General features: G+C 41.7%; 1 protein-coding gene across 1 annotated transcript; it reads right to left on the bottom strand.

Moving 5' to 3' along the window:
* Window positions 1-30,247: 30,247 nt before the first annotated feature.
* TNNI1 (troponin I1, slow skeletal type) lies at window positions 30,248-139,999 on the bottom strand. Its single transcript, XM_075195623.1, has 8 exons — window positions 139,886-139,999; window positions 107,566-107,601; window positions 78,368-78,409; window positions 67,860-67,991; window positions 67,682-67,771; window positions 53,411-53,587; window positions 33,998-34,109; window positions 30,248-30,474 (listed from the first exon to the last, which is right to left on the bottom strand). The coding sequence occupies exons 4-7, from the start codon at window positions 67,983-67,985 to the stop codon at window positions 34,002-34,004; spliced, it is 501 nt and encodes a 166-aa protein (XP_075051724.1). The 5' UTR covers window positions 67,986-67,991; window positions 78,368-78,409; window positions 107,566-107,601; window positions 139,886-139,999; the 3' UTR covers window positions 30,248-30,474; window positions 33,998-34,001.
* Between the last annotated feature and the right edge of the window lie 4,180 nt (window positions 140,000-144,179).

Below are 144,179 nucleotides of genomic sequence, written 5' to 3'. Positions count from 1 at the left end.
TGTTTCTCCTCAGATGATTTTAAGTTTCTCTTTTTGCTATTTTTTGAGAACTTGGGCTTTTTGGATTTTACATGCCCTGTACTAGGAGATTGGGCATCGGGCTTGCCAGACGACGTTGATGGCATTTCATCGTCTATGTCATGACTAGTGGCAGCAGCTTCAGCATTAGGAAGAAGTGGGTCTTGATCTTTCCCTACTTTATCCTCCAAATTTTGGTTTTCCATTATATGTAGCACAAGAGAGCATACCCCTAAGCCACACACACTCGGCAAAGCCTTTAAAAATTATATGCGGCACAGGAGAGTACCACTGGACTTATACTGCTGAATCAGTGAACTTTGTATATCAGTACCACTGGACTTATACTGCTGAATCAGTGAACTTTGTAATATATCAGTACCACTGGACTTATACTGCTGAATCAGTGAACTTTGTAATAGCAGTACCACTGGACTTATACTGCTGAATCAGTGAACTTTGTAATATATCAGTGCCACTGGACTTATACTGCTGAATCAGTGAACTTTGTAATAGCAGTACCACTGGACTTATCCTGCTGAATCAGTGAACTTTGTAATATATCAGTACCACTGGACTTATACTGCTGAGTCAGTGAACTTTGTAATAGCAGTACCACTGGACTTATACTGCTGAATCAGTGAACTTTGTAATATATCAGTACCACTGGACTTATATTGCTGAATCAGTGAACTTTGTAATAGCAGTACCACTGGACTTATACTGCTGAATCAGTGAACTTTGTAATATATCAGTACCACTGGACTTATACTGCTGAATCAGTGAACTTTGTAATATATCAGTACCACTGGACTTATACTGCTGAATCAGTGAACTTTGTAATATATCAGTACCACTGGACTTATACTGAAGAATCAGTGAACTTTGTAATATAGCAGTATACCAATGGACTTATACTGCAGGATTTGGGATATTTTTTTTTTTATAATTTCTTTTTTTGTAATTTTTTTTTTTTTTTTTTACTTTTTTTGAAATTTTTTATAATTTGGGAATAATGGGGAAATAACAATGCCCTTAGAAGGACAGAGCACAGCACACAGCACCACTGGACTGAACAGGACACAGCATAGGACCCAGCAGCACCACTGAACTCAGAAGGACAGAGCACAGGACACAGCACCACTGGACTGAGCAGAACACAGCACAGCACAGCACAGCACAGAACTGAACAGCACAGCACAGCACGAGATATAGCAGGACAGAGGACCACGTAACACAACCTCCCTCTACCCTGATCAATGCCCGAGTGAAGATGGCGACGACTAGCGGGGAATTTATAGGATCCGAGTATCGCAAGATCCGACAGCGGGATTATGACTCAGAGCCTCGGTTTCAGTTTTGCAATTGGCGGGAATACCCGGATCTGTCTCGGATCCGGCTCGGATCGGCAACGTTCGTGTGGGCTCGGATTTCAGATATCCGAGCCCGCTCATCTCTACAAACTATATAATAGAATTGTAAATATTGTTGATTTATATTTTCACACTGTGTGTGGGTACGTTGAGGGAGAGTTTGGGGTGCCAGTGAATGTATGTGTGGTGGACATATTGTCATTTAGTTATTACTTTACTGCTACTTTTGATTAATATCTTACTCACTGTCCCATTTATCCCGTTCATAATTTCCCCATATTTAAATCCGCCTCTGCCATTTATTTTCCCCAAAATAAACACCCAGTTGATTGTTTGCAACCACAGTGTGCGGTACATTATTATTTTGAGGTTTAGTGTGGTCGAGTACAAGGGGCTTCCCGAGTCAACCCCTGGTGGATTCAGTCACAGTCCACATCCTACCATACTGTGCAGAAGACTTGGGTGGATGCACTGAAGCGAGAGGGAACATTTAACCACCCCTTTCGGTGTGCTAGGGAAAGGGGTGCCACATAGCGACAGCTATGGGGTGCTACACATAGGAGGTAATGTTGACAAGTCCTCTTAACTCCACATAACCAATCAGCGTAGTGATTGTTGAAAAACTTTATTCAGTTGCAAGCTGCAAGTTTTATCAAGCAAGAGCACATTCTGTTGACCGAAAGCATGGACAGTTATAAAGGAATAGAGACAACTTTTACTATCAATGCCCAAAAAGAAAGTTGTGAAGATACCGGGTTTATCTGGCCCAGTGCTACCCAGTACCTTCTAGGATTCGTATGGTAACTCAGGCAAAATGCAGTTATAAAAATACAACAGTATATTTATTGTCATACAAACAACACTAGAATATTATATACACACAGTAAATAAATGCCAGGCAGATTTACCACATCATCTGTCCCTTACCCCAATAAATTAAGGAGATATAGTCACCTGCTGTCCAGACTTCATGACCCATGGATCCCTCTCAGCTGCATATATAGACTAGAGTTAGAAAACGACAATTCAAAACTCCATCTTGCACCTTCCTGAATGAAATCCAAGCATGAACCCCCCTCCCCCCTGGAGTTGTTCCTTATATATCACAGGTCTAATTTCCACAGTCTTTCCCCTCCCTGGGCAAACCCCTGCGTCTATTCTACTTAACCATTGGTCAGTGCTGGACTAAGGGGGGGGGAGGGGTTGGACAGGGGAGTGAAGATGAGCTGTCCTTTCAGAGAACCTCCCCTGTTAGATGGCCTGTCTGGACTAGCCTGGTGAGAACAATGGACACTAATTAGTTTTCCTACTCAGGCACATGGCAACCTGATCCCTACCCATAATCCCCCTGGCTTTACTTTAAATACAAAGACTTCAAGTTATCAATATACACTAAACAATATACATATGTACACTGAACTACAATGTCCCCTTAGCCACATGTTATTGGACAATGCAGTTATAGTCTGGTGAGCTGGGGAAACAAAAGAAGGCTATAAAAAGTATTTGCTATAATTCACATATCACACTCGTTTTGTCACAAAAGTATATACAAAGCAGCTAAAAGGCATATTCATCACCAGCTGGTGGTGCGGAGAAAAGTTAGGAGATGTAAGTAAATTTCATGAAAATAATGTTGATTTTTTTGTACCCTGTCAAACAGGCCTAAGTCCTATAGGAATGTTGTAGTTTTAACAATGTCAAAAGTCTTCATGCACTCCTAAAAACATGAAAATTATATAGGAAAATAATTCTATGTCAATGGTATTAATAAGTTCTAGATTAAAAACTGTATACATAAGAAATACTTATGCAATCCACCCCCCCAGTGACGGCACTCAGAAGTTGCCAGTAGGGAAAAGATAAGCTGAGGTGCCGGGCCTCATGGGTAGTGAGTAGGAAGTGATGTAGCCAACGCATCACTTGGAATGATAAAGAAACGGTATAATGACATAATTGTTACAAAAGCTATATATCCTCAACTTTTTATGGTCCACATCCAGTATATGACAGTAGCATTATGGAGCACCAGAACATGTAGGGTCAGAGCCTGATTAAGGGTTCCAGCTGTCCTAGGCTAGTACACTGGTTGCCGCACCCACCCCCCACTTCCCACCACCAATGTGTGAATTTGTGTGTGTGTGTGTGTGTATACTTTGACCACTATATATATATATATATATATATATATATATATATATTAGAGATGGGCGCGCTCGGTTCCCCGAGATCCGAACCCATCCGAGCTCACCCGAACTTCGCCTATCCGAGTACCGAGCCGAACAGGCTCTCCCGCCCATTCGGAATTGAAATCGAGGCAAAACGTTATTGTGACGTAGTCGGATCTCAGAGCTCGGTTCTCGCGATATTTGAAAAGCATAAATACCCGCCTACACAGCAGTCCATCACCCTTTGACAGAAGGAGAGAGCAGGGTTAGGTCACAGGCTATATTAGAGCAGGGACAAAGCAATAATTGTACACCTTATTCTTTCTATTATTATTTCAATTCATTTCTATTATTATTACCAATTCTATTAGCAATTGTTAGAGCAGGAAGAGAGGAGGATAGAGGAGACAGTATTATCTATACAATATTTTGCACTACAAGTGCTTTGGGCTCATTAAAAGGGATTCAAAGCAGTCCACATATGAGCAGAATCAGCAAGCAGGTGCTTGCACCAGTCCTGATGGTATTGTTCCCAGTACGTCATCTGGTAAACCCTATGTAAAAGTACATAGTCTTTTTAAATCAGGGAAAAAAACACACCCCCCAAAAAAAAAGTATAAGCATAAGTGTAGGGTGCAATCTACCCCCAAGTAGAAAAGGGACTTGGGGCATTTCTATATCACGTACAGTCTTGAAAGGCTGCTGTTTTGACAATTTCTCAATAAGGGTAGGGTGTCATACACAGACTGACCCCAAACTGGCTTTGTCCATTTCAATTCATATTGTACAGTCTATGCCGGCTGAATTTTTTACTATTTTCTACAAGTGGAGGGGGGCCTATACAGACAGAAACCAAACTGCCTTTGTCATTTTCTTTATATATTTAACTATAAGTGTAGGGTGTAATATACACCCAAAGACGATGGATGCATTGCCATTAGGCATAGATGGAGAGGAAGACAATCTGGCTTGTGTGTAGAATTAATGACGGCCTACCAGGAATTAAACTGTTTTTTTCATAATTTATTAGCTGTGTAATTAAATTACTTATCCAAGAAACAGGTGGATCACTAAATTAGGTTATTTTAGGCCCCAAAAAATTGATTTTTAAACAAAATTGCAAAACAAAACCAAACAAAACCAAAACCGAAAGCAAAACACGCAAGGGTGGTTTTGCCAAAACCAAAACCAATACCAAAACCCGAAGGTAATCCAGATCCAAAACCAAAACCAAAACACGGGGGTCAATGACCATCTCTAATATATATACCATGTGATGGGAGTAGGACCCCCCTCTAGGGACAACCAGCCCAGTGCTGACCAAAAAGAACTGAAGACTTCAAGCAACAAGGGGGGCTTTTTGCCCAAGAAGAACAGAAAACATTTCAAGCAGGGACTATGGATTTACAAATTATTTTAGGACATTTGAAGCCGGACTTTTGGATACAAATTATTTTGGGCCATTTGAAGCTGGACTTTTGGATATAAATTATTTCGGGATATTTCAAGCCGGACTTTGTATACAAATTTATTGAGACTTGGTATTCACACATTTAAGGATTAAAAACTGCTGACGAAAGAAGAAAACATCACTTGTGAGCATATTGGCGATTTATTATTGTTAATCAAAGTATGTGGTATAAATGAGGGTGTCTTTATCGGGGTTTTATTATTTTTATTAAAACTATGTAGTTGTTAAGAGGGTGTTGTGTTTTTTTTTTAAACATTTTGTATTGTGGAACTACAGGTTCCAGCCAGCCGTGGGTGTCATGGCATGTTGGCACTTGTGGTTTTCCAAGTGCCAACATGCCCTGGCTGCCATGGGTATGCTGGTGCTTGTAGTTATACAAGTATCAGCATGCCCAGATTGATATTTTTTGGAACTACAAGTCCCAGCACCCTGGCTGGCCGCCGTCTTTATAGTCTGATAGTGTAACAGTGATGTGTTTACTAAACACGCTGCTAGAATGCAGCGTGTTGTATGTAGCGATTTTTAACCATGGGTCCCAGACCTTGGAGAAGGCTCTAGAGGAGTTCCGGATAATACTGGTCATGTATTCCATCCGTTCAGTCTGCCGAATTCTGATGATTATGGACTGCATGGCAGGAGGGGATTGCGAGCGCCAGTCTGCCGCTGTTTGGTAGGTAGCTGCCGAAACAATATGCCTGATCAATTTATTCTGGTGTCGGGTTGCCGTGGGAGCCCCCATAGGAAGAAGAAAAAATTTGGGCTCCAGGGGAATATCCACCTGGAGAATTGAATAAATCAGACCTCTTATCTGGATCCAGAAGCCTGGTATGTAGCGATTTTTAAAGCAAACTCAGGAGAGTTTGCTTAATCGCATCTTCATACATTTGAGACTTGTATAGCTAGAGTGGCAAACAGTCGGGAATTTGATCTCTATCGATTTTGGAAATAGCGATTTTGACAGAAACAAAACTCTGGCGATTTTACATGAAATCTCAGGTTCATACACATGCGAGTTTCAACTCTCCCGAGAAAATCGCTGGATTTGCAAAATCGCACCTTGATACATTTACCCCTTGGAGTCCTGTATTGAAAATATGCAAAAATTGTATTATATTGCAAAATGTTAACAAATCCTAAATGATTCAAACACAACACTTCATTATGACCACATAAAACACCCTAGTACAGACATAAACAATAAAATATATGAAAATTATTTACAATTTTATACTAACCAGCCCTAACTATCCAATAGACTGTAAGCTTGGGTGCAGGGTCCTCTTACCTCTCTGTGTGTATGTATTGTTTTATTGCTCTTTGTTCCCAATTGTAAAGCACTACGGAATCTGCTGACGCTATATAAATAAATGATGATGATGATGATATTTAGTATTCTAGTCACTGTCACACAATACAGTGATCATGCCCCTCACAAGCTATTTCATCAGCTCCCCAGACAACTTCATCCCCACCACCCATTTTTATTAACCCCCGCCAGAAAGTTCATGACCCTCACCATCCATTCCATTACCCACCCAACCACTCATTTGCTCAACCCCCAGCCAATTCATTAGCCACCCCATCAATTCATTAACACCCCCAGTCAATTCATTAACCTCCCTAGCCAATTTGTTAACCCTTCCCCAGCTAATTCATTAACTCTTCCCCCAGCCAATTCATAAGATCTCTCCCCAGTCAATTCATTATCCCCCCAGTCAATTCATTAACCCCCAACCTATTAATTAACCCCCCCAGCCAATTTATTAACTCCCCCCAGCCAATTTATTAACTCCCCCCCAGCCATTTCATTAACTTTTCCCATAGCCACTTCATTAACTCCCCCCCAATTCATTAACTCTCCCCTAGCCAATTCATTAACCCCCCTAGCCCCTTCATTAACTCCCCCTAGCCAATTCATTAACTTCCCCACTAGCCACTTCATTAACAGTCATCTCCCTCCTGCTCCCCCTGATATTTTGCAAACTGTACTTACTTTGCTGTTTTCTGCTCCTCTTCTCTCCAGGCTTCGGGACTTCTGTCTTTTTTACAGGCAGCTAACAGCAAATCCCATGCTGTTAGCTGCCCTGTCAGTGTGGGCACGGGCTCAGTAATTCGTGTGGTCATGTGAGATGTTATAATCTCACGCAACCACACTAAGCTTAGCACCGCAGCCACACTGACAGAGCAGTTAACAGCATCTGATTTGTGCATCAGCCTAATTGGATACACTGACAGTCGGGACCGCCCCCTTGAGACCAGCGCCGGACATTTTAGGTAGAAAAAAAATGCTTGTTAGGCCTGATCAGCCTAATGGTTGAACAGGCCCTGTGTCACTCACCGGACTGTGAGTGCCATTTCTCCTGTGTTCAGGAACCATGGCCGTCCGCCATCCTGAGGGTCTGCGCATGTGCAGCCCTTATGAAACCTTCAGTTCCTGTTGCTTTTAATTGATTGGATGATCAGGCAACCCTCCCTATTTAAACCACCTGTGATCATTACCTAGTTGCCTGATCTTGGAGTCTCATTCCTCATGAGCCTCTGAAGGTGTTCCTGTGTTTCCTCGTGTATTCAGCTCCAGCTGATTCCTGTCTACTACGATTGTGGTTTCCAGACCACTTCAACTCTACTGTGTTCATCGTGTCTGCACTCAGCTGATTCCTATCTGCTATTGCTGCCGGATTCCAGTCCACCTCAACTCTCCTGTGTTCACCGTGTCTGCTCTCCGCTGCCTCCGTTACTCCTGTCGGTTTCCAGACCGTCTCAACTCTCCTGTGTTCATCATGTCAGCTCTCCACTGATTCCTATCTGCTACTGCTGCCGGATTCCAGACCGTCTCTACTCTCCTGTGTTCAGCGTGTCTCCCCCCCGCTGCCTTCGCTGCTACTGCCGGATACCAGACAGCCTCAACTCTCCCGTGTTCATCATGTTTCCAGTTTTACTTACTACTTAGTATTGCTCCGTTGATTACCGGTTACCTTCCGTGCGCTGCACCAACCTGATTACCGCTTCCATCATCCAGTGGTCTCTCCCCCTGCCGGCGTTTAGCCATTCAGGTATCCCTGCACGTCTCCTTGACAGCTTGCTCTCCTGAACCGCGGTATGCATACTTTCCATTGACTTTGCTATTGTATTGCATATCCGTCTGGACTGTGTTGTGTTCATCTCCGGAGTCTTCCATCTACTGAGTCTATTGTTACTATTGACTTTGTTTCCTATTACCTGGATCTCTATAGTGACTTTGAATACTTCAAGCAGCGCTTGTCAGTTATTATTGTATTGTGGTTATCATCGTGGGATCAAGTTCCGTGTGCCCCGTGTATCCTCAGTATTCCATTCATCTCCTTGTGCCCCTCCTCACATATATATAGCAGTGGTACAACTTGCTGAATGCAGACCACTGACTCCTGTTTCCCATTGGCACCAGTTTCAAGTATCCTCTCACATAAGCAGTGGTACAACTTGCTGTACGCATACCACTGACTTCCCCGTTACCTACTTGCACCTGGAATCCATTCCTTCACTATAGACAGTGGTACAACTTGCTATACGCAGACCACTGACTTTCACTACCTCCTCTCTACTCCTGGACATTCCTCCTCACTATAGCAGTGGTACAACTTGCTGTACGCAGACCACTGACTCTCCTCACGTTTACTTGTCCATCTGGTTCCTCGTGTACATACATCTAAGTCATTACCAGTTGCTGCTAGTCATAAACTTTCCTTGAGCATTCTCTCACCATCTGCTGAATCTCCTGTTCCGTTGTCACCCTGCTACCAGAGGACCATAGTACCAGCTATATTACTCTGGTAAGAACATCATCTGGTGATATCCTGGGCAAAGACTCCTAGTGCCCGTGACACCCTGTGTAGGGGGAGAGGTTCCAATAATGTAACTGTGACTTAATCACTATAAATTACTTATGGTATAAATTTATTTAAAGGAAAATGCACAGGGCGCTTATTTATATAATTGCAAATGCACTTATTTTTGATGTTGTGTGTATGTTGTTAAAGGAGATATCTTTATTTCTGAGACCAGGGGAAGAAATTTGTTTGTTTTAACTTTGCTAGAGGAAATGCATTATAAATCTGATAGCCTTTGTTGAGGAAGTTTTTTGTGTATTTTGGAGTAGGGAATGACTTATTTGGGGTTTTGTGACTTTCTTTAGGAATGTGTATTCTGCAACTATTTGAAGAAAGGACATATGTTAATCTCTTGTTAATTAGAACTTTTGATGTGTGAGGGTCCTGCACCTGAAGGCGCAGTAAGGTTTAATTAAGACTTGCTACTAGATTTCCTGGGTCTAAAACAAAATGGAGGAAATCACAGCAAGTTTTAGGATATCACAAATAAGTGTAAATATTGTTAGCTTTGCATTGCATGTAAAGCCATGTTAGGGTAAACAAATTGCATCCTTATTCTAAAAATAGCTCAGACCTCAAAGGGCTGACTTACCCTGTGAGGCTGTGTTCAAACCTGTGTAAAAAGCACTGTCTTATATTGAAAATTGTTCTTCTTGTTCCATCTGACCTGTTCCCCGGTACCTTCAACCAGGGTGAGCAAATAAACATCACTTGCTTCAAAGACCTACTTGGACACTTCTCTATCCCTGTGATCAACAGATTAGACCCAAGTTTTCCGGTACCACCGCTCTGCCCGCTACCCAGCAGCTCTGGCCAGTGTGATAGGCCAGCGGGAATCCATCCACAGCCACCCTGATCTATAGGAAGAGGTCAGGTGTTCCAGTCCAGGTACACACGCAGCGGGGCACACTCTCAGCGTCAGTTACCCAGAAGAAACCCGGTACTGGATGCCGTTAATGAGTCCAGTGGTGACAGCATTTGTAAGCCCCTCCTACTCCGGTTAGAGGGCGCATTTAGGATAACGAAAGTAAACGGTGGAAAAGTAAGCCCAGCAACAACAGACAGGGTGACATAGGCGGTCCTTCCTGTCACAGTAACCAAGGGGTTAAGAAGCCCATATAAAAGAGAGAAGAGAGACCCTATGCAGAGTGAAGTGTTGCTGGGATGAGAGAGAGAGGGAAAAAAGAGAAAAAGCCAGGCAGCTCAGAGGAAGCACAAGGAGTCTGTCATTGAAAGCAGGAAGTCCCGATGGATAGACATGATTGAAATAATATGCTGTGCCAGTTACTAATAGCAGAAAGTGTTTGGACTGCTGATTATATAGTGCGGTATTGCTGCTAATATGTATATGTGGCACTGCTACCATAATGTATTATTGTATAATATGCTGGGGAACTGCTGGTATAATAAATGGCAGATTACTAATACTGTAAAGGGTGTCATTGACATTACTAATGGGATTCATTGACATTACTAATATGATAGGGGCAATGTTGGTATGTGGGGCCATTGCTTAATATACTGAGGGCACTGGTAGTATAATGTGTGTGGAACATTAGTGATATAATGTGTGTGGCTCTCTGCTGGTATAAGATGAAAGTCATACACTTTTTAATTTCCTTAGGGGCCTTGTTCGTTTGCACATTTGTAATAGTCCAATTGTAAAGTGTTAGACAATATGTATTGCAGTTTATAGAATTATAAAATAATCGTAAAGTTGTTATTATTCCTGTTATAATTAATGATGTTGATTTGTAAAGTGTCACAGTGCTACTCAGAGCAGGACAGTAGAGGAAAAGGGCATACAAGGTGAGCAAAATATATGCAGATATGAAAGCAAAGTGGTAGGGAGCTTACATTTTAATGGGAAAATGGCATAGCTCAGACAAGTGGAGTTTGCAGAGTTGTGAGCGTGTACCAGTAATATAGGTGAAAGTAAGGAAAGCTCTAATAAACAGATGTTTTTTCAGAGTGATTTGAATGTTGTGGGAGAGTTTGATCAAGCTTAGTGGAGAATTCAATAAATGGGTAGTGACATAGGAGAAGCCTTGTAGGTAGGAGTGAGAGTTTGTTATCAGAGGAGAGATGCGGGTCAGAGGTAGATCTAAGAGGGTGGGAGGGAGAATATTTGGAGATGACATTTGAGTTGTATGAAGGGGTAATGTTGTTGAGGGATTTGTATGTAAGGATGAGTCATTTCAATTGGTTTCTGGGGAAGACATGGGGAGTGAGTATAGGGATTTGAATAGTGGTTTGGCAGATGTGGCGTGGCAAAAGAAGGAAATTAGTCTTACTGCAGCATTTAAGACTAATTGAAGTGGGGGCGTGGCCTGGACGAGCATGGAGTAGCAAGCACAGTTGCAAGCTCTCCATCCCAGATATCCTGTTGATCTCCGTTATAGTGGAATAAAGAAACTTTTGGACCCAAAACTGTGCATCCGAATAGTTGCTGTATATAGTGTACCTGTTTTGATAGTGCTCTTGTCTTTCAGAGAGAGAGAGGAGTTCCGTGTGATCGGCGGGGCCTGACTGGTGCGGAGGTGAGCACCGAGGGAGGCTGTGTCGGCGGAGAGTTGAATAGCTGGTGCTCTCGGTTTCTGTCTGGCTGATGCGGAGGTGATCCTTTAGTGGCTGTTGTTCTCCCCGATGGTCTCCTGCGGGGTATAGTCTCCATTTTACCGCCAATCTGCTCCGACGCCATTTTACCCTGGACTGGGAGAGAAAGTGCTGAGCCTCTGGGTGGAGGAATACTGCAGGCAGTTTGTGGCAGTTTGTGGCAGTTGATGACTGCTGGGACATAGCGCCTCTGCAATACCACATACTGGCCTGTGTACAGGTGAACACAGCCTGTGATAGCCATCTGATACAGGTACATTTATATCCTTGTACAAGTGAGGAGTAACTGAATTGGGCTCTGGACTTATTTTATTATCATTATCAGTGTTGTTGGAGGAGATATACCTTTCTCTGTGAAGATAACTGGCTGCACTGCACTGCTAGCAATACAATCTGAGCTGTACACCTATATGTAATTAAAGCTAAACAGGCTACAGGGTTGCATACAAGCTTATAGGATAGATATCATCCCATCTTTCCTGTGAAATTATGGGCAAACATAACCAGTCCACCGCAGCGGGAAAATTGGACCGCTTTGCTCGCTCCTCCACTGCGGCCTCTGGTTCAGGAGATGCATCACATCCCGTTTCCCCCCCTTTGTCGGCTCCACTGGCGGACCCTGAAGTTACATTACAGCAGGTCCTGCAGGCCATTGGGGCATTTAGAAAGCGTGTTACGGATAAAATTGGAGAGGTGCAGGTGGACCTTTCTCTTCTCCGGCAAGACGTGCAAAAAATCAGGGAGAGAGTGGGTGAAGTGGAGACCCGTATGTCTACATTGGAGGACACTTCTGCACCAGTTGCGGGCCGGTTGGAGAGTCTGGAGTCGCAAGCCTCCCTGTTTAAACAAAAGCTTACGGATATGGAGGGGTGTTTGCGTTGCAGCAACATTCGGTTGGTTGGATTGCCCGAGAAGGCAGAAGGTGTCTCCCCAGAATCCTTCCTGGAAAAGTGGTTAATCCAACTGTTTGGTACAGATTCATTTACAGCCCAATTCGTGGTGGAGCGGGCCCACCGTATTCCAACTCAAGCACCCCCTCCTGGAGCCCCCCCACGCACCTTCATAGCCAAATTGTTGCACTATCGAGACCGAGATACCATTCTACGCTTGGCTAGGCAGAAAGGTTCAGTGGAATACAATGGTCAGCGAGTAGCAATGTATCCTGACTTCGCTCTGGATGTACAAAAGAACAGGGCTCAATTCATTCCGGCAAAGAGAAGATTGAGAGATTTTACAGATCCCGTATGCCATGATCTTCCCTGCCCGGTTGAGGGTGGTTTCGGAGGGCCGTACATCCTTTTTTGATACTCCCCGAGAGGCTGCAATTTGGTTGCACCGCCTAGCTGCTGCTGGACGCTGATGCTGCATGAGTACTTTTCTATGTCTCTCCTCATAGTCCTTTGGACATTGCTGATTTGTCATTGATATTATGCATGGTTGTCACTCACCAGACTGTGAGTGCTTCTTCCCGTGTATTTAGGAACCGTGGCCGTCCACCATCCTGAGGGTCTGCGCATGCGCAGCCCTTTCAAACCTTCAGTACCTGTCCCTTTAGTTAATTGGCTGATCAGGCAACACTCCCTATTTAAAGCACCTGAGTTCCATACCTCGTTGCCTGATCTTGGAGTCTCATTCCCCATGAGCCTCTGAAGGTGTTCCTGTGTTTCCTCGTGTATTCAGCGCTGCTGATTCCTGTGGTTTCCAGACCACTTCAACTCTCCTGTGGTTTCCAGGCCACTTCAACTCTCCTGTGTTTCATCGTGACTGTTTAGCTGATTCCTATCCGCTGCCTCCGTGCACTACAGTCTTCAGCTCACTTCAACCCTCCTGTGTTTCATTGTGACTGTTTAGCTGATTCCTATCCGCTGCCTCCGTGCACTACAGTCTTCAGCTCACTTCAACCCTCCTGTGTTTCATCGTGACTGTTTAGCTGATTCCTATTCGCTGCCTCCGTGCACTACAGTCTTCAGCTCACCTCAACTCTCCTGTGTTTCCTCGAGACTGCAACAGCTGATTCCTATCCGCTGCTCTCCGTGCTCAACAGTTCCAGCTCGGCTCTACTCTCCCGTGTTTCATCGTGACTGCACCTGCTGATTTCTACCCGCTACCTCCGTGTACCTGCAGAGTTATGCTGGCTGCTACTCCTCAGTTCTACTTGTGTCTGCAGCAGCTGATCCGCTCTCCGTGCTTCTCAGTGTTCCTGCCGGTGTCTACTCGCCAGTCTGCATCGGATCTACGCCTCGCTGCTTTCATCTCGTCTAGACCATCGCTACTCTTCAGGGTCCTCAAGGAGTCCAGTTCTACATACTACTGCTTCCTGAGTATTTGTTGCTATCCCTGCTGGTCTACCTACCTGTGCGCTGCACCTACTTGATTACCGCTTCACCCTCCAGGGACTTCGTATCCTGCCGGCCTCCAGCCGTTCAGGTATCTCTGCACTCCTGTCTGACAGCCTGCTCCTGAACCACGGTATGCATACTTCTCATTGACTGTGCTGGTGTATTGCATATCTTGCTGGGCTGAGTTGTTCTCCTCTGGAGCTTACTATCCGCTGAGACTATTGCCATCATTGACTGTGTTATCTTTTGCCCGGATAGTTTCTGTGACTTTGTATTATTGCAGTGCTGTTCAGTCATTACTATATTGTGCATGTCATTGTGGATCAAGTTCAAGGTGTCCGTGTATCCTCTGTATTGCAGTCTCTCCCCGTGCTCCTCCTCACTTATATATTCAGTGGTACAACTTGCTAGAGGCAGACCACTGATCCCTGTTTCCTGTGTCCACCTGGATTCCATTCCTTCACCTAGACAGCGGTACAACTTGCTAAACGCAGACCGCTGACTCTCATCACCTCCTCGTTGCTGTTGGACATTCCTCCTCACTATAGCAGTGGTACAACTTGCTACCGCAGACCACTGACTACCCTCACGTTTCCTTTGTCCATTCAGTTCCTCGTTTACTTCTACATATATATTGCCAGTGCTGCTAGTCATAGACTTTCACGAGCATCTCTATCATCTGCTGTCTCCTGTTCCGTGATCACCCCGCTACCAGAGTACCATATTACCATCTATACTGCTCTGGTAAGCTTATCACCTGGTGATCCCTGGGTAAAGACTCCTAGTGCCCATGACAGTAAGATCAGGCCATGACAGACCCAGATACGGAACCTACAGCCAAAGAGATGCTGCAGCATCTGGTCACCCGTGTGGAGCAACAGGATGCTCGCCAACAGCTGTTACTTCAATGTTACCAGTCGTTAGCCTCCCAAGGAACATCTGGACAGACCGTTACAGCTAATGTTGAGGCTCCTGTGCTTTCCTCCGTTTCCCCAGTGCCATCCCAGGTGTCTACGGCTTCCACGCTTCACCTGCCTACTCCGTCAAAATACGATGGGGACCCCAAAACTTGTAGGGGTTTTCTCAACCAATGCTCAGTTCATTTTGAGCTCCAACCTCAAAATTTTTCTACCTATCGTTCAAGAGTGGCCTATCTTATCTCATTGTTTTCTGGACAAGCTCTTGCTTGGGCTTCCCCTCTGTGGGAGAGAAACGATCCTGTATTACAAGATAGTGCCAAATTCATTTCCATGTTCCGAAGTGTATTCGATGAACCAGGTCGTGTGACCTCCGCTGCTTCCAGCATTCTCCGTTTACGTCAGGGTTCTCGTACAGTAGGCCAGTACGTCATTCAATTTAGGATATTAGCCTCTGAACTTCAGTGGAACACTGAAGCATTAATTGCCGCCTTCTGGCAGGGGCTCTCCGATAAAATTAAAGATGCACTGACTACCCAAGAGCTTCCTACGTCATTAGAAGATTTGATTTCTCTTTGCCATCGTGTAGACATGAGGTTTCGTGAAAGGGAATCTGAGAAAACAACTTCAGTTAAAGCACCTCTTCGCTCAACCCCTCAATTTCGTCCAGCTTCATCTCCTGTGATCCCCATGGAGATAGGACGTTCCAAATTGACTTCAGAGGAGAGGAACCGAAGAGTAAAGAATAGACTTTGTATCTATTGTGCTGATTCCACACATATGCTCAGTGCTTGCCCTAAGAAATCGGGAATCCAGGCCCTAGCTAGTTCTGGAGAGGTGAAGTTAGGGTCCCTGGAGTCCTCTCCATCTTCTACGAAATTAAAAGTCTGCGCTTTTGATGTTACGATTTCCTTTGCTACCAAATCCTTTGAGTCTCAAGCACTGATTGATTCTGGAGCAGCAGGAAATTTCATTTCTAAATCCCTAGTGAATCAATGGTCCCTACCAGTGATTACTTTGAAAACACCGATTACTGTGACTGCTATAGATGGATCACGTCTCATCAATGGTCTCATCACCCAGAGTACGTCTCCAGTAACGCTTCAGATTGGTGTGCTACACCATGAAGAGATTTCGATTTTAATTCTTCCTGTTACGACAAGTCCGATTGTCTTAGGCCTTCCATGGCTTCAATGTCATTCTCCCCAGATTGACTGGCGTACTCCTCAAGTTACGTCTTGGGGAGCTGAATGTCATCATCGTTGTCTTTCTCAAGTCATTCCTCTTAAGATACAGCAATCTTCCATCTCACCTTCCTCACCGGGACTCCCTCCTTAGTATGCTTCATTTGCCGATGTTTTTGATAAAGCTCAGTCTGAACGTCTTCCTCCTCATCGTTCATGGGATTGTCCGATCGATCTTCTACCTGGCAAGACTCCTCCTAGGGGTCGGGTGTATCCACTTTCGTTACCTGAAACTCAAGCTACATCTGATTACATCCAAGAGAATCTCCAGCGAGGGTTTATTCGACCTTCCACCTCTCCCGCTGGAGCCGGGTTCTTCTTCGTAAAAAAGAAGGATGGATCACTACGCCCCTGCATAGATTTTCGTGGACTCAATGCCATTACTATTAAAAATCGGTATCCCATTCCGTTGATCACTGAGTTATTTGATCGCATCAAGGGAGCTCGGATCTTTACCAAGTTGGATCTTCGTGGTGCCTATAATTTAATTAGAATCTGGTCCGGTGACGAATGGAAGACAGCGTTCAACACCAGAGATGGGCATTATGAATATCTAGTAATGCCTTTCGGGTTGTGTAATGCCCCCGCTGTTTTCCAGGGCTTCATTAATGAGATCTTTCGGGACTTGTTATATGTATGTGTCGTTGTCTACCTGGACGACATATTGATCTTTTCACAGGACCTGCCTTCTCATCACCAACATGTGGCAGAGGTCCTTTCCAGACTCCGGAAAAATTCATTATTCTGCAAACTAGAAAAATGTTCATTCGAGTTGCCCCAGATTCCATTTTTGGGGTATATTGTTTCCGGAGTTGGCCTACAAATGGATCCAGAAAAGGTGAATGCTGTATTACATTGGCCCCAGCCAACTACCCTTCGTGCCATCCAGCGTTTTTTAGGTTTTGCCAATTACTATAGACGCTTCATTCAAGACTTCTCGTCCATTGCATCTCCTATTGTGGCCCTGACTCGTAAAGGGGCCAATACTAAGCAATGGTCATCCAAGGCTCTCCAAGCCTTTCAATTTCTTATTTCTTAAAGAGTCCTTCTCCTCTGCTCCCATTCTTCGACAGCCTGATGTGACACTTCCCTTCTTCCTAGAAGTAGAGGCCTCTAATGTTGGCTTAGGAGCCATTCTCTCTCAACGATCGGAGCAACAAAAATTCTATGCAGATGATATGCTGCTGTTCCTTTCAGATCACGACACTTCCCTAAAACATTTGCTGCAGGTGGTTGATGGATTTGGTTTTTTTTCCCGGCCTAAAAATTAATTGGGATAAATCTAGCGTGTTCCCTCTGGGATGGGAGTGTCCCATGACAATGCTAGAAGGCTTGCGGTTAAAATGGGCATCGAAATTCAAATACTTGGGAATATGGATCTCTAATACCCCCGCTGAATATGTAGAACTTAATTTGCGGCCCCAGATCAAATACATTAAAGAAAAAACTTATGTATGGAAGAAGCTCACACTTTCTGTCTCCGGTAGGATAAATTTAATTAAGATAATGGTGCAGCCAAAGTTTTTGTATATACTCCAGCAGTCACCTGTATATATTCCACCCTCCATTTTCCGATGCATTGATAGCTATTTGATTTCATTGGTTTGGGGAGGGGAAGGGCTAAGGTCAAGCTCAGCTCGCTGTATAGATCCAGATCTTCTGGTGGATTTGCACTTCCTAACTTGAAACTATATTATTTTGCCTCTCAGTTGGTCCACCTTAGGGCATGGGTTTCGGACCCCGATTACCATGAGCTACATTGGGTGTTGGTACACCAATTTAATTCTAATCACACTCCCTTACAGACACCGCTGGCGGGGCGGCTTGGTATGAGGGCTCCTCGGCTCCTGATTCAGGCAGTTAAGATTTGGACAATCTGTAATAAAATAATGAAACAAACTGACATTGATCCATGTACTCCTATCTGGGGGGCAAAGAAATTTGAGAAGTTGAATACAGTGAAGAGGGCCAGGGAGTGGTCTCGGTTGGGTGTGGTGTCGGTAGGTCAACTTTATGACACAAATGTACTTAAATCCTTCGAACAGTTGGTTGGGGAATTCTCTGTACCCAGAACAATGTTTTATTCTTACCTTCAATTACGACACGCCCTAAGCACACAATTTAAAGGGGAGACATTGGTGTTTGGGGTGGATCCACTGAGGAAACAATTACAGGCCTTGGGTTATAGAGGTCTGATCTCTCGAATGTATTCATGTCTTCTGTATGAATCCACTGCAGATGATTTGGATGGTTTGAGGAATCAGTGGGAAATTGATATTGGCCCTTTATCAGACAAGGAGTGGGGAATGGTTACCGACAGTACTAAAGGTTATACTTCATCATTAAAATTTCAACAAATACAGGTTTCTATCTTACACAGGGTCTACTTTACCCCTATTAGATTGGCAAAATTTCGCCCAGATGTTACCCCTAACTGTGCGAAATGCAATTCAATCAATGCTAACTTTTGGCACCTTCTATGGGAGTGTTCATGTATACGAATGATCAGGAGATGTATTCAGGTTACTGGAATTGAAGTGTCTCTTAGTTCACCGGCCACTTGTCTCTTTGGGCTCCGATTGAAGGGGAAAGTTAATAAACTGACAAAAATGTACATTTCACAGTTATTGATGTTGGCTAAGGTCTGTATAGCGAGGCTGTGGTTGGCCTTGACGAGTCCCACGGTTAAAAATTGGAAGGCACTGGTTAATACCACCATAAGGCACGAGAGATTTGTTTATACTAGCAGACAGGCTCTGAAGAAATTTGAGAATATATGGTACAAATGGTTAGAGTCTCCATTCTATCCTGTGTCATCTAGTACAGATGCTCTATTCACGTAAATGTATGGCTCCCGCAGTTCTTATAATAAGTATCTGAGTCCATGTAATAAACCCTGCATGTGTAACATACTTATGTATAAGCATTTACGATGTATGATCCTGAATGAATATAGCACATTTATTATTATTATGCTTTGTTGTAATCTTGTAAATTCCGTCATTTAATTCTGATATGTATGCGATTGTTTTTCTTTTCTTTTTGTTGTTTGGTATGTTTATATCTTAAAAAATTTCAATAAAAATACTGGATTTAAAAAAGACTAATTGAAGTGAGGGTAGTTTGGTAAGGGGAATGTCAGATAGGAGGAGGTTGCAGTAGTCGAGACTTATAATGAGAAAATGGATAACAATTTTTTCAAAGGCAGAGGCACCAAAGCATCCTGCATATGTGCATGGGTGGTTGTAAGATATAAATGAAAGGATTGGAGAAGCGTTGTTTACAGACAGATAAAATTGCATACTAATGCTTATAATTTACACATCACTTGAATAAAGTGTTTAAAATTGCTCACAAAGAATTGTCAAGTACTGTATTATACTTTTGTTAACCAACACTGTTTTTACATTTTGATATGGCTCACAAGGGGTTTGGAACCTTTGGTGTGAGGAAATGTCCCTCTGCATTCTGAGAAAATAAACCTGAATACTTTCAGTTCTGGTTCATCAGCTTTGAAAGTAGCGCACTAACATACTGTAAACCAGTGTTGACTAAACTGTGACACTCCAGGTGTTGTAAAACTACAAGTCCCAGCATGCTTTGCCAATATATAGCAGCTTATTGCTGGAAGGGTATGCTGGGATTTGTAGTTTCACAACACCTGGAGTGTCACAGGTTAGCCAACACTGCTGTAAACAGTTCTAAAATTCTTCTGCAAACATCAATGCACATGGTACATATTTTCAGTTTGGTCCGTATCAAAAAAATCCACTACCTTATGTATTGCGTTGCACACCTCTTAGATTGTAAGCTCATTTGAGCAAGGCCATCTGTACCTTTTGTTTAATGTCACTGTATATAATATTTTTATGTCTTGATGACCTCAATGTACAGAGCTGCATAATATTTTGGTGGTTTAGGAGGATAATAATATTAATAACAATAATAATCATCATCATCATCTTACAAATGGAGAGGTTTTGTTTCTATATATGTATTGGAAATGCAGGGACTTTATCTTTGCATCATTGTATCATTGAGTTGTCCAGTTTGATACATATATCACAATAGAATAAACTGGATAGCTACACACATTTTGCATAAATCTTTTGCTATAAAGGCACTGATACATATTAAGGCACTGTAATAGAGTGCAACTTTAGGCTGAATTGGAAAGTGCTAAGCTTGTTTTATCAAGCAGTGTACTCAGCTGCAGAATATATCTTTGCTCTTTACCCCCTGGGGAGAGCTCTCAGTTTAGTTTTGGTTAATATTTAATTTTTGTACACTTTACACCTTTGCTTACAGAACTGATTCATGGGAAGGGAGGCGGAGAAGTAAAGAAAATGAGAAACATGCACCAACTCTTTCAACAATAAAAAGTTACCACTTAAGAAATCCTTGTATGTTATTCCAAGAAAATCATAAAGGTAGTACTTTATTTGTTTTAAAATCTTTTTTAGTGGTTATAAAACAGATGAAACGGTAAATACATTATATTATCAGAAAATATTAAATATATCAGAATTGTATTTAGTTGATACAAAACATGTACAAATATAGCTATATATAAACAATTTATAATATGTATTTGTTAATATATTTGTGTGCATATATAAATAAAACTGCCAATGGGCAGGGGGGGCTGGTACAAGCAGGAAAGATCAGCAGGAAGGAGGAAAAAGAATAGGAACATTAGGGTGGATATATAGTGTATAAAATTATTACTAATATAATTATTAATAAAAAGTGGTAATAATAATAATAATAAATAATAATACATGAGAATCTAAGCCATAGTATATTGTTTAGTTATTATTAGTTTCTTCTTCTTCTTGTATAGAGGATTTTCTTCTTCCTTTCCCCCTTCCTTCCCTCATTGCTTCTCTTTCTCTCTTTTTTCTTCCTTCTCTTGTTGTTTACCGTGTTGTGGAGGTGGGTCAAAATTTTGAAGAAAAATGATAAAAGCATTTCAGGGAGGAGGGGGTATGCGGAGAAGAAGAGGGGGTCAGACTAGAAAAAAATTGAATATATTTCTATCTAACACCATATATGGATATGGAATACTGGTAGCAGCCAATCAACCTATCAAATTGACCCTAGTCTCTTTCTCTCTGTCTGTGTGTGTATGTTAGGGAATTTAAACTGGGGCAGGGACTGATGTGAGTTAGTTCACGGTACAGCGATGCGGAATTAGTGATGCTATATAAATAGCTGGTTTTTTTCCTTTTCCTTTCCCTCCTTTTCTTTCCCTTCTTTCCCTTCATTTCTCCCCTCTTTCTTTCTTTTTTTTTTAAAGTTCTTTATAATTGTCTGAGAAGGAACCATGTTGTGGATTCAAAAAATTTCAGAAAACTATTTTGGGTAGTTATCTCTAAAGAAGCAATATATGAGCCCCATAAAGTACATTAAACTATACATATAGGGCCACTTGTAGAGTTAGACTCAGATATAAAATGAATTTGAAAAATGATTTAATTACGTATGCATCTCAAGATGTGTCCAGTTCGTAATTGCACCAGGTTGACATTAGGCATACATTTAACATGCTTCCACTTCTGCAGATGTGGTTGCACAAGATATGGCTGTGTGAGAGCAGGGCGTATGCCACAGAGAGTGTACCATATTTCTCAATAAAGATAGCTCATAGAAGCTAGCCAAGGCCTGATTAAGGGTTCAGGCCGCCCCAGGGTGATATGCTCGTAGTGCCCCCTTGCTTTTCACGCCAGGCCAATATGCAGTAGCCAAAAATTAACTGGTCCTTAATTTGAATTTCGGATTCCTTCAACCCCACCATTGTTTATGTTCCTGTGTTTTCGAAACTTAGCTTCACATGTTTTTTTTAAAAGGTTCACAACAATCTTTATCACTCATTTTATTTTCATTAAATCAGAACTGTATAGCAGAATGGAGGCATGAATGAACACTATCGAAGGTGTAGGGGAAGTGGGCAGTTATGTCTGCATCTGTCAAGGATGTCTCTCCTACTCACTTATCCTCAAGTGCCAGCCATAAGATTACTTATTGTCTTCATCAGTTACCTTGGGAATACATTTTTCTTTCATGTTTTCTTTTTACTTTGGAGAACAACTATTATCTTATATTTTAAAATTAATTTCATTTCATAACTCTATTTGTTAAAATTTTGCGCTCCTAAATCTTTTGCGCCCACCAATAGCTTTACACCCTCGGCTGCATCCTAGTCAGCCTATTGAATAATCAGGCCCTAAAGCTAGCTCACTGTTGATACATTATTATTCCTTGTGTATTTAAAGTTTCCATACAGGATGTTGCATACAAGTAGGTTATATCATGAAAGCCAGATAGTTGGAATGTTCTTGATCTCTACTTGAGTGACAACTACCCTCAGAAAGATACAGAGTCTATCGGAGGAGAGGTGGTCTTAGCTGCTCTCAACTGCAGGTCGCGCTCCTCTAGGCGCGCAGAGCAGATAATACAGAGAACCATGAAGTAACTGTAAGGCAGAATGAAACGTAGCCTCAGGTGTATGGAATTCCGGAACCGGACGGGTGCTGTGCGATGATCAGCAGTATAGCCACGAATCTCGATAATAGGATAGGCTGAGCAGGTAATACTGTGAAGCGATGAGCTGCCGGACTTAACAGTGAAATAAGCTGAACAGGTATCGCTGCGAAGTGAAGCACTGAGGTGAGCAGAAGTACTAAGATCCACACAGGTTTTATAACTCTGGAACAGAACCGATGATGAGCGATACCCTGCAGTGAGGTCACAGGTCTTGACTGTGGAATAAGCTGAACAGGTATAGCTGTGAAGAGATGCACTGCTGTGAGCAGAAGTACTGAGATCCACACAGATGTTATAACTCTGGAATAGGACCGATGATGAGCGGTACCCTGCAGTGAGGCCACAGGTCTTGACTGTGGAATAAGCTGAACAGGTAATGCTCTGAAGCGATGAACTGCACTGAACAAAAGCACTGAGATCCACACAGAAGTTATATCCCTGGAACAGGACCGAGGATGAGCGATACTCTGCAGTGAGGACACAGGTCTTGACCATGGAATAAGCTGAACAGGCAATGCTGTGAAGCGATGAACAGCGGAGAGCAAAAGCACTGAGATCCACACAGGTGTTATAACTCTTCAACAGGACCGATGATGAGTGAAGTTTCAGCCGATGAAAGAACGGCCTAAATCGCAAAGACAGGAACAATGGTAAGTATGAGCACGGACGTGAGTCAGAGGAGATGCTTCCTATCAGGTAGGGAGACCTGATGATCTGGGGTTTTTAAAGGTTCCTGGGGTTGCGCATGTGCAGAATACTTGCCAAGATGGCATCCGAGGATAGAGGAACACCAGGCTGTACAACAGATAGGAGTAACCATGGGAAACCCATGTGTACAAGGATCAGAATTGAACTAAATCGGTGACATGCTTGATAAGTTACTGCTACATCAACAGTATAGTATATAATTTGGGTACTTTTACTTACAGTATTGTTTTCCATGGGTCTAGGAATGTGTTTTTTGTGGGACACACTTCAAATTAATGACCCAACACATACTACAATCAACAAAAACAAGGACTTTATCCAGTTCTTCAATAAATCAACAATTATTTTTTTTTAATTATGACTTATAACTCCTCGACTAACGAGCCAATGGACAAAGACTTCTTATACACTCCTAAGGTGCTACATAATGGACCTTAGGGCCATACGATGTGTGTTGCTCCATTGTGCAGAACCTGTGTGTATATATGTATATTGTCACAATATTGGTAGAGGAATATACTTTTTTCCTTGTTTAGAGCTGGTTTATAATCATATAGGATAAGACTATATTTGTGCATGTGTCATAATAATGTTTACGAAAGTTAGTTATTGAAAAGCAGGCTAGGCAGTGTTAGTACACCAAACAAAAGAAAAATAAAATACCTTCTGGCGCTTAATAAATGTATATAAAAAACAGATATAAAATCAATAACAAGCAGCTGCACTAACAGATTTTGCAGTCTCCAATATGCAGAAAAATGTGGGAGCTCCTTGTTGGAGCCAATATTTCTTCAGTATAGCTTTAGTAAAAAAAATATTTCTATTATAGGGTTAGTAAAAAACTGCACTGATTGCACTTTGTCACACGGCGCTTATTCGGCTTCCATAACAGAGACTAAGACATTCACATGTGCCTCATTAAGCAGACCTCAAACCCTTAGTCCTGATCTGCACATGTGCAGACTGAGTACCTGTCTGCTTTTGGCAAGATTCCTATTGGTTCCTGGTTCTGGCTCTAAACTTGAAAAGGCCCCTCCTCCCTTTTCTCTGGGCCTGTTGATCAAGTTACCTGTCTGATTAGGTTCCTACCTATTCTGTGTGCTCTAACCTGGATTGCCAGTGCCTCTGCTGTGTTGCTGTTTAAAGGGCTATACTGCTCAAGCTGCACCTGTCTCTGCTGTGTTTGCTGTTCCACTGGCAATACTGCTCAAGCTGCACCTGTATCCGCTGTGTTTGCTGTTCCACTGCAATACTGCTCAAGCTGCACCTGTCTCTGTTGTGTTGCTGTTTAAAGGGCTATACTGCTCAAGCTGTACCTGTCTCCGCTGTGTTTGCTGTTCCACTGGCAATACTGCTCAAGCTGCACCTGTCTCTGCTGTGTTGCTGTTTAAAGGGCTATACTGCTCAAGCTGCACCTGTCTCCGCTGTGTTTGTTGTTCCACTGGCTATACTGCTCAAGCTGCACCTGTCTCTGCTTTGTTGCTGTTTAAAGGGCTATACTGCTCAAGCTGCACCTGTCTCCGCTGTGTTTGATGTTCCACTGGCTATACTGCTCAAGCTGCACCTGTCTCCACTGTGTTGCCGTTCCACAGACTCCATTACTCAAGCTGCACCTGCCTCTGTTGTATTGCTGTTCCACGGGCTAGATCACCGAAGCTACACTTGTCTATTTGTGCTGCTACTACACGGCCCGTGCTGCTCAAGTTACACCAGTCACCATCACTCCCCTGGGATCCTGCCCAACACCCCTGGTAGGGACCGCGACCTGCGGGCGAACACTGCTGAGTCCAAGTCACCTTGCGATGACCGCTGGTGAAAACCATTCGACCGTTAGACTCCGCACCCTCCTAGGGCTAACATCTGCTGGGCGGATTCAAGAGTCCAGAATACCAAACCGTGACACACTTAATCAATATCAGAGTCATTAATTACAATCTCCCTCACACCTGATGCTTTACCATGCATCAGTGCTATCAGAATCTTCTGCTTCTTCGGCAAATGGTTGTAAGCTTAAAGTTAAGAAATTCAAACACACAAATATCATATAGCCATAAAGCAAACAAATTAAACATAATGAGCTAGAGAGGGAAATCCACAAATTAACCAATCAGAAGCCAGTCAATGAGAAGCGTCGTCCTAATGTTGCTGATTGCCATCATCCAGTGGTGGAACTACCATTGATGCAGCAGGTGCGGTGCACTGGGGCCCATGGAGATAATAGGGCCTGTTGAACAGGGAACTAATGAGCTGTGGGCCCCGGTTCCCTCCTCCTCGCTTACCTGCACCATGGTCCACAGCTCGCTAGTTCTACCTCTGCATCATCAGTGTGGATTTAGCACCTAATCCCCAAAACCCACAAGAGATATTCTTCCTGGCATATGTATATGTGTCTGTGTCCAGTCATTTACAAGAACACGCTCTTACTGTACTCCCCTTCCCTCCCCATTTCGCCTAAATAAGAATAAGGAGTTGTAAGTGTAAGATGTGACCAAATAAGTTATTTTTATGCACATGTGTGGTACAGATATGAGTTTTTTATGCAATAAAATATGCAAATGTCAAACTCTACATGATGTGCACAGTGAATTAGAAAATAGTTTTTTGGGAGATAAAGAACATTAAAATAGTCTTACCAGCTCTATTTTTAACTTACTGATTTGTACATTTGTACAAATTATGACATATTCTGCTCCTGCATGAGTCTACTGCTCAGATAGAACCATGAAGTGAAAATAGACGTTGGTAGTACTATGGGGCACATTTATCAATATTCACATTAAGTGAAAAGTAGTTTTCAATCCTTATCGCAATGATAAGGATTGAACTACTTCTCACATTTATGTACAGCCCTGCACAGAAACAGCAGTTTCGAAAAACTGCAGTTTCAGTGATAAAAAAAATCATACTTACCCTTCGGAAGCGCTGTCTTCGGGTCTTCTCTTCACTCTTCAATTGCGCATGTCCAGTTCCAAGAACTGGACATGCGCACACAGATCCCCTCTCTGTCTCTGCAACGATAGTTGCAGAGAAAGAGCTGTGAGTGACAGGGAGGGATCATGTGATCCCTCCACACATGCGCTCTCCGGAGCAGAGCTGACAGCATTAGATTTCCTCAATTCGAATGATGTACGCCAGCTTCAGCTGGCGTACATTAACATGACAAGTTCCCGAAAAAAATGTTTTTTCGGGACTTGTTAGATTGTGGCCAGGAGCAGTCACCATTCTGTTGAATGGTGACTGCTCCCAAAAACGAAGAGGAATGCAAAGCAGCAGATATCCATGATATCTGCTGCGATGCCCCCAGGGCCTGATCAATCACTAGGCTGACCAGGCTGCAACCTGGGGCGCTGGATCCCGGGGGGCGCTGCACTGTAGGTATTTTTTTTACATTTTTTTTTTTCTTCATTTTTTTTTTTTTCAGGGTGGGGGAGGGGGGGTCGCCGCTGGGGATCGCCGTGGGGGGGGGATCGCCGCACGGGGGTGGAGGGCTCGACGATCAAAAGCATTGGTGGTCAGTGGTTAGCAACACACAGCCAATCGCCAGGCTGCCTGTTTCTGTGCAGCAGACAGGAAGCAGGACGTCTTCACTTCCTATCTGCTGATCTGAGGAGAGCAGCGACGCTGGCACAACTACAGGTAAGTGAAGGGGGGAACTGCCCTGCATATCTATAGGGAGGGGGGGAACTGCCCTGCATATCTATAGGGAGGGGGGGGGGAACTGCCCTGCATATCTATAGGGAGGGGGGGAACTGCCCTGCATATCTATAGGGAGGGGGAGGAACTGCCCTGCATATCTATAGGGAGGGGGGGGGAACTGCCCTGCATATCTATAGGGAGGGGGGGGGAACTGCCCTGCATATCTATAGGGAGGGGGGGGAACTGCCCTGCATATCTATAGGGAGGGGGGGGAACTGCCCTGCATATCTATAGGGAGGGGGAGGAACTGCCCTGCATATCTATAGGGAGGGGGGGGAACTGCCCTGCATATCTATAGGGAGGGGGGGGAACTGCCCTGCATATCTATAGGGAGGGGGGGGAACTGCCCTGCATATCTATAGGGAGGGGGGGAACTGCCCTGCATATCTATAGGGAGGGGGGGAACTGCCCTGCTTATCTATAGGGAGGGGGGGGAACTGCCCTGCATATCTATAGGGGGGGACTGCCCTGCATATCTATAGGGAGGGGGGGGAACTGCCCTGCATATCTATAGGGAGGGGGGGAACTGCCCTGCATATCTATAGGGAGGGGGGGAACTGCCCTGCATATCTATAGGGAGGGGGGGGAACTGCCCTACATATCTATAGGGAGGGGGGGAACTGCCCTGCATATCTATAGGGAGGGGGGGGGGAACTGCCCTGCATATCTATAGGGAGGGGGGGGGGGAACTGCCCTGCATATCTATAGGGAGGGGGGGGGGGAACTGCCCTGCATATCTATAAGGAGGGGGGGAACTGCCCTGCATATCTATAGGGAGGGGGGAACTGCCCTGCATATCTATAGGGAGGGGGGGAACTGCCCTGCATATCTATAGTGAGGGGGGGGGGAACTGCCCTGCATATCTATAGGGAGGGGGGGAACTGCCCTGCATATCTATAGGGAGGGGGGAACTGCCCTGCATATCTATAGGGAGGGGGGGAACTGCCCTGCATATCTATAGGGAGGGGGGGAACTGCCCTGCATATCTATAGGGAGGGGGGGGGGGAACTGCCCTGCATATCTATAGGGAGGGGGGGAACTGCCCTGCATATCTATAGGGAGGGGGGGAACTGCCCTGCATATCTATAGGGAAGGGGGGGAACTGCCCTGCATATCTATAGGGAGGGGGGGAACTGCCCTGCATATCTATAGGGAGGGGGGGGGAACTGCCCTGCATATCTATAGGGAGGGGGGGAACTGCCCTGCATATCTATAGGGAGGGGGGAACTGCCCTGCATATCTATAGGGAGGGGGGAACTGCCCTGCATATCTATAGGGAGGGGGGGGAACTGCCCTGCATATCTATAGGGAGGGGGGGGAACTGCCCTGCATATCTATAGGGAGGGGGGGGAACTGCCCTGCATATCTATAGGGAGGGGGGGGACTACCCTGCATATCTATAGGGAGGGAGAGGGGGGACTGTCATGCATATGTATAGGGAGGGAGAGGGGGGCTGTCATACAAATCTATAGGGTGGGAGGGGGGGCTGCCATGAAAATCTATAGGGAGGTAGAGAGGTTGATATGTATGAAGGAGGGCAGAGGAGGGGGGCTGATATATGTGACTGGGGGAGTTTTGATGTGATGGGGGGGGGGGGATAGCTACAGAGTGGAGGTAAGGAAAATAGCTGCAAGGGGGATGGATGCAGGGTGGGAGGTAAAGAAAATGGCTGCAGCAGGGGTTAAGGAAAATGGCTGTGGGGGGGGGGGGCTTTTTAAAAAATAGAGCAGCTTTGGGGGGCAGAATCTCATGATTGTGTGGTGGTCACATGGGTGGTCTCAGCAATCACTAGAATACTAAATATTAGTGAGATGGGGCTGGTAGAGGTCTGTATTTGATTGACCACAAATATTCAGATATTGCTTATATATGCCTGTCCAATGGGGTACTTTTTTTAGCTGGCCATAATGGAGTGTTTTGTTTTAACTAAAGGGCCTAATCATTCAGGGTTTGCATTATAATACATTTTTGCATTTTCAAAACAGGACGTCAACTTTCCAGAAGCCAGCGAGAGGATAACAAAGTTGCAAGAGAGAAGAGCAAGAACAGGTAAGAGACAATGGCACAATCTGTCTAAATTTGAATGCTGGAGAATACACCTGAACATTCATATTCAGGAGTGTTCCTATACATCTATATATTCGGAGGAGGGGGGGGGGAGGCGCTGCGGCCGTATTAGCCTAGGGCGGCCAGAACCCTTAATCAGGCCCTGGATGCCCCCTTAATAAATTTGCGGAGGACACTGTGGGACCTTAATTACCCGTTAAAAGCACTATCGTGCTTTATTAAATATGCCCCATTTATCTGTAGTTATGAGTTGCTAAATTAATAAGCAGATTGCTTTCCACATTGTATCACATTTAATTTTAATGCAGATGTTGCTTGCACTAATGAATTTGAATCCCAAAAAATTGCTTTGCTTCAATTCTTGAATTATATTGAAATGTCCATTTTTATATTTCTACCAGTACCGACTTTAGATCAGTCAGCATGTTATAAATAATACTTTTGTTGACACCACAATGTTTTTATTACCTTCGGTATATGTATACCTATATGGCTAAGAGTGCTAAGAGCAAGTACACAATGTTTTTGCACCAGTCAGTGCTGTGTAAATATTATATTATATTATTGCCTTGGTATCTGTAAATCATTGTGCCTTATGGCACTAATAATAAGTTCAGAAATACATGTGATTTTCTTGACAGTCATTGCTTTGTAAAAAATACACAACGTGTTATCTGGGTATTGTTACATCTATATAGCTAATGGTGTTAATGACAATTAAAGACCAAATTGAGTTTTGCACTAGTTTGTTATAAAAAAATAAAATAAAGGCAGTGGGCCTGATTCATTAAGAAAAGTAAAGCAAAAAAAAATGAGTAACTTAAGTAAAATGTGATGGCAGATTTATAGTTCGGATAAGGCAAGTCCTAGATCAACTTTAAATTTCAGTGTAAAAATAAAGCTATCAAGTATACTACATGAAAAACAGCCAGTGTTTAACTTATGTGCAAAACAATAAAACGTATTTGCTCCCCTTGCATTGTAACATGGGCTTGTCCAGGACAAATTAATTATAATTATCGCTCAAATTATTTCATATTTGACTGACTCAATTCACCCATCTCTGCTTATGACTAGGCCAAAGTAACACAATTAAAATGTCCAATGTGAGCTATCAGTATGAATGAGAAAACAACATTGCCAATAACTTGCTATTCTAATAAACTATAAGTATTAGCTATTAGTTATAGTTATTCTACAATAAAAACACAACAATGCTTTCGTTGGATGCAGAAAATGAGTTGTTACAAATATGTTTATTGTTGAGCCCAAACATATCAGTGACATAAACATTTATTCAGCTGCTGTGCAAGCCCTGGTCACATGACAGTTGCACAAAAACTTAAACGATAGCAGAAAAAAAGCAGGATAAACTGGGTAATTACGTAATGCAAATAGGAAAAAGGAGCACGATAAAGATGAAGTGAGTGAAGAGCCATGTGCTTCTGTAAAAACATAAGAAAAAAAGATTAAATCAATTGAAAAGGTTAATCTTAGAATATTAAATTGGTTTATTTATGACCAGATAATGCATGATAATAAGAGGGCATTTTAACTATTTTGTTAAGTGTCATATTTATGTAGTTTAAAATATAAATTACATTGGTGTAACTCATGCACCTAGATTATGCAAATGATACTACATTAAAAGACATTAATAACATTAATAATGTCATTCAGGATATAACATTAACATCAAATCCTTTTGCGCTGTGCAAAAGTACAGCAATAATAGGCACAGAGGGTTCATCCCGTAGACATCAAATGAAGTTTAGTAAAATGTAAGGCCATACTTGCCAACTCTCCCGGAATGTCCGGGAGACTCCCGAAAATTGGGTCGATCTCACGGACTCCCGAGAGAGCTGGCAAATCTCCCGCATCCCGCTACAGCCACCACTAAATGACGCGATTCGCGGTGAATCGGTCATTTTGGCCCCGTCCCCCGCAACAAAATGGCATTTTTGTCGTGAGGGGCGGAGCCAAAATGACGCGATTCACCGCGACCGCCTCATCCCACCCATCTCCCGGAAAGAGATTCTAGAAAGTAGGTAAGTATGTATAAGGCTTGTACACCACACACCTTTTTGATCTTGTTCTGTACCAGGCACTCAGACTATGTACATAGAGAATGTTTAAAAAAATAAACCAAGAATGATCTACTCAAAGGAATAGTAAATAACATATAGGGCCTGATTTATGTTCGGATGTACATCCCTTTGTGTAGCATATGTTGCGTGAAATAATTCTGCATTTACACAGAAATGAACATTACGCCAATTGCATGCAATTCATGTCTGAATGCAAATGACACTTACGATTCCCTGTGACTTGAGAGGCAGAACAGGGGAGGGAAGGGGTAGACTAATGTAAGCCATGTGCAGTAAGGGCATTTTGAAACAGATACGGGATTATTCAAGTCCTGTGTGTCATAAGTACGTTTGCTTTCACCTGTAACTTTTTAATATTTTATTGCTTTAACAATATATTAAACATAATGAAGCATACATTTTGCACAACAGTTTTGATAATTTTACTGATCTCTAAGTAGCACCTCACTTTTGGTAGAGAGATACAAGTGTCTATGCATCAAGCCGATTTGGCATTTAAAAGATGCGGAAACTACTGTTTTAGCATCTTTTATGTATGATTGCTATGTATTACATGCCTAACGTAGTAGATATCGCAGAAATCTCCTCTGTTTAGGTAAATACCGTGAAGCATCGCAGTCCCCAGAGATTAATATGGGGACTGCTATGTTCTGCAATGCATGAAGCTTTGATAAGCTTTGCAGTGCACAGACAGGTAACGCCATATCAGGATGGCATTACCTGTCTTTTCCTATCGGGTTCTGCTGAAGCCTCCCTGGTGTTAGGCTGCTGGCCTGATCACCAACCCACAGAACTAGATGACAGAGGTTTTCACCTATAGCAGCCGCCTTTCCCTTAGAGCTTGATGCGCTCATCGGTACTCAGATGCCCCCAGGACTTAGTTCCAGATGTAGTGTGGGTTTGTAATGCATGATCACAGCGGCATGATCACAGAGGTTTTTATGATGGAAGCTCATCGTTAAAGGACAACCGCTACAGATGGGCCATCCAAATGGGCTTAAACTTAGTTATTCTGATTTGCCAAACCATGATCATATGTGGACTCTTGGTGTTGTCCTTGATAGAGGCTTGACACATACATCAGCTGTCAGCCATAATCAAATTGTCATTCTTTCATCTGAGTAACAGAACCAGAGCCAAGCATTGATTAAGATAGAATATCTTTCATTATACTTACAAGCTCTTCACACTTGGACTACTGCAATGCACTCCAAGTGGGTCTCCCACAAAAAAATTGCAATGCTCACACCTGGTAAAAAAGCAGCAGTCAGACTGTTAACTAGAGATGGGCGGGTCCGGTTCCCCGAGAACCAAATCCATCTGAATATCGCCTATCCGAGTACCGAGCCGAGTAGCTCGGTACTCTCCCACCCGCTCCGAATCCAAATCGAGGCCGAACGTCATCGGATCTCGGGGCTCGGTTCTCGCGATACTTCAAGATTATAAATACACGCCTCCACAGCAATCCATCGACATTTGACAGAGGGAGAGAGAAGGGTGTAATCACAGGCTGATTAGAGCAGGGACAGAGAATACAATACTGCATCAACATAATGTGGTGCCACTAAATATGCATCGATGCAAATCGCAGTGATGCATATTTATGCACCGCTGAAATGCATCATGCCGGTGCTACTCTGGGAGTCCTGGAGAAATGACCCCTGTGGGGAAATTTTTTTCCTGCTTACCGGCAGTTTAGTGCTGCCGGTGATAGGATGAAGTGCTGTGCGCAGGAGCACAGCGCTTACGCTGTAACAGATTCTGTGAAGCCAAGAGTTACGAGCCGCAGCGGTACTCACAGCCGCTGCGGCTCGCTTCCAGTGCCCTCTAGTGTCCCGGCCGTCACCTTGACGACCGGGACGTCACTTCCGGACACTGGATCTCCTCGGCGCCGCATCCTTGCAAGATGGGGAAGCCAGGCGCGCGCGCAGCATGCTCACCAGCCTGTGGGCTAATTAATCAGCGTTGGCAGTAATTAGCAGGGGCTGTGGATAATTTCAGAGCTAGACTTCGGTTATAGCATTTCTGTCCCAGTCTTGCTGACCTGCTCCTGTTTGCTGTACCCTGTCCTGTGGATACTCTATTGGATTTTCTGTGTATGACCCCTGCTTGGATTTTGGACTCTACCTGTTTGCGCGTGAACCTGACCCTTTTGGCCTGTACCTTGGACCCTGCTACCTTGCCTGTGACCCCGACCTCTGGCGTGTTTATTGACTACCCTGCTTGCCTGTGACCCTTGACCTTGACTATCGTTTTGACTATCCGCTGCTTTCTACCAGTCTCCTGGCCTGCCGCTGTGATCATGCATTACAACCCACAGTACCTTAAAAACATATTTTAGCCCCCCATACCTCAAAATCTCACAGACCAGAATTTTAATCTTTAGAATGGGAATTTTTATTTATAGTCACATATTCATCTTCACAGGGTGCCTCGAATAATTGAGATTGTAGTAAACCATTTAGTAATTAAAATGAATAAATATTCATCCCATTAAGTCACCACTTAACTAATCCACCTTTTCCATCTATTAAAGCCAGTAGTATTTTTGTATAAGTCTCTATTAACTGGCCCCAGTGGATCTTACAATCTGTATTCCCCACCACTTTTACACACTATGGATAATTTCATCAGAAGCAAATTAACCTATCAATACGTCTTTGGAGTATGGAAAGAAACCCAATATGGAGAGATCATGCAAACTCTACACAGAAAAGGTCCATGGTTGGATTAGAACACATGACCCCACATCCATAAAGCAGCAATGTTAGGATATTAGGATACATGTCATATTTGCAAAATAGACTACTATGGCTTATTTTACATACTTAATACTTAAAAATGTTGACTTCAATGTTACCTTTTTATTGGACTGCGGGGGATTTTGCTGCATCAAACATCTTTTTCCGGCCCTCCATTCCAGACATTGCTTCCACATTCTTGCGCCAATCGCTGACTTCAACTGGACGCTCCTGTGTGATGCAAACACACATACAGTATGTTTAACACTGACTGATTCACAGCCACAGAAAATTAATCTGTTTATGCATGAAGTTTTGCACTACAGAAATAAAACAAAACTAAAGCTACAGACATGGAGTAGATTTATCAAACCTTCTAAAAAATAAAAGTGAAGATGTTCTACCCATTCAGATTCTAACTACAAGTTTCTACAATGTACAAGATACATGATAGCTAGAATCTGGTTGTTTACTATGGGCAACACATCCTCTTTTTCTTTTTAGAAGGTTTACACACCACACCACACCGCATACCACAACGTTTCTATAGTCAAAGAGGGACATAGCTTTCATGTGCTTACAGTTTTCATCCTTCAATAGAATTTCAAATACAAATTAGCACATAAACAAGTTGTTAAACAAAAATATTTAACCCCCACAAAATACTAAAGCACACAATCATATCTAAGATGGATATTAATATACATGCAGAGGTCAGATAAACACTTTACATTCATGAATTAATTCGCTTATTTATACAGATCTATAAATTTTACAAAAAATGGACATTTTGGGCCTGCTTCATGAAGGAAATCAACGTAAACGTAATTTGCATTTTTTTTTTCAAATTGGACAGAAATTGTACGCTGGTATACCCTTGTTGAACAACAGGAGGATCCTATGAAATATTTCTACTTGAATACAGGTATAAGTATGCTCTGCCTACGACTGTTAATAATATAATCATTAATGAAATACGTTTTAAAAACATATATATATTTTTTACAATAAATACATTTTTTGGATGTTATTAATGCCTACTGTACATAAAATACATTTTACAGTTGCTCCTTATTGCAAACACATGTTCTAGCATGCATACACGACCATCATCCCTATCAGTCGGCACTTAAACCTGTCCTATAGGAAATGATTTATGATGAATTCTGACTGGGTGCTATCCTATGTCCAAAGCTGTTTGCAAAATACATGCTACCACTAGATGAAATAATAAGATGCCATGGCCTGTATTACTACTGCTGTGCAGATGATAATCGACTGTACCTGATCTTTGCTCGCAGTACTAAGAATTAAATGGCAATCCCCATTGCCTGTTTAGCTGTACTCCAGGAGTGAATGAGTGTATGTTGACTGAGGTTGAATCCTGATAAAACAGAGGTTTTTATGATGGAGGCTCATCGTTAAAGGACAATCGCTACAGATGGTCCATCCAAATGGGCTTAAACTTAGTTATTCTGATTTGCCAAACCATGATCATATGTGGACTCTTGGTGTTGTCCTTGATAGAGGCTTGACACATACATCAGCTGTCAGCCATAATCAAATTGTCATACTTTCATCTGAGTAACAGAACCAGAGCCAAGCATTGATTAAGATAGAATATCTTTCATTATACTTACAAGCTCCTCACACTTGGACTACTGCAATGCACTCCAAGTGGGTCTCCCACAAAAAAATTGCAATGCTCACACCTGGTAAAAAAGCAGCAGTCAGACTGTTAACTAGAGATGGGCGGGTCCGGTTCCCCGAGAACCGAATCCATCTGAATATCACCTATCCGAGTACCGAGCCGAGTAGCTCGGTACTCTCCCACCCGCTCCGAATCCAAATCGAGGCCGAACGTCATCGGATCTCGGGGCTCGGTTCTCGCGATACTTCAAGATTATAAATACACGCCTCCACAGCAATCCATCGACATTTGACAGAGGGAGAGAGCAGGGTGTAATCACAGGCTGATTAGAGCAGGGACAGAGAATACAATACTCTTACTCCAATTGAGCTATCAAAAATCGCTACAGAAGAGAGGAGGATAGAGGAGTTTTGTTTTTTTTCAATATTTGGCACTCCCCAGTGCTTTTGGGGTGTCCCCCATAATTGTGCATAAATATTTCTGGCTGTGAAAATTACTATCTGTCAGCAGAATCTACCAAATAATTTGTAGCACTACAAGTGCTTTGGGCTCAGAATGGATTCAAAGCAGTCCACATATGAGCAGAATGAGAAACCAGGTTCTGTCACCAGTCCTGATGGTAATTTTCCCAGTACGTCATCTGGGAAAGGTGATGTCAAACTACACCGTCTTTTGAAATCATCCAAAAAAACACAGACCAAAAAAAAATTTACGCTGTTGAAGCGAAAACAAAGTCTAACTGAGAAAAAGTTAAGTGCCGATAAAAAAAAAATTGCCAACATGCCATTCTACACACGCAGTGGCAAAGATAGAATGAGGCCTTCACCTTTCTCTACTAGTGGCAGATCCAAAAAAGTTACAAGCCTACAATTGGTGCACAACTACTGTTACGCGTCAAAGCCGAGCTGCAAGATAACAGTAAGGCATTAGAGGATAATGTTTGCTCTGATGCACAAATGACAACAATCCCTGTGGAAAGTCCATCCAACAGTGGGATGTCTAATCATGAGCATTCTGCTGATGTGTGCCTTAATAGCCCGAGTGTAGCCGGTGATACCCAAATTGAGGATGCCACTTTGGAATTAGAAGAAGATGAGGGGGAGATTTGTGTAGGCGACAAGAGCGCTAATGAGGATGTTGATGAGGATGAGGTTGTTTGTGTAAGTCCTGCACCAGTGGCAGCAGTTCTGGCGTGTGACAAGAAAAAAGGCATTGTTATGCCTGGCCATAAAACAAAAAAATCCACTTCTTATGTGTGGAATTATTTCTACCCAAATCCAGACAACAATTGTATAGCCATTTGTAGTGTATGTCAAGCCACAGTCAGTCGAGGGAGGGACCTTAACCATCTTGGAACCTTGTCTATGTTACACCATTTGAGGAGAGTTCGTGGCAAAGTGTTGGGAAAAGCTGAAAGTTCTTCCAAAAAAATTACAAGCACTCCATCATCAGCTAGGACCCTCCGGTCACCGACATCCCGACGGCTACAAAATACACCCACCACACCATCCTCATCAATATGCTCAGTAGCGCTTGGAGATAGCCGGGCATCCAACTTATTAAGGCTGGATGACTCCTGCACTATTATCGATTCCTCTGAAGAAAGCGTTAATCCCACTGCTGCTTGAAAGGTTGCTGTTTTGGCAATTTCTCATTATGGGTAGGGTGTCATACACAGACTGACCCCAAACTGCCTTTGTCCATTTCAAATAATATTGTACAGTCTATAGCGGCTGATTTTTTTTGTATTTTCTACAACTGGAGGGGGGCCTATAGAGACAGAAACCAAACTGCCTTTGTCCATTTCTTTACATATTTAACTAAAAGTGTAGGGTGTAATATACACCCAAAGACGATGGCTGCATTGCCAATATGCATAGATGGAGAGGAAGACAATCTGGTTTGTGTGTAGAATTAATGAAGGCCTACCTACCAGGAATTAAACAGTTTTTTTGATAATTTATTAGCTTTACAATTACATTACTTATCCAAGAAACAGGTGGAGCACTAAATTTGGTTATTTTAGGCCCAAAAACATTGATTTTCCAACAAAATAGCAAAACAAAACTAAACAAAACCAAAACCAAAACACGCAATGGCGGTTTTGCAAAACCAAAACCAAAACACGACGGTAATCCAGATCCAAAACCGAATACAAAACCAAAACACGGGGGTCAGTGACCATCTCTACTGTTAACTAACATGCCCAATTTCTGCCACATAACAATTTTTCTCTGTTCCCTTCACTGGCTGCCTGTTTCAAGATTTGCTTATTGGCATAATCAGGGTAACAGGTACTGGAAGCATCTTCTGATTTCCTATACTCCCTCTTGCTCACTTCGATCGGCAGATGCAGAGTTACAAACTGTTAGGGTTAAATCTGTCTTGCATTTTGTGGGCAATCAGATAGGCCATGCACTTTAGCTTTACATGTGTGTCTTCCTCTGAAAGAAGTGTTTCCTGCTTTCAATTAGTTCTGATCTGCAATGCAGGTGTGCCTTCCCCTGTGAGCTTAGTGGAAGACTTCGCTATTTAAACCCTGACTGGACATGCACTCATGGCCAATGTTAGCGTTTGACAGAGTTTGACATGTATGCTCTTGGCTCTTGTATCCTGACCTGTTTTTTTTCCTATCTCTGCATTGGTTCCTGTTTCAACATTAATTGTATCTTGATTTCTGGACTGCACCAAACAGTTTATCTGGTTCTGGCTTGCTCATTGTGGACACCTGACACCTGGTTGCTTCATTCAGTTTGTTTCTTTCTGGCATTACTTCTTTTGTCTCAGCTCTGCATCAATTCAAAATTCCCAGACACAGACTGTAGTAATTATTCTTTGCTCTCCAGTAGGGCTTCCCAGTTATTATTGGATTCAGTGAACATTTGCACCAGCCTTGTTAGAAGAGACATTAGTTACTACATTGCATAGCCTAAGACTGGGTAACCTTGCACCAGAAATATCTTCAGTGTTCTACTTCATATTTTGCATTGCCTCAGACTGTCATATTACTGCATGATTCCTGTGAATCCTGTCTTGTGCGTTATCATCATACCAGCATTTCTTCAGGATTGTGTTTATTTTCTATTTTATCTGCTTTTGAAATCTTCAATAAACTCCATATTGTTTGTAACTACAATATACCTTGTTACTTCTATGATTTCCTTACACTAACAGTACCTAGAATCTCATATGCTTCATATGTGGCACGATCTTTTAGCTGTGCTGCTTGTACTCTATGGAACTTGCTGCTTGTACTCTATGGAACTTGCTGCCTTGCACAGTCCGAGAGGTCTCCTCTCTAGAAACCTTAAAAACAGACTCAAGAACTACCTATTTACTCAAGAATTTCATTAATGTACCTCCACTTTTATAATACCCAATGTTCAGTTCTCTGTTTTGTATTCTGCTAAGGCGCATGATGTGTAAAAGTTGCCAACGTTATGCTGATTTCATAGTTGAAGATATCCAAACTTCCCTTGGCATTAATGTAAGCACAAAAGTGTGTGGCGGGAGCTTAATGAAATGGGTTTTTAATTGCCGAGCAGCTGCATGCAAGCTTCACAGCACCAAGACCAATGCCAAGCATCGGATGGAGTGGCGTAAAGCACACTGACACTGGACTATGGAGCAGTGGAAACGTGTTAAGTGGAAAGACGAATCACGTTTAGCAGTCAGATGGGCGAGTCTAGGTTTGACTGTCCAAATTATGGTGTTGACAGTTTGATTGTCATCAGGTTCAGTGTTGACAGATTGACTACATCTCGGTAAATATACATGGAGAAAAAGACATCGGTAAATTACTGATTAGGTTTTTTTATAAGTCATCTAGCTTAAACTATTGTACTGAAATTCCATTATTATTGCAACATATTGGAACATTGATACGGTCAGTGGACTGGTGTCTCTGGTGGCAGCAGGTGAAGGTTATTAGAAGCGCAAGCTAGTGCTAGGGCTCGGGCCTCATGAGGGGGTATGGCTGGAAAACATTGTAAACAGCCATACTGCTGCAGGGGTCGTGGTCAAGTGGAGAAACATGAAAGTGGCTGCCCAGCACATGGAGGCAAATATAGCACACCAGCTCAAGTCAAGGAAGGGGAGTTCTCGCAATCCTAAGTGAGGCAGCAGTAGCATAGCAAAAGGTATGTATCATTTTAAAAATACCACTCTGATCCTTCATAAATAGGCCCACTATAGTTCTTTCCAAAAAATCACTGCACTCTGAAGCTAACTAAGACTCAATATGTTTAAAAATGCATAGGAAAAGAAATCCCCATCCAGTGATTGGACATGATAAGAGATTGCTATTATTCTGAAAGAACTTTCTACAGTCATATTTTCAATGAGATCATGATTTGGTTTACATGTGATGTCAATTGTTTGCAAGATTGCTATCCAAAGTTGAGGTTGTCACCAAGCATTAAAAGTGTAAACATCATCCCAGAGTGAACTTTCCAGAAACCAAGATTCCTTGTGTAGGAAACCCCCAATATCAGAAAAAACACGTGACAAAATGTAAAATAACAATATATTTGAATAATGTTGCTCTAGCAGGTTATGCAAACACACAAGGCAGGGGCGCACCAAGGGGGGTTTCCTAGTCCCCAGAAACCCCTGTCCTACCTGGGGTGTCATCTCCCGGGACCAGCCACTACTGCTTGTAATCATCTCCCAGTCAGGCCCCTGCTCAGGGGCGCGCTCAGGGGCGCGCTCAGGGGGGTGGGGGGGGGGGGGTTTCTAGTCCCCAGAAACCCCTGTCCTAACTGGGGTGTCACAGCTCTTTGCCGGCAGTTTGGCTCCGCCCCTTCCTCCCACACGGCCAGCATGGGTGTTATGCAGGAGGAGGCAGCAGCAGCAGAAGGTAAGAATGTGTGTGAGTCTGTGTTTGTCAGTGCATATGACAGCTTACATGTCTGTTTTATTTATGTGTGCTTGTGTGTGTCTGTGCTTATCTGTGTATCTGACAGTGTAGAAATCTGTGTGTTTGATCCTGTGTGTATATGTATGTATGTATGTATGTATGTATGTATGTATGTATGTGACAGCTTACTTTGTTAGTTTGTGTAATATAGGTAATGAACTGTGTCTTCATCGCTCCACTAGGTATGCAGCCTAGTATCTAACAAGTTCCACTACTACTTGTTGATACATATAAACAAAAAAAGTTGTTACATATATATAGCGCTTCCTTCATGCACTTGTACTGTTCTGAATGATCTTGTAAGGATCAATACTTTTGAGAATTTGTACAACACAAAGCTTATTATGGTGTAGCATGTCTTGACACAATCAATTGTCACCAAAAGTGTGATAAACAAGTCTCTGCAGGGGACTGCAGACAGTGGAATATGCGAGAGTGACGTGACAGTAAAGTGGACTTTTGGAGAAAGAAACCTGACTGCATATTGATCATTCACTTCCCGGTACGAGTCTTTTTTATATGTTTTAAGTGATTTTATTATAAGATAATGCGCTAGATCGTCTCCTTTTCTCTTTTGAGTGTGGATTCAACTACAAAGGAGGCAGGAGCTGATTACGAAAGAGGCATTTTTAAGATCTATATGGGCGTGATATTATCCACAACAGAGTAAGCATACATCCATATGGGTGCTGGGAATGTATGAAGACACGGGTGTTGACACATCTTGGAGATAAACCAGAACACAAAAATACACAGAGACTTGTTTATCACACTTTTGGTGACAATTGATTGTGTCAAGACATGCTACACCATAATAAGCTTTGTGTTGTAGAAATTCTCAAAAGTATTGATAGTTACAAGATCGTGCAGAACAACAGTACAAGTGCATGAAGGAAGCGCTATATGTATGTAACAACTTTTTTGTTTACATGTTTGTGAGTGTCTGTGCTTGTCTGTGTATGGGACAGTTTACATATCTGTGTATTTAACACTGTGTGTGTTTGTAGTAGAAATGGTCACTGACCCCTCTGTTTTGGTTTTGTATTCGGTTTTGGATCTGGATTACCTACGTGTTTTGGTTTTGGTTTTGCAAAACCGCCCTTTTGTGTGATTTGGTTTTGGTTAGGGGTGTGTACCGGCCACTTTTCGGGTTTTGGGTTCTGATTACCTTGAGGTTTTGAATTCGAATGGGCTTTGCCAAAACACCCCACTCAAGGTTTTGGTTCTGATTTTGGGTTTTGGGTTCTGATTTTTTTTTAAAAAAGCATAAAAAGTGCTAAAATCCAGATTTTTGCACTTTTTTCACTCCTATGCTATTATTAACCTCAATAATATTAATTTCCACTAATTTCCAGTCTATTCTGAACACCTCACACCTCACAATATTGTTTTTAGGCCAAAAGTTTGCACTGAGGTAGCTGGATTACTAAGCTAAGCGACACAAGTGGGCGGCACAAACACGTGGCCCATCTAGGAGTGGCACTGCAGTGGCAGACAGGATGGCAGTTTGAAAAACTAGGCCCCAAAGAGCACATAATGCCAAAAAAAGAGGTGCAAGATGGAATTGTCCTTGGGCCCTCCCACCCACCCTTATGTTGTTGAAATAGGACATGCGCACTTTAACAAACCAATCATTTCAGCGACAGGGCCTACAAAACTGTGGCTGAAATGATTGGATCGTTTGGACCCCCACAAAACAAGCTGGCAAAGAAAAAAAAGAGGTGCAAGATGGAATTGTCCTTGGGCCCTCCCACCCACCCTTATGTTGCGTAAAAAGGACATGCACACTTTAACAAACCAATCATTTCAGCGACAGGGCCTACTAAACTACTGTGGCTGAAATGATTGGTTTGTTTGGGCCCCCACACAAAAAAAAAGCTATTCATCTCTCCCTGTACAAAGTAAACTGGCTCTACTGAGGCAAGATCTCATCCTCATCCTCATCCTCTGATTCCTCGCCCCCTTCAGTGTGTACTTCCTCCATCCTCACACATTATCAATTCATCCCTGCTGGACTCTACAATCACCGGTCCCTCTGTAGTCTCTGGAGGCCATTGCTGGTCTTGATTGAAGAATTGATAATTCATTTTTATGAACATCATCTTCAACATTTTGCGGAAGCAACCTCCTTCGCCGCTCACTGACCAGGTTCCCCGCTGCACTAAAAACTCTTTCGGAGTACACACTGGAGGGGGGACAACTCAGGTAAAATAGAGCCAGTTTGTACAGGGGCTTCCAAACTGCCTTTTTTTCCTGCCAGTAAAAGTAAGGACTGTCTGACATGTCTACTTGGATGGTGTCAGCAAAGTAATCATCCACCATTTTTTCAATGGTGACAGCATCCAATGCAGCGACAGTAGACATGTCTGCAATGGTTGGCAGGTCCTTCAGTCCGGACCAGATGTTCTCTGCATCCCCGCCAGCGGGTCGTTTATGAAATCTCAGCTGTTTCCTCGCAGCCACAGGTGTGGAAGAAAATGAAGGAGGAGCTGTTGGCATGTCATGGTCCTCTTCAGATGACAATCTCCTGACCAGCAGGTCTTTGCACTGCTGTAGACTTGTGTCCGCAGGAAACAGAGACACAACATACGCTTTAAACCGAGAATCGAGCACGGTGGCCAGAATGTATTCCACTGACTTTAAAAGAGTGACCAACATCGGATCCTGGCAAAGCGTACGAAGGGCTTCATCCACAAGAGCTACATGCTTTGTGGAATCGCAATGCTTTACCAGCTCCTCCCTCACTTTCTCCAGCTGCTTCTGCAATAGCCTGATCAGGGGAATCACCTGACTCAAGCTGGCAGTGTCGGAACTGACTTCTCGTGTGGCAAGTTTAAACGGCTGGAGTACCTTGCACAACACGGAAATCAGTCTCCACTGCGCTTGACTCAGGCGCATCCCCACTCCTTTGCCTATGTCGTAGGTGGCTGTGTAGGCTTGAATGGCCTTTTGCTGCTCCTCCATCCTCTGCAGCATATAGAGGGTGGAGTTCCAGCGCATCACAACCTCTTGTTTGAGGTGATGGCAGGGCAGGTTCAGGCTTTTCTGGTGTTGCTCGAGTCTGCGGTAGGCAGTGGCAGAATGCCGAAAGTGTCCAGCAATTTTGCGGGCCACCGCAAGCATTTCCTGCACACCCCTGTCACTTTTCAGGTAATGCTGCACCACCAAATTTATTGTGTGGGCAAAACATGGCACGTGCTGGAAATTGCCCATATGTAATGCCCGCACAATGTTACTGGTGTTGTCCGACACCACAGATCCCCAGGAGAGTGTAAGTGGGGTATGCCACTGCGAGATTATTTCCCTCAGTTTCTCTAAGAGGTTGTCAGCGTTGTGCCTCTTACTAAAACCGGTGATACACAACGTTGCCTGCCTTGGAATGAGCAGGCGTTTTGGAGATGCTGCTACTGATGCAGCTGCTGCTGTTGCTGCAGAAGGCGATGCATCTACCCAGTGGGCTGTCACAGTCATATTGTCCTTAGTTTGCCCTGAACCACTTGTCCACACGTCAGTGGTTAAGTGGACAGTGGGTACAACCGCATTTTTCAGAGCACGGAGGACACTTTTTCGTACTTCTCTGTGCATCCCGTGTATCGCCTGCTTAGTGAAGTGGAATCTCGACGGGATTTGGTTCCCGGGGACACAATACCTCCATCAACCGTCTAAATCCCACTCCACTGATGGCGGACACCGGACGCACGTCTAACACCAACATAGCTGTAAAGGACGCAGTTATCCGCTTTGCCATAGGATGACTACTGTCGTGCTTTGTGCTCATGGCAAACGACTGTTGTACGGTCAATTGTTTAGTGAAAGACGTAGCGGTCTTACGACTTCCCCTCTGGGAAGATGACCGACTACCAGCAGCAACAGCAGCAGCGGCAGTAGTAGGCGTAGCGCTGCAGGATCCTCTGGAAGAATCCCGGATTGAAGAGGACTCAGTCATGCCGGTGACATGGCCTGCAGGACTATCTCCAATCGAGATCGAGGAGGAAATTGACGAGGAGGGTGTTGCTGGTGTGGATACAACAGGACCAAGGGATTTAGGTGTCCCTGGCCTGCTGATGGTCCTAGCCACAGTTCCTGAACTAAACACTGAATTATGAAGGTTCTTCAGGTGACGTATAAGGGAGGATGTTCCTAGGTGGCCAAGATCCTTTCCCCTGCTTATTTGAGCTTTACATAAGGTACATATGGCAATACATTTGTTGTCCGGATTGGGATAAAAATAATTCCAGACCGAAGAGGTGGATTTCTTGGTCTTCTGGCCAGGCATGACGATGTGCTTTTTCATCCCATGGATAACAACTGTTTCCCCCCCTGGTGCCTCATTTAAGATAACCACATCAGCATCCTCCTCGTCAAGTTCCTCCTCAGAGCCAGCTACATCAATATCCTCCTCCTGGTGTACAACATTGACACCTTCATTATCCAAATCTGTAACTGAACTGTGGGTGATCTTTCCAGCATATGCAGAGGGCGTGCTCCAAATGGTGGAAGGAGGCACCTCTTCCCCTACAGTGATGGGAAGGTCAGGCTTCGCAACCACCAACACCCTTGGACTCGCCTTGGGGATTTGTGATGACATCTCTGTAGAAGGCAGAGTTGTTTGCTGTGTTGTTGATGACAGTTTAACTCTCTTAAATTTTTTAGAGGGGGGGGGAGGAGGGCTTAGATCCTTGGGTGAAGCTGAACCACTAGTCATGAACACGGGCCAGGGCCTAAGCCGTTCCTTGCCACTCCGTGTCGTAAATGGCATATTGGCAAGTTTACGTTTCTCCTCAGATGATTTTAATTTCCATTTTTTGCTAATTTTAGTTAACTTTGGGTTTTTTGGATTTTACATGCCCTCTACTATGAGATTGGGCATCGGCCTTGGCAGACGACGTTGGTGGCATTTCATCGTCTATGTCATGACTAGTGGCAGCAGCTTCAGCATTAGGAGGAAGTGGCTCTTGATCTTTCCCTACTTTATCCTCCAATTTTTTGTACTCCATTATATGCAGCACAAGAGAGCGTACCCCTAAACCACACACACCCGTCAAAGGATTTAAAAATTATATGCGGCACAGGACAGTACCTCTGGACTGGAGTTATATTGCAGTACCAATTCTTTTATACTGCAGGAACAGTGAACGTAGTTATATATTGCAGTACACATTCTTTTATACTGCAGGAACAGTGAACGTAGTTATATATTGCAGTACAAATTCCTTTATACTGCAGGAACAGTGAACGTAGTTATATATTGCAGTACTAATTCTTTTATACTGCAGGAACAGTGAACGTAGTTATATATTGCAGTACAAATTCCTTTATACTGCAGGAACAGTGAAAGTAGTTATATGTTGCAGTACTAATTATTTTATACTGCAGGAACAGTGAACGTAGTTATATATTGCAGTACTAATTCCTTTATACTGCAGGAACAGTGAACGTAGTTATATATTGCAGTACTAATTATTTTATACTGCAGGAACAGTGAACGTAGTTATATATTGCAGTACAAATTCTTTTATACTGCAGGAACAGTGAACGTAGTTATATATTGCAGTACAAATTCCTTTATACTGCAGGAACAGTGAATGTAGTTATATATTGCAGTACTAATTTTTTTATAACAGGACACAGCACCACTGGACTCAGCAGGACAGAGAACAGGACACAGCACCACTGGAATCAGCAGGACAGAGCACAGGACACAGCACCACTGGACTCAGCAGGACAGAGAACAGGACACAGCACCACTGGACTCAGCAGGACAGAGCACAGGACAAAGCACCACTGGACTCAGCAGGACAGAGCACAGTACAAAGCACCACTGGACTCAGCAGGACAGAGCACAGGACACAGCACCACTGCACTAACCAGGACAGAACCACAGGAATGACCAGGACAGAGGACACCACTAACAAAACACAACCTCCCGCTTCCCTGATCAATGCCCGAGTGAAGATGGCGGCGGCAAGCGGGGAATTTAAAGAATTCGAGTATCACGAGATCCGACGGCGGGATTATGAGTCATAGCCTCGTTTTGAGTTTTGCTAATCGGCGGGAATAACCGAACAGTGCTCGGATCGGGCTCGGATCCGCACTGTTCGGGGCTGTTCTGATTTAGTAAATCCCGCTCATCCTTAGTTTTGGTTTTGTTTGGTTTTGTTTTGCTATTTTCGAAAAAAATAAAAACATTTTGATCTAAAATAACCTAATTTAGTGCTCCACCAGTTTCTTAGACAAGTGAGGTAATTCTAAAGCTAATAAATTATGAAAAAAACAGTTTATTCCCTGGTAGGCCGTACTTAATTCGAACACTTGTCTGCAAATTATACAGACAAACCTGGTTGTCTACCTCCTCCATCTTTGATTATTGGCAATGTAGCCATCATCTTTGGGTGTATATTACACTTGTAGTTGAATATTAAAAAAGCAGCCTGCACAGACTGTGGAACTAGAAAGTAAAATTAAATGGACCACGGTGGTTTGGTGGCTATCTATGCCCCCCCCCCCCCCCGCCCTCCACTTGTAGTTGAATATAAAAAAAGCCTGCACAGACTGAGGAACTAGAAATTTGAATATACAAAGAAATGGACAAAGGCAGTTTGGTATCTGTCTGCATCAGACCCCCCCCCCCCCCCCATCCACTTGTAGTAAAATAGAAAAAAAAGCAGCATGCATAGACTGTAGAACTAGAAATTCGAATATACAAAGAAATGAACAAAGGCAGTTTGGTATCTGTCTGCATCAGACCCCCCCCCCATCCACTTGTAGTAAAATAGAAAAAAAAGCAGCCTGCATAGACTGAAGATCTAGAAATTCGAATATACAAAGAAATGGACAAAGGCAGTTTGGTATCTAACTGCATCAATCTCCAATTGAATTTAGAATAGTGTGGAAGAAAAAATAATAATAGAAAAATAGCTGTCACAAAGTCATCATAATGATCATTTTGCAATGTGGAAATCCAGAACTTTTTCAGTAAAATATATTTTTACAAGTGTAAATGTGCACATTCTTATATTTTAGAGGTCCTGTCACATCCAAACATGTTCCTTCTTTAATTATGCCTAAATAGCAGTAGCAATATAACATCATGTTTTTCTTGCCTTAGGCCACAATATAATTATAATTCTCCTCATTCATTCCTCCTTGATCGGCAAGGGGCAACAGGCATTACCATTTTCAATTACCTAATTTCCAGGTTAATATCTTGTATGTAACACCCATCTGAGTTTCAGTGCTCACATATGTCCACATCACTAATTCTTCTTTTAACAATCTGTTGAGGCTCTCAATCGTTCTGAGTGTGGCCCCAGGTTTACAGATATAGCGAAGTGAAGCAGGGCCCTGGCTTGGGTGGTCCTTCATTATCCTGGTGACTGGCCCCCTCCTCTGGGACCATCCAATCAATAAGTAGCCTTCTTTTTAGCCATATCCCTCCACCTGTCCCCTTCCTACACCTCTCTTCTCCATCCCATTGATCTCCTCTCCTCCTAATTCCCCTGCTCTAGCTTGTCTGTTCCACCCCTACCCTCTATACATGTGGCTGTGAGATTGCCTCTATCAGGTGTGTGTGTGTGTGTGTGTGTGTGTGTGTATATGTGTGTGTACTTGCATTCATATGCTTGTGGGGACATTGACCTGTTTACACACCAACACTGTGGGGACCCGAGTCTTAGTAGGGCCAAAAATTGAGGTCTCCACAAAGCTTCTCAAGGCTAATCCATGCAGGAGACCTTGCCAATATGCTCAACCTAAAAATCTGTCATTGCGTGTCACATTTGTCAGACCAAAAGTGTGCATTTGTCCGATGTGGAGGGGAAGAGTGTGTGTGCATCACACCACCAGAGGTCAGTAAACCGTCCAAATAGGAAGGAGGAGCAGGAAGAGGAAGTGACTACAGCCTGCTGGTGCTTTATACACCAAACGGATAAAGACACAGTCACATCTGTCTGCTGCTGAAGGTAAAGGGGGGACAGTGAAGTATGACAGAGCCCACCAGTAGCTCCGACTATAGCCCAGAGCAGTGGAGATGAGTATGCCCATGACACTTCGAAGGAGGGCAGATCAGACACCAGCGGTGATGACCTGTAGCCCACCAGCGCAGCAGAGTGCAGGTACCCAGCGATGAGTTCTATGTACGACCATTCTCGACCTTCTGGCAGCTGTGTTTTAAGCACAGAGGGTCGGAGAGATGATACCGTGTCTGTCCAAACGCTATCCAGAAACAGTGATGGCTCCAGGGCGTATAACAAAAAGCAGTACTGCCTTTACTGTGAGAAGCTCCTCTTAAAAATTGCCCGGCACATGTTCACCGCAATGAGACTGAAGTAGCCTGGGCCCTGAAATTCCCCAAGCACTCGAAAGAAAGGTGCATGTAATTGACACATCTTCGCAATAGGGGCAACTTTGCATACAACGCTGAGGCAATGAGGGCAGGCCATGGCTTTCTGGTCCCGTGCAAACCTCCAGACAAAGAGATGGATGCCGAAGACTTCATGCACTGTGTAGCCTACCAGGGCTTGTTTGCAAGGAACTACCTGTGGCGACACATGAAGAGATGTAAACTAAATTGAAGCGGCAACAAGCTCACACCTGGCAAGAACAGAGTTCAGTCACTTTTCACCTTTGCTTAGCCTGTTCCACCTGACATCAGTGGTGGATTTTGGAAGCTCTCATGACCCAGGATGAAGTCTTACTCGCATTCAAAAATGACCAATGCATCATGTGGATGGAGCAGCATCTCTTCAACCGGGTTGGATCAGATGTTGGCAGGCACAAGTACATCCATCAGAAGCTTAGAGAAATCGGCAGGCTACTGCTACAGGCTAGAAAAGCTACCCCTTTGGAAAGGATGGACGACTTTACCACCCTATCGAAATTTCTGCACGTAGTAGATGCTGTGTAGCTGGTAGTGGGCTATGACGAGGAGACAGGTACACTTAAGACACCCTCACTAGCACTCAAGGTAGGGCACGGCCTGCAAAAGATAGCGAGCATTGTGGAGTGCTGAGCCATGATGGAGGGCTGCACTGCTGCCGATGAAAACACACAAAATTTCAGGAAGATATATGAGGCGAGAATGAACGAGTTGATCTCATCGGCTGCCTTTAAAACTCTTAAGGAGTCCAAGTGAAACATGCCTCAGCTCTTACCTTTCACGAAAGATTTGAAAAAGATGCACTTGTAGCTCGACGAAAAGCAGCAAGTTTACCGAAGTGGTCTATCCACGAGCCTACAATTAACCACTGGGCACTACTTGTAAAAGTCACCCTGAAACAGGTGAACTTGTTCAATCAAAGAAGGGAAGGGAAAGTTTCAAAAATGTTGCTGACTACCTTCTCCTTAAGAGATACTTCGGATCTCCACGAATAAGTGTCCCTAGCGCTTTCTGAGGTTGAGAGGAAGCTCTGCCGGCACTTCATTCGCATTGAAATCCGAGAAAAACAAGGAAGAAAAGTCCCCATCCTGCTGACACCATCCATGCAAGCTGCAATGGAACTTCTCACAGAAAAGCGTGACAAATGTGAAGTGGATAGCCAAAATGTCTACATGTTCGCCAGACCAGCTGCCTTGCCACACTTCAGAGGCTCCGATTGCATATGACTGTTTGCCCGAGAGTGTGGGGCCAAACATCCCCACATGCTGTCTTCCACGAAGCTTCGAAAGCACATTGTCACTCTCTTGAAGGTCCTGAACCTAAGCGAAACAGAACTGGATCAATTGGCAGACTTCCTTGGGCACGACATCAGGGTGAACCGGCAGTATTACCGCCTACCAGAAGGTGCCCTCCAAATCGCCAAGATCAGCAAACTGCTAATGGCTCTCAAGAGTGGCAGACTGGCCATATTCAAAGGCAAGAATTTGGAAGAGATACACATTGATCCGTACGGTAAGTAGGTAATCTGGTGTATGATGTATGCTTTTGACTTTTACCTCAATCATTTACATAATTGTTTCTTTTCAGAACGGGTCCAGCTACAGAGCAACATGTCGGATGATTAGCAGTCCCCCATGACAGAGGGACATGGTCAAGCCTTTGATCGACACTTCCATGTCAGAAGAGAGGCGGTGTATGGATGTGCCCAGGTTTGGCTTCCACAGGTAGGTAAAGCACACAGTTTTGCTAGGCATAAGATCTTTGCCTTCTCTGTATTTTGCAGAGCCATAATGGACCACTCTACTTGCTTTCAGGTTGCGGAGTAAATCCTGGGACAGAGAGGAGGGCCAGTCTGTGGAGAAACACCTGATGGGATTATACAGACATGCCGGGTGCACGGAAATCGAGACTGTGTTGCGTGTCTCATGTCTGACCATCCATACTGAAAGATTGGAACTTGTCGGGGGTGAAATTCTACATAAAGAACAAAAAGATCAAACTTGTTGAAATTTTGCGCAGTGGTTGAACAGGGCTTTAACCTCCATTACTGGGTGTCGGTGTAAATGGGCATGTGGATATCCTCAGACAGTCAAAATGCATGAAACTTTCCCCATCTTGCAGTCCGTCTCAGTACTTTATGCAAAGTCAAATTATAAATCTCACGTGGTAACTCTGGTGACAAACCGTTGCCACACATACCCCTATGATTGTTCTGTTGACAGTCCACTAGGAACGATGTGTCCCTATACGCCATGTTGCAAACATGGGTCCTCATGATGTACAATCTACTAAACAACATAGTAACCAGGCATTACTAGCCAGTTCAGGACTCCCCATATGCACATCTTGTCTATGACTAAGCTCTTTGGTATAGAAGTCCATTTACAGATGTATTCTCCATAATAAAAACATGGCTCCATTCAGCAAGATGGTCTCAAAAGAAAAACTTTAGAAGCAGTATCAGTCTTCATTTATAATTTTACCCTCTCTATATACAATTCCATCAATTTCTGGAGATAACGTATTTGCTACTCTCCAGACTTTTTAAGTAAAAGTTAATAAAAAAGTATCAAAATGTGACATAACAAATGTAATAATGATATACGTAACTAAGTTAAGTAAATACAAGTGTAAAATAAAATGGAAGACCCTAGTGCATAGACATAAAAGAGTTGATGCTGTACTAGAGGTACTGGGCACAAATTAAAACTAAACACAACTAAGTAAGAGTAGTTTTGCACTTTGTCAAAACCACGTTATGCTGCAGGTGGGACGATTGTAAAACTTGCATACAGATTAAGGGTGGAATTCAATTCCCTCCAGAATATCGCCGCGCTAAACCTATTACCGTCATTATGGTAAATGTAACCCGGTTTTCTGGGAGCAAATAGCCAGCGTTGAAACTACAGTAATAACGATATTTAAGCGCACTATTATCGTAATAACGGTAATAGTGCACAGGCCATGTTACTTTGTACAGTAAGGCGGTCAATTGAATTCCCCCCTGAGATTTGGTAAGGGTTATCCTCTAGCTACACCCTTAATCCAGTGGAACCTAAACTTTCTCAGTTCAAGGCACCATTATGGTATCCATAACTTTTTCAAGGCAACTCTAAGCCAAAATAATTACCAAGTAGTCCCCTGCCTTGCTTACCACCTGGCCCTTGCAGCAGCACCCGTGAGATCGCCGCTGCACCCCAGGGAGCCGCAGCACACAGTTTCGGAACCGCTGCCTTAATCGCAATATAAAAATAAAGTTGCCCAATACTTGCAGCCCTTGAATCTCAACATGTCCAGGTGCAAATGTGCACATCTAAGCTCAATTTCCTACCAACTCTAAATAATGCACTATGTGTCTTACTTGCAGATATATCAAAGGGCGGAAAGCTCTATTGCTGGCAAAAATAAGAGTTTTCACTAGTGATAAAGCCTTTTTATTTTATTTTGCAATATACATCAAAGGGTTACTATCGGCTCAACTGTAAGGCCGCACACAAGACCTGTTATGTTATCACTTTCTCCTCCCCAGATGATAACAGATTAAAATCATTTTAAAATGTTTTATTTTTTTAATACAGCATTTTTTTACATTTCTATAGGTTTTTAAATTTTTAAAAATACATTTTATGTGTTTTTAAACCTTATTATATTTTTTCCACATTAGCCTTATCGCTGATATCGGGGGCTCTTTTCACATTTTCTATCTATCTATCTATCTATCTATCTATCTATCTATCTATCTATCTATTTTTACTCTAAATAAGAGGCCAAAAATTAGACTAAACTAATCCATAGCTATTTAAATGATAAATTAGATTGTATGGGAGTTGCTCTTATCTTGATAGCATGACTGAGAGAGTTATATTAAAAGTGGTGATGGAACTACAGGGTAGTGATGCGGCCGATTTGGGCCCAGAGGTCAGAGGGGCCCAACAATTCCAATTTACCTACTCCCCTCTGAAGCGGCTGATCCCCCTGAAGCCCTAATCCTGCCAGCAGGGATGCTTGAAAAATGACTCTAATTTTGGAATATTTACAGATTCCACCACTTGGTGCTGATTAAAAGAAAAAAATGGAATATAGAAAACATTATTAATTTATATTTGACTAGGGTCTGTTAGCATTCTTCGTCTCTTATTTATTTGTTAGAATAAAATACTGCCAATCAGATCATAACCTAGTTTTAAGATGGTAGAAGGGGAATGGAGGCAAGTAGTTATACTAGGTACTTGGTAAACGGATTAAAGAAGATTGTGAGGTCAAATGTCCCCCTATATAAAACAAATTTCATACATCTAACTTTTTAATATCTAGTAGTGTCACTTTTTTCATTACTTTTGTTCTTAGTTGGTTTCTAAGTACTGACAATATTGCACTTTTACATAAACGTTTTTCAACGTACCTTTGCTTTACAATTAGCCTAATGACTTTCAATATGTTTTAGCCAAGTTCACCAGATAATTTATGCAATATATATTTTATATTTATATATAGAAGTCTCTGAAGCACAGATTTTAACAATGCTGTAGAGATTGATTATGGCAGACCTTTATTTATTGTTAGTGTGTTAAAATAAAAAACAATACCTTCTCAGTATCCTCCTTCTTGACAGATTTCAGGTTTGCACGCAAATCCATGGAAACCTTGTGCTTTGATCCCAGAAGAGCACGGAGCATAGCATCAGCTGATACTCTCACCCTACGCAGTGCCGGTCTCTTAAACTTTCCACGCAGATCCAACACCTTCATCTTCAGATCTTGAATCTCTCATGGAAAAGATGTTAAGTAATTATGAAATCTTGTTTAGATTTAAGGAATGCTTTAAGGAAGTTATTTTACAATGTGCTGCAGTTGTGTCAGAAACACTAACAATATAATTTGTCATTACTGTTTGTATGCCTATCAACATTTTGCTAAGATGCAACTACTAAGAATAATAAAAGCAGATACAGTATTGTTTGCAATGCAATTAAATACATATATAAATGCACATACACCTAGGCAGATTTTTAGATACAACATAAAGCTGAGCGTAATATGAAATGTCCGATAAATTCAAATGAATTTGATTTAGATCATGCCTGTCATCCTATGCCTATTTATTCTTACCTCCAAGACTTCTCCTGTGCAGCACCTATACTTTGCCTATACTTTGGAATAGCTTTCAAATATTTTTCCATGTGGGGGAAACTTATCAATTGCCCTAAGTACCCTGAGACTAGATCCCTTTGTTTTATATGTATCAGCAGCACTTAGCCTCAACAACATAATAATTATTGCCATTATATTTTTTGGTTTCCCCTTGTTTCTCTAAATTATTAAAATTATTAATATTTCCGGTAAAGGTTGTTCTTGCTTAATTTAATGTCACCAGAAGGTGGTCTTCCTTATGAGTGAATTCTATTGAAAACACTTCACATCAGCCTAAACTGCCATTTGCTATCCAACAATTCAAAATGTTTCTGTTTTACAAAAAACCTCAGTAACCTACTTTTTTCCACATATTTCAAATGTAGACAACTCACTTATATACAATAATTTCAACACTAAAGATTGTGATTTTATTGCTTGTGCTAGCTCCAGGTATGATCAGTTTGTAGAGAAGCTCATTCTAGTCTCAAGGTCTCTTTCCAGACTAATGACTATCTTCAATAAACATAACTACATTTTCTGATCTTCTTTCCAGCACAATATTCGACAGCTATGTTTTATTTTAAGCTTCAGGAAGAATACCACACTAGAATTATCTCAATTCCCACTGCTACCTTGGTGTGTTGTAACCTGACATAAGCCACCAATGAGCTGCAGTCCATTGAGAACCTTAAATTAAAACAATTATCCACGGTTCTTCACTCAACCTGTCAGCTTGTTCAGTTTGGTACTAATGTTGGTAGAGTTGCTGTGATGAAATCCTCTTGAGTTGTGGTGTCACAAGAAATATTTTCTAGAAAAATGAAACATTCCTTGTCACTGTCTGATTTTCATTTTCTGCACCTTTTCTTTTTATTATAGTCAGTGAACTTGAATGGAAGGCAGTCATGTCCCTGCTTACAAGGGACCTAGAATTTTTTGGAGGTGTGGAGCGACTTGTGCTCCGTCCCCTTTTTTGTTAACAGAAGCAGTGGACATCCAGCGGCAGCTCACTACACTCATGTTCCCGGCTGCTGACAGGCAGGTAGAGTATGCTACTCGGCCATGCTGATCGTGTTAAAACAAAAACAGAGCAGTCGGACAGGATTCTCTAAGTCAGAAACAATAGCTCTTTTTTTCTGGTTTACTTAGCTTTTTGTTTATTTTCAGGGTCTGTCTTTTGAGTTTAACTATCTCTGGATTGATAAATCAAGTCAGTTTCTGGAAGGGTGGATTTGATTTCTTTTCTTTGGAACATCAGAACATCAGTGTCTGAGGAGACACATTTGTTGTGGAATGAGGCACTGATCAATTCTGTCTGAGAAGTTAATTTAAATGTTGTTGAAGTGGAATTCATGATACTTTACAAATCTTTACAAATCTTTAGCTGCATAAAATCTTTACTCTGCATAAAAGGTTCAACAATGTTCTGTGTTATCTTGTATAGAAAAAAGAGAGGATGTCATACATTTTTGGATTTCTGATTCAACATGCTGTTCCATGTGGGGGAGCCATATCTTTGCAGATAAATGTTGTTTGGACTTTTCAATTCCTAAATGGCCTGTTTTTTCAATGCCAACGAAATTCAGTTTTCTTTCCTCTAAAAATGATTGAGTTATCTTGCACTGTAAGTTATTTATAGTGTTTAACAATTGCTCTGAAGTCAAAGTCTTCATTTTTCAGTCTAACAATCATTGGAAGAAATACAGTTTTCTACTGCAGACAAGATTTTGTCTGCTGAAGATGCACCTTTAATGCAGTCACTAGTTTGTGAATCAGGAATTGAATTGTTGATAATAAAATTCACAGATTACTCCACAGACGTTGACTGTGAACTTTCATAGGTTAGAGCAGTGGTTCCCAAACTGTGCGCTTAGGCTCCCTGGGGTGCCTTGGAGATCTCACAGGGGTGCCTCGGCCAGGGCCAGTGGTAAGCAAGGCAGGGAACTATTGGTAATTGTTTTGGCTTAGGGGTGCCTTGAAAATTTTTTGGACACAACTGAAAAAGTTTGGAATCCACTGGGTTAGAGTGTGCCTTGACATGTAATCTGATGGATTATCAGTGGCAGCTCTATGAATAATTGAAACATTGTATCCTTTTAACTGTAAGCTCCATCGTTCTATTAAAGCTGGTTGTTCGGATTTTGGATGTGGTGTGTATGCGACTGAACCCACACTCTCTAGTCAGTATTATATTGACTAATTTTACTGTTCGAGTGATCTACATTAAAAGCCTATAGTTTCCACTGTGTTGAAACTGTTTGCTCCATTGCATTGTTTTATGCCTATTTGTGACTGCCACCCACTTCTTACCCACCATTACCTACCTCCCTTGGGCTTTTAATGTAAAATAATTATAATTTCTATTTTCCTTTACATGAATAAAATGCTTCTGAATTTGTTTTTTGTTTTTTAATAAAATTGACAACCACCCACAAACAAATTAAACATTACCCTCTGGCCGTCAACTAGCTACATACTGACAACCAGGAACTAGAAACTGACCAACCATGAACAAATGCACCGAAAAACTTTACGCATTAAAAATGAGAGAAAAAAGGTCTTTCATTAAGGCTGGTAAAATAGAATTGTTAAACCCAAACCCTGTCAGATTTATAACTGGCGATGGTAAAAGCTGTGTACTTCAGAATGAAAATGTCCTGTAGAATGTAGAACAAGAATGAGGTGCTAAAGGCCAAAAAACTTTAGTCAGCAATGAGTTTGAACCTTTATTATATGTATTACTTCCAATTCCAAAAAAAAGGCATACTAACAAGATCTAGTGCTGCAGTAAGCAATGGTTAAGTGACTCCTTCAGTTGTGGTAAACATTTATCATTGCACACCTGTCTCATTTATATAGGGTGTGTTTCTCTCCTGATCTGATTGGACTTTTGGAGTTTAAAACCCGCTTGTGTTGTATGCAATCTTTGTTAGTGAAAAATGTTACTCCTGAATAGAAATGCTCACTGACCCCCGTGTTTTGGTTTTGGTTTTGGATCTGGATTAGCGTCGTGTTTTGGTTTTGGTTTTGCCAAACCGCCCTTGCGTGTTTTGGTTTTGGTTTTGTTTGGTTTTGTTTTGGGCATAACATAACCGAATTTAGTGCTCCTCCTGTTTATTGGATAAGTAATGTAATTGTAAAGCTATATAATTATGAAAAAACAGTTTAAATCCTGGTAGGCTGTCATTAATTCTACACACAAACCAGATTGTCTTCCTCTCCATCTATGCATATTGACAATGCAGCCATCGTCATTGGGTGTATATTACACCCTACACTTACAGTTAAATATCTAAAGAAATGGACAAAGGCAGTTTGGTTTCTGTCTCTCTAGGCTCCCCTCCACTTGTAGAAAATACTAAAAAATTCAGCCGTTATAGACTGTACAATATAAATTAAAATGGACAAAGGCATTTTGGTTTCAGTCTCTATAGCCCCCCCCCCCCCCCCTCCACTTGTAGTTAAATATAAAAAAAAACAGCCTGCATAGACTGAACAATATAAAAAATAAAATGGACCAAGGTAGTTTGGTGGCTGTCTATGAAGAAAAGCAGCCTGCATAGACTGTAGAATTAGAATATAAAAAGAAATGGACAAAGGCAGTTTGGTATTTGTCTGCATCAGATCCCCTCTCCACTAGGAGTAAAATAGAAAACTATTCAGCCGTTATATAATAGAAATTGAGAAAGGCAATTTGGTATCTGTTTGCATCATAATCATTAACAGCATCATTAGCGCCCTCGTCGCCTACACAAATCTCCCCCTCATCCTCTTCTAATTCCAAAGTGGCATCCTCAATTGGTGTATCACCGGCTACACTCGGGCCGTTCAGGCGGCCATCAGCAGAACTGCTGAAAGGACCTTTCTTTATGGGTACACTAACAGAATGCTCACGATTACACATACCACTGGTGGATGGACTCTCCACAGGGATTGGTGTCATTTCTGATTCAGAGCAAACATTATCCTCTAATGCCTTACTGTTTTCTTGCAGCTCGGCTTTCCCACGTAACAGTAGTTGTGCACCACTTTTAGACTCCAAATTACTTGGTTTTGCTTGCTCACGAATGACCTTACAAGAAGAAGGCTCAGTAATATTTTTAGATCTGGCAGTAATGGAGAAAGGCGAAGGTTTCATTCTTTCTTTTCCACTGTGTGTGTAGAATGGCATGTTGACAATTTTTTTTTTTATCGACCGTAAACTTTTCCTCAGTTACACTTCTTTTTGCTTCAACATGCTACATTTTTTTTTGGTGTGTGTTTTTTTCCCTGATTTAAAAAGACTATGTACTTTTACATCGGCTTTACCAGATGACGTACTAGGAACACTACCATCAGGACTGGTGCCAGCACCTGCTTGCTGATTCTGCTCATATGTGGACTGCTTTGAATCCATTTTAATGAGCCCAAAGCACTTTTAGTGCAAAATATTGAATTAGATAGATACTGCTGACAAATATGACTTTTTGTGACAGCCAGAAAAATTAGTGTAAAACACTGGGGAATATTGAACACCCCACAGCACTTGTAGTGAAAAAAGTTGTATAGATACTGCTGACAAATATTACTTTTGACAGCCAGAAAAATTAGTGTCAAACACTGGGGAATATTGGACACCCCATATTACTTGTAGTGCAAAATATAGTCTTATATAGATACTGATGACAAATATGACTTTTTTTGACATCCAGAAAAATTAGTGTCAAACACTGGGGAATATTGGACACCCCAAATCACTTGTCGTGCAAAAAATTGTCTTATATAGATACTGCTGACAAATATGACTTTTGACAGCCAGAAAAAGTATTGTAAAACACTGGGGAATATGGGACACCCCAAAAGCACTTGGAGTGCAAAATATTGTTTTAGATACTGCTGAAAAATATGACTTTTGACAGCCAGAAACATTACTGTAAAACACTGGGGAATATGGGACACCCCAAAAGTAAAATATTGCAAAAAAAAAAAAAGCCTCCTCTATCCTCCTCTCTTATTGCTCTAACAATTGCTAATACAATTGGTATTAATATTAGAATTGTATAGAATAGAATAGAAACAATAATGTGTCCAATTATTGCTCTGTCCCTGTGCTAATATAGCCTGTGACCTAACCCTGCTCTCTCCTTCTGTCAAATGGCGATGGATTGCTGTGGAGGCGGGTATTTATGCTTTTTCAAATCTCGCGAGAACCGAACTCAGAAATACAAATACGTCACGATGATGTTTTGCCTCGATTTCGATACCGAATGGGCGGGAGAGTACCGAGTCTGCTTGGCTCGGTACTGGGATAGGCGAAATTCAGATGAATTCGGATCTCGGGGAACCGAGCCCGCCCATCTCTACTCCTGAACAGCCTCTGGGATTCTTCAGTTACAGGTTTCTGCTTCAACTCTGTCTCTGTAACTTGGCAAACAGCATTATTACTCAAACTCAGCTTTTTGGCAACTTTGAATTCTTTAGTGAGTCCTGTTGCTTGAGAATAGAACTAGGAAATAAATATTTCTACATAACTCTGTCTGCTTATATAGCACTGAGGGGCTCTGGGCTCATCTCAATTGTACTTGGACTTTTGGTGCCTTAAGGTGATCATGAATATTGGATTTCCTGTAAATACTATTGTCTGCTATCAGAACTGTTATTATACGGTTTGAAGTACTACAGACTTTCAGTGTATCTGCGGATCTTCAATTACTACAGCTGTCTGAGACTACCATTAATAGAGACTTTATTCTTTGCTATTTAATCAGTTGCAAGCTGTGTTTCCTCTGTATCTGATTATTCATTATTCTGGATGTTTTCAACATATACAAAATAAATTCACAGTTGTTTGAACTTATCTCCTGCCGTGAATAACCATCACTTTCCCTTTATCATTACCAATTATTTTCATTTGTTATTTAGTTGAGTTTTTTTTCTCTTCTATACACAAAAGATTTCACTATAAGATTAAGACTTTATTAATTGGCATTTTAAATACCTGTATCAGGAAGAGTGTCATATTATTACCTTCTTTTCCTTAATTGTATTTCTAAATTGAAGCTTTTTGTGGCCGCGTCCCAGCTGTTCCCATGGCAGCCAGGATGTCACAGTGTCCTGGCCGTTGCCAGGGTGACTTTGACACTCTTCTTATCACCACCGCGTCCTGGCAATCAGCTTGTCAGCTGGGGCAGGCATGCAGTAGATTTGATTAATTAACAGCCTGCTGTGACTTTTTTCTGTGGATACTCTGCCATTCTGATTTGACTCCTGTTGTGACCCTTGGCTTGTTTACCGGACTCTGCTTGAACGCTGATTGATCTGACCTTTGCTCTGTTTCTTGGATTTCCGTGCTTGCTGGAAGCCCTTTAGCCCATCTGTGACTACCCTGCCTGCTTCTGTCCAATGACCCTTGGCTTGTTCCTGGTTGTCCGTGTATTGTTTTGCTGGTTTCCTTGCTTCCTACCTCTACACTATGGTGATGGTAGAAAAGCTTTTACTACTACTTTAGAGTTTAGTCTTGGGGGCATCCAAGTACTTGCAAGTGCAACTGACTCTCTGGGAAAAGATGACTACTATAGACGAAGACCTCCACCACCTAATGAGTTCTAAATACTTATGTTCGTTGTCACTAGCTTTAACATTATAACTGGCCTAAAGTAAGGATTGGAGGATTCCGCTTTGATGGAGCCCAATAAAACCAGTCCAAGCCCAGCACAGGTCTTGGCTGACCAGATGCAGTCCCTATCTCAAGTGGTCCAGGATATTTCACTCAGATTGTCGGAACAAGTGAAGGCCTCAAAGTCTTCTCAGGCCACCCTGGCACCCGTAGTGGAACCCAAACTTTATAGATGAGGTTAAGAGGGGAATGCGCTCTCTCCAAGCGAGACAAGGGCAGCAAGACCAAGGATATCCCTCCCTGTAAAGGTCAAATTGAGCGAATGTAGGTATTGTGCTCAATTATCCCGATATAAACGGATATGATGATAAATAGTGTGTGTCCAGACAGGAGCATACAGGAGTATATATGAAAAGATTTATTAATTAACTCCACATTCAAACCTCTAGGTATCAAGGTCTTCAGCGTATATATCTCTTTTCTTTCCTCTCTGTTAATTTTATTAACGAGGATGCCCCTTCGCCAATTAGTACTAACTTTTTTGATGCCAATAAACTTGATTCCAGTATAGTCATAATGATGGATTTCTCTAAAGTGACGTGATAGGTGATGACACTCAAAACCTTTCTTAATGTTTCTTACATGCTTCTCAATTCACACTTTTAACTTCCTGATCGTGCGGCCTATGTATTGTTTTCCACAGGGGCATTCTATTAGATATATAACGTTGGAGCTATTGCATGAAATAAAATCATTGATCCTGTATGATCTACCATCAGATGGGGATTGATACTTAAGAATCGGTTGTTTATTTCTGCATTTCAGAGCTTGACAGTTGCTACATGTGCTACAATAGTAGAACCCGGAGGTTGGAGTCCTATCCTTCAGTAACTTGCAGTTGCTCTGGATAGAGGTACTAGGGATATGAAACAAAATAAAGGACCTCCTGATATCCGGGGCCCTGTGGAATACAATATGTGGGTGTGATAGTAATGTGGGTCCTATTGTGTCAGCCTGCTTTAAAATGTGCCAATGTTTATTAAGGATCTTGGTAACTTGATTTGCCCCGTTTAAATAATTGGATATAAAGAACATTTTATTGCTGTCAGGATTGGCAGACTGGGAATTGTAGGAAGGAACTGAATCTGTATCTTTATACTTCAATAAGCTATCCCTCTCAACATTGAGTAGTCTAAAGTAGACTTCATTAACTGTATTACTGTCATAATTTTCTCCAAGAACTGATATTTCATCTGTTGTCCTTGTTCAATATAATCTTGGCGATGGGTGCAATTGCAATTTGTGTGAACTAGGTATATGGTATGCTTTGTAACCAGTTAGGATGATGGTTACTATCTAACAAGATGTAGCTATTGACATTGACTGACTTTCTAAATGTTTTAATAGCAATTTGGTTATCGGGGATAAAAGTCTCTAAATCTAGAAATTCTATGGATTGTTTACTATAGTGTGCTGTGAATGATAGTCCATATTGATTGATATTAATGTGCTGTAAAAATTGTTGTAATTGAGTCTCTGGTTCTTCCCATATGATTTAAACGTCATCAATATAACGTCTCCAGAGCACCAGGTTTGACGCCAAGTCATTGTGGTCCAAACAAAGCGATCTTCCCAATAACTCATGTATAGGTTGGCATAACTAGGCTCAAACCTGGTGCTCATAGCTGTCCTTTGTAGCTGTAGATAAAACTTCCCCTATTTTCATATATACTCCTGTATGGTCCTGTCTGGGCACACACTATATATCATCATATCTGTTTATATCCATATCGGGTTAATTGAGCGCTATACCTACATTCATTCAATTGAACCCATACTTTATCTCTCGTATTGGTTCTCCAGAGAACAAAGGCTATTTTTACATTTTAAAGTTAATCTGCAAGCTTTATTTCCACCTAAGACCCCAATTATCTGGCTCCGAGCAACAAAGGGTGGGGATTTTTATCTCCCTTCTTCAAGGTGACCCTCAGAACTGTTCCTTCGGCTTAAGTCCTAACAGTTTGTAGATGCATTTTTTAATGCCCTTGGGTTATTGTATGATGAACCTGATTGGGTGGCTTCCGTGAAATCACATCTGAGATCCCTTAAACAGGGATGGCGAACCGCTGAAGAATATTGTGATGAGTTCAGGTGCTGGTCCACTGATAGCGAGTTGGATAATCCTGCTCTCTGAAGTCAGTTTCGTCTAGGCTTGTCCGATCAGATTAAAGTTTCCTTGGTGCAGTATTCCTTCCCAACCTCAGATTGAGGAGAGGAAAGCTGAAAAGGAATCACCATCCTCCTTTGCACCCTCAGCCTCTTTTCCTGTGCCTGTGGATACTGCAGAACCCATGCAGCTGGGCGTCAACTGTCTTTTTCCTGAGGACAGGTTAAGAATACGTACTCTGAGGCTCTGTCTGTACTGTGGCAACAAGGGCCACCTTCTTCACTCTTGATCAAACAAGGCAGGAAAAGATCACTTCTAGTGGATGAGGGAGAGGTCCATCTAAGTCTTCAGATCATCTCTTGCAAAAACTTGTTATTGATTTCTGCTTAGATCTCATTGGCACTAATTTTGCTTCTATTTCCGTCTTTCTGGATAGCAGCCTGAAACTTTCTGGAGATAGAATTCGCTAAGACCTTAAGTATTCCATCAGTTAAACTGTAGTCAGTGATCACAGTCTGTGGTCTGGATGGGAATCCTTTGACCAGTGGCAAGATCTCCTCTAGGACTCCACCACTCCAACTCATGGTGGGCATCCTCCATTGAGAGAGGCTGACACTGTACACTGTTCTTTAGTTCCGCTAATCCTGGGTCACCCCTGGCTTCAGCTATACAATTCTCTCATAGATTGGAGTTAGGGGGAAATTGTCTGCTGGAGTCCCTCTCATCCACCTACCTGACCTTGCCCCTACAGGTGATACAGCCCTTGCCTGAGCAGCTCCCCTCACCTTACCAGGACTTCTAGGATGTCCTTTGAAAAAAAAAGCGGATACCCTACCTTTTCGTCAGGAATATAACTGTACTATAGACGTAATTTCAGGCTACCGAAGGGTACGCTGTATGCTCTTTCCATACTGGAAACCAAGTCTATGAAAAGATACGTGGAGGAGAATCTACAAAAAGGCTTTATTAGGCATTCTGAGTCACCAGCTAGAGGTGGTTTATTTTTTGTTTCCAAGAAGGACGGGAGCCTGAGACTTCTAAGCAATTTACCCGTCAAGAATACCTACTCGCTCCTTCTTATCTCAGTCCTCTTCGAGCAACTCAAAGAGGCCACAATCTTTTCCAAACTAGATCTTCACAAAGCCTACAACCTAATCCATATTAGAGAGGCAGACAAATGGAAGATGGCTTTCAACACCCAGTCAGGCCACTAGGAATATCTGGTTATGCAATTTTGTCTCTGTAATGCACCAGCTGTCTTTCAAGGCCTAATCAACGATGTGCTTCTGGACTTCCTGGGCAAATTTGTCGTACTCTACTTAGACAACATCTTGATTTACTCCCCATCCCTGACACAACACCGCCTGCATGTCAGAGAGGTACTACTCAAGTTCCACCAGCATCATCTCTTTGCCAAAATCAAGAAGTGTGAGTTTGAGATCTACAAGGTCACCTTCCTTGGGTATGTCATCACCTCCAGTGCGAGTTTGAGATACTACAAGGTCACCTTCCTTGGATATGTCATCACTTCCAAGTTATCCAGGACTGAGTGCTTCCCAGTAACTTGAAGGCTATCCAAAGGTTTTTGGGCTTGGGCTTTGCAAAGTATTATAGAAAATGTATCTATTCCATTTCTGTTCTGGTGGCTTCAACTACTGCACTTACCCGCAAAGGGACAGACACTGCCAATTGGCCTCCTTCTACAATGGCATCCCTCGAGGCCTTGAAACATGACTTTGTCTCAGTTTCAGTTCTCAGACATCCGAATCCTGATCTTCCTTTTGTGTTTGAGGCAGACGCCTTCAATGTGGGCACGGATGCCATCCTATCCCAAAAGGATCTCCTTGATTATAGACTGCACCCTTTGCTTATCTTTCCTGGAAATTATCTCTTGCGGAAACCACCTAGGATGTGGGCTATCGGGACCTTCTGACTATTAAATGGGCATTCGAAGAATGGCCACACTGGCTTGAGGGGCCAGCCCATCGGATTTCTGTCTTCACCGACCATAAGAACCTCTTGTACATAGAGTCTGTCAAGAGATTAAATACTAGACATGTTGGGCAATATTTTTCACTCTCTTTAGGTTTGTCATCACATTCCGATCTGGATCAAGAAACGTTATGGCTGCCGCAGTTTCCATCCTGTCGCTGAACCTCTACCAATAATTTCTGCCTCTTGCATCCTTACAGGACTGGCCTTAGACCTGGGTATGACTCTCCATTAACTACAGGACCTGGCACCTCTGGAGGCCCCTCCTGACAAATTATTTATTCCAGATTACCTAAGGAACGCAGAATTTTCTGAGTCTCATGATAGTAAAACATCTGGATATCCTGTATTAACTTTCCCATATTGTGTGATGGCCCTCCATGTCTACTGATGTCAGAGAATTTGTTCTCTTCTTTGAGGTCTGTGCCAAAAGTAATACTTCCCGAAGTTGCCCCTCAGGTAAATTGATGCCTATGTCTATTCCAGATATACTATAGACATACCCTGGTCATCAGGCCATCATGCCATCTGGCTAACTGTAGACCAATTCAGCAAGATGGGCCTCTTAATTCCTCTGACTAAGTTACTGTGTGCACGAACCCTTGCATCTTTGCTCGATTAGCAAAATTTTTGGCTCCATGGTCTTCTCATTGATATTTTGTCGGACTGTGGCTATCAATTTGTCGCTGTTTTCTGGAGATCCTGCTGTACTCTGCTAAGGATTAACCTCAGACTGTCTTCAGCGTATCACCCGTAGTCTAACGGGCAAGCAGAAAGGGTCATCCAGTCCCTCGAGCAATTCCTACATTTGTACGTCTCGAAATGCCACAATGACCGGGCCACCCTGCTCCAAAGGGCAGAGATTGCCTACAACAATGCCTGTTATTCCTCCCCTCCTGTATCTCCATGCTTTTCAATAGTCCTGACAAGGACTTTTACACACTAGTTGGAGGTGCTAGTGATCATCGAGAAGCACAGATGGAATAATACAATACATGATATAATATGATAGAAAGTCTCCTGGTTAATTTTTAGTTGTATATAGTTTGCAGAAAATAAAACGTCTGTTCAAATCACATCTTACTATAACATTGTGAGAACACAAGTTAATATTAGAATAATTTAATTTGTCTTGTTTTCGCCTAATGAACAGATGAAGCATCCTAATTTTGGACAATCCAGTGTTTGTCTGGTTAAAATAAATGTGCCAGAACATGCTACATTTGCAATCCTCCAACCTGTCATCTTCCACCTGGAACCAAATTGTGACCAGATGGGCTTACTTTGCCATCCAATCTGTTGGGAGAAGAAGGATGAAGGAATGATTTTCTTGTATATTTTATCTGGATTTTTCTCTCACTGTCAGTAACCGACTGTTGCTGAACATTCTCCACTACTGGTATCATCTTGCCATCAGACACTCGTGGACTGTGAACTGCACAATAGTTGTAGGAGAATTCGTCTGCCACCACTAGGCTCCTTCAATGGCACTTAGAACCGCTTACTTCTGGGTGGTTGCTGCAGTGCCTCTTTTTTTGTGGGCTGACTGATACTTCCTACACGCTTCGCTTACTATGGAACAGAGACGCTGGGTTCACCACAGGACAGGAACAAATTTTTAGTGTAAGCTCTAATCTGTTGGTCACAGGATACAGCAGCATAATAGTCTCAGGCAGAATCTTCAAGCAGTGATGTTTTATTGCTCAATATTCCTGACAAGGACTTTTACACACTAGTTGGAGGTACTAATGATCATCCAGAAGCACAGATGGAATAATACAATACATGGTCAAACAGCCTCCACGTGAATCAGCCTGGAGGGGTTAATACCTTTTTACATTGCTGCTAGTGGCATAGGGAAGTGTACTTTCCCCCTGTCCAAAAGCTGCCAGTGAGAGGAGAGCTCAGCCTTCTCTCCTTCTTGGTGCCAGAAAGTATATGGTGGGAGATTTATCTTTTAAATCTCCCAGCTAAAATGCTTTCAGGGACTCCGCACCGGGGTCTAGCTTTCCCCCTGACCAAAAATAGTACCAGAGGAAGAGGTACCAGATCCCAGGGCAGCACTCTGAACTCCAGTACGTGGCTCAGCCTGCTTGGACCACAAGAAGGTGCTGCAAGCTGGCTGCCGGTGGGTAAAGGCTCCAGGGCTGCTCCTGCAGCCCCCACTTGACCACCAGGGAAGGTACTTTTTATTTTTTTTAGCCATTCACATTTTGATATGTACACATTTTTACACTACCAGAGCCACAGCGCCTACAGACATTTAAAAGACACATAGTTTAGATATACACATATATTTCGTCACATACATCTAAGATAACTCTTCCAGCACTGCACACCGGTTAACTAACGACAATGCAGCGCCTATACAGCAAACATTTTTATTAATTAATTAATTTAATATGTCCTCCTACACTCCCCAGCTCCCAGTGCCAGGGTCTAACCTATTCCATGCTGCGGCCAACGGTATTACTCACCCAGAGACGCAGCGCACATTTAAACATATTTTATGTAATTTATCAAGTGCATCAGCAAGCTGAATTATGGAAAAATAAGCATTGTAACAGGAAAGTGGAAATTAAAGATTCTTTGTGTGGGTTAAAAGCTCTGAGACCCCCTAAAAATAGTATTGTCTTCAAATTGCAAGATGTCCATTCATTTAATTCATATAAATATTTCACCCACAAAAAAAAGCTTGTGTTAGCAGATTATTCCATACTATGATGCAAAATCGCAATTATCATGGAGTACATGAGAGTCTTTCCTGAGTCATAGAGAGAAAATACCACCCTCACAAAACAAACCACCTTATAGTTCAAACTAATGTACAGTAAAAATAAATAAGTATTTTCTCTTAATATACAGCTTTTGTTTAACTTCTCTATGATGCAGTTAGTTTATAAGTGATAACATATCACTATTTGGAGCAAAAGAAATATTTTTCCACCCACAAGTATTGCCTTTAACTTACCTCTCTCGTATTATGAAGAACTTTGGCTTCAATGTCATATCTTTCCTCATCAACAATCCCAACTTTCTCATGGAGTTCCCGACACAGCTCCTGAAAAAAGGTAAAATGTTATGTAAGGGTATTGACTCTTACAATGAAAGTGAAGAAAGCCTTTGCTATGAAGCAGCTCAAGCAACACCTGTAATGCAGCCAATCCCAGACCATGCGTGTTGGTATGTGGTACCCTTTCACTTAGGTATCTCTGTTTTTCCTCTTGTGTATTCACATGTTCTTGATCCCATGCTTCCTTTGCCTTTGCCAGCATCAAACTCTATGGAGGAGAACCAGAAAATTAAGAAAAGCAGATACTGTCTTTCTTATTTGCAGGGGAAGCTAAACACACACACACACACACACACACACACACACACACACACACACACACACACACACCCTTCACTTGTTAAATTTGCTCTTTGACTCTTAACATCTGATGATATTATTTATATAACTTATAGAAGGTAGTAGTTATGCATGTTCTTAGCCCATTTAATTTCAATCTATAAGAAATGATAAAAAAAAAAGTTTTTTCATAAGTTTACTTTGGCCAATGAATGCTTCTCTTGCAATTGCTCTTTCTCTGTTGCTACATTTGGCTCCTCTCCCGCCATCCCTGTTTTCTCTTGGACTGCCTCAGGACTCTGTCCTTGTCCCCCTGATCCTCTCTCTGTATACCTCCTCCTTGAGTAAAATCATCATCACCTTCAGGCCCCAGTAGCACTAAGTTGATGATACTCACATCTTCCTTTCAGCTCCTGACTTCTCTCAATCCCTCCTCATGGGTGTCCTGCTGCCTCTCTGCCATTTCCTCCTGGATGTCCCAATGTTTTCTTAAAATGGCCAAAAGTGAACATATTGACTTCCCACCTTCAAGAGTCTCCTCCCCACCTCTTCATCACTGTTGACAACAGCACCATCTCCTCTGTTCCCCAAGTCCAGTGCCTGGATGTCATCCTTTTCGTCACCACCCACATCCAATCTCTCACCCAATCCTGTCGCTTACATCTCTGAAACATCACTCATATAAGACACATCCTCTCCTTTGATGCCACCAAAGCTGTCATCCATTCTCTCACCATTTCTTGCCTGGTTTGTTGCAATCTTCTCCAGACTGGCCTCCCAGGGGACAATCTCGCTCCTCTTCAATCTATACTCAATGCTGCAGCAATACTGATCTTACTCTATTGGTGCTCCACTTCTACCTCCCCTGTAACCTTACACTGGCTCCATTTACCCTACAGAATCTTCTTGAAACTCCTGACATTCACCTACAAAGTCCATTCCAACCCCTCTGCTCCCTACATCTCCAACCTCATCTCCATAAATACTCTCTCTCACACTCTACAGTTGGCCAATGACTGTTGCCTCAACTCCTCTGGTACTCATTTCTCACTCCTCTCACATTTCCATTATCTTCACACCTCAATCAGAGGCTTTGATTCTGTTAGTTGTGCCCACACTGTTGAGCACAGGTTCAGCTTGCACTGATTTATCCACCGCCTTTCCTTCCTACTTATATTAGTTATATTATGTTACTATACTCCCTTGCACCTCATCGCCCTGATCTGCTATTCATAGCTATGTTGTGAATTGTACTGCAATGTGTTTATTGTATTATCCTCTAATGCTATGTACTGTTTTGTTGCATGCTTTCAATGCAGCACTGGGGTTTCTTTGTACAACCCAATAAATAAAGGTTAATAGTAATAGTAATAATTACAATAATATTAACAATAGCAGTGCTTGTCACAATTTTTGAAACTAAAGTTGTGCCTTGATACTTACAGGATTAATATAATTAGCTGTTGTTTCATAACTGTAGTGTATTCAATGTCTGCTTACCTGCAGCCTTTTTATATGACCCCAGTCTGCCTACCTATTTATTAATTGTGCAACCGGTGCCAAACTACTTTGTCGAAGTCAGCATATTGGATAAAGTCATTTCAATTAAAATCGAGCAAACTTGGTTGTCTTTGTCTGAAAAGATGCGTACGTTACGCTACGGCGTGAAAGGGCGTACACAGCTGCAACACGTGGCAACAACAGTATTTAGTCTTTTACATACATTCGCACAAACACTCACACTTGTAAAATAGTACACATTAAAGGTAGTTGCAACACATAGTCATTTATGTCGAAATATAGTAGTATTTATATGTAATATTTTAAGTTATATGCATATCCGTAAAACATATGGTACACGTTGAAGGAATCTAGTCATGTGGGGTATCATACTAATCCTCTTCGCATTTGCGACTGTCCGGTTCACGCTGCGAAGGAAGCGCAGAGTGCATACGCAAGTTATTAATGTTAAGGAATTATGGACTATTATGACTAAGTAATCTTGGCGGGAAGATCAGAGCTCATCCCCTGGAGAGATGACCCCCTCCTTTGGATTCCTGAGCTTAAACTAGGCAATGATTGACAACCCCTTGGACCTTCCTGAAACCTGGACCAATAGAAGCAAGCTATACCATCTGCATTGTTTTACTGTATTTCTGTGTGCATATAAGCAGCAGCTCCTCATCTAGTGTTCAGACATCTTGTCCCAAGACTTCAGGATTGAATGACTGTACACTGGATCCAGAGCGCCTGCGATAAGTAAACGGCTGTACTTATTATAATTTTGCTTGAATATATTCTGCTACATTTTGAGAATAAATCTCTGTGCGTTGGAAACACAAATCGAGATTCGATAATCGTTATTGGTTAGCGACAATACGCACATAACAATTTGGGGGCTCGTGAGTTTTGGAGGTTTCGTTGCCGGACGATAAGCAAGACCAACGGATTTCGGTTCCGCAACAAAGGGTAGAGACGCGCCATATACAGGTTAGAATGCAATGTGTTCAAAACCTGAATTTTACTCTGTGTTGTGAAACCGAATGTCCGTTTTGCATTGTCTAGGGCACGCTAACTAGAACCTAGGGACAAAAGAGAAAACTGTTTCTTTTTACTGTCATTGTGCGTTTTAACTGTATTGCATTGCTTAGCGTATGTGTATTTCCTGTTGTGCGTACGCGGACTTCCGGTAGATTTGCCACGTGGTTAAACAATCGTTTTGATAGTTATTATATGTGTATAGTATAATTACTTGTGAAAGCCTCTGAGATATTAGAAAAGCGTGCGTACGGCGGAAGTAGCAGTTGAGAAGCGTGGCGAACTCAGCGGGTAAGTACAGCCGTTATTAAAACTGAAAAAAAGAGAAATTGCTAAGTTATATCCTGTCTTAAGCCAGTTTAAAACCAGTGTATCAGAAGATGAAGATGAACCCACTGTGATTTCAGCCATTGCTCATGCTGTTAATATGCTAGAGGTTCAGCGTAAGTATGGGAAAGGAGCAATGGCTGAGATAGGTGAGAGTAGTGTGATCACTAGGGGTGATAGCAGTCTAAATATTGAAACAGCAAATCCTGTAGTGACTTCTGAAGACAGTGAACCAGTGGGTGCGTACCCAGTCCGCACAATATCAGTTCCCAATGGGAAGGTGGATAAGGATGGTGTAGTCCCTTTAAAGAATGTTACAATGCATTGTCCCTGGACTAGATCAGAATTACGTTCCATTATGACTGAATTCCCAGACCCTAGAAAGGAGTTAGCTAAGTGTCAGAAATTTGTCAAAGAAAAAGCACATGAACCAAACAATAAGGATTGGCGTGTAGTGTTGAGGGCATATCTTCCTCCCCATACTGACATACAAAAATGTATTAAAGATTGTTTGTTGGACGAAGATGACACCTTGACTGATGAGATTAACCAAGAGAATATAGAACAAATTGTCAAACATTTAGCCATCTATTTTCCAGTAGTGGTAAATTGGAGTAAGATTTTCACCATAAAACAAAAGGATAGTGAAACAGCCTCAGATTACTTTGCTAGAGCTATAGCAGCGATAACATGGTTCACTGGGATATCCAACATAGGTGAGGACGCACATCACAGAGAGGTAGTTGTAGGAGTATTAATGGATGGCCTTAGAGAAAATTTAAAGACAAGAGTACAGACCACATTACCTAATTGGAGAGGCATCAAAGTAAATTCTCTTAGGGAGTCTGCTGTGGAGCATGACAAAAACCTCTTTAGAAAAAAGGAAGAGAAAAGTGATAGGTTAATGATGGTAAGTATACAGGCTTTAGAGGGAGTGCATACACGACCACCAGCATACAACCCACATAATAAGAAATATAGAATAATCAGGTGTTTCAAGTGTAACGAAGCAGGCCATTTCGTAAGAGATTGTAAAAAAGAAAGACAGTATACACATACGGGTGGGTCACGTAGATATCCTCCAAGGAGGAATTCACATGGATTAGAAGATTCACATCTACCCGCACATATCATAGCAGCAAATATTGCGCGGGAAAATGATAGTCAGCGCTAGGGGTCAGCTCATACCTGTAGTCTACAGCCAGTGAGGTTAACTGAGAGTCTAAGAGAAGAACCAACAATGATAGTTGACATAGCTGGTAGGAAACAAACTTTTCTTGTAGATACAGGGGCGGCCAGATCTGTGATAACCTCTCCTTTTAATCTACAGGTGACCAGTAAAACTGTTCCAGCTATGGTGGTAACAGGAAGAGTGTTGCATTATCCACTAACTAAACCTGCTGAAGTTACTATCGGGCCCCTGCATACCAAGCATTAATTTCTCTTGGCTGCGGCAGCTCCTATTAACTTGCTGGGAAGAGACTTGTTATGTAAAATGGGATGTGTCATATACTGTACTCCAGATGGTGTGTTCTTAGATATACCGGAGAAAGTCGCACATGAGGTACAGGATATATTGGACACCCCTCAAAGGTTAATGTTACACTCTACTGTTATAGAACAAAGTCCATCTCAAGTAAAGGGGATGTTGCTGGAAATACCAGGTTCACTATGGAGTAGAGATGGACAGGACACTGGACTGATGGCAAACGTAGCCCCTGTCATGGTCAATCTAAAAAGTGGTAAGATAGCTCCAAAAATCCCACAGTATCCATTAAAACCGGAGGTGGAACTAGGGGTATATCCTGTTATTGAGAGGCTGTTACAACAAGGGATTTTAATTCTGCTTTCTTCTCAGTCCCTCTTCACCCTGATTGCCAATACCTTTTTGCATTCTACTACCGGGGAGTGCAATACACGTGGACCAGACTTCCCCAGGGGTTCATTGACAGCCCCAGTATTTTCTCCCAAGCCTTACATGACTGTTTACAATCCATTCAACCCCACAAGGGGTCTGTTCTAATTCAATATGTGGACGATTTGTTGCTGTGCTCTGATTCTTTTATGTCATGTTTACATGATACTAAATTGTTGTTGCTCCATCTCTCACACACAGGGCACAAGGGGGCAAAGGACAAATTACAGCCATGTCAGACTAAGGTGAAATACTTAGGACACTGCCTCACTAAGGGGCTAAGACACCTGACAACCGACAGGATTGAGGCTATACAACACATGACTCTGCCGCAGAGCCAGAAGCAGATTCGTACCTTCCCGGGGATGTGTGGATACTGTAGATCCTGGATCCCAGGTTTATCTATTCTGGCATTACCATTGCAGGAGCTAGTCTCTTCTTCAAAACCAGAACGTGTTGTACACACAGAAGAGTCAGAGCAAGCATTCTTTAACCTTAAAGATAGTCTGACTAAAGCACCTGCATTGGGAATACCTGATTATGAAAAGCCTTTTGAGCTATACTGTACGGAAGCTGATGGTTGTGCAGCAGGTGTCCTCACACAGAAACATGGTGACGCTAGCAGACCGGTAGCATACTACAGTGCACAATTGGACAATGTGGCAAGATCACTCCCAACATGTCTCAGAAGTGTAGCAGCAACTGCTCTTCTGGTGAGTAAGAGTGAGGACATAGTATTAGGACATAATTCAACTGTCTATACGTCCCATGCTGTATCAGCTCTGTTAAATTCAGCCCAAACCAGACATGTTTCTTCAGCTAGATTCACAAAGTGGGAACTAGCCCTGATGGCACCCTCAAACATCACCATCAAACGATGTAGCACATTAAATCCAGCTACATACCTTCCATATGTGTCTCTAGAGACACAAAAGGTGGGAGGTGAGACCCTGGTTGATGATGAGTTATGCAAGAGTACTGACACGCATGATTGTATGGAACACCTGAACCAGACCTTTACTGCAAGGCCCGACATACGTGACACCCCCTTAGAAAATGTAGATTTTACGTTTTATACAGACGGAAGTTGTCATAGACAGACATAGACGGGAGAGCTATGTACTGGTTAGGCTGTTGTAGACGATCAGGATGTGGTAGAAGCTGAACCCCTTGGCCCAGCTCACTCAGCTCAGGTGGCGGAACTAGTAGCATTAAGGAGAGCGTGTGAATTGGCAGAGGGTAAATCAGCCAATATATATACTGACTCTAGGTACGCCTTCGGGGTAGTGCACGATTTTGGGGCCCTTTGGCGTCTTAGAAACTTTACGACAGCAGCAGGTACGCCAGTGGCACACTCACAACACATAAAAGGACTTCTGACAGCGATACAGTTACCCAGAACAGTAGCCGTCATAAAGTGCAAAGCCCATACTTTTGAAGAAGACCCAGTGTCACTGGGCAATAACAGGGCGGACGAAGCTGCTAAATGGGCAGCAAGGCAACCTATGACTGTATCGACCGACAGTATTATGGTTTTTCAGACATTAGACATGCAGAAATTAATTGAAATGCAAGATTTGTGTTCCCTGCAGGAAAAGGTGGTCTGGAAGGCGAAGGGATGTGGTCAAGAGTCCTCAGGACTCTGGAGGGATGGACGAGGTAAGCCTGTAGCTCCCCTAATGTACTATCCAAGCCTGGCTGAAGCAGCACACGGCCTGACTCACCTGGGTAAAGAAGGTATGTGCAAACTGGTGAGAGCATACTGGTGTGCTCCCGGATTTTCCTCTTAAGCTGGTAAGAAGGCAATGTCATGTCTTACTTGTTTGAGGAAAAATGTTGGGAAAACTATTCCAACTGAGCCATCCCACATCCCTCCTACAGACGGACCTTTTCAGATAATACAAATTGACTATATCCAATTACCACCGTGCAGGAATCTAAAGTATGTGTTAGTGTGTATTGATGTGTTTTCCAGTTGGGTAGAAGCATATCCGGCAGCCACTAATACTGCTGTGTTTACTGCAAAGAAAATTGTACAAGATTTAGTATGTAGGTTCGGTATCCCTAGAATCATTGAAAGTGATAGGGGTACCCACTTTACTGGTGATATCTTCCATAATATGTGTAAACTCATGGAAATCGGTAGCAGACTTCACACCCCTTACCAACCACAAGCCAGTGGTAAGGTGGAGAGAGTAAATGGTACTATAAAGAACAAGCTTGGTTAGGTAATGGCTGAAACTGGGTTGGCATGGCCTGAGGCTTTGCCATTGGTCCTCCATAGCATTCGGACCACTCCTAGACCTCCTCTAAATCTGTCCCCCTTTGAGATACTGTTCGGACGACAACCTCATTTGATCATGAGTCCACAAGATGACTTGAAGTGTAATAATGAAGTGACTGTACAATATCTTATAAGAATGAGTAGACAGCTAAAGCAACAACAATAAAAACTAAAAATGCTGTCACCTGGTATGCCAGAAACGAACTGTCATGATGTTGAACCTGGAGACTATGTTATGATCCGCAATTTCTTACGTTCAGGTTGTTTAACAGACCGTTGGGAAGGCCCAAGTGCTGCTGACCAGTACTACATCACTGAAGGTTGCAGAGAGAGACACTTGGGTCCATTCCACCCACTGCAGGAGAGTCCATAATCCGGAGAAAGTGCAAGATAAAACTGAGACCGACGACATAGATCTGTCACTTGTGAGTCTGTTCTGGGAGACCTAAAGCCTGCAGTCGAGACACCTGAACCAGAGACGTTGCCCCAGAAATATCTTTCCAGCAATGGAGTGGCGGTTTTTGTTTTTCTTTTGTTCCAGGATTTTCCTTGTTTTTACTTTTTCTAGGACATTCTATTTTTGTGAAGGAGGATGGAGGACGGAGGAGGGTTCTGGTAGTGATGCGGATGAGATGGAGGCAGAGGAAAAGTTATTAGAATACTCAGAGCAGCCCATTATCAAGATTGGTCCGGGGGTTATGAAAAGGTCTCCTAGCTCAGGAACTCGGGGGCAGTGTGAGGGGCTATTGTGTGATGAGTATTGTATCTGCAAGTTCTGCGACTCCCTCGTTGAAGAGAGATGCATTCAGCAATGTCATTCCACCAGTAATCTGAATGTGGGTGGGCATCCTTTGGAGGATTATCACTCCGTGGTGGGTAAGGTGCTAAACCAAACCGAGTGCTGGGTGTGCTCTCACCTGCCGCAGTGGCAGCATAACATAGGACTAGTGCCATTCCCATTAAACATCTCCGAAGTACTCGAATTGAGGGGTGGGAGGCCCATAGAGGGGAGGTACAATAACACTAGGTCCCCTAGTCTAATGCTTCGACAATACTCTGTAGACAGATCTTTGCTGTGCCTGAATATCTCTCATGCAAAACATCTTGAGAATTGGGAAGCTGACCTATCAGATCAGACAATGGCTCGCCACACTCATTTTAGAGGCAGACTCAAGAGGTCACCAATAGGCAGGAATGTTGATGGAAGTTATAAATTAGGGCGTATAACCAAACATAAGAAAATGTCCACTGGTAAAGTCTCTATAGATAATTGTGAGAATGTCATCCATGCTGACACGTGTCTTGAGCAAATGAAGACTCTAGGCATGGGTAGTTTCGTCAAAACTCTGTGCGATATAATTAATGGGCATACGGTTCCTTATGTACTCCCTGATGATGTGTACTTTGTTTGTGGGAGGAAAGCTTATTCCTGGGTAACTCCGAGTTCCAAGGGCTTGTGTTTCTTAGCTAAACTGGTTCCTGAAATCATGACTATTACTCATGAAGAAATGGGTAATAATCACAAGACTACATCACCACCATACATACACACACAGTATGAACACCGTGGTAAGAGAATTATGATTCCTGGTGAGGAGCCCATAGCTACAAAATTGATTAGTGAAACCGCTGGGTTTCAAGTTATGGTTGCTCTAGATCTCACCAGGACCGCTCGGGGAACATTAAACTTTAAATATATCCAAGACCTAGCTAAATTAATAGATAATATCACCGAGATGTATGATGACAATTTCAGGTATACTGGAAGGGAGCTACAAGCGTACAAGAAGGAGTTGGTGCAACATAGACTGGTAATAAATTATCTCACCTCTATTACTGGTGGGGACTGTGTGACACTGGCCACCCAGTTCGGTGTAAAATGTTGCACGTACATCACCAATAATACGGATGACCCTAAGGAGGTTATAGACCGGAAGATGGATGAAATTCTGCAACTGAAATGGGAATTTCGAAGGAACCATAATTCTTTGTTATATGAGGTCGGGAAACAAATGGCAGGTTGGTTCTCATGGTTGAACCCTGTGAAATGGTTCTCTGGTCTGGGGGAGTGGGTACAGGAAATGGTTGCTAGTGTAGGTAAGCTCCTTCTCCTTATACTGGGTGTCATCTTAGCAATTGGTTTATTTGTCAAATGTGTTCCTACTGTGTTGAAGTATGGGAAACAGTCTTCTAGGAGAAACACTAAGAACGAGACAGAAAGGGTGGTGCAAGACCCCGAGATCATGGTATGTGAAGAAGTGTTGTATAACCCTGAACTCGAAACGGTGATTAGGTGATAGTTTATTATACTATCAAAGGGTGGAGCTGTCGAAGTCAGCATATTAGATAAAGTCATTTCAATTAAAATCGAGCAAACTTGGTTGTCTTTGTCTGAAAAGATGCGTACGTTACGCTACAGCGTGAAAGGGCACGCTACGGCGTGGAAGGGCGTACGCAGTTGAAACACGTGGCAACAACAGTATTTAGTCTTTTACATACATTCGCACAAACACTCACACTTGTAAAATAGTACACATTAAAGGTAGTTGCAACACAGTCATTTATGTCGAAATATAGTAGTATTTATATGTAATATTATAAGTTATATGCATATCAGCAAAACATATGGTACAAGTTGAAGGAATCTAGTCATGTGTGGTATCATACTAATCCTCTTCGCAATTGCGACTGTCCGGTTCACACTGCAAAGGAATCGCAGAGTGCATACGCAAGTTATTAATGTTAAGAAATTATGGACTATTATGACTGAGTAATCTTGGCGGGAAGATCAGAGCTCATCCCCTGGAGAGATGACCACCTCCTTTGGATTCCTGAGTTTAAACTAGCCAATGATTGACAACCCCTTGGACCTTCCTGAAACCTGGACCAATAGAAGCAAGCTATACCATCTGCATTGTTTTACTGCATTTCTGTGTGCATATAAGCAGCAGCTCCTCATCTAGTGTTCAGACATCTTGTCCCCAGACTTCAGGATTGAATGACTGTACACTGGATCCAGAGCGCCTGCGATAAGTAACGGCTGTACTTATTATAATTTCGCTTGAATATATTCTGCTACCTTTTGAGCATAAATCTTTGTGCGTTGGAAACACAAATCGAGATTCGACATTCGTTATTGGTTAGTGACAATACGCACATAACAATTTATTTCCTTTTCTTCCGAGTGCTTTTCTCTAATAGCTTCTGACTTTTTTTTTATCTTTCTCATATCTTTGATTACCTTTAACAGAAGTTTGCGTGAAGCTGAAATCTTTGATTTTCTCTATAAGACAAAAAACACCATAAAAAATAAGTGATTAGATATTTTTGTACAATAATACTTAGTAGAGGACACAAAAGTTAAGATAGGAAAGTGGGGAATATTTTTGGCATTTCCTTACCTCTCTGATGTTGTAAAGTCATATGCAAAAAGAAAGAACAGAGAAAAATATGTTAAGTTACATCTATAATAATTGCTCTTTATGGATTTATATTACATATAAACTTATACTAGCCATAATAGTTGTCTTATAGTTGTTTATTTATTTACTTTCAAGTTATAAGTAACAATGAAGGAAGGAAGAGAAGAAATGGGAAAATAGTTACAAGCATAATACTAAATGTGTTCTAGAAGTACACCAGGAAACCACATTGACAAGTTCATTCACACACCCCTACAAACACCATCTTACTTTTAAATTAACAGATGTTGATGGGAGAAAAAGCAAAGCAGTAAATTGTAATCAGTCGCTGACCATTTAATATAGATCTACTTTCTAACAGGTAAGTCCTTTATGGTCGCCGATCTATATTCCATTTCAGCTTATATTACCGTAAAACAAGCAGGAAGGGTGGGTTGCGCTATCTATAAATATGTGGAGCAGCCAGAGGCGAACCTGAAAGTGAGCGGGAGGGAATCCCTACCTTCCCAGGGAGAGGCTGGTAAAGTATATGTATCTCAGGTTCTAGGCGCTGGTAGGTATAGCATATGTGACAAAGTGGATGGGTTATATAATTTATTTTAACATGGTGTGCCAAAAGTACTTTGCGGCCGGAAAGACAATAACCTGGCATATGCACTGAAATCCACAATATATTAAAAACCAAGCATTGGCTAAAACAAAAAGAAACTGTATCAGTCCATACACATCGATTATCCACTGGGTTATGGAGCCCTTGCACGATGTGAAACTGAATGTTCAGAATGTCCGATAAATCAATGTAGACAACTGTCCTCCAACTGTACTGTTGGATAGAAAAAACAAATGTCCCAAAAAGCTAATGTCCCAAAAAACAGTCCTGACACATCGGTTGGTCCGCTGGATGGACCTAAAGGCCATGCACGATGTGGCAAGAAATGACAGAGTATTGTCCGATGGACCAATATAAAAGCAGATATCCCAAAAAGTCTAAAAAGACTTGCATTTATAGTACAAGAAAAAAAAGTTAATGAAAACAAAAGCAATGTTATAAAAAAACGTACAATTTTTTTGTGGAAGCAGAACCAGAAGAGACTGTCAGCGCTAATTTGAAATGGGGGCAATTTTTATGGAGATTTTTCAGGTTTTTTTATTTTGCTGGGCTCAGTCAATACTTGATGCATTCCCACCCTTCATGACTTTTATCAAGGTAGAGCAGAAGTATAAAGTGCACACAGGGCCTATGGACCCGATTGAAAAGGTGAGCATGGCACTAGATTTTTAATGCTGACGTTGAAAAGCAAAGCACTGGCTGGTAGCATAGTCCTTTTAGAACAGAAGATATGACAAGGTTGGCCCACCCGCAAGTGAAATGATTTGAAAAAAATCATTCTGTTTTATTCTCAATGTTAAACAGCATGCATGACAAGGAAATGTATAGCAGTGACAGTAATAAAATGTCATTTTAGAAAAGAAGATATACCAAGGTGGGTCCACCACTCAAGTGAAATGGTTTGAGAAAAACTGTCATATTTTATTCTCAAAGTTATACAGCATGTGTGACACATTGTAGAGGGAGAGCATTGGCATTAATAAACGGTCATTTTAGAAAAGATGATAGACGAGGATACGCCAAGGTGGGCAAAGTCTGTTATGTAAAATAGTGCCCACCCTCCTGTATGGTGCATATTAAAAAGGACATGCGTAGTTTAACAAATCAAGCACTTTAGCGTCAGGGAATGCCACTTTTGTGGCTAAAGTATTTGATTTCTTGTTGTAGAATAGATAGGGATTTAAACAATTTACTAATGAGCATTACCCCAACAGTGGTCATCTTCCTTAATGTTGACAATGTCATCACCCTCATCACTCATGGGAATATAATCATCACTGATGTCAATATCATCACACAAAATTAGTTCATCCCCACTGGAATCCAACGTTAGAGATTTTGTAATTGTGGGGAACATTCCTCATACAATTTGTAATTCATTTTGATGAGCACCAGTTCTTAAAAAAATTTTTGGAGGTAGTCTCGTACAATAATTGCTCACAATGTTCCAGGCTGTCCTTACCATTCTTTCAGAGTACACACTGGAGGGTAGGCAGCTTAAGTATACTATAGCTAGTTTTTTCAAAATTTTATTTTTTCCTCCCAGGATCCAAGGTACTGTCTGAGATGCTAATTTGTACATTATCATTAAAGTAATCCTCAACCTTTCTATTAACACAAGGTGTATCAGTCTGAGACGTGTTACAGGTGTTGATACATTTGGGTATTTCTTTTAAGCCTGACCAGATGTCATAATAATCTTTCACAATGGTGTGCTGTTTTGACTCATCTTCAGCGTGACGCTTAGAAAAAAGAAGTTATTCCTGGCTGCAGCATTTTTAGAAGAATCTAAAGCAGCGGTTGTGTCATGTGCAACTTGAGCCAAAAGCTTGTTCACAAGGAGCTGTTCACATCTCTTTAGATTTGTGTCAGTTGGACAAATGATTTAATTTCAAGATGCTGCAAACCATTGGGTCCTGGCAAAGGGAATAAAGAACTTGATCTAGAAGGCCAATATACTTAGCAGAATAGCTTCCCTAGCTGCTTTTCCAGTGGTGCATTAGGGATATGATTGACTCAGGCTGCAGTTTCTGAACTGACTTCAGTTGTTACAATTTTAAATGGTTTCAGAAGCTTCAGGGTCATGTACACAACCCTGGAACCCCAGCTAATATTGACACAGCCAAAGAATTATGGTGCAAAGTCTATGTTACTACCAGTTTTTACAAGAGCCCCCCCTGCAGAGCAGGATGGATTTGACTGTGGTAACCAAGTTGCGGTCCACCAAATTGTTCCATAGCCTGGTGGGCAGAGCACTACAGGTAAGTAGCTCGAAAAGTAGAATACTTAGACCAGCCAAAGTCAGCGGGATGCTGGTTAAACAAACAGAATCAGAAAGCAGAGGAATAATCAGGAAAAACAAAGGTAAAAAACCAATCTGTCAGCGCAGTACAAAGTCAGGAGCCAAGTAACACGAAGAAAGAAACAAGACCGGTCAATAATCAGGAATCAAGCAGTAAACAGGATAACATTCACAGGACCTCAGGAGAGCAAAGCTGATACTCTGTCAGGGAATGACAGCAGAGCAGATGTAAATACTGGTTGGGAGTTCAACTCCTTGCCTCTGTGATATCATCGATCACCTAATTGAATCTCAGTGAATGTACAATTGTTTGTACAAACTACTTTCTGATAGAGTCCTGTTTAAAGGTAATTAGTCCTTAAAATGGCTATAAGGTAGCCAATATTTTAGATTCCTGTCATATTGATGTAACGTAATCAAAGGTTATTCTAGTAAATAGTCTAATATCCAACATCGGGTTTTTGGTTCTTTCTTGATAAAACATCAGACATTCTGTTTGTCATTAAAATATATATATAAAACTTTACTTGACTAACTTATTCTTTAATTATTTCTCTTTTGTCCAGCCATGGACAGATATTATGGGGATTAGCCAAACTTATTTCTCTCTGAAGAATATATTCATTTGTAATTATCTGTTTATTTCTGTCTTTTTGCCTTAAATTTTCCTATCTCTACTATATATATAGTAAGTGTAGAAACTTGCAGAGTTCTTTCCATGTTACGCTGTTAGTGTAAATTGTGTCCAATTCTTCTACATAACGCTTTGAGTGTCCAGTTGTTAAACAGGAAGAGACTCAGTGAATAAGGGAAATGACAAATCCCAGGGAAGCTTTTTGTATGGATGACCTCCTGATGTAGCTCTGAAAAGAAAGCAATATATTTTATATAAAATATGGCACTATATTAGATTGTCCAGAATCAAAAGTATAGTAGGTAACTAGCGAGGATAATTGTGTGTAGTAGGTGATAAACAGGGATGGATTGTCCACAGACCTCACCAGGAGTTTTCCTTGCAGGCCATTCTATGATGTCATTCCTACAAAAATGAATTGCATGTGACTCACTACTCATCTAGAATACTCAAAGCACAGATTATTTGTATGCGTACTGGATAACATTTCACAATGTGGCACAATGAGAAGAACATTGATGCAAAGCAGCATGAGTATCATAACAGAGACACTCCACTTAAATAATTTTGCATAATTGAAACCTCTATGTTGGACACTGCAATTTATTGAACTAACTATATTTAAAATGAAATTGCATGATGAAAATTAAAAAACTCACTTGAAATATTTACTAAAATATTTACTAAACTGCGGGTTAGAAAAAGTGTAGATGTTGCCTATATCAACCAATCAGATTCTACCTGTTTTTATATAGAATGTACTAAATAAATGATAACTAGAAGCTGATGGCAACTTGTCCACTTTTTTAAACCAGCAGATTAGTAAATATACCCCTTGGTGTGATTGGCAGCTATGTTGTTGATGACTGACTCTTTGGCCACATCTGTAACCACGGATATTATCACAGCAGTCCACAATTTGTTTTAAAGGGCTACACATGTTTCTAGTAGGGAAGCTCAGGCTCAGTTTTCCGAAAACCGAGCCCCCCCTACCGAACATTGCAAATCCGAGAACATAGCCAAGCCAGCTTGGACCTTTTCCCCGTCCTGAAATCAATCAAACCTCATTGTTGCATTGTCAAATATTGCGGGTTTTGGATTTCATAAGTACCTCCCTCAGCGGAGAAAGGCAAAGGAGGGGTAGCAGCGTTCTTGACAGTATCCAGTATCAGCGTCAATCCTCACACAGAAACAGAAAGGGAGGCAGTGTTCTTGCCTTTCTCCTATGACATTGCTTTCTTTCATTTCTCACCCAGAAGCAGAAGGGGTAGCAATGTTCTTCTCAGTCTCGAGTAACATTGCTCTGTGCCATTGCTCACACAGAAACAGAAGAATAGCGCTGTTCTAGTCACTCTCCAGTCTCCAGTATCATTGCTCATACAGAAACAGAAGAATAGCAGTGTTCATGTCACTCTCCAATCTCCACTGCCATTGCTCAAACAGAAACAGAAGGGGTAGCAATGTTCTTGTCACTCTCCAGTCTCCAGTGCGATTGTTCTATGCCATTGCTCAAACAGAAACAGAAGGGGTAGCAGTGTTCTTGTCACTTTCCAGTCTCCAGGGCCATTGTATAGTGCCATTGCTCACACAGATATAGAAGGGGTAGCAGTGTGATTGTCACTCTCCAGTCTCCACTGATATTGCTCACACAAACAAAAAGGGTGACAGTATTCCTTTCACTCTCCAGTGACATTGCTTTGTGCCATTGCACACACAAAAACAGAAGGAGTAGCAGTGTTCTTGTCACTCTCCAGTCTCCAGTGCCATTATATAGTACATTGATCACAAAGAAACAGAAGGGGTAGCAGTGTTCTTGTCATTTCCCAGTCTCCAGTGCCATTGTTCACGCAGAAACAAAAGGGGTGGCAGTATTCTTTTCACTCTCCAGTGCCATTGCTCTGTGCCATTGCTCACATAAACTGAAGGTGTAGCCGTGTTCTTGTCACTCTCCAGTGCCATTGCTCACACAGAAACAGAAGGGGTAGCAGTATTTTTGTCACTCTCCAGTTCCATTACTCACACAGAAACAGAAATGGTAGCAGTGCTCTTGTGACTTTCCAGTCTCCAGTGCCATTGCTCTGTGCCACTGCTGAAACAGAAAAAGAAGGGGTAGCAGTGTTCTTGTCACTCTCCAGCCTATAGTGCTATTGTAAAATGCCATTGCTCAAACAGAAACAGAAGGTGAATCAGTGTTTTTGTCACTCTCAAGTCTCCAGGACTATTGTTTTATGCCATTGATCAAACAGAAGGGGTAGCAGTGTTCTTGTCACTCTCCAGTCTCCAGAGCCATTGCTCTGTGCCATTGCGCAAACATAAATAGAAGGGGTAGAAGTGTTCTTGTCACTCTCCAGTCTCCAGTGCCATTGTACAGTCCATTGCTCACACAGAAACAGAAGGGGTAACAGTGTTCTGGTAACTATCCAGTCTCCAGTGCCATTGTTCACGCAGAATCAAAAGGGGTGACAGTGATGTTGTCACTCTTCAGTGCCATTGCTCTGTGCCATTGGTCACACAGAAACTGAAGGTGTAGCAGTATTTTTGTCACTCTCCAGTCTCCAGTTCTATTGCTCAAACAGGTAAAGAAGGAGTAGAAATGTTTTTGTCACTCTCCAGTGTCATTGCTCACACAGATATAGAAGGGGTAGCAGTGTGATTGTCACTCTCCAGTCTCCACTGATATTGCTCACACAAACAAAAAGGGTGACAGTATTCCTTTCACTCTCCAGTGACATTGCTTTGTGCCATTGCACACACAAAAACAGAAGGAGTAGCAGTGTTCTTGTCACTCTCCAGCCTATAGTGCTATTGTAAAATGCCATTGATCAAACAGAAGGGGTAGCAGTGTTCTTGTCACTCTCCAGTCTCCAGAGCCATTGCTCTGTGCCATTGCGCAAACATAAAAAGAAGGGGTAGAAGTGTTCTTGTCACTCTCCAGTCTCCAGTGCCATTGTACAGTCCATTGCTCACACAGAAACAGAAGGGGTAACAGTGTTCTGGTAACTATCCAGTCTCCAGTGCCATTGTTCACGCAGAATCAAAAGGGGTGACAGTGATGTTGTCACTCTTCAGTGCCATTGCTCTGTGCCATTGGTCACACAGAAACTGAAGGTGTAGCAGTATTTTTGTCACTCTCCAGTCTCCAGTTCTATTGCTCAAACAGGTAAAGAAGGAGTAGAAATGTTTTTGTCACTCTCCACTCTCCAGTGTCATTGCTCACACAGATATAGAAGGGGTAGCAGTGTGATTGTCACTCTTCAGTCTCCACTGATATTGCTCACACAAACAAAAAGGGTGACAGTATTCCTTTCACTCTCCAGTGCCATTGCTTTGTGCCATTGCACACACAAAAACAGAAGGAGTAGCAGTGTTCTTGTCACTCTCCAGTCTCCAGTGCCATTATATAGTACATTGATCACAAAGAAACAGAAGGGGTAGCAGTGTTCTTGTCATTTTCCAGTCTCCAGTGCCATTGTTCACGCAGAAACAAAAGGGGTGGCAGTATTCTTTTCACTCTCCAGTGCCATTGCTCTGTGCCATTGCTCACATAAACTGAAGGTGTAGCCGTGTTCTTGTCACTCTCCAGTGCCATTGCTCACACAGAAACAGAAGGGGTAGCAGTATTTTTGTCACTCTCCAGTTCCATTACTCACACAGAAACAGAAATGGTAGCAGTGCTCTTGTGACTTTCCAGTCTCCAGTGCCATTGCTCTGTGCCACTGCTCAAACAGAAAAAGAAGGGGTAGCAGTGTTCTTGTCACTCTCCAGCCTATAGTGCTATTGTAAAATGCCATTGATCAAACAGAAGGGGTAGCAGTGTTCTTGTCACTCTCCAGTCTCCAGAGCCATTGCTCTGTGCCATTGCGCAAACATAAAAAGAAGGGGTAGAAGTGTTCTTGTCACTCTCCAGTCTCCAGTGCCATTGTACAGTCCATTGCTCACACAGAAACAGAAGGGGTAACAGTGTTCTGGTAACTATCCAGTCTCCAGTGCCATTGTTCACGCAGAATCAAAAGGGGTGACAGTGATGTTGTCACTCTTCAGTGCCATTGCTCTGTGCCATTGGTCACACAGAAACTGAAGGTGTAGCAGTATTTTTGTCACTCTCCAGTCTCCAGTTCTATTGCTCAAACAGGTAAAGAAGGAGTAGAAATGTTTTTGTCACTCTCCACTCTCCAGTGTCATTGCTCACACAGATATAGAAGGGGTAGCAGTGTGATTGTCACTCTTCAGTCTCCACTGATATTGCTCACACAAACAAAAAGGGTGACAGTATTCCTTTCACTCTCCAGTGCCATTGCTTTGTGCCATTGCACACAAAAACAGAAGGAGTAGCAGTGTTCTTGTCACTCTCCAGTCTCCAGTGCCATTATATAGTACATTGATCACAAAGAAACAGAAGGGGTAGCAGTGTTCTTGTCATTTTCCAGTCTCCAGTGCCATTGTTCACGCAGAAACAAAAGGGGTGGCAGTATTCTTTTCACTCTCCAGTGCCATTGCTCTGTGCCATTGCTCACATAAACTGAAGGTGTAGCCGTGTTCTTGTCACTCTCCAGTGCCATTGCTCACACAGAAACAGAAGGGGTAGCAGTATTTTTGTCACTCTCCAGTTCCATTACTCACACAGAAACAGAAATGGTAGCAGTGCTCTTGTGACTTTCCAGTCTCCAGTGCCATTGCTCTGTGCCACTGCTCACACAGAAACAGAAGGGGTAACAGTGTTCTGGTAACTATCCAGCCTATAGTGCTATTGTACAAGTCTCCAGGACTATTGTTTTATGCCATTGATCAAACAGAAGGGGTAGCAGTGTTCTTGTCACTCTCCAGTCTCCAGAGCCATTGCTCTGTGCCATTGCGCAAACATAAATAGAAGGGGTAGAAGTGTTCTTGTCACTCTCCAGTCTCCAGTGCCATTGTACAGTCCATTGCTCACACAGAAACAGAAGGGGTAACAGTGTTCTGGTAACTATCCAGTCTCCAGTGTCATTGTTCACGCAGAATCAAAAGGGGTGACAGTGATGTTGTCACTCTTCAGTGCCATTGCTCTGTGCCATTGGTCACACAGAAACTGAAGGTGTCGCAGTATTTTTGTCACTCTCCAGTCTCCAGTTCTATTGCTCAAACAGGTAAAGAAGGAGTAGCAATGTTTTTGTCACTCTCCACTCTCCAGTGCCATTGCTCAAACAGAAACAGAAGGGGTAGCAATGTTCTAGTCACTCTCCAGCCTCCAGTGCCATTGCTCACCCAGAAACAGAAGGGGTAGCAGTGATCTTATCACTCTCCAGTGTCCATTGCCATTGTACAGTGCTATTGCTCACACAGAAACAGAAGGAGCAGCAGTGCTATTGTCACTCTCCAGTCTCCAGTACCATTGCTCACAATGAAACTGAAGGGGTAGCAATGTTTCTGTCACTTTCCAGTGTCCAGTGTCATTGTACAGTCCTTTGCTCACACACAGAAACAGAAGGGGTAGCAGTGTTCTTGTCACTCTCCAGTCTCCAGTGCCATTGCTCACGCAGAAACAAAAAGGGTGGCAGTACTCCTATCAGTCTCCAGTGCCATTGAGCTGTGCAATTACTCACACAGAAACTGAAGATGTAGCAGTGTTCTTGTTACTCTCCAGTGCCATTGTTCAGTGCCATAGCTCACACAGAAACAGAAGGGGTAGCAGTTTTTTTTGTCACTCTCCAGTCTCCAGTTCCATTGCTCAAACAGAAACAGAAATGGTAGCAGTGTTCTTGTGACTTTCCAGTCTCCAGTACCATTGCTCTGTGCCATTGCTCAAACAGAAAAAGAAGGGGTAGCAATGTTCTTGTCACTCTCCAGTCTCCAGTGCCATTGTACAGAGCCGTTGCTCACTCAGGAACTAAAAGTTGTAGCACTGTTCTTGTCACTCTCCAGTCTCCAGTACCATTACTCACACTGAAACAGAAGGGGTAGTAGTGTTCTTGTCTCTCTCCAGTGCCATTTCTCAAACAGAAACAGAAGGGGTAGCAATGTTCTTGTCACTCTCCATTCCCCAGTGCCAAGGATCACCCAGAAGCAGAAGGGGTTGCAGTGTTCTTGGGCCTGATTCATTAAGGTTCTTAAATGAAGAGGATTCTCATTTCAGTCTCCTGGACAAAACCATGTTACAATGGAAGGGGTGCAAATAAGTGTTCTGTTTTACACATAAGTTAAATACTGACTGTTTTTTCATGTAGCACACAAATATCAACTTTAAATTTCAGTGTACAAATAAGCTATCAAGTATTTGTGTGTTACATGAAAAAACAGGCAGTATTTAACTTATGTGTAAAACAGAACACTTATTTGCACCCCTTCCAATGTAACATGGTTTTGTCCAGGAGACTGAAATGAGTATCCTCTCCATTTGAGATCCTTAATGAATCAGGCCCCTTGTCACTATCCAGTCTCCAATGCCATTGTACAGGGATATTGCTCACACAGCAACACAAGGAGTAGCAGTGTTCTTTTCACTCTACAGTCTCCATTACCATTGCACACATTGAAACAGAAGGGGTAGCAGTGCTCTTATCAGTCTCTAGTGCCATTGACTGTGCCATTCCTCACACAGAAAATGAAGGTGTAACAGTGTTCTTGTCACTCTCAAGTCTCCAGTACCATTGCTCACATTGAAACAGAAGGGGTAGCAGTGTTCTTGTCACTCTCCAGTCTCCAGTGCCATTATTCGGTACTGTTTCTCACACAGAAACAGAAGGGGTAGCATTGTTCCCATAGATTGTAAGCTTGCGAGCAGTGCCTTCTCACCTCTTTGTCTGTTTTACTCAGTTTGTTTATTAGTTTACTATGTTTGTCCCCAATTGTAAAGCGCTACGGAATATGTTGGCGCTATATAAATAAATGATGATGATGATTGTTCTTGTCACTCTCCAGTGCCACTGCTCACACTGAAATGGTAGCAGTTCCTTTCACTATCCAGTGACATTGCTCTGTGCCATTGCTCACACAGAAACAGAAAGGTTAGCAGTGTTCTTGTCACTCTCCAGACCCGAGTGTACTTGCTCTGTGCCATTGTTTCAACAGAAACAGAATTGGTAGCAATGTTCTTGTCACTCTTCAGTCTCTAGTGCCATTGGTCTATGACATTGCTCAAACAGAAACAGAATGGATAGCAGTGTTCTTGTCACTCTCCAGTGCCATTGCTCACACAGAAACAGAAGGGGTAGCAGTGATGTTGTCCATCTCCAGTCTCCAGTTCCATTGCTCACATAGAAACAGAAAGGGTAGCAGTGTTCTTGTCCTCTCCAGTCTCCAGAGCCATTTTACAGAGCCATTGCTCACACAGAAACAGAAAGGGGTGTAGTGTTTTTTGTCACTCTCCAGTCTCCACTGCCATTGCTCAAACAGAAACAGAAGGGGTAGCAATGTTCTTGTCACTCTCCAGTCTCCAGTGCTATTGTATAGTGCCATTGCTCACACAGAAACAGAAGGGATAGCAGTGTTCTTGTCACTCTCCTGTTTCTGTGTAAACAATAGCACTGGAGACTGAAGTGGTAGAAGTGTTCTTGTCACTCTCCACTCTCCAGTGCCATTGTACACTATCAGTGCTCACATGGAAACAGATGGGGTAGCACTGTTCTTGTCACTCTCCAGTCTCCAGTGCTATTGCTCAAACAGAAACAGAAGGGGTAGTAGTGTTCTTGTCACTCTTCAGTCCCATTGCTCACACAGAAACAGAAGGGGAGCAGTGTTCTTGTCACTCTCCAATCTCAAGTGATATTGTACAATGCCATTGCTCACACAGAAACAGAAAAGGTAGCAATGTTCTTGTCACTCTCCAGTGTCCAGAGCAATTGCTCATTGCCATCGCTATGGATCATGAGAAGTTGACAGAAAAGGAGGAGCACCAACCAGCTGCTGATATTTTTATTTAGAAAAACTTGCAACAAAATACATATCTCAACAATCTTACAATAACGAAAGCCCTCCCATATCCCAATAAAAAAGTCCATGCTCATAATAAATAAAGTCCATAAAAATAGAAAAGTCCATAGGCCTTCATGGCTAACGTAAACTGGTTATATGCACCATAATAAATCTCAACTTTAATGTTAAAACAAACTTTAACTGTACCAAAACTAAAAACAAGCATAGTGGAACTAAATAGGATGACTAGACATATGCAAGCACTTACTAAAAAAAAGGAACCAATCAAAATCTACTGGGAGGTGAAGAAATAGAAAGCCAACAGATGGAGAGGCCCCAGATTTCCACCACCCACTAAGGAGGTTTCAAGCCACGCCAAAGCCTGGCCCAGCTCACAGCATCCATCCGTTGCCTCTCCATATCCCTTATCTTCCAAACCTCGTGAAGAATATCTCCCACCACCTCTTTGCAAGGGAGGACTTTCTTGCGGATTGTCACTAAACACCGTGCATTCCACGTGTAATACCTAACCACTAATGTAACTAAAAACAGAGTGACCAAATCAAAAGACCTAAACCTCTTGAGTGCCCCGTAAACCCACTCAGGGTAACTAAGCCTCGAAAGACTAGGCGTGCCCAAGACACACGAGACCCCTTCATAAACCTCTATGTTAAAAGTACACCTCAACAAGAAATGATCCATTGTCTCCTCCTCCGCTGGACACTCCTCCCGTGGGCAGCCACGATCATCGGCATTCCTTACCTTGAGGTTTCCTCTAACATAGAGTGTCCCGTGGAAGGAGAGCCAGGCAATGTCCCTGAGCTTCAGTGGTATCCTCCGATCAGTGATCAGAGTTATGCCATCTGAGCAGACACTGCCCGGGCAGTCCGTCAGTGACATAGGCTCCCAGAAGTGAGACCGCAAGACTCTCCTCTCCAACTCTCTTCTAGAGGAGCTGTTGACCTCTCCCACCTCCAGTAACCATTTCCTTGTCACCTTCAAACCCAGTTTCACGTAGGCCGGGAGGTAACCATGTGGAACTCGAAAGCTCTTTACTGCTCCTCCCTCTACCCAGGAATTGAGGAATGGATGTACCAGGTATGAAAGCCCTCTACCCATCGAGGGGGAGTCTCCAAGATGAGACTGTGCAGATGTAAATTAAGAAAGGTGAGCATAAAGAAGAGCACTAGGTTTACCATACCCAGGCCCCCCCCCCTCGATCTGTAGGTCACAAGGTTTAGCCTGTTCCCCCAAAGCATCTGGAAGAACACTGCATTCACCCTGGCCCATAAAGATTCTGGCAAAAGGCATACATAGCTGACATACAAAAAGACTGGAATCAGGTAAGTCTTGATCAAGTCCACTCTTTCCCTAAGAGACAAATGCCATCCTTTCCAACGTACCACTTTAGCGGAAGCTGCTCCCAGCCTAATCTCCCAATTTCGCCTGGCATAATCACCAGGGCCAAATCGGATACCAAGAATTTTAATCTCCTCGCTCGCCTGTAGATCACTCTAATCCAATTGACCACCCGCTCTGGGAGCCCATACCTGCCAAGTAGACACCAGAGGTACTCATGATTGACCCGATCAAAAGCCTTCGACTGGTCCAGTGTCAGCAAATAATTTCCCCACTTCTCAGCACAACACCGCTCAACGGCCTCCCGGACACCAAGGACAGCACTTAAGGTGCTACGACCCTTCACGGTGCAATACTGAGAAGTAGAAAGTACCAGGTCTGTAATCTGAATCAACCTGTTAAACAGCACTTTTGCCAGAATCTTGCGATCCACATTAAGAAGGGCGATGGGGCGCCAGTTCTCAATCTTGGATTGGTCCGATCCCTTGGACAATACTATAAGGGCAGATGTCCTCATGGAAGCAGGGAGTAAACCCTCGCCCAGGCACTCATTAAACACTTCCATAAGGCCAAGATGTCGACAAAGGTTTTATAAAACTCGGATGTCAGGCCATCCGGTCCTGGGGACTTCTTCATAGACAGACTATCTATGGCAGCCTTGACCTCGTCTACTGTTATATCACCATCCAGGGTGTCAAGCGCAGCATGCAAGTTATTCACATCAGGAGTTTCCTTCAGAAATTGCTCCATCTTCCCTCTGTCAAGTGATTTCTCAGAGAGGAGGCCAGAGTAGAAAGAGCCAATGATGCCAAGAATGCCCTCCCGAGACCTTTGAAAGACACCCCGCTCATCACACAGCCCTCTCACCTCCTTAGCATTGATCGAGTTCCTACAGCTCTGATAGGGGTCTGGCAAGTGGTATTGACCATAATCCCTCTCCAGAACTAGGGAAGCATACCGGTCATACTGACACTCCTTCAACCGAGCCTTCACCCGGGAGATCTCCCCACTGTCTCCCTTTTCAGAGGTCAGGAAAGCAAGTTTCCGCCTCAAAGCTGAGTAGGTATTTATTTTTACCAAGTTTCTGTGACTTACGAGTCGGCGGAAGAAGCTCTGAGTTCGCTTCTTGCAAACCTCCCACCACTCTGACCTACTCCAACCTGCCTCCAAAAGTGATTCCTGTGTTTCAAAGAAGTCCCTAAAGGACTGTCTAATCTCATCCTCCTTTAAGAGCTCAGGGCTCAGGCGCCACAGGCCCCTGCATTTCTGAGAGGTTTCTAAGGCATTCAAGCTGACACACAGACAAACGTGATCGGAGAACTCCACAGGCCTCAGCACAGGTGCCGAAGTCGCAGAGCCCTCCTTAACAAAAAACCTGTCTATCCTAGACCTACCACTACCTCTAAAAAAGGTGAAACCCGTGAGGTCTGGGAAATGGCAAACGTGCACATCCACCAGACCTGCCTGTCTAACCATGCTAACTAGAAAAAGGGAATCGTAGCCCAGCGTAGAATTGGATACTCCCCTGTCTTTGGGCCTAATAATGGTGTTGAAATCACCTCCAAAAACTACCTGCCGGGCTGTAAAAAGGTAAGGCTTTATCTCTCTGAAAAGGCACTTCCTGTCCCACTTAGATTGCGGACTGGCATAAATGTTAATTAACCTGAGGTTGCACCCCTTCAGAGTGACATCCAGAATCATACATCTACCTACTTCAAGTTCTATAACCCACTGAATGGTTACCATGCCTGTAAAAAGTACCTCCACCCCACCGTATGGCTCGACCAATAGGAGGGACCCCGCCTCCACTCGCGCTTGGCTTTGTGGAGGTCCGACAGTTGACCTACCCTAGTCTCTTGCAAAAATAAAAAATCGACCTCAAGCGTGTCGAAAAAACTATAGGCCATGTAGCGAGCTCGTTCGGACATTATAGATGCCACATTAATGGTGGCAAATCTAATAGGTTGGGGAGCCATCATTCTAGGTTATAGAAGTAGGCCCATTTAGTTCCACTTTACTTATTTTGGCTGTGTCCCACAGAGGAGACCAGCTCTTTCCTTGAATCCTTTGAAAGAGGCTTTGAAACCTGAGTCCTCCCTCCAACACTCTTTTTGAAGATGTCAACCATACCTGGCCCACCATCACACAGTTGCGTATCAGGGGGGATGGATTTAGTAATGACTACCTCTTTAGCAGAGGCCTTAAGGGGCTTAGGAACAGCAATTGTACCCAAGGAAATGCCTGAATGAGTATTAACCTCTGAAGTCTCTACATGGGTGGGTACTTCCCCTGGCATTATAGTGTTAAGGGTCAAGGGAACTGGAGCAACTCCAAGAACAGGATCCATCCTAGATGTCGAAGGGGCCACTAAGTTATCTGGCTGCCTCTTTCCCCTACCCTTCCCCTTGCCTCCTCCTACCACTAACCCAACCCCTACACCAACAGGGAGTTCCTCCACCTGTAATTGAGGGGGGTTCCTAGGTAACTTCTTCACCTTCTTCCTCTGATGCTTAGGCCTAAGTTTTAAATCACCTTCTATGTCCCTAGCCACCTCTCCATCTTCTTCCTCTTCACTGGAAATAACCAGAAACCGATATACAACCACAATGTCCCCTGATTTGCTGGACACCTGCTTTCTCCTTTTATTTTTGCCCACTAGGGTCCATTCCTCATTCTCCATCTCCATTTCGGACTCTGAGACGTGATCAGGAGCGGCATGTGCCTTATTCTGAGATCTGCCTCGCACAGCCTCCTCCCTCACACACTCCAGAGTACCCTCCATGCTTTGTTGCAAAACTATTCCCTCTTCAACCACAGGGCTTACTACTGAGGGGGTCACAGTGGGAACCACAATTGAAGAAACTTTATTATGCTCCGCCAGTGGGCATCTACTATATGGGTGGCCATCCTCACCACTTCAATTCCGTACAATTATTGCTAATGTGACGAAAAGACCCACACTTGTGTCATAAACGAGGCTGCCCGGGGTAGAAACACTGGATCCTATCCCGACCTATGTAGGCTGCAGATGGAAGATGCAGAGTATGCCCCTCACTCTGCCGCAGCCATACAGTCGTGGACCAGACCCCACCCCAGACATGGTGTTCTGGATCCGGCACCTTACTTAAGGGTGAAAGTAGGTCTGCGTAACTTTAACCCAAAAGGACAGATCTGCCACTGACAAAGACTCGTTACGGACTAATATTGTAATCCTAACCTGCTCTTGTCTAGTAACTGCGTAAGCTCTATATCTTAGCCAAGGACTCTGCCCTTTAACAGAACCCCATATATTCCAGAATGCCTGAAGACCCCCATAGGTGGAAAAGCTAATGTCATACTCAGGGGAGCCTACAGGGTGTACGCAAGCAAACAGATCACTAGCTACAAAGCCCAATGTAAAAAATTGATTAAGAAAATCAGGCCTAGAGGGAGGGGGGTCTCTTTACTTATACATTTTATTTGAACAACATTTCGCCATTTTGGTGGCACTCCTCCTAACACAGGCTGTGGAGTCATCACCCGCTTCCCTGTTAATACCCCAGCATATGACACAAGGGCTGGCCTACCCACAGCACCTGAAGTCCCAGGTTGAGGCTCTAAAGAAGTAACTGGAGGATCAGGGATCTCCCCACCCCCACCCCTAGGCATAGCAGCAGTCACAGACATAGCAGGAGCCAACAGATTCAGCCACACTAATTGCAATATCTTTTACACACTGAGCCCCACTTGGTAATTTTCCAATACTGACAGGCCCAAAGACTGATTTCACAGACACAGTATCAGCACTAGGTGAACTAGCAAATGCAAGTCTCTCACCCCTTAACTCAGTGTCCAAAGCACTTGGTGCCTCAGTCTCTGAACTCAGTTTATTTACACCTGTGGTAACGCCTGCAGCTGCAGACATTAGTTCTCATTGCTCACTCATTGCAAGATCAATCTGAGCCGCCTCCTGCTGCACAACACACTTAGCTGCTGACACAGATGCAACAGAGTCCATTACAGACTGCACCATACTTCCGGTCGCAGCACTCGAACCAAAGCCGCCATCTTGGGTTTTGAATTTGACCACTGGACCACCAGAGAGAGAAGTGACCCCTGACTGAGGTACAACAGGGGCAACTACAGACCCTTCAGTGCTCTCAGCTGCCGCTGACAAACCACCATCTTGGACTTCAGGTGACTCTTTTGCTTTAGACTCTGTAAGGCCCACTACAGACCCTACTGCACTCACGAACACACTCTGCGATGTCCCACCTTCTTCCAATGCCCTTATGGATGAATAAAGGGCATTTTCTCCTTCCATATTTTCCATCTCTGCCACACGGATATTAGCAGGCAGAGGGACTGATGCAGATTGTGAGGTTATATTTACAGAGACAGGATCCACACATTTTACAGCTTCACATGCAGGACCCACAGTCAGCTGTATCATACCTTGGGACGGATCAGTAGTAAAAGCATCAGCAGATGTTAATAGCTGACTACTCTCCCGCGGATTGCTAGCATGTTGCTGGTAATATGCCAATCTCTTATGCAACGCCTCCAGGTGAGATTCTTTATACTTTAGGTTATGCGCCAGTTCATCAATAGCCCTCTGCATTTCCACTTTGTCACGGGTAAACAACTTATTTTTCTTTAGCTTCTTTTTAGCAATTCTCTGTTGCAATCTAGCAACTGAGGTCTCTGCCCTTTGCACTTCTCCCTGCAGATCCTCTATTTCCACTCTGTCTCCCCAGGATAGATACTCTCTGGATTCAGGCACTGACCGGGCATCAGCTTCCTGACCACCTTGACTGGATGAAACAGGCGCTTCCACCCCAGGATCCAGCCCACCCCCTGAATCACTTTCTCCCTCTAATGTGGTAAGTTGAAAACAGGGGGTTACCTTTGCTGCAGGTTTCTTTTCTTCCACAGGCTGCACCGAGCCAGGAGCTTTAACTTCAGCTTTATCCTGATCACGGTCTGTTGTTTTGTCACCCGGAGATGTCCTTTCCTGCATTTTCATCAGCAGTAGCACCACTCATCCTGGGAAGCTGATTATCATGGATCCTGGATGAATCTGCCCCAGGAGGCTCCATCAAGGCTGGGTTAGGCAAAAAAACTCTACCCTGCAGGCTTCTGGAAGTCAGAGCTGAAACAAACACCTCCTCTCCTCACAGCTGCTGGCACCAGTAATGATGATACTAGTTCTTCTACGTTATCTAATAAAGCCTGTGTTCAAGGGCATAGTGGGTTTAAGTCGACCAGTCAAACTAAAATCCAAAGAACAAGGTTTTACATTGGTAAAGAAGAAAACACCTCTCTAATAAAGGGAAAGTTTACTGTATAAAAACATAAATCTGCCATTCTACCTAAAATAGCACCACGCAGTACAGAATCAGCTAGCTCCCTTCTCTCAGCTAGATCCCACGACCTGCAATCAACCCTGTCATCATCCTCACCCTCTTCCTCACCCTGATCAATGTGTACATCATCCTTACACAATATTAATTCATCCCTGTTGGAATCTACCATTACAGAAGTCTGTGTTCTTTGATGTAATTGCTGGTGAAGGCCTTCCTCGTGAATTTTGTAGTTTATTTTATGGCAGAGCTGTCATGATTTTTTGGGAATTCTTTTATACCAGACCAAATGTCAAAATGTTGAGCTGATTCATCTGTATCACCACTGGGTCTCTTGGGAAAGCTAAGTTTTTTCCTAGTAGCAGTTGCCTGAGAAATTGAAGGAGGAGATGTCGTCGTGTCATGTACCACTTGAGCTATAAACTAGCAATCTACCATCCCAGTGGACTGTCACAGTCATATAATCTTAAGTCTGCCCAGATCCACTTGTCCACATATCTGTGGTTAAGTATAGTGGGTAGAATGACATTTTGTAGCCCAATAATTATTTTTTACGTAACCTCCTGGTACAGTTGAGGAATTGCTTGAGGAACAAACCAAGCACCTCAGTCCCAAAAGTCGCACTCCTTGTCGTCCAAGGACAATTTCATCTTGCACTGTTTTATCTTTTGACATTGGTCTATCAGCTTGTGTAGCAGCTGACAATTCAGGTGGCAACAGTATTATTAGGTCACCAATTCACATCGTGGGCAGTATGATTAGGTAGACTCTTTAAATGTGGACAGTATTATTATAGGCCTAGGGATATGGTTAGGGACAGATTTAGGGACAGGGATAGGGACCAGTCTAGGGATAGGGACAGGTCTAGGGATACGGACCAGTCTAGTTATGGATAATACTATATACATTTGAATTATCAACCTAATAAATACTGTCTACATTTCAATTGTTGTCCTAATAATACTGTCAATGTCACTATATTCTTGACTTTATAACCTTGTCTAGTCTGCTGCACATCAATCATGTTTTTGGGTGAGCAATGGCACTGGAGACTGGAGAGTGACAAGAACACTGCTACCCCATCTGTTTCTGTGTGAGCAATGGCAATCTACAATGGCACTGGATACTGGAGGGTTAATGTTTCCTAGATGTGCTATGAACTGCCGTATGTTTGTGCCATTGCTTTGTCGCTTAGTATCGAGCCATTTCGCTGCAGTCTTTGGCTGAAAGTGTATGAAATATAATATTGTGACCTGTGAGGTGGTCAAAATTTACTAGACATGACTGGAAATTAGGTTAATAATAATGTATGAACAAAAAATAGCCAAATTATGTTATTTTAGCATATTTTAGCAATTTTTCAAATAAATACAGATCCAAAACTAAAACACGCAAATGCGGTTTTGCCAAAACTAATACCAAAACATTAAGTTAATACAGATCCAAAACCAAAACACGGGGGTCAATGAACATCTCTAGTTTCAAGGGAAGGTCAGATGTTCCCGACCTAGCTCAGCAGTAGTAGAGGTGGTTTCAGATATCAGGTATCACAATTTATGCAATTTAGTTTTAGTACCCACGATAATTATATTAATTAGGCAAAAACTGATTTGAGTGGGGGCGCCCATTCAGATGAAAACAAGTATTAATGAATATTTTTGACAGATTAATCATGAACTAATATTGGTGGGGGCACAGCACGGATTTATGAATTAGGGATTTAAATTGTGTTTATGAAATGCTGAGGGATAGGGATTATTACAGGAGTGACAGTAGAATACAGGCAATCTGTGAAGTTAATTAAACTAGCTGGAGGTTAAACTGAAATGATAAAATCATTTAAAGGGTCAGCTCAGCTACCAAAGAGCTACAGTAGCCATGTCCTGAAATAATGCAAGTATAAGATGCTCTCAGTGTACAATATCTCTCCCAGCAAACACCATAACTACACATTTTGCATGTGGCATTAGAAGGCTCTCTGTATTAAGCATGAGACTCTAGAAGACTCTTTGTATTATGCATGGTAACACAAGAAGGTTTTCTATATTATGCAGGGAACGCAAGAAGGCTTTCTGGATTATGCATGGGGACACAAGAAGGCTTTCTGTATTATGCAGGGGACACTAGAAGTTGATATATTATGCAGGGGACACAAGACGGCTTTCTGGATTATGCATGGGGACACTAGAAGTGTCTGTATTATGTGGGGGTCACTATAAGGCTCTCTGTATTAAGCATGAGACACAAGAAAGCTCTCTGTATTATGAAGGGAGCATTAGAAAGATGTCTGGATTATGTATGGGATCATTAGAAGTCTTTGTTTTATGCAGGGGACACGGAAAGCCTCTTTGTATTATGCAGAGAACATTACAAGGCTTTCTGGATTAGGCATAGGGACACTAGAAGTCTCTGTATTATGCATGGGGACACTAGAAGTCTCTATATTATGCAGGGGATACTAGAAGTCTCTCTATATTATGCAGAGGACACTTGAACTCTCTATATTATGCATGGGGACCCTACAAATCTCTCTGTAGTATGAATGAGGACATTAGAAGTCTTTGTATTATGTAGGAGACACTAGAAGTCTCTGTATTATGCATGGGACACTAGAAGTCTCTGTATTATGCATGGGACACTAGAAGTATCTGTATTATGCAGGGGACACTAGAAGATTCTGTATTAAGCAGAGTTCACAGGTAAGGGATCTGTATTGTGCAAAGTATTTACAGGAGAAGGTGTTGGAGGGCAACCTGTCTAAAGTAATGGCCATGTTCCTTGCAGGGTGGTCAAGCTCATTCCTTTAGTGACATACATTGCCCACATACTGGCAATTTGGCCACACCGACAACATGAGGCTACTTTAAGAATATTCTACAGGGTGACTTTAAGATCCAAATCTGTCCCTGGTGATAAATAAATCTGGTTCAAGATTATATATTGCATCCAGAACATATCTCCAATTCCTGCACTTAAGCTCCACAACTAGATAATGGTTCTCAGAGTTTGAAATAATTGTAAACACTTACATTTGATGAATCAGTGTCACAAAAGGCCATAGTAAAATGAAGACTTCTGGGGGTAAATGTATTAAGCTCCGGGTTCTTCAACACCCGCGAGTTGTTGAAGAACCCGGAGCTTAATACATTTACCCCCTGGTGTTCAAACTAAGCAATACATTAGTTACTTAATTTTTTAGTAAGGTTGAAATAAAACACAGAAATGTCAAGTTTAACCTTTTATAAATTCTTATTGCGTTGATCTAAAGTATAGACAAAACAAAGCTTCTAATGTGACAGTTGCCGAGGGGAAAAAAAATCTTTCCTGTCTCCAAAAATGCCAATGGACAAAATCCTGGATCAATAACCTCTACTAATTGTAATTATAGATACATTTCTTGTACGAAAGTCATTCAATCCATTTTTAAATTATGTTAGTAAACTTGCCTTGGTAAGTCCCATGGTAAGGATTCCACAACTTAACCACATTTATAGTTAATAACCCCTTCCTATGTTGAACTCCTTGGTACATAAAGTTTGTTTGACAAATCTTTGTATTGACCTTCATTATATTTATACATACTGATTATATAATCTGTAAAGCACCTTTTTTTCCAAAGTAAACAACCTAGATTTTCTACTCCTTTAATTACCTTTATGATGTTGCTAGTCTATGAACCCTGTCGAGTTCACCTATCTATGTCCTTCTTAAGCTAGGTACAACCTACAGGTTTTTCACTCGCTTATTGTATAAATCATACAATAAAGAACTGTTAGGTCCGATATTGCATTAGTGTGTACACTTCCACGATCATATTTTATCATACCATTGGGGGAAATTCAATTCCCTCCGAAGTAGAAACTATTACCGTTATTACGGTAGTTTTAGCCCGGCGAGCAATAAGCCGGGATTAGAACTACCATAATAACGGTAATTACGCGCATTATTACCATAATATCGTTAATATAGCGCAGGCTGCGTTACTTTTAACAGTAAGGCGGCCAATTGAATATGCCCCATTGTATCATTTGATTTTATAACCGGATTAAAAATCTCTATAAACGATGGAACAATGTCGGGCAAATTCTAAAGTGTGTATGCACTCACAACCAACAGTGTAAGCAGATCTCTATAGAGTCCCCATGATCGGTATTTTTAGTTGTTAAAGATGTCACATTGAGGGTCGTGGCTTATCAGCCATACTGGCAGGACACATTTCAGCTCAGCTCTGTCCTGGATTTATCTAAATCCTACTCTATCGGTCAGATTTGTGGCACTCAGCACCTCAAACGGGTAGCCATCTGCTGGGGGAACCTAATAGCACCAACAGGAGTCCCTGTCATTTCCTTAAGCCTGGTTTGGCGACCCATAATCAAACTGAGGTCTGTTCCCCATCAGGGGGCCCTAGCGGATCTCCGAGCGACCACCCTACCTGCTGTCGCCTGCCGCTCGCCTCCCACAATCACTTTAGGTAACCAGTGGTCTGGTCTCCTATTAACAAGAACCTATGACTTGCACTGCAACACCCAGGCCAAGTGTGAGGAGCCCCTTTATATAAAAAAAAGACCACAGGCGACTTACCTTACCACGTTTGCACTGCATCCCCTTCAGAGCAGCCCCCATCTACTCATGCCCGGCCGGGCCTGCGTTTGCGCCGATGACGGTGCTGTGTCACTCAACCGAAAGTGCCTGTGCCACCATTGCAGCTCCTCTTCCGACATAGCTAAATAGCACTACTCTGCTAACCACTGACAGTCTAAGTACTGAGAGGTACTCAAGTAAGAGCACAAATAAGTGCTGAATACCTCAGCACCACAGCTAACTGGAGCTCCACAGCTGGCAGGAGACCAGATCCTGGGCTTGCCACTCCACATGGAAACACTCCTTTACAGGTCAGTGTTTTGGATTGTGCCCTGATCACCATCTGCACTTTGTACACCCCTATTTGCTTGTTTGGAGGGTCTGCTGTTTTGGCCACAACAGAACATCTCGCTGCTGCTGGCTGTTACAGAATTCTACAGCTGAGGCAACACTGCCACCTGGTGGCCAAAAAGTTAAATAAAAAAAGTAAACCTGTAGCTGAGTATCTGTATAGGTTACCATGGCTCCCAAAAAAGTGATGTAATTCCACTACGTGGATTCCGGACCGTGTGGACCGTGTGGACCTATGTCACAAAAAACAAAGAAACCACCTCAGACCACTCCTTCCTCTTTCTTTGGCGCAAAAGGCAAACCTACCTCCAAGACATCTGACCAATCCAAGACCTCAGACTCCCCATCCTCAGCAGACCTGGAGCTTGATCCTCAGATACATGCGCTTATGACTAACCTACTTGAAGGGGTCAAAGCCACCTTCCATCAGGAACTCACCAAAGTTGTCAACGACTTTAAGTTCGAAATTGTGTCCCTAGCCTATAGAACGGACACCCTTGAATCCAAAACAGATGATCTGTCTCACTCTCATGACGTCCTCACTAGAGAATTGTCCCACCTTCATGAATAACTAGAGGCCATCATTGAAAAACAGGAGGACTCTGGATGGAATAATATTCTTCGTCTGAACTCCCGACATTTCTTAAAGATCTATTTGTCCATATTTTTCCGGACCTCTCAGATGCGGATTGCCTCATGGGCCGAGCTCACAGAGCTCTTAGAGTTCGAGCTTCCCCTTACCAACCTCCATGTGATGTTGTTCACCTCCACTATTTCCGTACCAGGGAGCGGATCCTAATGGCTACCAGAGATAACTCTACCATTGTCTTCCATGAAATGATCATACAGTTGTTCCAGGACCTGCCGCGCTCCACCATTCAGAAATATAGAGATGGCACGGTTTGGTATTCCGGACTCTGGATCCATTCAATAGGTGTGATAGGAACGGATCCTCGGGGAGTGAGAGTATGGTAACACACTGGCAAGTGGTAGTAGTAGCCCGAGGGTCAATAGATGACAGATGCAGGATAAAAGTACAATCAGCGGTTTAATGATGACTGGATGAATTAACAGGAAAGTCTTGATACATATAAAGACACTAGAAACGTAGTACAAGGTGGGTGGAGCCACCAGCAATATCATATGCAATGTGAACAATCAGCATGTAATTTAGATATGGCATAGCATGAACAGTCCTGTAATAAGGTGGAAAGAATAAGGCAGCAGGTATATGGTATCACAGTAGAACTGCATACATCATAGGAAAGAGTAACAGTCCAGGTAGCAATATAATCACAATAGATGCGTCAGAAATCAAGTACCATACAATGCCTAAATACTTTCGTTAATACATGAACAGTTCAGCCAGAGAAGAGAACAGCAAGCAGCTTGATGATACGACCTGTAGTGCCACTGAGCCACAGAGGCCAATGTGGAGTAGATGAAGCCTGAACAGGACGGCTCAGAGAGATGACTTGAAACAGTAGAATAACAGCCTGACGAAGTTAGGTGTGGTTTCTGCAGTCCAGTCCTAGGATCAGCAATACAACGGAGACAAGTGTAGCTTGAGCAGTATAGCCCGTGGAGTAGCACACAACGGAGACAGGTGCACCTTGAGTGGTATAGCCCGTGAAGTAACACACAGCGAAGATTATTGCAGCTTGAGCAGTTTAGCCCATGGAGTAGCCACACAACGGAGGTGGTTGCAGCTTGAGCAGTATAGCCCGTGGAGTAGCCACACAGTGGAGGTGGTTGCAGCTTGAGCAGTATAGCCCGTGGGCTTCTTTTTCCCCTTTTCCCTCCGTCCCTCCAATGTGGCGAACTCTTTCTTTCTCTCCCTATTTCCCCCTCTTCAATTGGAAGGATTAACCACTTTTCTTCTCGTCCCACCGCTCTCACTCTGCATCTCGAGACCGAATACATCACATCCATATGACTTTGATACATCTTTCCATTAATGTAAATGGGCTTAATATCTAGCTTCTATGCAAGCGTACTGTAATCCTGGGAGCATGCAGGAGAAAAAAAAGCAGACATCGTCTTCTTACAAGAAACCCACTCACAGGAACTCATACCCAGCTTCAAGTTAAACAGTTTTCACAGACTTTTTTACGCTTAGTGGACTGTAAAAAACGGTGGGTAGCGATACTCATTTATAGCAAAGTCCGTTTCTCTCATTCTTTCACATATATGGACCCATAAGGACGCTTCCTACTGGTATCTGACACTCTCTGCTCCATCCCAATCACTCTTGTTTCTGTTTATGCCCCGAATCAGGGACAAGGTCCTTTTTTCGATACTTTATTTAGACACATTGAGAAACTGCCACAGGGACACCTGATAATAGGTGGAGACTTTAATGTAGTTCTCGACCACTCTCTAGACAAATCTTCTCCTCCTTCTCTAAAATTGAACCCCTCCTCCTTTAAAGACTCAAGGACCCTATCATCCTTGCTCAAACACCACAAACTGCACGACTCCTGGCGTCTCAAAAATTCCAGACACCCACATTGATATGCTTCATGTTTCTCACTCACTTGTGGCCCAAGGTGGTATCACTCTATTTTCATGGACTGATCATGCGGGAGAATATATCTTGCTGGATCTTATCCACAAACCTCCTCGCTCTCAGCGATGGTGTTTGGACGATTCAATTTTACTGTATCTCTCTGCAGCATTATCTATCTATATGTCTGTCACTAATTATTTCTTAGAGAATTCGTCCTCTTCTATAGCCCCAGGAGTCATCTGGGAAGCCCACAAACTCACTATTCGTGGACATCTAATTAGTACGACTTCTGTAGCCAGTAAGAAAAGGGCTGCAGAGATCTCTTCTCTTGAGCATCAAATTTCCGCCTTGCTCACACAGCACAAACTTCGCCCTGATCCTTGCTTGTTGAAACAGAAAGACGGCCTGAAAGGCCAATTAAACATTCTTATCTCCCGGAAAAAACCTCCAGCAATGCTATTACGATAAGGCCGATAAAGCGGACTCTGTGCTGGCTGGGATACTGCGGAAATCTCGCTCCCTAGGCTTTATCTATAGACTTCATAAGACAGCCCATGACTCTATTACATATGATATGACCCCTTCGCTATGGTTCATATTCTTCGGAAATACTACTCCTCTTTTTATGACCTACCTGCCCCTCCACCACGTGGAGACCTCCCTGAACGGAATTTGAGTACATATCTAAACAACACTGCCCTCCCCAAGCTTACTCCAGCTCAGTTCTCCCTGTTGAACTCCACTATCACACAAGATGAAGTCCTGGCAGCCATCAAGTCCCATAAATCCTCCTCGACCCCAGGGCCTGACGGTTTTGCAGCACAATACTATAAAAAAAAGTTTGCTGGGATTCTAGAACCCCACTTAACCACCTTTTTTAACCAGATTCTAGAAGGTGCCTCCTTTAATCCTGCTACCACCCGAGCTAACATCGTGGTGGTAGCTCGGTTGGTAGCTACCATACCCTATGTGCCAGCTGCAGGCCAATATAGGTTCTTTACGTAGATTTGAAGCTTTACACAAAAATACTAGCTAATAGATTGATGCCACTCTTGCCATCCCTTATTCATCTCGACCAGGTCGGTTTCATTCCAGGTAGACAGGCTCCAGATAACACCAGGAGAACCATCGACTTGATACATTCTATCCACGCTGGTAAAATCTCCTCCCTGATTATGGCGTTAGATGCTAATAAAGCTTTCAACCGAATCTCTTGGTCATTTATGGGTGGAGTCCTTGAGTCGATGGGCTCTCTGGCAGATTTCTGAATGGCATATTGGCCTTATATAGATTCCCATCGGTCACGGTCTTCACTAATGACATAACTTCAGTGCCGTTTGGGATTTCATATGGCAGGCGACGGGGGTACCCCCTCTCACTACTCATTTTTTCACTTATGATAGAGCCTTTGGCTGCCAGGATTCGAACCAACCAACAGATCTCCGGCATTCATGTAGGTTCTAAGGAGCACAAACTGGCACTCTACACCAATGATGTTTTACTCACCTTGGCCAATCCAACTAATTCTCTCCCCTCCCTTCTGGTCAAACTTGATAAATATAGCTTTTTTTCCGGCTATAGGATCAACCCGGACAAAACGAAGGTTCTGGACTTTTACATATCTGGACCAGATAAATCTCGCCTAGAACAAATCTTTCCCTTTAATTGGCAACTCCAAAAAATAAAATACCTTGGAATCTACATTATCAAACGATATCACCAACTATTTCAGGCCAATTTTCCCCGCCTACTCTCCCAAATTAAATCCGATCTAACAATGTTCTCTCAAAGTCTCATCTCCTGGAAAGGTTGCATTAACACAATCAAAATGAATATTCTCCCTAAGCTCCTCTACCTATTTCGGACCATCCCTGTTTTTGTCCCTGCCTAAGTGTTTAAATTTTTCCAATTCACAATCTCCCAAATTTATCTGTTCAGATAAACGTTCTCGAGTTCGACTAAATGTTCTACAGCGGTCCCCACAGGGTGGAGGTCTAGGCATCCCCAACTTTAATTGCTACTACCTTTCTGCTCACCTTGTCTAGTGTGTCCTGTGGTGTTGCTCTAATTCCCCTAGAATGTGGATGCACATTGAGGCTGAATTTTTGGTTTATTGTCTCCTGCATCTCTCCTGTGGCTCCCACGGAGTCGCCGCCCAAAACAGGTTCTACTCCAGCTTATCGTTTCAAATTCCTTGATAGTTTGGGACTCGGTTTCTCAGAAATATGCCCTGTCTCCTCAACCCTCTCCTCATCACCATTATCTATTCAAAATATGGTCTACAGTCATGGGCAAATATGTTGGCACCCTTGCAATTTTTTTCTATATTTGCACCAATTATTTCAGAAAATTGTTGAAATTAAAAGAATATTTGGCATCCTTACATGTATGTCTCTGGTTCACAGTAGAATAAAACACAAAAATCAGAAAAAGAATATTAAGTTGTAGTTTATTTAACACAGAAATCCTTCAATGCACTCAACAAAATTATTGGCATATTTTAGAAGTAGTTAAAATAATTAGATTTTAAGCAGATGATTCTCCTGTAACTATTAAGCTAAACACTGGGGAGTGCTAAGGCAGTGAATTATACATGTATGAGGATATTGCTATTGCAGTGGGCTTTAATTATAAATAGTTGGGGAAAAATGGAGCTGCTTTTTTCATGTCTAATGGGCATGTTTTTCTACCACCACATTTTATGAAAGATAGTTTTCAATCCTTATCACTTAGTGAAAAACTAGGGCATGCGCACAGACATCCAACAGCACTGACAGAAAATCTGGGTCATGTGAAAGGGCTGTACATGCACTGTAAAGCTCTGCTCTTCCGAGCAGAGCTGGACAGACATGAAAACGATCAAAAATGGTGATGCACGACAGCCTGAGCTGGCGTACATTACCGTATGTATAAATATATTTTCATATATTGTTATATTGCGGTACATAGCTGTCCTCATAGAGATCTATGGGAACTGCTATGTATTTTGAAAAAAAATGCAAAGCAGCAGCTATCTATGATAACTGCTGCGATGTACCAATAATAAATTTGCAGTATACTTAGCTTTGCGGCTATTCCCCGAAAACGGCCGTTTTCGTGGAATGTACAGGAAAAAAATGATTAATAAATAGGCCACTTTATCCTATGATGAGGGACATGTGTATGTGCAATTCAAAGCACATGACTTATGTTGGGCAGCCTGATCCTTCCTTTTGGTCAATTTAGAGATCATTTCCAGTAATATCCTCAAGTTATGCGGCAGGATTAAACATATCTGCTACTGTTTTGCATATCTGTTCTCCCTGTCAGCAATGTTTTCCTTTATGTCATTAGTATTGCTCAAACATCTTCAAATTGCGTTATCTCATACAGCACATTGGCAGGTGAAACATGTTTATTATTTACTGTATATTGAATCCACAAGCTAGTACTGATTATATACTTACGGTTCAGGCATGATGAAGACGGACGTGAATAGCTATAGAGACAAAATACAGCATTAAGTGTACGAGATACTTGTTCGCTTGAATAAAGAACAATATGTACTATTGCAAATGCATTTGGAAAGTTGTGTTTGAAGATAAACACAGAACAGTGTATATTAAGGAATGCACATGGAAAATAAGACAGTACACCTGTTCAAGTAAAAATAACTAAAAAAGTGAATTGACAAACATAAAAGCATTTTACAAGGAATGTTGTATCATAAATACATTTGAAAACAGACAATATTTACAAACAAAATATAAAAGACAAACTATGGTGTGACTGGATCACGTATAAATAACTTATGGTATAAATTTATTTAAAGGAAATAGCGCAGGGCGCTTATTTATATAATTGCACATGCATATTATTGATATTGTGTAAATTTTGGTAGGGGAAATCATTATTTCTGAGACCAGGGTAATTTGTTTTTTCTGTTTTAACCTTTCTAAAGCAAATGCCTATTTCTGTATATATCTGATACAATGAGCCCTTGTTTAGAAAGTCTGCTGTGTATTGTGTTGTGGGGAAATGACTTGTTAGAAGCTTATACCTTTCTTTGGGAATGTGTACTCTGCAACTGTTGGAACAAAATGTCTAATGCTAATCAGGCCTTTTGATGTGTGATGTTTCACTTGGAGACAGGAAGGTTTAATTTAAAATGTGCTGCTACATTTCCTTAGTCTAAAACAAAGATGAAGGACATCACAGCGTTTCTAGAATTTCACAGATAACTGTAAATATTGTTAGCTTTGCAATGCATGTAAATCTATGTTTTGGTAAACAGGGTACATCCTGATTCTAAAAATAGCCTGTGTCCAAATCTGTATAAAAAGCATTGTACTCTACACTGAAATGTATCATTCTTCTGATTTCAACTGACCTGCTCACTGGTACCTTTAACCAGTGAGAGCAAATAAACATCTTGCTTCAAAGAAACTTTGGCATGCTTGGAAACATCTATAATATTGCTGCATTCCTGTTACCTGCAGATTAGACCCTAAATCTAATCCACTCTCCGGCTGTCTCTGAGGTTTGGACCCAAGTTTTCCAGTACCACCGCTCTGCCTGCTAACCATGCAGCCCTGGTCAGTGTGATAGGCCAGGGGGGATCCAGAGACAGCTTCCCTGATCCATAGTAAGAGGTCAGGAGTACCAGCCCAGGTACACCAGTAACGGGATACACTCGCAGCGTCAGTTAACCAGAAGAAACCCGGTACTGGATGCCGGTAATGAGTCTAGTGGTGGTAGCACGAGTAAGCCTCTCCTACTGCGGCAAGAGGGCGCATTTGGGATAACGTAAGGGAACGGTGGCAAAGTAAGCCCAGCCGTTTTCCAGCAACAACAGACAGGGTGGCATAGGTGGCCCATCCCGTCACATATGGTTTTATAGAAAATCCCATAGATACCAGTGTATTTACTCCCTTGTTTTACTTTAATTTGTTATGTGTATACTTCTATATTTATGTTGACTTACTTAATTTGAACTTTTATGAATCACTCTGCCAACATGTATTAGGAACAGCAACAAGCAGGGGCAGTCTGTGAACTTAAAGTGGCCCAGGAAAAAAATCTGAAAGTGGCCTCAAGTGGGCGCGACCAAATTAACTGTGGGCGGTGACTAAACAAAAGTAGACAGGATTAGCACACAGTTATCGTTATCCCTTGCCACATTGGTGGTAGACAAGGCTAATGTAATGTGCAATAACAGGCGGAGTCATAAGTGGACCTAACACACAAGTAGCCAGAGTCAGGATTGTACAACTTCAAAATTTTAATAACATAACAGTATCAACATAGACAGACTGTGCTGTTCTTTCTTATCTGATTTTGCAGCTTTGATTACTTGCTGTTCCCTCCTACCTATTATTAAGCTTTGTTGCTTTATATAAACACACAGCTAGAACACAAACATATACTATATACTAGAGATGAGCGGGCTCGGATTTCGCTAATCCGAGCCCACCCGAACAGTGCGGATCCGAAGGGATCCGAGCACTGTTCGGGTACTTCTGGCCGCCCAAGGAATGCAAAACAAGGCTATGACATCCAAGTCTCGGGTCGGATCTCGCGAGACTCGGATCTCATAAATGCCCCGCTCGCGGCCGCCATCTTCATTCTCCCTGTGGTTACTGAAGAGGGAGGTAGATATGCTCTGTCCTGCTGATTACTTTAGTCAAGTGGTACTTTGTCCTGCTGAGTCCATTAGTACTTTGTCCAGTGCTCTGTCCTGCTGATTACTTTAGTCAAGTGGTGCTTTGTCCTGCTGAGTCCAGTAGTACTTTTTCCAGTGCTCTGTCCTGCTGATTCCAGTGGTGCTTTGGCCAGTGTCTGTGCTGCTGAGTCCAGTGGTGATTTTGTCCTGTATTTGTTTCTGATAAGTCCATAGCAATTTGTTAATTAGCCAAAAATCTTTAAAAAAAATAAAAAAAAATAAAAAAAAATACCAACATTTTTTTAAAAAAAAAAAATATAAAAGAAAAATTGAAAAAGTATAAAAAATATTATAGAGCAATATATTCTTGCAGTCCCAAAAAAGAGGAACTGCCATTTCTATTACTACGTTCATTGTTTGTGCAGTCCAAAAAAAGAGGAACTGCCATTTCTATTACTACGTTCATTGTTTCTGTAGTTCCAAAAAAGAGGAACTGCCATTTCTATTACTACGTTAATTGTTTCTGTAGTTCCAAAAAAGAGGAACTGCCATTTCTATTACTACGTTCATTGTTTCTGTAGTTCCAAAAAAGAGGAACTGCCATTTCTATTACTACGTTCATTGTTTGTGCAGTCTCAAAAAAGAGGAACTGTCATTTCTATTACTACATTCATTGTTTCTGTAGTTCCAAAAAAGAGGAACTGCCATTTCTATTACTACGTTCATTGTTTCTGTAGTTCCAAAAAAGAGGAACTGCCATTTCTATTACTACGTTCATTGTTTCTGTAGTTCCAAAAAAGAGGAACTGCCATTTCTATTACTACATTCATTGTTTCTGTAGTTCCAAAAAAGAGGAACTGCCATTTCTATTACTACGTTCATTGTTTCTGTAGTTCCAAAAAAGAGGAACTGCCATTTCTATTACTACGTTCATTGTTTGTGCAGTCTCAAAAAAGAGGAACTGCCATTTCTATTACTACTTTCATTGTTTCTGTAGTTCCAAAAAAGAGGAACTGCCATTTCTATTACTACGTTCATTGCTTCTGTAGTTCCAAAAAAGGGGAACTGCCATTTCTATTACTACGTTCATTGTTTCTGTAGTTCCAAAAAAGAGGAACTGCCATTTTTATTACTACGTTCATTGTTTGTGCAGTCTCAAAAAAGAGGAACTGCCATTTCTATTACTACATTCATTGTTTCTGTAGTTCCAAAAAAGAGGAACTGCCATTTCTATTACTACGTTCATTGTTTGTGCAGTCCCAAAAAAGAGGAACTGCCATTTCTATTACTACATTCATTGTTTCTGTAATTCCAAAAAAGAGGAACTGCCATTTCTATTACTACGTTCATTGTTTGTGCAGTCCCAAAAAAGAGGAACTGCCATTTCTATTACTACATTCATTGTTTCTGTAGTTCCAAAAAAGAGGAACTGCCATTTCTATTACTACGTTCATTGTTTGTGCAGTCCTAAAAAAGAGGAACTGCCATTTCTATTACTACATTCATTGTTTCTGTAGTTCCAAAAAAGAGGAACTGCCATTTCTATTACTACATTTATTGTTTGTGCATCCCAAAAAAGAGGAACTGCCATTTCTATTACTACGTTCATTGTTCATTGTGGAATTCAGACCAGTTGGAGGAGGTATTGTGGCCCCGGTACCAAATTGGGTACCGGGGCTACTCCACTACACAGTCCAGATAGATGCGTATCAGATATTAAAAAACGTTGACTGTTGCTGCCAAATCCAAAATTAATGAAAATGACCTGTCATCGTCAAAAACAAGAGATATTGACGCGCTCAAACTACACCCTGTATATGCTGCAGAGGATGTAGGAGCAGCCATCTGTGCAGTGGAATTTAGACCAGTTGGAGGAGGTAGGAGCAGACATCTGTGCAGTGGAATTCAGACCAGTTGGAGGAAGTATTCCACTACGTAGTCCAGATAGATGTGAGGTGTTCAGAATAGACTGGAAATTAGTGGAAATGATTCTTATTGAATGTTATTGAGGTTAATAATAGCGTAGGAGAGAAAATTCATCTTTGTATGTAAAGGACACTTTCTACAGCCTATGATTTCTGGGAAGGAACAGGGCAGAGAAGGGGCTTTTTCCCATAGTTAATATACAGTAAGGGCATGTCAAACAAGAGTGCATGCAGCCACACCCGATTCAAGCAGTCACAACTGATTCAAGCTTTGGGCATCTCAAAGGTAATTGCTTAACTGCTGTATCTCTTGCTCCAGCTACATGGCTAGTCTAAGTTCTGATTACTAGTGATGACAGTCACATATGCATGCTTAAACATGTGCTTGCAATCATAATCAACAGTAAAAATTTATTTTATGTTCAGTAGACACTATGAACATCCTAATAAAGGTATTTCATGGGGAAAAAAATATAAAAAAAAAACACTAACTTTTTTTTTTTTTATCATTAATGCCTATATTATTAACAGGTGAAATTAATTGAATAGGGGTTTTTCTGTGCATTCTTTTATACTCCACATAGGTATTGGATGTATCCTGCAGTGTCTTTGTGTAGTAGGGATGAGTAGACCTACACCCGAATTCATCAGCGCATGCAGGGGAAGGCTGGCAAATATTAACCCCGGGGTCAAAATTCGACTCAGCACCCTATTAGGAACATTTTAAAGGGAAAAAAAATGCAGGTGGCCCAGTGGCCCAGCCCAAGGTAGGCCACAATGGGACCGGCCCAGGGGGCAGATGCCCCCCTACCCCACAGCCCAGCCTTCCCCTGAGCACACATATCTTTAGCTCCGTTCCGTGTTGAATTAAGTTGTGGACATGTCCAAATTCCGTACGTTTTAAAACAAATGCATGTTGCGCTCAGTATGGTGCCTTGATGAATCGGGCCCACTGCCTCAAATAGATATTTAATACACACACTATATATGCCAATATATACTATATATTTACACGCACTGACATGCACACATATATATACTATATACACAATTATATACTATAAACACAGTCACTGACACAAACATACATACTATACACACACATATACTCACAGACACGTCTATTTATTTATTTAAGGCTTATAAATAAATCCAAAGTGTTTATGTGTAAGTGTTTACACATAGCAACATGGATTTTTATCACATAGACACAAAAGACTAAGCGAAACTGATTAACAAACAATTATTATGTAGACATAAAAGATTAAGTGAAATTTGATCCGCAATTAATCAACAATAAATGGCTGTTTTTATTGTAATAGTGGTCATTCATATAATAATATATAAATATTATAATTAATATATATTCTTTCACAAATAAATATATATAAATAAAAATTTAGAATAAATAATATTGAACGGGTTTCTAATAAAGACGGATTCAAAGGAAAGTGAAATAAATAAAATTATACCATTTTGTGTAGAAACAAATGAGATTTTATTGAGGAAATTTATTGTGTTTAAAGTAATCAGGTTATATAAACTGGCAGTTATAGATACATGCGAAGAATGTGTTTGAGAACATGAAATCACAGAACGATCGTGAATCATGCTCATTCTAATTTCTTATCGTGTCAAATCTAATTTATATTCTAAGATTAAGAGATATCGATATGTTCTTATCTTATTCAAAATAACCAACATACCCATTCCTTGAAAATGAATCCACCGTGAAAAGAAAAAGGATAGGATCTTCAAAGGTTAACCTAGTTGTTTACATGCAATCAAATATTTTCTGACCAAAATGCTGGTCAATATATATTTAACCTTCCCCCCTTTTTCACCTAGCTTGCCTGGAAAAAGCACATCTAGCGAAACACGTGTTGGCGTCTTGCTCAGTGTGCCTAATCTAATCTAATCTCATTTATTTATACTCCCTATTATTTATCACGATCATTGATGCCAAAATAATTCTTACTCAGCTCTATTAGTGTGTCCAAATCCAAAGTACTAGTTTACGATCAGACAGTGAGCAATTCACTCCCCTTCACTCAATAAGATATAGAGAATCGTCTATATTTAAACGCCTATTTCTCTATCTCTTAGGGAGAATTGAATGAAGGTATAATTATGATGTGCATCGTTATAAATATTTTTCTATGCTCTAGATGACCTATACCTAAGCACAGGAAAGTTATAATATAACAAATTGCTCCATTATATGACACACACTCACACTGTGTAGCTGATATCTATTCTGACACATTATACTATGCGATCTAATGAGGCATTGATTCAGAGATAAAGAGACACACAGCAATTTTATTTCACTTTTCACTCAAACACATTTTTTTGCACATATTTTGCTCTTTTTTTTAAATTACATTGTGTTTTAATATGATTATAATAAAAGTTACATTTTAATATATAGATAGGGATTTTTCATGCATCCTTAACAAATATAAAATTGGGAGTAAGTGTGCGCCATCAAAAATCAGCACTTTTGTTCTTGTGTTTAAAGTACAGTGTCGTTTCCCAGGACTGATAGCAAATTGACTCACACGGCTCACTGCACGTGTGATGTTGAAGCAAGTCCCAATACTTTCGTACATTAAGCTTCCAACAGTGCTTTGGTAAAGGATTAGACTCATCTCTTCGCTGCTTGTCGGTGACATTGCTCTTGTCATTTTTAAGCTTTTATGCACAGGTGTGTTCATACTAATATAGCATCAGAATTTATACTTAGCATTTATTGTATCATGTGGATAAAGGAAACAACTATATGAAACCAGATATTGCAATTGAACATTGTCCAATGTCCAATGTGCTAGCTCGTTATCTTCAACGTATTGTGCTCCTGGATCTTTGAAACTTGTATGGAAGTCTCAAAGATCCAGAGGCACAATATGTTGCAAGCACATTGTACATTCAGTAAAAATATCGGCATTCTCTGAACGTTTGTATAAACTGAGGTTGATGAAATATTTTTCTGACTAGGGAAGTGTGGCTATCAGCCTAAACGTAGTTAAAAATCACGTGGGTGAGTGATTAGGTGTTTAGCCTCTTATATTTGTAACCAATGAAGGCAGAGCAGGGGAGTGGTTTAGCTTTATATAGGTGAATGTTCTCCTCCATTTTCCCCTCTCTGCTTCCGGATTTCCTAGGAGCAGGCTGAGTAGTGAACCTTAGCTTTTGCTATATTGTATTTTGCTGTTTTTTGTGCTTTTTCTGTTGTTTTGTGTTTATTTCTCTTTCTCTAGTTCTCTCTGTTTCCCCTTCTTCCTTTCCCTGTGTGTGTCCCCCCCCCTCTTCCTTCGTTTTCTCCCTTGTGCAGCCGCGGGGCTCCGTGGTTCCATATCCCCCCCAACCCCCCACTCCACCTTCCTCTCTCTCCTCCAGTTTTCTTTCTTCCTTCGGGGGTGTTTTTACCTGGGGTATTATGTCACGGCCTACTCGGATGCGCAACGTGCCAGCAATATTTCAGGTCTCCCCTCCCGGTGTCAGGTCCCTTCCGGCCACCCCCCTTTCAGTTCCTGCTGCTGAGGTGGCCCCCGGTGTTAGCGGTGTGTCCGCTAGGGGGTCCCGCAGTGCCTCCCCTTCCTCCAGGTCCCTCCAAGGTAAAGCTACATCCGGCCGATAGTAGAGGGGCAGCGGGGTCGGGCGGGGTTGTGCGAGCGGGGAGGGCGCGTGAGTCTGTTTCCACCTCGGGTCCCCGTCATATTCCTGCGGGTGTTCCAGGGCCAGCAGTTCCTTCAGGGGGGCGCCATCTTTAGAAGCTGGGAGTCAGCGGGGGGGCGGCCGGCAGTTCAAGGGGTTGTTGGGGGCCTAGGAGTAGTGTCCCTCTACAGAGGGTTGGGTCCTGTCATATGGGATCCCACCAGTCGGGATGAGGGGGTAGGCAGGCCCTCTGGCAGTGGTATGGCCAGCAGTGGGGGGTAGGGGGTCAGGAGGTCGGTTGGTCCTTTCCCTCTTTTTCTGGTAATGCGGGGTCTGGGGTGTCTGGTCCGGGCGGGTCTGGTCGGGGGGCCCAGGTGCTGGGTAGCATGGGGGGCGGGGTTTCCTCGGTGGGTTCTTTGTTCTGGTCTCCGTTCCCTGTGGGTTCGTCAGTTCTCCCATCCCTTGCGGCGGGCAGAGGTAGCAAGGCCATTGGGGTGCAGCCTGTTAGGTTGGGGCAAATAGAGGGGGTTCAGCAGTCGGGGGGAGGGCATGTAGGGGTCAATGCAGGGGCTAGTATGGGGTCCTGGAGCTTGCCCTATCATCCACAGAATTTTCCGTTGGCTTGGAGCCGCAGTTCAGATCCCTCCCCCCCGTATCCTATCCCTTCGGGTAGTTATACCCATTCATACCCAGTCCCGGTCCTCGCAGTGTCCAGCAATGTGGGGCAAGGTTTGGGGTCAGTCGGCACGGGGCTTGTGTTTCCTCCTCCTCCAGGATTTGTGGGGCTTTGGGAGGAGGCTAGGGGCAGTTCAACAGATGAGGCGTAGTTATGGCGCCCAGGTGACAAGCATCTTGTGTCTACTGGTGTTAACATGCCTATGTTTGCAGAGTCTCAAGTTCCAGTGGTCGGGGCAGCAGGACAAACATCTCAACCGCACATAGAGAATACGGAGGCATGTCAACAAGTGGAGGCCGGGACGGAAAGTCGGGGGTTGCCAGCCTCAGCATCTGTAGAAGTAGAGATGGGTCCGGAACTGCAACAGTCGGGTGTCATGGAGACCTCGTAGGTCCCGGGACCTTTGGGGGTGGCAGGACCCCAATAACAACAGGACGTTAGCGGTGAGTTGTCGGATGTTAGCCGTTCACACAGAATTATAGTCCTCCCATGTCATCCACTGACGAGGATTCTCCCTCTTTATCGGGGGAGGGTCCTCGGAAGTTGATAAAGATACTTAACACTCACTTTAGCAGGTCAGGGGCAAAAGGGGATAGGAGAGTTTCTACAGTAAAGAAAGCTGTGGTTAGAGCCCCCATGGTCCAGTGTGAGTACACAGCCCTCTTAACGGGTGTGCGCGCTTGCATTAGGGACAGGATTAAAAAGGGCTGTTAGTGAATATGTTTGAAAAATGAAAGCGGGAAAGAAAGGGCTTGAGGCGGCCTGCGCCAAGGGCGGCATATGTGAGGAGGCATATAAGACTTACCCGGTTTGGGTGGAAGGATATTGTGCGCTTGCTGCTTGCTATATTGTGACAAGACCGGAAGCGAGTGAGGAAGTATGGAAATATATGCACCTCATAAATGAGATGTATCTTAACGATCGCCCAGGTAACTGGCTTAACTATGACAAACTATTTAGGGAGAAAGTGGAAGGTCAGGTGGACATGCCGCTTGGAATCAAGGATGTGGAGATTTGGATGCAGCTTAATAGGGCTAGTGCAGTTTTTGGATCAGGAGGTCAGGGGACTCGGTTTCAGCAAGGGGGAGACGAGGAGCTCCCCAGTTTACGAAAAACAGATGCTATGTGTTTAATAATTCCTCGTGTGGCAGGAGAGAAGCGTGTCGGTACGTTGTTTGCTCCCTTTCTTAAATTGAAACAGGTTCAGGCACTCTTAGGACTGTTTAATTTTGCATGCAGGGTTATTCCTGTGGGAAGGATTTTTTGCAGAAAGCTACAGCTTTCCACGGTGGGTAGGTATAGGCCTCATGCGCTCATTACACTTAAAGATGAGATCAAACAGGATCTGATGGTGTGGACATCGTTTTTGAAGAGATTTAACAGTGTTAGAATTTGGCCTCCCCCCCCATTTCCACTAAAGATTTAGAATTGTTCACAGATGCAGCAGGGTCCCCGGGTTTTGGTGCATTCTTTCAGGGTGAGTGGTGTGCATAAGAAATTTGCTGGTTTTAGAGTTATTGGCCATTGTCATGGCCTTGGAGTTGTGGGCTCCTCAGCTTAGGAGTCATAATGTGTCATTTTGGTGCGATAATTTGGGGGTAGTTCAGGCAATAAATCGCCAGAGTGCATCTTCCAGATCAGCGGTGAACTTGCTGCGGGTGCTGGTGCTTCGTTGCTTGGATTATGACATAAATTTTCGTGCCAAGCATGTCCCGGGAATAGAAAATTGCATTGCTAATTCCCTTTCCAGATTTGATTGGGGGCGGTTTAGATCTTTGGCTCCGGGGGCGAATCCCGTAGGTTTAGATTGTCCATCTTATATTTGGCTGATGGTCGGTCCGGCTTAATGTTTTTGGCTGAAGCTTCCTTAGCTCCCTCTACGTTGAAGGCTTACCTGTTGGCGTGGAAGCGCTGGGAGAGTTATTTGTTGTCTTCTGGCAGGCGGTTACCAGGTGATGGCTCGGACATAGGACTTTAGTAAAGCATCCATGTCATCTACAATAGCAGGTATATCGTTTATGGCAAAGGTTCGGGGGCTCTCGGATCCTACGAAATCATTCTTAGTTAAGAAATCCCTAAAAGGTTGGTCTAGATTACACCCTGTACCCAGAGATCACAGACGTCCTATAGATACGTTTTTGTTGGCCCGGTTAATTAGGGTTTTGCCAGATATAACTGTGGATGTTTTTGAGGCTTCTCTTTTCAGCGCAGCGTTCTCCATGGCTTTTTACGGGGCTTTGAGAGTGGGGGAGCTGGTGGCTCAGCCAAAAACTCAGTTAGGGTCAGCCATGTTAGCTAATGTAATTTTAAATACGGATACAATTCAAATTAAGATAGCCCGGTCTAAAACAGACCAATTGGGGGTTGGTCATTGGCTATCTCTTGCAAAACAGCTGGATGGTACGATTTGCTCAGTTAGGCTTTGCCACGAGTTGGCTGAGGCACGACCTCAGCAGGCGGAAGCTTGGTTGGTGCATAGGGACAGCTCCCCGGTTACCAAGTTTCAATTCCATGCTATTTTGTGCAAAGCCTTGGGGCTACTGGGTTTACCTTCGACTGAATTTGGCACACACTCATTCCATATTGGCGCAGCGACAGTGGCAGTGACAGATGGGGCATCTGGTACAGCTATTCAGGCTTTAGGTAGATGGAAATCCAGTAGTTATAAGAAGTACATTTGACCTGATGTTTAACCATATTGTTTTGCTTCCCTTTTGCAGCTCTTCCTTTTCTACTCTTTCTTTTCTCAGGTAGTAGACCCAGGGGTTAGCTGTTCGCCGCGTTTTGCGGGTGCGTGAAGGGCTTTTTCCCACCGGGTTTTCACCTTCACCTGGGTCGCTGCCTTTCCTTTCTCGTTCTATTTAATGTTGGAAGTAAAATCACCCCTTCCTTGCGTTAGTTTTTTCTTTATCTCAGGATTAAAGTAGTTTTCAGGTTGCATTAAGTTTCTGTATTTATGTCAAGTTGTATTTGTGTTTTTTGGTTATTTTAGTTACTGCTGGTTATTTCTTTTAGGGGTGGATATCAGAAAGTTGGCGGTTTGGTTTTTGGAACACTCCTTTGTCTTCTGGGCTGGCAGACACGCTTTTTCCCGGAGGTGTCCGTGGTTTCCGGTGAATGCGGAAGTTTTATGGATAGGCCGTCGGGGCATGAGATGGATGGAGTTTATGTCGGTGCTTTCTAGGGAAATTACGGAGCGTGGTGTTCCTGATATTCTCGTTATACACTTGGGTGGCAATGATGTCGGTCAAATTAAATCCTTGGACCTCATTATAAAAATCTGTGATGATATTTCTGCAGTTTCTATTCGTTGGCCATCCATAAAATTACGTTGGTCTTACATTGTTCCCCGCAGGAGTTGGAGGTTCGATTTGCCCCCTATGGCCATAGCATCGGTGGTTAGAAAAGTTAACCAGGTGGCCAGTAAGTTTTTTAGAGAATCCGGGGGTTTCCCCATTCCTCATCCATTGCTTAAAGCTGAATTTGAACATTTATTTAGATCGGATGGGGTTCATTTGTCCGATGTTGGTATTATAATTTTTATTGACCAGTTATTATGGAAGCTCAGAGTTGTGTTTAGGGCTGTGGTTGGCAGACCGCGTTTATAGCTCTCTGCGGCGTGGGTGGGAGAGCAGTGCAGTCGGTAAGTTTGCATATGGTGCTTGGGTTATCTCGTCATAGGTCACTACTCCCCCTTTTGGATTGTGTTGTCATCATGTGTGTTGGGTCCAGTGAATGGGACTCTGGGCCAGTTTGTTGAATATTTTACTGGCGGTTATAAGGGGGGTGTAGTCTTACTGTTGGACAGATATTTCGCACCGGCCAATAGATAAGGTATTGTCCTGGGTTGGTGGTACAATGGTCTGACCTTTCCACCGTTATTGGTTTTGTGTTTGCTGACTGCCCTGCTCTCGTCCGCCTTTCAGCCCCTTTAGTTTAATATTAGCCATTTAATAAATATATTTTATTCCAACGTTATTCTGGTGTCCGTGTCTTTATTTGTTTATTCAGGTATTATGGTAAACACTAAGAACTTCCACACTGTGCATTTTAGGGTACTCTACTGTCAGTTATCTTTGCGTTTTATTTTGTGTAACATAATAATTAATATCTGATATATGTAAGGAATATAACCCTGGATGTGAAATATAAGGATAACCAAACACCAGGAGATCATAAACTATGTGACATCAGCATACAACTCTATCCGGATATTTTCTATTCAATAGGGATATTTATGTTATTTATACTGTTCAATATATATTTTTTTATTATGTTCATTTATGAAATTAATGTGCAACATTGATTTATTATATTGTCAATATCGGTGTCTATATGCATACCTTTGAATTTTATAATCATCTTATATTTTATATGATTTTTATGCCTTGTATTATTTTAGCAAATACATTTTTCTAACATACCAGTGCTCCTTTTACCTTTATATTTACCCCTTGAGACATTCTAGTAGGATGTTTTGTTGGTAGCAGCTAGTATAGTTAGTAATTACCATATTGATCAGTATTAGCACCGTAGAGCGCCTTTTGTCTTGTTGCTTTATTCTTTGTCCTCATACACAGTTTGTAAAGCAGTCCTCATACCTTTTGGTGACTCTTTGCCGTTAAGGATGGAATACACGTGCTGTTCTACAGCTAAGCCTATGGTGCCCAAAGCTCTATCCACCTCATCAGCGTTTGTACGTGCCTCTGAATCAATCGTGGTTTTAGACAACTTTTCCCGCTTTAACTGCATTTGCATGGCATATTTCCATTTTGCATAATTCTCAGATCCTTTTTAATTTTGTAAAGCTCATACTGGTGCCTATGCTGTGCATTTTTCTTGGTGTACTGAATAAAGGACTCAGTTTCAGCTTCATTTTATTCTTGAGTACCTCTGCTACTGTTCTTATCGTTTAAGAGTTTACTTTAACACATGGTGCTGGGCTCATAACCTATCGGTTATACCTTTGGTGTTGTAAAAGGTGTTGGCAGTGTTAGGAGGATGTGAAGCCACAAACACTTTTAACTTAAACAGGGTGTTGTTTTTTGAACTTGGTAACAACACTTGATTATGCAGGTAGTCACAGTTGGTATACTTTATAGTACAGCAGCAAACAGGTTCATGCAGTTCTATATGTAGTCTTGCACACTCTTATACACATATGGAGATGTTTGCTATTGGTATAGACTGTAACACTCCCCTCTGTACGTCTGTACAGTTTATGTTATGGTGCAGACTCTCCTATTACTATAGGGTGCATTTGGGTCACTTTACAGGTCTTTTGGGGACTTCATATTACATGTGGTCACACAGCTATCAGTGCTGCGACTGTTCCCCTTATTAGTCTCAATAGAATCTCGGCTCAAAACCTATCTTCCTGTTTCTGCTGGCCACCCATGCGCAGTAGCGCATATCGGATGCTTGGCATCCTGACCCACTTCCTCCTCCTAGACCACCGCGGAATCTGGTTCAAGTGTATTCAGACAATATTATAAACAAACATTTCTACTAGCATAGAGATTGTGCTGATTTTTGGATGGCGCTTGTTACAATAGAAAAATATTTATCAAAAATAAGAAGAGAGGTTATAAACATCTAACTCAGATACACAACCCCATGTGTTTAATTAGCATGTTCCATTCATTTGGTTCTTATGGAGTTTCTTTCAATCACCAGCTCCCTGCACAATTACAGCTCAAAGCACACAAAAAAATATATATATATATACAACAACATTTCTGACATTCTCAAATAAACATATATATATATATATATATATATATATATATATATACAGAGAGAGAGAGAGAGAGAGAGAGAGAGAGGGCCAATCCCCCAGCACACTGCTACAACCAGCAAAGGAGTTGCTAATTCAACTTGTACATAAAAATGCAAAATTCTCAGTTGCACACATTTGCAAATATATGGTAAGCCACCCGCCCTGGGTGCGGTTCTGTGCGCAAGTGAGAATTCTGCATTTTTATGCACAGGTAGAAATAGCAGCTCCTTTGGTAGTAATAGCAATGTGCTGGGAGATTTTTATCTCATCATCATCATTTATTTATATAGCGCCACTAATTCCGCAGCGCTGTACAAAGAACTCATTCACATCAGTCCCTGCCCCATTGGAGCTTACAGTCTAAATTCCCTACTATAGACACACACTCACACACAATCTGTAATTGTTCCTTTGGGATAACCCCATTCTTTCAAGCACCTGCCGTGAACCTATAAATTGAATGAGCAACTTCCATTTCTGTATTAGATAGATAGATAGATAGATAGATAGATAGATAGATAGATAGATAGATAAATAGATAGATAGATATAGGGTTGTCAGCAGAATACCTATTAGTGAATCTGGTGATACACAGAGTAGCCTGACTTTGAAAAATCTGTCGTTGTTGGGTACTTGCTGCTGCTGTTCCTACTGCTGAAGGCGATTCACCAACCCAGTGGGCTGTCACAGTCATATAATCTTTAGCTTGCCCAGCTCCACTTACACGTGGTTAAGTGTACAGTGGGTAGAATGGCATTCTGTAGCCCAATAATTACATTTTTACAAACTTTCTGTTAGAGGTGCGGTTTTGCTTTTCCAGTAAAATGGTGTTGTGATGGAATTTGGTAATGGGGACACAGGACCTCAATTAAGTGTCTAAAACCAGCTGCATTAATTGTGGATAATGGACGCAGATCTAATATTAGCATAGTTGCCATGGCGTCTGTCAATCGCTTTGCAACTGACAGCTTTCATACTTGCTACCTCTGGCAAAGGATTGTTTAACAGTCTATTGTTGTAAACTACTAGTAGTCTTCTTCTTGGTCTACTTCTGGGAAGAAGATCCACCTCATGAGCAGCAGCAACAGCAGCAGTGTGGTCAAGAATTCTTCAGGGGCATCCTGGATAGGGGAGGAGTCATCCAGCCTTAGCAACTTGGAAGCATGACTAACTACGCTCACAAATGAGGATATTGATGAGAAAGGTGTTGTAGGTGTAGTTTGCAGGTGCAGGGATCTAGCTGAGAGAAAGGAGCTAGCTGATGCTGGACTGCTTGTTGTTATTTTTTTAGCATAAGTTTCAGAGTTTCCCAACAACTTGCCATGAACTTGCTTCAAATGGCTTAATAAAGATGACGTTCCTAGATGGTTAAGGTCCTTATCTCGACTGACTGTGGCTTTACAAACACTACAAATGGCTAGACAACTGTCGTCAGGATTTGGGTAAGATTATTCCACACATAAGTGGTGGATTATTTGGTCTTATGCCCAGGCATGACAATAGCCTTCTTCTTATCACTGACAAGAATTGCTTCCACTGATGCAGGACTTACACAAACAACATTATCCTCATTAACATCCTTATTAGCTCCGTCATCAGCTACAAAAATATCCCCCTCATCCTGTTGCAATCCAAATGGGTATCCTCAATTTGTGTATCACCGGCTACACTAAGAGGCATATCGCTGACAACCTGTTTGAAAAACTAAGGGATGTCATTGCAACACAGCTTATCCTGCTTGGACTTTCCTGAGGATATGTGATTTCTGGTAATGCTACCAATAATGTGAGAGCATTACAACGAGGAGAATATCATCCCATTTCCTGTTTTGCTCACACAATCAACTTGGTGGTACAAAGTTTTAAAAAGATGACAGTGACATGTAGGAGATGCTGTCTGTGTCCCAAAATATTTTGGGTAATTTTCGGCATTCTGCAACAGCATGTAGGAGATTGCAACAGCTGCAAGAACAATAAAATTTGAGGTGGAATGTACTTTAGTCAGGCACAGTGGAGAATACTTTCTCTGTTGTGCAAGGTGCTGAAACCACTTTAAGTAGTCACATGTGAAGTGACTTTAGACACTGTTAGCTTGAGCCAAGTGATTCCCCTAATTAGACATTAGGAAAATCAGCTAGAAAAATTAAAGAAAGAGATGAAACAAACCAATTCCGCTAACTATGGTGAATTTGTAGATCAAGTACTTTATTCGCTTCGCCAGGATCCGAGAGTTATCAACATCTTGAAATCAGACCACTACATTTTGGCAACTGTGCTTGATCCTAGGTTTAAGAACTATGTCTTCTCTTTCTTTCCAACTGACCAGATCTCAAGAGATGCAATGAGTTCCAGGTCAGCAAGCTGAAAGCTCAACTGGTACATGACTCAATGACGTCTCCTCCTTTAGTTTCTCTGGCAACTGCTGCTAGGACTTAACATAGTTTTCCCAAGACACCCAGTGGCGATGCAGATGAGAAGAATTGCCCAAAAACTGTGACAGCTCTGCCGTAAAATGAACTGCAAATTTTACGAGGAGGGCCATTACCGGCAATTACATCAAAGTACAGAGACATCTGTAATGTTGGATTCCAGCAGGGATGAATTAGTATTGTGTGAGGATGATGTACACAATGATGAGGGTGAGGATGAGGATGAGAATGAGGATGAGGATGATGACACAAAATATTGCAGGTGCTGGGATCTAGCTTAGAGAAGGACGCTAGCTGATGCTTGCATGCTTCTTAATATTTTGGGTAGAATGGCACGTTGGCAATTTTATGTTTTTCTACAGTCATTGCCAAAACTTTTGAGAATTACACAAATATTGGTTTTCTCAAAGTTTGCTGCTTCAGTGTTTTTAGACCTTTTTGTCAGATGTTGCTATGGTATACTGAAGTAAAATTACAAGCATTATATAAGTGTCAAAGGCTTTTATTGAATATTACATTAAGTTTATGCAAAGAGGTAATATTTGCAGTGTTGACCCTTCTTTTTGAAGACCTCTGCAATTCGCCCTGGCATGCTGTCAATCAACTTCTGGGCCACATACTGACTGATGGCCGCCCATTATTGCCTTATCAATGCTTGGAGTTTGTCAGAATGCGTGGGTTTTTGTTTGTCCACCCTCCTCTTGAGGATTGACCACAAGTTCTCAATGGGATTAAGGTCTGGGGAGTTTCTTGTCCATGGACCCAAAATTTCGATGTTTTGATCCCAAGCCACTTAGTTATCACTTTTGACTTATGGCAAGGCACTCCATCATGCTGGGAAAGGCATTGTTTGTCACCAATCTGTTCTTGGATGGTTGGGAGAAGTTCTTGGAGGGTGTTTTGGTACTATTCTTTATTCATGGCTGTGTTCTTAAGCAAAATTGTGAGTGAGCCCACTCCCTTGGCTGAGAAGCAACCCCACACATGAATGGTCTCAGGATGCCTTACTGTTGGCATGACACAAGACTGATGGTAGTGCTCACCTTTCCTTCTCTGGACAAGAGTTTTTCCAGATGTTTCAAACAATCTGAAAGGGGATTCATCAGAGAAAATGACTTTGCGCCATTCCTCAGCAGTTCAATCCCTGTACCTTTTGCAGAATATCAGTCTGTCCCTGATGTTTTTCCTGGAGAGAATTGGCTTCTTTGCTGGCCTTCTTGACACCAGGCCATCCTCCAAAAGTCTTTGCCTCACTGTGCGTGCAGGTGCACTCACACCTGTCTGCTGCCATTCCTGAGAAAGCTCTGCCCTGGTGGTGCCCCAATTCCGCAGCATAATCAACTTTAGGAGACGTCCTGGAGCTTGCTGGTCGTTCTTGGGCACCCTGAAGCCTTTTTAACAACTTTTGAACCTCTCTCCTTGAAGTTCTTGATGATCCGATAAATGGTTGATTTAGGTGCAATCTTACTAGCAGCAATATTCTTGCCTGTGAACCCCTTTTTGTGCAAAGCAATGATGACTGCACATGTTTCCTTCCATGGTTAACAGAGGAAGAACAATGTTTTCAAGCACCACCCTCCTTTTAAAGCTTCCAGTCTGTTTTTCTGACTCAATCAGCATGTCAGAGTGATCTCCAGTATTGTCCTCGCCAACACTCTCATCTGTGTAAACAAGAGAATCACTGACCTGATGTCAGCTGGTCCAGGACTGAAAAGCAGTAGAAATGTTGTTTTTGGGATAAAGTTCATTGTCATGGAAAAGAGGGACTTTGAAATCAATTGCAATTCATCTGATCACTCTTCATGACATTCTGGAGTATATGCAAATTGCTATCATAAAAGCTGAGGCAGCAGACTTTGTGAAAAATAATATTTGTGTCATTCTCAAAACTTTTGGCCATGACTGTACAGTAAACTTTCCCTTTATTAGAGAGGTGTTATTTTCTTTACCAATGTAAAAGCTTGTTTTTTGGATTGTAATTTCCCTGACTTAATCCTACTATGCGCTTGAGCATAGGCTTTAGTATATGACATAGAAGGACTAGTATCAGTATGACTGGTGCTAGCAGCTGATTGCTGTATCAATGGTGCTGAGCTATGGCACTGGAGACTGACAATATTACTGCTATGCTTTCTGTTTCTGTGTGAGCAATGGGACTGTACAATGGCACTGGAGACTGGAGAGTGACAATAACACTGCTACCTTTTCTGTTTCTGTGTGAGCAATGCCACTGAGACTGGAGAGTGACAAGACCATAGCCACACCTCCTGTTTACTTTCTGTATGAACAGTGGCATAGAGCAATGTGACTATAGACTGGAAAGTGACAAGAACACTGCCACCACTGTTTTTGTGTTAGCAATGGCACAGGGCAATGTCACTGGAAACTGATAAGAACACTGCCACCCCTCCTGTTTCTGTATGAGCAATGGCACACAGCTATATCACTGGAGACTAATAAGAACACTGATAAAAAAAAAGAGATGGAAAAATCAGCGCAGAACTAGGTCTAGAGAGTTGACAGTAATACAATAAAACACATAAATCAAACATAAGTTTGGTGCTAGTGAGCCTTGTGTAGCAGTCTCATATTTTCAAATAAATAAAGCAGTCTCTCAGTCGACATAAGGAAAAATACGCAAAAAGTTCATCAACAACCTTATCCGTGGAGAACTCTTATATTCTCAAGTTCATTCAGTTTATATTCAGATACCGATCCCTTGATTCCAATCAATGATTCTTCTTACATTGTCTCACTATGGAACATGAAAATGGAACAAAAACCCATCATAGTGCAGACCTATAAATACTCCATAGATGGCACACACCCTATGTGAGTGAAGACAAGCACACTTTCCATATAAACAGGTGACATCCTCCATGATCCGCTCCTAAGGGAATGCACTTACAAGACCATGTGTTGATAGTAGGCATAATGTATTATATCATGTGTATTCTTCTCTTTTGCGCCAACGTGTATCTGGATAAACTCGTAGCAAGATATATCAAAGAAAAAACATATTGATAGTGCATTATCTCTTTTAAAATGGCCTCTTTATTGAAACACTATAAAACATATATTAAAACCATTAAAAAAGGGACATTCTTTTTGACATCTCATTCCAGATGGTCTTTTACCCCAGTATCTGTCTAAAAAGTACCCACTTTTGACACAGATACAGAAGAATTCACAGAGAAATAGTACAGGATTTTGAACTATTGTTCTTTTTCTTTGATGGAACTCATCATTAGTGAAAGGATGAAAATGTTATCAGGAATCTGTCAGGAAATTGAGGTTTTGAAATCCCGATTACTCCATTTTTCGAGTTTAGTAAAATACAAAGTTTTAAAAGATGTTATTATCAACAAATTAGACAAACAAGAGAGGTATATTATGGAAAATAAACAAAAAAGTATATGAGAGATAAGGAGGACTTCACCATGGGAAGAGTATATAATCTAGGGGCTAAAATTAAGGATAAATGTATTGAAAACCAACAGGATGTAGAGGGACCATCTAGAATGGAAATAGATAAAACTTGTCAGAACAAGAGATGGGAAGAACGCCTTAGAGAAAAGCGTGGTGGAAATAATAGCATCTCCCGGGAAGTTAAAGTTCCAAGAGATTCGAGAAGCACTCAATCATATATACATAGGGATAGGCTTGATTCTGACGTTGAGAAAAATACCAACCTCAAGGATTGGCACAGGGTTAGACCGGTATGGTACCCATATGGATATAGACAAAAGGACAGGGATGAGGATTATATACAGAATTTAAGACATCCCATCTCCACCAGTAATAGATATGAAGTACTCAACCAACAGGGATTTTTTTAGTAAAATAAAATACATTAATAGAAGAGCTAATTGAAAAATGGGGGGTCACCAAAAAGGAAAGAAAATCCGGTCACGGAAATCAGTAGAAATAATTAGTGACCAATCTCTGCAAGTAGAAATATAAAAAAGAGTAAATATTTATAATCTAAGCAAATATGTTCTATCCAAAGATGAGGAAACCTTGCTTGCCAAGGGATTCAAGTTTGCCCCTTTGAGTGAACCAATAGCTTTAATTTATTTGTGGATCTTCAAAAGTTTATTAGGAACATTACTTTAAAAAAACTCTTCAGCAAACAAAATGATCATGTTTATGAGTCTGAGACAAGGGGCCTGATTCATTAAGGATCTTAAATTAAGAAGTTTCTTATTTAAGTCTCCTGGACAAAACCATGTTACAATGCAAGGGATGCAAATTAGTTTTCTGTTTTGCACATAAGTTAAATACTGACTGTTTTTTCATGGAGAGGACTTCTATTTGCAGAACCAGGATACAGTCATGAGAACCAGATTCGCACCCAGTTATGCAAATATGTTCATGGGTTGGTGGGAGGACACCCATGTTTGGAACCATCAGAATGTGGGGGCGAGCCAGGTTTCCTGGTTTAGATATATAGATGACATCCTGTTTACCTTTGCACAGAGATGATGATTCTTTGGAGGAGTTCTGTAACAAATTCAATTCTAATCCTCTTACTATCAAACTGACGTTTTATATCAGTAAGAACGAGGTACATTTTTTGGATTTAAAGATGTACATAAAGAAGAATCATATAGTCACAAGCAATTACAATAAACCTACTGACTCAATTTTTTTTTAATTTCAATTAAAATTTCAATTTCAATTAATAGCAATCATTACAATAAGTGGCTGGATAATATTCTGATTAGCCAATTTCAGATCAAACGGAATTTCACAGAACCTGAGATGTTTCTTGAACAAATACAGGAACTGAAGAAACAATTCCTAGAGAGAGGGTACGAAGAAAGAAATTTGGACAACATTATAGAACTAATAGATAATCTAGATAAACACAATTAATCCCTAAGGATCGTCTACTACTGGACAAATGCATAAGAAGCTTTATGACTTGTAACTCAACCAATTGTGTCTATGTGGTAGAGTGTGTGTGTGTGTGTGTGTGTGTGTGTGTGTGTGTGTAGTGTATATATATATATATATATATATATATATATAGCAGTATACAGGTAAAACCTACAGAAAATTAAGAGAGAGGTGGAGTGAACACATCAGAAATATTAGAAAGGGATATGAGTTACACTCCCTATCTGCACATTTCAAAGAATATCACAATTGTGATGAGAAAGGAATCACGTTTTTGCGGACTACAAAGAATATGAGGAGATTGGAGAAAAAAGTATTCAAGCACAGAATTGGCACAGACTGAGATGAAATTGATTTATTCTATGGATACTTTGTTTCCGAAAGGTCTAAATAAGGATTTTGAGACCAAGTAGTTTCTGATGTAGTGCATTGACTAATAGGTATATTTAGAAATTGAGTAAGATTACAGTGAGAGATATATTATGTGGGGCATTGTATGCAAACCGGCTATGTTAATTAGTGACAACACAGGCTTTAGCGCTTACAGCTATTTCCTGCTATGCACATTTTTATAAAAAAGGAAAAATATAAGATTCTGTTTTGCATCACGTCATCCATATTTCTATATGATTATATGGTGTAGGAAATGATATGTATCCACCATGTTTAGATGGGAGAACCTTATAGGTTTATTACTGGAAGGTATATTATTGTATTCACTATTGTAACCCCCTGTGACTGTGTGTAGTATGAGGTGCAAAGGGTACACAGTGCACCTCTTTCTCAAGCCCTAGCTAGCTGATGGGCATGGGTGTAAATGATCAGGGGGTCCCTGCACAGGCAGGTGTTTCTTTGTAGTTAGTGGGACACAGCGGATGTCACTTTGGTGCAGTGTAATAGAAGTCACAATAATTTTGGCGCCAGACCATCTCTGTGATAAACTGAACTTTTATTTACACTCCTCTTCCTCCAGCACGATAATCATAATGGTTGCAGCAATAAAGAAAAATATATACATCTCCTTACTCTCTCCAGCACAGTTCTTAATGAGCAATACAAATATGGTTGCAAATATCTTATTACTCCTCCTGCACAGTTCTTAATGTTATCCAGATGTTAAATAACATAAATCATAGGTCTCTTACACTCCATACTCACTGCAGATCACTCTCCTCTGCAGGGGCACTCACATGGATGCTAACAGGCAGACAGCTTCTCCTCCATACAGCTCTGACACACGCTGTGTACCTCTCAATTGCAGCTCATCCCTCCTCTGCGGGGATAATGTTTCCTGTGCTCTGACACTTCACTCTGTGTACTCTCAGCCTCAGGATTTGACAATACAGCTACCATGCCTCTTGTAGCTACCCTGCTCCAGGGTCTCTTCCATGCGAAGTGTCCCCCTCTATCTTGGGTTCTCTATAGTGACATGGAGTTCTCCCCCTCATCCAGGGCACACATTACTTGCCCTGGTGCAGTCACCATGCTCAGACTTCCAGGGAATGCTGGAGGAGCCTGGGAGGAAGCTCAAACTGCCAGTCTCCAGCTACATCTCTCCTCTCCTGTGTCTCCTCTCTCCCTAATCCTGTGTCTCTCTTCTCTATCCCCCCTTAATGACAGCCCCTCCTTCCTTTCACTCAGTCTCACAGGCTGGGCTGGGTTATCACCATAGTAACCAGTTTATGTAACTTTTTTAAACTTCTAGCTTACCCTCTAGGTGACCCGTCCTGTATTCACTGAAGTGCAGGGTTTTACTAGAACACCACTAGGGGGGTGTTACACTATGTATAGACGATAGGATTGGAGAATACTTTATGGGCTAATAGCAATACGGTTTTATTATGTACCAGCAGCACAATGCTTGTATATGTTATGAAGGACAAGCCATGTAATTGCTAAGTAGAGATGGGAAATATTGTTAGATAGTTTTAAGGGTTAACAGCAATATGGTATTACAGCATGTTAGCAGGTGGCGACCCAAGTCAGTGTTATTCATATAAACTTCGAGGAGGTGAGAGATTAATATTGGGGTAATATAACTGCCTACTTATACCCCTGAAGGGTGGTGATTGGCGTCATTTGGGCTCTTATCTCTCAAGTCTGTGGGAATTGTAAGGTGCAATATCAATCCAACAGGGATGGTTGCGTCATAGTAAAGAGAGTGTATGATTATCATCAATGTGACTTGTGGTATGCATAATTTATGAACCTAATCATTGTACATTGGCTCTTGGGAGAATGGAGAAGTCAAAGATATCGGTAACGGAGATGAATGAAAAAGAGCTGATTAGCATATGGCATATTTTTATATATTTTGAAAAACGTAGAATGGCACACTATTTGGAAGTAAGAGGATTTTTGTAAATCTACTAAAGGTTAGAGTGTATTTACTTCAGATATGAGCTTTGTGATGTTTTAGTGTATAATGGATATGTGGGAATCAGAAATAGGAGTTGAGCTCCAGGTGACAATTAAGCTCCTTAATAATGATTGATGAAGCTGGGTTTAAGAAGAGCAAGTGAGCAGGACCCTATGCCTTGAAAAAGATTGCCGTATTCGAAAAGCGTTTCCTGGGGGTGGATATCTCTGAAGGACAGCTCTTTCCTGAGTATATTTATCTTGCATTGCTGGAGATTCAAATACTTTTTCCTGTGAATGACAACTATCTTTCTGGAGTAAGAGTCCATCTGGAATGAGATGTCAAAAGGAATGTCCCTTTTTTGTTTTTTTTTTAATACATGTTTTATAGTGTTTCAATTAAGAGGCCCTTTTTTAGAGGTAATGCACTATCAATATATTTTCTTTGATATATCTTGGAATGAGTTTGTCTGGATACACGTTGGAGCAAAAGAGAAAAATACACATGAGATTATATGCCTACTATCAAAACTTGGTCTTATAAGTGCATTCACTTAGGGGCGGATCACGGAGGGTGTTACCTGTTTATATGGAAAGTGTGCTTGTCTTTACTCACATAGGGTCTGTGCCCTCTATGGAATATTTATAAGTCTGCACTATGATGGGTTTTTGATTCATTTTCATGTTCAATCTTGAGACAATGTAAGAAGAATCATTGATTTGGATCAAGGGATCAGTCTTCAGACTCTGAATATAAACTGAATGAACTTGATAATATAAAAGTTCTCCACGGATAAGGTTGTTGATAAACTTTTTCCGTCATTTCCTTATGTCGACTGAGAGACTGCTTTATTTATTTGATCATATGAGACTGTTACACAAGGGTCACTAGCACCAAACCTATGATTGATTTATGTGTTTTATGATAAGAACACTGCCACCCCTCCTGTTGAGCTATGACACTCAGCTATGTGACTGGAGAGTGAATAGGACACTGCCACCACTCTTTAGTTGTACAATTTTGTCGAAGTCTAAGAAGTTGACCTTCAGAAATGTTGTCTTTCCATGCATTAAGTTGACAACTTTTGTAATTAAGCAAAGCAAATTATTTCTGTCAACCTCTTTCTGGTATGTTTCTGTATGAATCCTGTTATCTTTAATGGATTTGGCAATATCCAAAAAGTTGGTCTGTACCTCATTAGGTGTACTAGTGAACCTAAGATCAAATGTGTTATTGTTAAGGTGCACAAAAATAGATCTATGTATCTGAAATATAGCAGCAGGTTTGCCCTGAATGGACTATGTCAAATATTTTCGAATAGGCCCATATATAGATTGGCAAAACAAGGGGCAAGCCTGGTGCTCATAGCAGGCCCATGAATATGATGAAAGAATTGAGAATAAAAAAACAAAATAATGATGTGTTAAAAATAATGCCATGCCATATCCCCCCAAGGCCTGAATCCAGGGAATCAAAGGGAAAATTAACTACCTCTATAACCCCTTTATGCAAAATATTAGCGTAAAAGGATTCTACATTGCATGTGAGAAAATGATATCATTCTTCCAATTTAATACAAGACACTAAATTAAGAAGATGGGTGGTGTCCTTGATGAGAACAAATGAACACCACATGAGTCTGCAAATGGAAATCAACAAAAACTGCTAAATTAGACGTGGGGGACCCAACAACAGAAATGATTGGTCTACCCAGAAGGGATGTGAAGGGTTTGTGCATCTTGAGTAGATAAAAATAGGTGGGAGTGACTGGATGTGCAATGAAAAAATAATTAATCTCATTTATTCATTCATATTACCAAATCTTCTACACCTTTTGAAAAAAAGCAACTTAAATTCATAAAAAAATAGATTAGTTGAGTTAGTAAGTCTAGAGTAAAACTCATGATTATCTGAAAGCCTCTTATACATTAATCTGATTTCCTGAAAATCACAGTCCCACCACCTTTATTGGCCGGTTTAATAATAATTTCCGGATCCTTTATAAGATCTTTAAGGGCCATTCTTTCATGGGAACTTAGATGACACTTAAATACCCCTTTATCTGGTTTCTTACAAAAAAATTTTTACAAAAAAACCTTTAAAGTTGTAGTGTAAAATGCCTGAAAAAAGGCAGTTTTATGTTGCAAGGGATACAATTCTGATTTTTTCTCTGGAGATTTTTTTTTTTTTATCATTACTGTCAAAAATTGGCAATTTATTTCCGAATGCCTGCTTTTCATTTTCTCTCAAAAGAGATTCTAACATCAATAAACCATTAGTATCATTTTCAATTAAGAATATGGGTGTACCTTCATTTCCCTTGCTTCTTAGACTCTTACAATCAGAGTTTATCTTCCTACATAAGTCTGTTAAAAATATATTCAGATCTACAAACAATTTAAAAAGATTTGCTTCAATCGATAGAGAAAATCGTTTTTGAGAGATTAAATATACATTTCTGGCTTATTCATGCAGGATTTTTTTCTATCCTCCTTGGTACTCTAGGTCTTCTCTCCTCTTTGGTGACTTTTGTGCTATTAACTGAAACAGATTTTGCACAATTCTGGTTAAGGTCGTTTCCTTAGAAAATGTTGTTTAAAATAAGTTTGTATCTTTGGCCTTTTTGTTCAAATTCTTCTCCACCCCTCTGTCTATGTAACATATTTAGATCTCTCCTAGGAGATCTTATATCCTCTTTTCGATTTCTTTAGGCACCATAACTACTTGAAACCTTTTCTTGGATTACTTCCAATTTCAGAGTCCTCAGAATTCAAGACTCTATCTAAATTTATGGATGCCAAAATCAATGTCTAAAACTATTTTTTAGAAAAAGTATCATGCTTTCTATTATGTGTACTAAACAGTTATCAGGGACCATTGACTGCATATTAAAGGTTCTTTCTATACCATTCTCACAGTCCATATGGTCTCTCCACATCTTTTTAGCTTTTTTTAAATCAAAGGTTTTTCATATTCAATAAAAAATTTTATTGAGTACACAAGTCCCTTTCTTGACAGGCTGCATCTTTTTCATAAGTTTTAAGTTGTTATTGTATTCTGTAGATCTTCTATTCTTGCGGATCAATTATCTTATCTCTATAGTTTATAAACAACATAATTAATTCGGATGAACATTTATCCAATGTGTCATTCAGTGGTCGAAAAGGGAAATTTTTAAGTGGTGGTATGGAAATGCTAAGTGAATGGAATTTGATAGGTTTACAATGAAGACAAAAGTGGTGGTATGGCATATCACATTATACCGATCACTGGTGTCATTCCACTCATTAGTAAAATTATCATCATTTTTAAAAGAACAAGACTTAAAATTCCTGAGTCCCCATGGAATCAGGTTATTCTCCAAGTACTTTTGGAGAGTAACTCGATTCGACCAGTGACATGATTCAGCCTGAACTAACGTTCCTAATTTATTAAAAAGTAATATCAACATTGGATTCTTTTATAAATACATTAAGTATACAAAAATTTAATATTATAACAATTAAAATTAGTCCTAAATAAAAATACTCTATGGTTTTGCAGTTATTATTTACCATTCTACCTACATTTTGCTATAGTCTGAGCTAAGATGTCAGGCAGTTCGATTAGAGTCAATATAATTGAAAGTACCAGCTAAACAGGAACACTCACTCAACTACATATTAAGTGCTGGGGATTAAGAATTCACAACTCACATTTTTTACTCTTCCCATGCTGGACCAGATGGAGGCTGTGTTACACCTGTTGTGGCCATGTCATTCACTTTTACAATATTGGTCCTACAGGACTCCTGTAGTCTGCAGAAGCCCTGTAGGACCAATACTGTGTCCGTGCCACAGAGGCCTTATTCAGCTGCACCACTAGGCCACCAGGGAAAAACATCAGTGACTTTCATCTAGGTTGCATATGCTCCCCCGGGAGTGAATTTAGTATGCTCACTGATTCATGTTTGTTATGTACATGGATGCTTTTTCCATTTATTACATGTACTGTATACATATTTTAATTGGATAAATATATATTATACCCTGGTACAACAGACTTGGTGATCTATTTTGACAAGTTATTTGATTTTTTTTTTGTTATTAATCAGTTGCTTTTGCATTTTTACATGTTACACCTTATTCTCCTTAAGGTTTTGTAGTTGGGGTATTCATTACAACCCAAATCTGTTTCATGTTAATATTTCATGACAATTAGTTATAATTAATTTATTTTATACAAAATTATAAATTAATTAAAGTAATTATATGCATTACTTTTAAATAGTAATGGTAGAAATTAAGTAAAAAAAATCCATAATGTGATAATACATATAATTAAAAAGGATATCTATGAGAATCCAAATAGGGTGTAAATTATGTAGGAGATGAAAGAATATACAATCAATATATATATTTAAAATATTAGCAACATTTTTAAAATATTTATTTGATTAAAAAGAAATAAAGTTTCCCTTAGCTGCTCAAAATGAGATAACAAGTAAGAAAATATGTTATTAAAATATTTATAGGAATTAATAAAACAGCATATTAAAGGGCACTTGGTCTAAAATTAGGGAAAAAATGTAACATTAATTTTTAAAATATCTTTTTCCCATTTAAAACACACGTATATCTAATTATCAGCTGGTCAAAACCTGTCAGACCACATCAAAAAATCCTGGACCCGTTATCATGATTTCAGGGAGACATTCAACATGTATTCACAGTAATCAGTGTAACCAGATCCAGCAGGATCCTCTTTTCTGCTAAAGAAAAATAACCCCAACACTAATATCTGCTGGGTCTTCCCTGCTGAACAAGCTAGCTAATGAGTCATCTAAAACAATGGTGGGAAACCAGTTATATTTTGTTTGCCTGACATTCTGCCCTATGTCTATCAGAGGCCACATATTATTTCTTTATCATTTATTATCCTTTATGTGGTGTCTATATATTATGCAGCACTTTATAGAAAAAATTTAATAATTTGCATCAGTCTCTGTCCATACTCTAAATTCAGACACATGCTAGGGTTACTTTTGTCAGAAGCCTATTAACTTGCTGCTATGTTTTAACTGTGGGCGCAAAATAGGTTCCTGGAGGAAAATCAAACACACTGAGAACAAACAATCCTCATATAGATGGTGCACAGGTCGGAATCTAACTAGTGGCTCAATTAGACAGCCATGAGTCATGCTAACCACTGTGCCATTGTGCCAATTGTATTACATATTCTTCTTAATTAAGCTTAAATAGATACAGACAATCAGCACTGGATTCTCCTTTTTTTCTCACCTGCTGCTCTCTTTTGGATTACTTTTTTTCTCAACATAGTGCACAGCAGGTGTGATGGATTAATACTAACTGCCCTCAAAAGCACAAGTGCCATTTTTGCCTCCTATAAAAATTAGGGGTGTGCACCGGCCACTTTTGGGGTTTTGGGTTCTGATTAGCTTGAGGTTTTGGGTTCTGATTTGTTTTGCCAAAACACCCCACGAAAGGTTTTGGTTCTGATTTCGGGTTTTGGGTTCTGATGTTTTTTTAAAAAAGCATAAACGTGCTAAAATCCATATTTTGGGTTTGTTTTCACTCCTACACTATTATTAAGCTTAATAACATTCATTTCCACTAATTTCCAGTCTATTGTGAACACCTCACACCTCACAATATTGTTTTTAGTCCAAAATGTTGCACAGAGGTAGCTGGATGACTAAGCTAAGCGACACAAGTGGGCGGCACAAACACATGGCTCATCGTAGGTGGCTGTGTAGGCTTGAATGGCTTTTTGCTGCTCCTCCATCCTCTGCGGCATATAGAGGGTGGAGTTCAAGCACGTCACTACCTCTTGTTTTAGTTAATGGCAGGGAAGGTTCATGCTTTTTTGATGTAGCAGGAACAGTGAACGTAGTTTAATATCTGATACTAATATTTATGCACTGCAGGAACAGTGAACGTACTTTAATATCTGATACTAATATTTATGCACTGCAGGAACAGTGAACGTACTTTAATATCTGATACTAATATATTTATGCACTGCAGGGACAGTGAACGTACTTTAATATCTGATACTAATATATTTATGCACTGCAGGAACAGTGAACGTACTTTAATATCTGATACTAATATTTATGCACTGCAGGAACAGTGAACGTACTTTAATATCTGATACTAATATATTTATGCACTGCAGGAACAGTGAGCGTACTTTAATATCTGATACTAATATTTATGCACTGCAGGAACAGTGAACGTACTTTAATATCTGATACTAATATATTTATGCACTGCAGGAACAGTGAACATAGAAATATAGATTGCAGTTCCTATTTTTTGGACTGCTTAAACAGTGAACGTAGTAAAATAGATTGCAGTTCCTATTTTTTGGACTGCTTAAACAGTGAACGTAGAAATATAGATTGCAGTTCCTATTTTTTGGACTGCTTAAACAGTGAACGTAGAAATATAGATTGCAGTTCCTATTTTTTGGACTGCTGAAACAGTGAACGTAGGTATTGCAGTACTAATATTTCAGGACTGCAATAATATATTGCACTAGAAATTTTTTATACTTTTTAAATTATTTTTTTAAAAAAATTGTATAATTTTTTTTTATTTTTATTTTTTACATTTTTGGAGTTTTTAATAATCAGACAATTACAATGGACTTAGCACAAAAATGCACAGGACTAAAGCACCACTGGACTCAGCAGGACAGACACTGGCCAAAGCACCACTGGACTCAGCAGGACAGAGCACAGGACAAAAGGACCACTGGACTCAGCAAGGACAGAGCACTGGACACAAGCATAAAGCATCACTGGACTCAGAAAGGACAGAGCACTGGACACAAGCATAAAGCACAACTGGACTGATCACGCAGGAGCACCACTACCCTACAACCTCCCTCTACCCTGATCACAGTCCAAATGAAAATGGCGGCCGCTAGCGGGGAATTTATGCAATCCGAGTCTCACGAGATGCGACACGAGACTTGGACGTCAGAGCCTCAGTTTCATTTTTTTTGGCTCCGGAAATACCCGAACAGTGCTCGGATCCCGTCGGATCCGCACTGTGCGGGTGGGCTCGGATTAGCGGAATCCGAGCCTGCTCATCCTTAGTAAAAATGGGCCATATTGGTTAGTGCAGAGAGAGTCTCTACTTGAGAGTGACCCCTTTCTAAGTCTCATTAACATTGTGCGAAGAAGGGAGCAGCGTAAGCACACTTTCTTTACTGACAGTTTACATAGCCACCATTGCTTCCATAGACCTCAATGTTACATTTTTCATAATGAGCTAAAGTTATAAACTTCATTCAAACACACCTACAATCTACGCAAAATCTAATATAAACGCTTTATTCAAATTATGCTCAATGGATAACTTTTCAATCAGGACACTATGAACCACATTAGTTTGAAAAGTTCACACTGAAAATTGTCAACAAGATTCTGCAATAAAAATTACTTTCAGTGAAAATTTGCATGAAATCATACATTTCTGATTCGTTCACCAAATGTGAATATTTGAAAATACCCTCTTCACACAATTATCCAGCTAATTTGGAGCGAGGACTTTCTGCATGAGAATACCCAAACCTTGGTTGACTTAGTATCGCAAAAATGACTTTGGCAATTAGGGTATATGTTAACTACCAATCGGTGATACTGGATACCAAAGAAAATAGACAAAATGACAACTATATTGCAAGTAAGATTTACAATATTGTACCCAAATTAGAGCATCTCCTTATGCATCAATGAATTTACTTTCTTTGAGTAGCGAGCATTTCTTCATAAATATGAATATCATTAAGAGATTGTTGCATTAAAGGGCACGGCATCCCTCACTAGTTTAATATAAATAATGATAAATTCTGAGCAATGATTAAATTCACACACTTCAGTAGTTTAATATAATTCATGAAAAATAAACTGTTGCTTCTGATTTGCTTTTGCAGCCCGCTAGTTAATAGTAGTTTGCGAATGGAAACCTCATAGTTGTTTCTTTTTGGCTATTAAATATGCAGAACATGGCATGTGTATGGATATTAATTGTTCAAACATTGTTTTATCATCACATTATTAAATTAAAATTCTAGAGCATATCAAATAATCTCCAATCAGAGTCAATCAAATGCATAAGGTAAACCACCATTAATATAGTGGATTTCATATCGAAAGTCAGAAACAGTAACTTAGATTAGTAGGTTATGATGATTAACAGTTCAAGAGTCATTGGTCTTTATTTCATATTGATAAAAGCAATATCATCAAAATAATTATTAAACCCACTGTGCCAGACAGTGGGTATAAAAATAGAATAAATGCATGCAAGGTTGATGAAGGAGACACAGCATAGAATAGTGCCTGCTTATGAGACCTTACAATCAGTAGTTTCTTTACACTCACCTCTGTAGTATCTGTACTGGATGCACTCTTATGCCAGTATGAAAAATCCGAGCTGTGTCCCGATTTTTAATTCAAGACCCTTGACTCAACAGAGTGACAGCACAATGAATGCCAGAGATTTCTGTATAAGAGCATTACTTCATAAGTTTTTTGTAGGGTGGAGGAAGGGGAAAGCAGATTATACTGCACCTGTCTTTTTGCTGCATATCTTGTTCTGAGAACAATGCAGATAATAGAATGCTGGTCATTTTAATCCTGAGCACTATTTGGGACAAGAATGCAGGTTTATAATCCTATGGGCAGGCAAAATAAATAATTTCTGTCACGCATATCAGATTTACATCTATTGTATCCAACATTGATAAACACAATATAAATTGAGACATTATTAAATGAATATAACTAACACACATAAATTGGAGTATATGTTATAAAGCATAATAATAGCATTAACACATTACATTGCAATATTGTGCATATGTCATCGACATACAATACATCAGAAGATAAAGTAGACAAAGCATTTGAGCCAGCTGGTATACAGCTGTGAGTAAAGGAGCTAAGTTCTGTCATGGTTATATTTGATGGACCATGAGTATCTTGAAGGGAATAGAAATCCATGTGTGCGAAGTTGATGGAGAATCATTCAAAAAGACTCACTTACCTGTTGCCTGTGCAGCGTTGTATTTCAGACGCCAACCTAGTTTCCAGCAGTTTGCAGTCTTGCTATTTATCCAGCTCTGAAAGTGCAGTTTGCATTCTGGCTCCAGTCTGATTCCAGCAATCTGGTTCCATCCATTATGGTCACAGTATTCCGGTTCCATTCCAGTTACAGCAATTCTCTTCCAGTATTCCGGTTGCAGCATCCGGTTACATTAATCCTCTTCCAGTATTACAGTCACAGCATTCCAGTTCCATTCCGGTTACAGCAATCCTCTTCCAGCAGAAACAGAGGTAAGCGCTCATCTAATATGCAGCCCCTATAATACAATCGGCAATATATAAAACAGAAAGGGCGCAATGGACATGTATGGTATAAACAATAAAATCGTACAGACAACAAAAAATTGTACAGACAACAAAAATGTTTATAGCTCCTTGTGAAAAAATGTAAGTGGAAGTACCGTAGAATGGTATATCGTATAGCGTGAGGAGGGGAGAGCAAATAAAACTAATTCTTACCCTAGAATTCCCTATGCATGCTGGCAGTCCTCGGCAAGCCGTCCAGGTAAAACGGTGAGTCTGCTATGGATAGAGGCTCCGGAGTGTCCGGGTATCTCGTGTAGCCGCGTTTTGAAACGCGGAAGTGATAGATTGATCTGCACAAGTACGGTGGCTGATTGGGTACAAAAGTGTGACCAACGCGTTTCATCCGGATAGGACTTTCTCAAGGATATTTTTAGAAAGGAATTATAGGGTTCTTATGGGTCCTGCCTCTTCCTGATTGGATAAATACTTTAATAGTAAAAAAATGCATGTAAATGTAGTACATGGATAAAAAGATATGAATAAAAACAGGCAGTTAAAAATGCCAATGAATAAAGAAAATAATGATATTAAAAAATAAAATAAAATAATGATATTAAAAATATCATGTTTGGAAGCCAAATGGATTTACATGATGAGAACCCTTATGCCATTTGGTCTTAACAGTGATTTTGATTTAGGCTCATTTTTAAATGTATAAACTTTCATTTATTTTTATTTTTATTTATTATTTTTTATTTTTATTTTTATTTTTATTTATTTTTTATTTTTTATTTTTTGTTTTTTAATATCATTATTTTATTTTATTTTTTAATATTATTATTTTCTTTATTCATTGGCATTTTTAACTGCCTGTTTTTATTCATATCTTTTTATCCATGTACTACATTTACATGCATTTTTTACTAATAAAGTATTTATCTAATCAGGAAGAGGCAGGACCCATAAGAACCCTCCAATTCCTTTCTAAAAATATCCTTGAGAAAGTCCTATACGGATGAAACGCGTTGGTTCACACTTTTGTATCCAATCAGCCACCGTACTTGTGCGGATCAATCTATCACTTCTGCGTTTCAAGACGCGGCTACACGAGATACCCGGACACTCCGGAGCCTCTATCCATAGCAGACTCACCGTTTTACCTGGACGGCTTGCCGAGGACTGCCAGCATGCATAGGGAATTCTAGGGTAAGAATTAGTTTTTTTTGCTCTCCCCTCCTCACGCTATCCGGTATACCATTCTACGGTACTTCCACTTACATTTTTGCAAATCCTCTTCCAGCATTCTGGTTACGGCATTACGGTTCCAGTCTGGTCCAGCAATCCAGTTTCTGTATGCTCTCCCCTGCTAATGTAAACACCATTTGCACCAGTCCATTCACTACATGCAGAGGAACATTATCAGGCCACCCAGCTTTGTCCACGTAGTCACCAGTCCAGCTCCAGAGACACAACCCAGTCTGAGAACAAACAGATCCTTAGGCGTGACAGGAACAATGGAAGAGGAATAATGAGGATGTGTGCTGTAAGAAGAAGAGGATATAAATTTAGAAATAGTTTTACTAGTTAAATAAATTCTCTAAGCAGCATCCTTTTGAGATCTACTGTAGGCCCTGTAGCGCCTGCAGGGAACAACAGACGCACACAAACTTCTTATCTTTGCCACAACTAGTCCACCTACTGTTTGTACAGACTATTCAGCATGGCTCCCCACACCTCTACGGACTAGAAGAGAAACCTCATCAAATTACTGGAGGGCATGGATACAGAGTAGAATTAAGGGGGTGTGCAAGGTGATGGCCAGAACTAGAGACCCTACACAATACTCCTATCACTGACACCTCAATTTGATGTGGGCCTGCTTGAGGGACTATGGATATTCAAGCCAGGGAATTATCATGCCAGAAACTCCTACTTACCAAAGTACTGGTGAGTGTCCCCACCTAGAGAGAGAGAGAGACAAAACCGAAATAAAACACTCACAAGGTAATTTCCACCTCCTCTTGATGGTCGTCTACACTCCCCAGATCAGCGTCTAGAAAAAGTAATGGATATGTTATGTTCGACCAGGGCTCTGAGTAAACGCCAAACAGGAATTTGGGCATCTAAATGGTCATACAGGTAGGAACCTCATATTATACTCCTTTTAAGTCTATCAAAATGGTTTTCCTTACCCAGAGACTAAGGGGCATATTTACTAAACTGTAGATAAGAAAAAGTGGAGAAGTTGTCTATAGCAACCAATCAGATTTTAGATGTAATTTTGTTAAATGTACTAAATAAATGATAACTACAATCAGATTGGTTGCTTTAGGCAACATATCCACTTTTTAAAACCCGTACTTTAGTAAATTGTCGAAGTCGTATAATTGGATGAACGAAAAGTATATTGGTTAATATTGTTTTATCGTGCGATTGCACTCAGCATGCCACGCTACACGGGGCATGGCGCTATCACGCGGTAAAATACGCACACACTCGCACTACAACATTTGGTTACTTATATATTTCACATTTATTAAAGGTTCCAATCCACATTCATTTATTAGTAAAATGTATTGGATTGTATATTTATTTATATATAATACTGTAGTAAAGGTTTTTATGGTTCAGGTGTTTTAAAAGATAAAGAGTTTAGTCTCATATTAAAGCTTATTTCACCAGCATTAACCTGATGTGGACGGAATAACGATCGCATCTAGCGATCGCAAGATACAAGCAATATGAGATTAATGCTCTTAAATACTTTTATGTGGGTCAGTTTGAACTGGTCATTCAGAGTCAAATCATGGGAACAATAGGGTGGGGGATGTTCCCCTCACCCTCTGTAAGGATCAAATGAACTGACCTATAACTTGCAAGGAACTGGGATGCCATTAACCCCCGGACCAATGAAGAACTTACTAAGTGTTAGCTGGACAAGTATATACAAGCATGCTGGCTTTTGTCCTCTCTCTTTCTCTTGGAAACTGGAAATGTGACCGCATGGCTACAGTCATTGAACCTGAATGAAAGCTATAAGGAAGATGTAATGTATTCTGTGTTTTCATACTTTCCTGTTTTAATGTAACATCTTTAATAGGTATCATGTATCGGCTATATTGTACTGTATTATATAATAATAAAGTATTGAACTGTTAACTTTTTGCATTTGCTGAAATAAATCACTTTGTGCGTTGGAAACACAATACAATCGCCTATGCAATGCTTATTTGAAAACTATAGAATTACTTTAATAAAATATACCCCTAAGTATCCCTGTAGAGCAGATATTCATGTCTGAAATTTGCCTGTGTGCATACTGTTG

Source organism: Mixophyes fleayi, chromosome 2 (assembly GCF_038048845.1).
Source record: "Mixophyes fleayi isolate aMixFle1 chromosome 2, aMixFle1.hap1, whole genome shotgun sequence".
Taxonomy (NCBI): domain Eukaryota; kingdom Metazoa; phylum Chordata; class Amphibia; order Anura; family Limnodynastidae; genus Mixophyes; species Mixophyes fleayi.
Note: the sequence above shows the minus strand (reverse complement) of the source record. Positions and strands in the feature narration are given on the sequence as shown.

What these genes read in the sequence shown, in the direction of transcription:
- TNNI1 (XM_075195623.1), bottom strand. Translation starts at nt 67,985, where the DNA reads ATGCTGGCAAAGGCAAAGGAAGCATGGGATCAAGAACATGTGAATACA. An exon ending in TTCTTCATAATACGAGAGAG is followed by an intron (nt 53,588 to 67,681) that starts GTAAGTTAAAGG and finishes TTTCCATGAGAG; the next exon opens with ATTCAAGATCTGAAGATGAA. An exon ending in AGAAGGAGGATACTGAGAAG is followed by an intron (nt 34,110 to 53,410) that starts GTATTGTTTTTT and finishes TGCATCACACAG; the next exon opens with GAGCGTCCAGTTGAAGTCAG.